Raw genomic sequence first — 139,668 nt, forward strand, 5'->3', positions numbered from 1 at the left:
AAGCCACGTGGGACAGACTTGCACCTGGCCTGTGGCCTGGGGCTGAGCTCAGTGGGTCCCAGGAGAATCACAGAAGACAGGTAAGCCCAGACATGAGAAATAAACATCTTGTTGTAAGACCCTGAAATTTTGGGGGTTGTTTGTTACTGCGGGAAAAGCTGATTACTAAAAGTACATAATTGGCCAATGTCCCTCCATCACTAAATAGGAAGAAGAGCATGAGCAGGGATAAGAAGCCGAGGAGTCCAGGAATGCTGGAGTAACACAGTAGGATTCAAGGCTGGAAGAGCAGGCAAGGGGCAGCCCAAGGAGGATAGGCCTCAGCGGTCAAGGTCTTTGGGGTTAGACTGCAGGAAATGGGAGTTACTGAAGGATTATTTAGGACAGCGATGTGAGTAGAATTTGAGATTTAAGTCATCTGTCTGAATAATTACAAAAGGTCCTAAAATGCATTTGAGCCTCTGAAAACAAGGGAGAGGGCTGAGACCTAGCTCCTACTTTAAGTAGTGGGAGAACTTGGGCGGGGGAGGGGGGGGCACGTCCAGATCGGAACTTACCCTGTCTTACCTGGATGTGTCCATTGGAAAGGAAAAGGGAGAGGTGAAAGCAGGTTTCCAAGTCATGCTATGAAATAGATTTGCTGTGGGAAGACCACTGGACACAGAATTAGAGAAGGTAAGTGTGACTTTTCTGGTCTACCATTTGCTTAATGTTACTGGTCTCATGGCATTCTTTCTTTTTTTAGGATTTATTTATTTATTTATTTATTTATTTATTTATTTATTTGAGAGAGAGAGAGAGAGAGAGAGAAAGCACGAACTACCACAGGGGCAGAGGGAGAGGGAGAGAGAGCAAATCCTCAAGCAGACTCCCTGCTGAGTGCAGTGCCTGACGTGGGACTTGATCCCAGGGCCCTGAGATCATGACTTGAGCCACAATCAATAGTCGGATGCTTAACTGACAGAGCCACCCAGGTGCCCCAGTTCTCATGGCATTTTTTAGAATTCTGTTGGCGAGTGGGATGCCTGAGTGGCTCAGTGGTTGAAGTGTCTGCCTTTGGCTCAGGGCATGATCCTGGAGCCCTGGGATTGAATCCCACATCGGGCTCCCTGCATGGAACCTGCTTTTCTGCCTATGTCTCTGACTCTCTCTCTCTGTGTCTCTCATGAATAAATAAAAGCTTAAAAAAAAAGAATTCTGTAACAAAAACCCATTTGAACTATGGAAGCAAAAGAAGGGATTATTGTAAGGATCTGGAGACGCTTTATAGAACTTGAGAAAGAAATAGAGCTGGGCCTTAGGAGGAGATTAGGACTAGGAGTGTGGAATTCATCTGGGACCATACAGCTTATTTCTGTCCATCTGCTTCATTCGTTTTCTACAGACTGATTTTTTGTGTTTTGGTCCATTTAACATGTGGAAGAGGGATACCCTATAGCTCTTGAGTTTACCTCTTCTGTATTCAAGTAATCAGTCCAGGCTGAGCTAGAATATCTTAGCACTCATTTCAGCTAACTAGAAGAGAGACTTTGATTGACCTGTCTTGGGTTTATTGTCCACTCCTATGGCCATGAAATCAGGGTCATTGAGCATAAACACAATTAAGGAGAGATCATACTTTTGGGTGAAGTGGGAGGTCAAGCACATTGCTCTAAGCAAGATAGTTATATCAAAATTCATCTAGGGAATATTTCAGAACACACATTCACTTGTTTCACAGAGACCTCAATAGCAGTGCTTAAAAGAAATAGAAGATAGATATTTCTCATGCAACAGTTCAATGCTAAGCAGTACAGGGCAGAGAGATCACAGCTGCAGTATTAGTTGGCTGGGCTGCTGTGATTTGGTGTCTACCTCCTATAGAGTTTCACCCTCCATGTGGTCATTGTGGCTTATCATCAGATTCACCTTCAAGATGGTGGAAGGGGTAAGATTCCATTCTCTCTAAAAGCATGACCTCAAAGCTACCCATTGCTCTTTTGCTCACATCACATTCTCTGGAACCTGCATGGCCTACCGGGCTGCAGAGAAGACTAGAAAATACTGTCTTTATTCTGGAGTGCCATGTAACCAGTTCCACCACTACAAACAAAGAGGAGTAGAATGGTGTGGAGCAACTAAACATCTTCCTACACTGTAATATTTCTTACTTTGACAAGTTGTTCCGAGGATCAAATGACCTGGTCTGTAGGAAAGGTCTGTAAACTGTAAAGCATAATGTAACAATATGAACCATGACAGGAAAACCTTCTTATGAGTTATTTGTAGTCCACTGTTGAGATGAGGAGGCTTAACTTCTGAGTCAGGAATTCATCATTTATTTTTTGTGTGACTTATACAATCACACAAATTGTGATTAATTTGTGAGTAATTTAAACTTTCTGGGCCTCAGTTTTGTCAAAGATAAAATGCGGTTAATACTAGTGGCCTCAAGGTCACTCAAGGGTGTTAAGAAGATCAGATAATGTACACCAAGTCCTTAATACTAAGCTGCTCTGTACTACTACACTACTATAGGGTTCAAGTGGTTATTAGAATTTATAGTCCATCCTTAAAGTTAACCATCTGATTCCTTGGGTTGAACTCCAACTGAATTTTGATGTCTAAAGGAAATCAAGTCTCTGAGAACCTTTGTTGGTTGCCTCCCTCCAACCATCTCCAACCTCCATTCTCCTTCTCTCCTTCCTAATGAGAGCCTGAATATGGCAGGTATTTGCTTCCCTTGCCCGCTTTGCAGCTAAGTGTAAATATGGGGCCAAATGTTGATTGATGGGTTGTTCTGGGAAAAATTTTAATCTCATAAAGGGACAGAAGACATGAAGGGAGCTTCCCCTTTGCCCTGGCTGACCCCTCACCCTACCCCTTCTTACTTCTTTTAAAAGCAGTAGTATGAGAATGCGATGTCTGGACCCATGGCAGACATTGTGACCATGAGGTAAGTAATAATTAAGAAAAGCCAATAGGTAAGAATGGTAAAGAAAAAGAATAGAAACAACCTGTGTTCTTTTTTTTATTTTTAAGTTTTTATTTTGATTCCAGTTAGATAACATAAAGTGTTATGTTAGTTTCAGGTGTACAATATAGTGACTCAACACTTCCACACATCACCCTATAAGGGCCTGTTGGAGGAAGGATGGGCTAGATAGGTGATGTACTTGTTGTGATGAGCACTGGGTGTTCTATGGAAGTGATAAACCACTGAATTCTACTCCTGAAACCAATATTACACTGCATGTTAACTAACTAGAATTTAAATTAAAAATTTGCAAAAAGAAAAAAGACAGAAAGAAAGGTCCTGCCTTCGAAATGCTCACAGCTAGGGAGAAGAACAAATATAGATAAACAGATAATTCCACAACATGAAAAGGGCAGTGGTGGTATGGGAGTACAAAGGAGGGGAACAAGCCACATGGTCGGGGCAGGGAGAGGGGAGCAAATCAAACCAGGGAAGAGAATACTTATTGAACACCTCCGGGGTGGAAGTGTAGAGTGTACGGGTATATATGCTTTTAATTGGAAGTCCCAGTTCTAGATCCAACGTCATCATGTGAGGGCTGCTTCCTCCCAGCAAGAACCAGTATCTTCCCAGCAGCAGCATCTTAGTGTATCCTCGGGTATATATATATACATATATATACAGGACAGAGAGGTGGGGGGTTGGGGAGAAAGCAGGGCCGGGGAGCACAGCTAATCAACATATTCTAGTTTGCTAATTTGCATATAGCCAATCAGAGCATGAGTGTGGACAGCAATGGCTCAGGGCAACCAATCACAGGAGAGGAGCTCCACACTCACTCCCAGGAACCCAGCGTTTCCAGTTAGACTGCACTTGTTGGCCCTGCAGGGACTATGCGGCGCCTCCACACCCCTTCCCCACTGTCTTAGGTAACCCTGAAGGTCTGTGGCCAGGGGTCCGGATCATGCTCTCAAGAGAACTCTTACACTGGGTCCAACCCCCGAGTAATGGCTGAGGCAGCTGCTGAGGTGTGAGAGGACATCCATTCCTACAGGTGAGCCGCTCTGACAGGTACCATGCTGGACATCAAGGTACTAACTAGGTCCTTTATCCCAAAGGAGTGTTATGTATGTAACTTAACAGGAATCCAGGAAGACACCCTCAGAGGACCAGGTCTCCCATGTGCTGGCCATCACTGCCATTTTTCAAGGGGTCATATTTCTATGGATGATGTAGGCTCCTGGGCCCCACATTGCTCATCTGTAAATTGGACACACGAATGCTATAGCACATCTCTCCTGGATGTTGCCAGAAAGACAGACAGACAGTACTACTTTCTCCTTGTTAGTTTATTCATTCACATTTACCAAATGATTCATTGCAGTCCTGACCTGAGGGACACAGGGCTACCAGGATGCCTCAGGAGAAACTGGGCCACAGCAGTCAAACATGACAATACTCTCCTTGATTGGAGCCCTTATTATGTGCCAGAACATAAGGCACACTTTAATATAGTCCTCTTTAAATTACATTTGTTAGGTATTATTTCAACTTTGTAGATACAGAGGAGACTGAGGCTCAGAGAAGTTAAGCAGTTTGCCCAAGGTCACACAGCTAGCAATGGAGGGGCCTGGGATGTGACCCATATCTGACCCTGGGGCTTTCATTCTCAATATACATGGCCTCTCCTGTATTGGAGCCTCTCCTGCTTTATTCCCTTCTGCCTTGGCTGGGCCTGTTTGAGACAGATGCAGCTGATGGTAAGGAGCCACAGTCAGATGGAAATCAGAGTCAGCAGGTGGGCCTATGACCCAAGTAATTTGGTGAGAGCTGCTGGGATATTTTAGGTGAAGGTCTTGGGGGCCCAAACTCTGGACGGTTGCTGCATTCTTGCTGGGGCCAGGTGTGGATGGAGTGCACTGGGCGCCATCTCCTGCCTCAGCAGCAGATCCTGCTTCCCTTCCCCAACTACCCAGGTGGCTGCCATGGTCTAGTCTGTCCATGTCGGGAACTGGTCTTTTGGGCCAGAGTCCCCTCAGCACCTGCTCTGAGCAGCTGGTACAGCAGCTGATGAGAAAGCCTGCTGGTAGCCCAAGAAGGCCAGAAACGAGGAGCAGAATGTACAGCTGGAGAGGACTGCGGGGTGGAAACACCGCAAGGACACATTAATTTTTCTGAATGCTCTCCCACCATAACAAAGGTGCTGAGAATCTAATCAGCTGCCCTTTCAAAAGAACACTGAGGTGGCTGCTCTTTTGAAAAGGGCAGGAGGCCAAGCTGAGGCCAGGCTGGATTTCCTCACCCTGTCCTTTTCCTGGCTCTTCATTTTGGCTCACAGTACTCTAATCTGGATGCTGAAAAGTCATGGCATTCTGTTTCATTATAAACAGGAGATAGAAGAGACCCTGTGAGAAATAAAATACAAAGTATTTTATGAGTGGCTTTCACAAACGTGCTTTTTTTTTTTTTTCCATTTCGACCATGTCCATACGATGAAAGGTATCATTATGCCCATTTAATAGATGGGGGAAACCAAGGCCCAGAGAGACTATGTGATATAGCAGAGAGTGTACAGGACAAGGAGTTGGAAGATCGGGACCATAAACTGGCTCTAATTTCATAAACAACAATGGACACAAATGTGGAGCATTTTGCTGTGCAGAGAGTTTTTGCATCTAGCTTTTTAGCTCATGCACACAACAAACCCTACAGGGACTTTTATTATTAACTTCCATTCTGCAGATCACAACACAGTCAGTGACAGACCTGATCCTCTAAATTAATCTTCTATTTTTTTCCCCCCCATCATATCAATTCTCCTTGGGTTCCTCAAGTTCTTTGAATCTCTATCCCAGGAGCTGGTAATTTTTTTTTAAAGTACCGGGCAGTAAATATTTTTAGGCTTTGACAGTCATATGGTCTCTGTCAAAACACTCAGTTCTGTTCTTATAGCTCGGAGCAGCCATAGATGTCCATGGGTAAATAGCCGGGACTGTGTTCCAATAACTATTTATAGCACTGAAATCTGAATTTCATATAATTTTCAGATATCATAAAATATTGTTCTTATTTGATTTTCCAACTGCTAAAAAATATAAAAACCATTCTTAGCTTGTGTAAGGCACAAAAGCAGGCAGTGGACCATAAGTGTGCTGGCCCAGTTCTATGTTTATCTGTGAACCTGGGTGCAGTAATACCTCTCTCTTAGACTCATATGGATGAAATAAGACCATTCAGGTAATTAACTTTGCACAGAGGACATCATCGCCCTTATGTCACCCTGTAAGAGCATGAACTTCTTTGGGCCTTAGTTTTCCCATCTATAAAAAGGGAACGGTTGGCCACTTGCAGCCATACTGGTCTATGCATTTCTGCCAGATTGCTTCTTGATGAAGAGCTTTGACTGCTTGCCTTCTTCCTGTCGTGATGGCATCCATGCCTCTTGGATCCCCGCTGAATTTCTCAACGCCGCGCTGGTTTTGCCAAGTTCTTTTTCTCCATCCTAGTTGTTAGATATGTTGTGCCTTGGCTCATTGAAGTTTAAGACTCTGATGGAGTTTTTCATGGACAGAGAGACTCAGCCACTTGGTGGTGCTGTGGGAAGATTTTTCCCCCCTCATAAAGCTACCTGGATGTTTCTGAGGAAACCTCAGGAATAAAGATACAGACACCAGAAATGGTTCTCTTGGGGGGAAAGAGGTGTGGTTCATACTTGTGCAGCATTTGTCCACACCATGTTAATTTGGGCAGTTGGGGTTCTGAGGTCAGAAGTTTCAGGAATCCAGAGTGGGGCACTCGCATCAGAGGAGCAAGGGTCAGACAGAGCTGGTGAGGCTCCCCATCCTCCAAATTCCTGGTGTTCCCTTCTGTCATGCTGGGGAAGGGAGCCAGTCTCTCCTCCCCGTGTGTAACAATTTCTTTTGGGGGCCATTAAATATATAATTAAATGACCTTTATATTTTAGTAGCTTTTTGTGACTTTTATAGAACTGCTGTTTGTGAGATGTGATGTTGCTTGGATACTACCTGTGGTGAAAGCAAAAGACCTGAGTTTGAGTCCTGGCTCCTCGTTTATGAACTGTGAGACCTTGAGCAAGGTACGCCATCTCTTAGTACATCCAGTAAAATGTGTGTGTGTATGTGTGTGTGTGGGGGGGGGATAAAAATATCTAATCCCAAGTAAAATATCATTATGAGATTTAAAAGAGACTACCCGTGTGCTAATGTTTGTAAACTGTAAAGCACCACATCAGTGGGGAGTATTAGACACTCCCCGAGGACAGAGGACCATCTTATGTTACCCTTTATCCTCAGCCCAGTCACAAGGACTACATTGTCCTGGATGCTCAAATACCGTGAATGGACAGGTGGATGCAGAGCGTCATGAAGGGAAGGGCAGATTGGAAATGTGTCTGTTAAATTAAGGATTTCAAAGGATGAGGCCAGAGAGGGAGCAGGAGAAGCAGGCACTTGAAAGGAATTTAGGGCTTGTGGCTCCTCTGCCAGGAAGGCAGCTAATGCATCTCTCACCAGCTGGCTGCCTGGGCAGCCTGGCTTCACTGGGGCCCAGCTGCCAGGTCCTGGGCCATCTAAGGCCTGGGTGTCTGTTCCAGAGCAGGTGGGGCAAGAGCTTCTGCCGTCAGAGGCAGTCTAGTGACTCGCGTGGAATGCCCTGCCTCTCGTGCCTGCTTTTAGAGCCTAAGTCCCTGGTGACAGTAAACTGTGGCTGCGGGCCTGACACGGAGCAACCCTGGGTCTTGGCAGGGCAGGGCTGAGGGACCTGTATCCCATGGTTAGCAATATAAATACAAACAGGACAGGTAAATATAGGCAATCGAGTAGGCAATCTAGATCCCAGGACTATTTTTTCCTAACCTAGTTTTTTTTTTTTTTTTTTGACAGAATTACTTGGAAAATTGTAATTGCTTTACACAGTTTGTTATAGATCTGATAGAATGAATCTAATATTATTATTTAAACAGAATAATAACAGCTACATTTTGTAAGTGCCAATGTAGCTACTATGCTAAATGTTTCAGAAACATAATCTTAGTCCTGGAAGATGAGCATTAACTCTGTAGGATCAAATCAGACTAACTCTGTAAGGTAAATATTACTACACAGCTGTTTTACAGATGAAGGAACTATGGTTTAATCTTTAATTACTTACAGAGCTAGCAGATGAAATAACTGGAGCTCAAATCATTCATCTAGCCATTTATTCATTCCATGCATGATTATTGAACACCTATTATTTGCCAGGTACTGGGGATTTATGGGAGAATCACATAGATAAAAATCCCTGCTTTATCCAGAAAAACACAACAAAGAAGCAGATCATGTAATACATTACATTCTGGTAAATGCAATGGTGAAGAATAAAACAGGTAAAGGGGGTAAGGAGCATCAGTGTTGGGATGGAGGAGGAGAGGATGGGCTGCAATTTTAAACAGGATGGCCAGAAAAGACCTCCCTTTGCTCTGACATCTAAGCAAAGAGTTGAATATGCTGAGTCTGAGCTGCATGGATCAGAGAGTAGAACTTCATGCCTTTAAACTTTGTTCCATGAGGTAAATTGGAAAAACTGAGGTCCAAGGAAGATTTTTATGGATTCACTTTTCCCTTAGGTTCATTCTCTTTTTCCTGGGTTCTGCATTTCCAGAGTAAGAAATAAGAAGGTGAACTAGGGATGGTATTAAGTTAGTAAGATTCATCTGTCCATCCATCCATCCATCCATCCATCCATCCATCATCCATTCTTTTAGGGTTTATATATCATAATCCACATCTATACTTCTATTAGAATAAAGAATAAGATCTAGATCTATACTGTTGGGAACAGCATCCCCTAGTCACATGTGGCTATGGGCCCTTGAAATGGAGCTGTGTAATGGGGAACTAAAAATTTAATTTTATGCAATTAACTAAAATTTAAGTTAAAAAACAGGAGCTGTAAAAAAAAAAAAGCAAGATCTGTGTAAACTATTTATCTGTGAAATACAACCTTACTGTTTTGCTAGGCTATATTTCAGCTAAACCATTGAAAATTTAGCTCTGAATTGAGGTTTACTGTAAGATATGAGAATGGATTTCAAAGATTTCATCCAGAAGGGAGAAAGTAAAATATCTCATCAGTGGGCTTTTATATTGATTACATATTGAAATGATCATATTTTGGGCATATTAGGTTAAATAAAATACATTAATAAGATTAATTTCCCTCTCCCTTTTTTAAAACTTCTTTTTAATGTGGCTGCAAGAAAAGTTAAAATGCCATCTGTGGCTCACATTCTATTTCTATTGGACAGTGTTGTCCTAGCCCTGACCATCCTGGAGTTCCCAGGCAACTGGGCAGAGATGAACACATAACGGAATAATTATAATACTATGAGGTAGGTGCTCTGAGAGACTCAGGGACTGAGTGCCCTGGGGACAGAGAACTGAGCCTTTAGTTCTGTCTAGCATGGGATCAGAAGGGAGGTGATGTCTTCAGCTAGGTCTCCAAAATGAGTAGGAGTTTGTTATCTGGAGGACAGGAAAGGAGGCACCTCAGGCATTGGGCACAGCATGTGCAAAGGTGGAGCAGCATGAGACAGAGGTGCCCCTGGACCAAACATGGTGCTTGGTGGGAGGAGGTGGTGCAGATCCAAATAAGGAGAGTACCATTTGGGTCAGACCACATGGGGAAAGGGCAATGAGCATTTGTCAGCAAGATAAAGGCACATTTTATGGGCACCTGTGCACCAGCCACTGTGTCAGATACTCTTTCCTACATTAACTCATTGGCTGACTCCACCCATATTTGTTGAGTGCCTCCCATGTGCTCGGCATTGCTCTGGGGGTTGAGTATATAGCAAGAAATAAGACAGAGTCCCTGTCCTTGTGGGGCTGACATGCAGGTGATACCATCCAGGACAAGGTGGAAAGAGAACACACTGAGGTCAGAGAGCTCCAGCAACTTAGACACATCACACAGCTGGTGAGCGCTAGGCCAGGATCCTAATCCGGGTCTTTTTGATGCCAAGGCCAACTCTCTCATTACCCTGTGATGCTTCTCTGAGCACCAGGCTAAGGAGTTTGGTCTTTGTCCTGAAGGCTGCAGGTCAATAGAATCCTAGGAATCAGTAGAATTTCCTTAGCCTTTTTCAGAGCCCCCTGCCCCCATCACTTCCCTCCCTCTCCAAGTCTATTTTTAATACAATGGCTGGAGGGAGACTTTTCAAATCCAAGTCTGATTATGTCATTGTTCTAATCAGAATCGACCAATGGCTTCCTGCCTGACTCAGTATAAAACCCAGAGTTCTTTCAGCATTCCATAGAGCCTCCAGGATCTGGTCCAGGGGACTCTGGCCTCAATGCCTACTACTCTCCCCTATTTCACTCGGCTCACAATGACCTCCTCACTGTTTCATGAACCTGCCAAGGATATTCCTGCCTCAGAGCCTTTGCCCTCATGAGGCTCTATGCTGGGGAGGCTCTTCCCCCAGATATCCATATTATCCCTCAGATATCCACATTGTACACACGCTCGCTTCCTTAGGGCTTCTGCTCAAATGTCACCTTGTCAGAAATCTTCTCTTTACCACCCTCATCATTTTCTGCCTCTTTTTCTTGACTTATTCTAGTAGACCTTACCACCACCTGATAGACAATACATTGATTTGTCCATGGCTCATTGTTTATCTGTAAACCTAATGAAGGCAGAGACTTTGTTTTTGTTCTACTGTATCCCCAGGACCTAGTATTGTCCTGGGCCCATGGTGGGCACTTAGCTATCATGGGTGAGTGCATTTGCCCATCCAGGGAGAGAAATGTAGAAATGAGCTCTTTATATCCCTCCACTCCTTGCCTGGAACCCCTCATTTAACCTCAACGAAACCCAATGTCTCTTCCATTATGGCCAATTAGAGTTATTCTCCCCCCACACCACCCCAGCATGTGACATATTTACTCTCAACATTCCGACATTCCGGCAGCCACCCTTTCCAGGGTGGCAAGGTGTTGCTTCCCCGTTCTGGAGTCCTGCCAGTGCTTCTCCTGCGGATGGGGAATTTATCACATTTCAGTTTCTTTTCTCTAGAAGGGAACCTTCCAATGAATCCCTACTGTTTTATCCCCTCAGGGAGAAGGGGTTTTATTTTTCAATGCAATGTTCAGGAGAGAGAAAACGAAGCAAATGGAACTCCCAGCAGTTGTCTGCTTGCTCCATCGTCTGCACACATATGCAAAGGAGGGAGGAGAAGAGGGAATATGCAAGGAGTGTGAAACTGCAATCTTCATTTTTTTAAAAGATTTTATTTATTTATTCATAGAGACACACACACACAGAGAGAGGCAGAGACACAGGCAGAGGGAGAAGCAGGCTTCATGCAGAGAGCCCGACGTGGGACTTGATCCCGGGTCTCCAGGATCACACCCTGGGCTGCAGGCGGCGCGGCGCTAAACCGCTTCGCCATCGGGGCTGCCCAATTGAGAGTTGTCAGCACCGAGGGTCCTCAGAGGTCATCTCGCCTGGTAATCTCATTCCACAAAGAGATGAAGGCACCTGCGTGAGGTGGCACCCCCAGGGGCAACAGCAGAGGCCAGTAAGCCTGTCTTGCCCTGTTGGTTGTCTCCTTATTAAGGTGGATGCCCGCACTGATGTTCTTCCTTTCCAGTGGGGTCCTCTGTCCTCTCAATCACCGAACGGATGAGAAATGTTGCCAGTGAACACTCGGTCTGGATTATTTCAGTGGAACCCTTGTAAGAGTAACTGCTTCTATTTATGATTCTGTGCCTGGCCTTCTCTTGTACTCTTTTGTGCACAAAATAGAATATAATGTATAATAGGGAAGGTGGCAAATCATATGAACAGCTGACACTTATTGGGTGCTACCACCATTTCATGCTGTCCTTAGTGCTTTTTATTGCATTAACTCAATCAATTCTTAACAAAAACCTTTTGAGCTGGGCATTATTAGTGTCCTCCTCTGAAAGGTTGAGACAACGGAGACACCAAGACCAAGTTGCCCCAGATCACACACCTTGGAAAATGGTAGAGCCAGGATTTGAACCGAGTTGTTTTTTTTTTTTTTTTTTTTTTTTTAAAGATTTACTTATTTATTTTTGATAGATGTAGAGAGAGAGAGAGAGGCAGAGACACAGGAGGAGGGAGAAGCAGGCTCCATGCAGGGAGCCTGACGTGGGACTCGATCCCGGGACTCCAGAATCACGCCCTGGGCCAAAGGCAGGCGCTAAACCGCTGAGCCACCCAGAGATTCCCCTGAGTCGGTTTTGATTCTGGAGATGAAGCTCTTAACCACCCTTCTTACCGTTTCTCTAGCTGCTCAGCAGGGGAAGAAATAGAGCTTTCTGTTTTGACTTGTGAGTACATTTTAGCTTTTATTTCAGTTATCTGTTTCACATTCAAATAGCCTGAGTTCTCCCCACAAGTGTGGTGGCCAGCAGTTGGTTGAGTACAGCTGAATGCTGTAAATTGTTTTTGTTACCCACAGGTTGGGAGCTCAGAAAGATGAGATCGTGCCTGTCACATCCTGGTGTACCCTCAACCACAGATGCCTGGTGTATAGTAGGAAAATAGGAGATACTGTGGAGTGAGGCAATTTGTCTTACTGTTTTATGGCTGTTGGATATTGCCCTTATTTGATCTCTGGTATATGTAATCCAGGAAAAACTAAAAGAAAAATTCGGGCCCAAAATAATCTGCTTTCTCCTGGAGTAAGCAAGTAGACGGAAAACATAAAAGTGGCATTTTGGGTTTCACCTCTTCAGATGGTTGTTATGGTCTTCCGTTTGGCTTTTGCTGTATGAATACAGACTTAGTGTAAGCGTGTGTATTAGTTAGGGCACGACTAGCTGTTGTAACAAATAAACCCTCTAATTTCAGGGAATTAATAGAAGGTTATTTCTCACACATGTACCAGTCCAATGTCCTGCTTTGAGGGTGGCTTTATTCCTTACAGTGATTCAAGGACACAGGCTTCTTTTGTCTAGTGACTCTGCCATCCTCTGGTACTTGGGAGTCTTCAGCTCCCAACCAGGCATTTTCTAAACACCTCGGCCTAGGAAGAAGTGAAATCACTTGGCTCATATTCCACTGGAGAGAACTATTCACGTGGCCAGGCTCAGATGCAAGGGAGGCTAGGAGGTATATCCCCAGCTGAACAGCTGTCTCTCAGCTCCCCTGTAGGAGGACACACATGACTGTTTGGTGGTCAGCTAGCAGTCTTCTGCCACAGTGAAGAAGACATACCTTCTCAGGTTGTTTGTTAGTGTATGGTGCCTACCAGACAACATCCTCATGCAGGAAATGTCACAATCCTGGGTGGCTCAGTCGGTTAAGCATCTGACTCTTGGTTTTCAGCTCACGTCATGATCTCAGGGTCATGGGATCAAGTCCTGCATCAGGCTCTGTGCTCTGCTCTGCTAAAGATTCTCTCTCTCTCTCCCGTTCCCCAACCACCACTCGCATGTGTACATGCTCTCTCTCGCTAAAAATAAATAAATAAGTAAAAATAAAAAGTCACATTCTTAGGTAACTTTCCAAAACCTCGTTTAAAAATAGAAGATGAGGGATCCCTGGGTGGTGCAGAGGTTTGGCGCCTGCCTTTGGCCCAGGGCGCGATCCTGGAGACCCGGGATCGAATCCCACGTCGGGCTCCCGGTGCATGGAGCCTGCTTCTCCCTCTGCCTGTGTCTCTGCCTCTCTCTCTCTTCTCTCTGTGACTATCATAAATAAATAAAAATTAAAAAAAATAAAATCTTTAAAAATAGAAGATGAATGCCCACCAAAGCATAGGCATTCATCGGATATGAACTGGGATGTTGGGCAGTTTAGAATAGGGGTGGGAGCAAAACCTGAGTCGGAGAACTGGGTTCAAATTCTGACCAGGGGCAGGTACTGCCTGGTCATAGGCATCTTAACCTCCTGGAGGCTCCCTGTTCTTCACAGCCAATTGGGGATCATAACGTCCACCTCACAGTTTTATGATGATTAGAGGTAATACATATAAAGGTCCTGGCAGACAGTAGATGGTGGATAAATGATACTGGTATTACTACGTTTTCTGAACAAATATTTCTCAAGAAAGCAAGCATACTTTCTTTTAAATTGCTTTGAAAATAGAAAGTGTAATAAAGAACAAGTAATGAATCTTATGTAAATATAAGTTGTAGGGCAGTGTGGAAGTCATGCTTCCAACTTCATATGTTATTACCTCTGTCATGTAATGAGAGTGAAGCCAGAAATCAGAGTTTAATCAAGTAAGTAATATGATTAAACTGCTTCTAATTGCCTCAATGCCAGGACGAGTCATGCAAGATGAAGAATAAGTATAATAAAAACAAGTATGATATTAATAGCCATGATTTATTGAGTGCATATATTATACTCCTTAATCCTCACATGAGCCCACATGCATATTATTGCTAGCACCCCAATACCACCTATGTGATGGCTACCACCATTGTGAAGATGAAAGAATGGAGGCATAGAGAGGGAAAAGAGCTGGCCAGATGGTCAGTTACTAGTGGCAGAATAGGGGTTTGAACTCAGGCAGTTTAACTCCAGATCTCAAGCTCTTAATCAGGCAGCCTGGGCTCTTGTTGGAGGAAATGCTTTATCTATGTGAAAGCACTTGAGCACAATGCATGATGACATTGTGCTGAAGTGTGGCTCAAATTATGACTGCTATAGGAATTCAGTCTGGAGAGGAACTTCCAGTGCTTGGGTATGACTGTATGCCAGGCATTGTACTGGGTGTTTCCATCTTTCCCATTTAAGGAGAGGTAGCATGGCATATGTAGAAGAGGAAGAGCAAGAGCTTTGGAACTGCACAGGTAGGGTTTAAGTCCTGGCCTTGCTATTTATGACCTGTGCAATCTCAGGCAAATTACTTATTTTTTCGGGTAAAGTGTCCTTAATTAAAAATAAGGAATATAAGAGCCATCCTACAGAGGAGGGTTTACTATCATAAAATAGTATCAGATTATGGTAGGGCTATTCATTCACCAAATACCAATTAAGTCCAGGCATTTGGGAGCAACACTGTTAGCCAGAATAAACTACATTATGCTGTTGTAACAAACAACCTCCAAACCTCATTGGTTTAATACAACACAAGTCTAAAATTTGCTCACACTAGCTTTCTAATGCAGGCTAGCTGGGCCTGCTCTGCCATCTATAGAGAGCCACAGTGCCTGGGGTAGGCTCTCTCACTGCACTTCCATAGTTGTCAACATGAGATTGCCAAGATGGAATTTTTGGGATTGAGAAGACACACAGATTTGCCCATTGGCCCTTAAAAGTTTCTATGTGAAAACAATGCATATCGCTTCTGGTCTCATTCCATTGGCCTAAGTGAGTCCTATAGGGTGGTGGATGCCTAGCACATCCCTCAGGAGGTTAAGAACCAGGAAATATTTGGTGAACGGTTTCAATTAGCACTACAGATACAGTCTGTTTACCTGTAAAACAGATCCCATATTTTAAGAAGGAGAAACAGAAGCTCTGAGAGGTTAAGTCATTTGACCAGGGTCACACAGCCATCCACTGGGGATCACCCTGCACTTTGCTCACTCTGACTCTTTAATTCACATGCACAATGTCTACAGACTTTGTATAAAACAGAACATACTTTCAGGATGGGGGCAGGGAGGCCCTGCAATTGTGGAGGACAGCACAGGAATTAAAGAGACAGGGCCTTTGTCTTGGTATTATGCAATAACCAGTGCGCTCTTGGGGAAGGCAGGAAGGGGCAGAGAGGGCTTATGTCAGCATCCGTAGAAGATAAGTTTGGACACCTACGGACGGCGTGGGCACGGGTATGGTGATGTGTTTGGCCATTTCTCTGGCAGCAGGGAGCGGGCTCCGGGGCAGGACCGGCTGTTGCAGGGGTCCAGGGTAAGGTGATCAGGGGAGACAGGAGTGAAGACAGCAGGAATGCAGAAGGCGTAGACCGGAGAGCTGCAGAGGAAGGTCGAGAGGGGGGCACTGGTGAAAAAGTAAAGAACAACTAGGCGATGTGTACAACGTACCATACATTCTTCATACCTCACTCTTCCTATCCGGGTCTGCTGTATGGCACCATTATAAAAAAAATTCCCCAAGGCCTCTTTTTCTCTTGCCTTGCAGCTTGGGGGGGGGGGGGGGGGGGGGGGCGGGGGGGAGGCAGCTTCCCCGCTGTCGGACGCCCTTGCTGCCCGACCGTCTACTTGTGGGGCGCAGTCGCTGTTACCATCGCCAGGGTCCGGCCCTTTCAGTGCAAGGAAAACTCTCAAGGCCCAAGGGGCCCGAGAGGCCTCCTTTTGCTCAGGAGGCTCCCGGCCCTGCTCCCTCTGAGGTCCCCGGTTCGCCCCCCTCCGAAGGCAGCCGCGGCGGGCCCGGCGGCCCCGGCTCCGTCCTAGCACCCCACGCGCCCCACCTCTGGCCCGGCCCCGGCTGACCTCCCCTCCCAGGCGGCCGGAGGCCCGGCTGGTGTCGCAGCGCTGAGCGTCCCGCGGCGGGCCCGGGTGCAGCCTCCCGGCCTCCCTTCCTCCCGCCTCCGCCCTTCCGCGCCAGGGCGCGGGGCCGGCCGGGGTCGCGGCGCCCCTCTCGGGGTCCTCCGCGGCGCGCGGCCGCCCCTGCCGGAGGAGGGGGCCCCGGAGGCGGGGTGCCAGCCCGGCGGGGCGGGAGGGGTGCGCACTGCGGCGGAGGGGCCGTGACTCACCGCCTGTAACCCAACACCCTGCCCGCTCCCCTCCCCCCGCTCTCCGCGTCTCCGGCCTGGCGGCCGCGGCGACACCTGAAACAAAATGAAGGGGCGCGCGGGCCCGTGGCGCCCCCGGCCGGGTCGCGAGCGGGCCCCGGCTGCGTCTGGCTCGGAGCGCGCCCGCTTCCCCCGCCCCGGGGCTCGGCGAGCGGCCGCCGCCGCCCGGGCGCCAGCAGGCAGGGAGGCCGAGCGGCGGGAGCGGGAGCCGGCGGCGGGCCCGCGGTAGCCGCGGCGGGCGAGTCCGGGGAGGGGCGCCCGGGCCTGGAAGCGCCCCGGCGCGGGTCCCGGCCGAGCGAGGACAAAGCCCCCCGGCCGCCGCCGCGGCCTACGCCGCGCCGCACAAAGGGCGAGTCGCCACGCGCCACCCCCCCCCCCCCCCCCCGGCTCGGGTGGCCCCGGGTCCCGGGTGGCGGCGGGAGGTGGGGAAGCCCCGGCTCCGCCGCCCCTCGCTCCCCTCCCCTCCCCTCCCCTCCCTCCCTCCCCCGGGACCCGCCGAGCGCGCCGCCCCGCCCCCGCCCCGTCTGCGCGTCCTCCCGGGGAGGGGTCGGGGGTGCGGCGCCCCACATAACACTCCCCCTCCTGCTCTCGGAGCCACCCCTCTCCCCTCCCTCCTGCAAACCCCGCCGCCTCCCCTGCCACCGCCGCCACCTCGCCCGACGCGCCGCAGCTCGCCGCGGCCGGGGGGCGGTGCGCGGACCGTGCGCGCCCGGGGGCGCCAGATGTGCAGTCCCCGCCGCCGCCAGTGACCGCGCCGCAGCCCGAGCGGGGTCGGGCCGCCTCCCCGATGCTGCGGGGGCGACCTTGAGCGCGCCCGGCTTCCTCGGCTGGGATCCCGACCCCGCGAACGCTGTGCCCGGTCCTGCCCTCTCCAGCCCGGCTCGCCCTGCCTTCCGACATGGAGGGGGCCGCTGCTCCCGCGGCCCGGGACGGCCCCGACTTGCGGCCGGGGGCTCCGGGCTCTCCCCCGGAGGTGGTGGCGGGGGCGACTGCAGCCCCGGCGGCGGCGGCCCCCGAGCCCAGGAAGCCGCACGGGGTGAAGCGGCATCACCACAAGCACAACTTGAAGCACCGCTACGAGCTGCAGGAGACCCTGGGCAAAGGCACCTACGGCAAAGTCAAGAGGGCCACCGAGAGGTTCTCGGGCCGAGTGGTGAGTGGGGGAGCCCCCCTCCCCGGGGCGAGGGCCCGCCGCGGCTGCCGACCGGGGGCGCGGGGCGCGGGGCGCGGGGGGCGGGGGGCGGGGGCACCGAGACTCGCCTGTCCGCGAGGGGGCTTCTCTGGAACCCCCAGACAGACGCCTCACTCTCCCCCCAGCTCCCCGTGACTCAGGCGTGTCTCTCTCGAAACACTTGTTACATCCTGTCTGCGCATATTTTGGGGGTTTTTCTCCCAGCAGCAAAGTAGTGTTTATGATTTGCAAACACTTTGCAACGTTGGGACGGTGGAGGTCTCCCTCGCGGGCACGCATTCAGACCGAGCCCTGGAATGCCCTGGAATGCCTTGTTGCTCTAACTCTGAACAGACCCACGTCCTGGGCGGAGAGCGGGTGCCCCCCGCTCCCCCAGCAGTGTCCTCTAGGCGAAGGCGACCCTCCACCCTCCCACTCCTACTCCTCATCACCCTGGTGCTGCTGTAGCTGCAAGGGAGGGTGGACTCCTGCCCCTTAGGGAGCCAAAGTAAAGGCGGCTGCCTGCCTGCCTGAGGGCTCTGACAGTTTGCCTCCCGCTCCCGGGAAGACTGAAATGCCCAGGGCAGGCGTAACCACACAGATGCTGAATCCCCGCAGACCCCACTGCTTTTCAGGTCCTGGTTGCCCGGCTACTGAATTGCTCCAGGGGACTGGCCGGTCGCCCTGCTCTTAGTGACAGCCGAAGCCCTGCGGGGGTCCCGGCCCCATTTGGAGTGGCTAGCGCCTAGCAGGGTCTCTGCGTTGTTCCCAACTTGGCTTGGGGAACAGGCCCTTGAAATCCACACTGCTTGTGGCCAGAGGGTTGGGTTCAAAGTGACTGACTCGCAAAGATTTTGTGTGGTGTGTGGTAGAAAATTAACATGGTTCTTTGATTTGAAGCCTATCAGATGTATTTTAATCGATTTGGGGCCAAAGTCAGGAACTCATTATGGTACTCCTCGTGTGCGCTTTTGGGGGGGCCCGGGGGTTGCTCATAAACTTAGCAAATGACCAGAGGGGAAAGAAAGCAAAACGAACTGTTGAATGAAGTGGTTGGTTGACATTGGTGTTTTTCTTTTCAATCTGTGCAGGGACAGTTCTGTGGGAAAAAATGAGGAGCCGATCAGAGGGTTTAGCTTCTGAAATTCTCAGATATTTGGATACCTGGAATAACTCCCTCATCCTAAGGTTCATTGTTTGGGTTGCTCCAGCTGTCTTCTATAGCTTAAAAAAAAAGTCTGTTATAGGTTAATTGGAAATTTGAAACATTGTACATTGTATTTTTAAAGCTGTCTCCAGTAAACAAATCCTATAGGCAGCAAGTAGTTAAGAATTCACTCTGGGCAGGTGCCTTTTTTTTTTTTTTTTTTTTTTGTAGGTTGAAAGTTTTAAAGAGGAGATGGTTATTACAGATGTCCTTTGAGGAACACACTTTCAGGTTTGTGGAAGAAGAGGCTGAGAAACGTGCACTTCATTCATGCTTTTCTTCTGAGGTGATATTCCCCAGGCTGGGTGTTGAATAAGCAAGAACTAAGCCCAGCTCCTTGCTCGTGTTGTCTTAATAGCTGTTGAAGAATCGCGCTGGGAAGTTGGAAAGAGGAATAATGAAAAACAGACGCGGCTGGAGCTGCAGGTTGGGGATGTGAGCTTTCGAGGGGTTGAGTGGTAAGGGTGTGTCTGGGATCTGCGGGGGGCACCGCTGCCTGGAAGCCCGGGCGCTGCCGCCCCTGTTGGAGAGAATGAAGTCGCGTCTTAGGGCAGACCCCTTTCTGAGCTTCACCGGGGCTTCCTGTCCGGTGTTGGTCTCGCGTCTGATCTGCAGACGAGGCTGGAGTGAAAGGGATTGCATCAGTGGACGGGAGCCTGCCTTTCTCTTTCGGTGGGTGTCTTTCCTTTATTTGCAGAAACTCTGAACATTCTGTCGGGATTTAGTCAAACGGCCGCTCGGGGGCGCGCTGAGAATGGGAGAGGCTCATTTCTCAGCCCAGAGACTCCAGTCCCGTTCCTGTTCTGTTGTTGTCCAGCCCTGCTCCTTGGTTTCCCATTGTGCTATGAATTGCAGCAAAATCTCTTGTTTTACTCAATGATTATGTAAAGGTTCTGAATCCGGTAGATCCAGGCCCAGACGCTAGTTTTCTTCAGACCACTTTCTAGTTGATAGATAAACTTAGAACCTTTGGCGAATCTTCTGGAGAAAAGCTTGCAGTAACCAGATGGGATGACTGAGGTTTGGTGCTGGGACGTCCTCCTTGGCCTTGAGTCCTCCCCCTGCTGAGCACAGTGCCCACAGATGGTGTCAGAACTTAAGTGAGAAACAGGAACTGTCAGGTGGAAAATTCTGTGTGCCTGGCTGAACAGAAAATAAAACAAACACGCCAAAAAATTGGTCAGCAAATTGTCCTTGCCGGCACAGCACTTGGTGACTCAGAATCTGTCAAGAGCAGCAAGAAATTGTTATGTGAGGTATGAACTTGGGGTTTCCTTCTGGTTCTAAGGATTCTCCGAATATCTACCACTTACTCTGGGGTGTGGTAGAGGTGAGTGGGGAGGGCGCCGCCTCAGGTCTGCCTTTTCAGTGTTCGGTCGAGTTCCGAAGTGACGTGGTGATTTCACTTGTACCCATGTCTTTTATGGCACCGTCCAAGAGGAGCAGGGCCTTTAAGCCACTTTGCCAGCGCTGCTGGTGGTGTCCCGGGTAGGAGAGGCTGTGGGATCAGCACTCCTTGTGGAAAGTAGCTCAGAGACAGCGAAGTGTTTAAAAATGAAAACGTTGTGGCTTTTAATTGCACATCTGGAAGGGCCCTTTGAATCAAACAGAGCACCACGCAACATCGTCTTCTGTGTTCTGTGAAAGCCACTTCCGAAGAATGTTGCAGGATCAGGAGCTTGGAGTGGCCCTCGACCTGGCTTCATCCAGGCAGACTCCCTTCTGAATTCCCAGATGTGGTTTGTGGCCACTGCCTGAGGGTGTCCATGACACAAGGACTCCAAGTGGTTTATTCCAGAGCCTCACACACCCAACAATGAAGCCCTCTTGCAGAAGGGCGCAGAGCCCTGGCTGACATTCAGATTCTGACTTTTCCCTGGCTTTGTGAGCTTGTGCAAGCTTGTGCAAGCTATGTCACTTTCTGAAACCCCAGCTTCCTCATCTGTCAAATGGGCTACCAGTAGTACCAGTTGCATGCATTTGTGTAATAGTTAAATAAAATAATGGGTGGAAAGCCTCCAGAGGTGAAATTAGCCAATTTAGTTCTTCTTTCAACCGAATTTTTTTCTCATCTCATGTGGACTTTTCATTTAGGTTTTAAGACCAGGATGCCTGGGACAAATTAACCTCATATCTCTCAGACAGTGGTAGGGGAAACAATCAACTTTTCAGGTTAATTAATGAATGTGAGGCGAACAGAAAAGTGAGCCCATAAGAAGCCAAGACCATTAGCCAGATTCTGATAGCATCTGAATGTGTTTCTAAAGCCCTGAATTTGGGCTTTGTTTCTTGCACAACTTTTGTTTTGATATAGCATTGGGCAGGGCTGTTAAGTAAGTGGAGCCCCTGTGGCATAATATGGTGTGCATTTTCTTCGAGCCAAGCTGTTTGGACCTTCAGGCTGCACAAACTATTGTCAAAAAACCCAAACCCAAAACAGACAACATTTTGAGGAGAGGGGTCATGTGATCACCTCACTGTCAAGGGCCAAGTTCAACTTTTCCCTCTGCACCAGGTTATCTCTTGTGAGCAGTATGTTGTGTGACAGGAACAGGAGGCGAGGGCTCTGGGAGGGGTCTGCGTGGGAGTGACAGGACCAGTGGGTAGAGCGTACCCCCATTTTGCCATGGTCACCCTGGGAACCAAAGCTCTAGCCTGGGTAATGGGGCATCCTCACTCAGCAAAGGCATTGATTTGACCAAAAATGGGTCTTTTAAGCACTGGCCCGAAGTTACTCCCAGCCTGGTTCTGGGAAACTGCAAATGAGGGGTGCTATCACATAGCAAGCTGGCCTACTGAGCCGGGGTCATGGGGCCGTCATCTGTGGTGCCTCAGATGCCATGTTGCAGCTAAGGCCCAAACCCAGTTGTGGGGCGTAAGGCACGATGGCAAACATGTGATCCAAACTTCCCATCCTGGAGATGGGAAAAATAAAGCACAGAAGTGTTAAGTGAGCTCTCTGGGGCTGCACAGCAGCTGGTAAGTGACCCAGCTGGGTGTAAGCAACCTGATTCTCGGTTTGGTATTTTTGCATCACTCATTTAATAAATCTTGACTACAGCAAGATAGGATGCTCACTCTTAAAGAGCTCACAGTCTCGTAGTCAAGATAAAACATACTTACAAAGAGCAAACTCGTTCTGTGCAGTCCCACCAAGATTTATTACCATCTCCTGTATGCTGCCCTTCACTTTACATGCTGGGACACAGGTGTGGCTGAGGCCCATGGAGGGACCCATCTGGTGGAAGAGGCAGTAAGCAGTTACTGATCTGAGTGCCTCTGCTATACAGGACAGGATTGTACCAGGTGATTTTCAGGTTGGAATGTCGCTCACTGAAGCTGAGTTCCTTCAGTTGCGTTTGATCCTGGACAAGAATACCTCCCTCCCCATACGGTCACTGCTGCCGTGATTACTACCAGCTGACATTTTTGAAAGGTTGCGGTGTTGTCAAGCTGTGCTAACATTTTCTTTCATTTACCACCCTCAACAACCCTGAGAGGTGTGTACTCAAGTTAGACCCATTTAACAGGTGGGCAGAATGATGCATGGGGGCGTTCAGTAACTTGCCCAGGGTCATACAGCTGGAGAGTGTCAAATGGTCTGTTTTGAAACTCACTGCTGCTGGAGAAGTGGAGAACCTTCCTTATGTTGCACAACAGGTGAACTCTGGATTTGGGCGGGGTACTTTGCTCACAGGGTCCGGAAGACTAGCAATGGGGTAATTCTTTTCCTGGGGGCGGGGGGGGGGGGGCGGTTTCTTTGCACTGTTCAGGAAAGGGATCGAGAGAAGTGGCGGTGGCGTTCTGGAGGATTAGGGAGGGCAGATGATGTTGAAGATGATCCTTGATTTGGGTTTCACGAGACTGAGATACGGGGCATTTCAGGCAAAAGGGGATTCTAGGGTGAGGAGGCTTTTTGAGTGCTTATCACACAACACAGGCCAGCTGCAGCTCTAGGTACATATTAACTGACTTAATCCTCCTCATGAGCCTGTTATCATCCCATTTTCCGGATGAAAAAGGTCACACGCAGCAGCAGAGCCAGGGTTCGGCCCCAGGCATCGTGAACACAGAGACCTTCCTCTAGGTGGCCTGAGCTGGGTTCTGGTCACAGTGGGGCTCTGAGCCCAGCAGTCTGGGGTGCTGGCTGGGAGCAGGGAGGCTAGCCTGTGGGTTTACGCAAGAGTTGAGGTATGAGAAGATAAGGATCGGAACTGCGTTAATAGGTCTGCTTCTGGCAAACTGTCTGCTCGTTGGGCCATGAGTCTGTTTTAATGAAGCAAGTCAGGGAGCTCTCTGCCTGGACACACACTGACTTTTTTGTTCCTTGAGTAGCCCCAGATTCTGGAATCCCTCGCAGGCCTGGAGAGGTCGGCGGTTCACTTCCCTGGCGCACCCACGCCACGCAGGACATCTCACTTCCTCCTGGGAAGTGGCAGGGGACAAGGTGTCTTGTGTGTCCATCAGTCTGGTCTTCCAGCCTCTCATCAGCACCCAGCACGGTGCCAAGCACATCGTAGGTCCCCAGCAAAGGCTTCCAGGACGGGAACTGATGGGAATAAACTGAGCGATGTTGATATATATAATTTTTTATTTTTATTTTTATTTTTATTTATGATAGTCACAGAGAGAGAGAGAGGCAGAGACACAGGCAGAGGGAGAAGCAGGCTCCATGCACCGGGAGCCCGACGTGGGATTCGATCCCGGGTCTCCAGGATCGTGCCCTGGGCCAAAGGCAGGCGCCAAACCACTGCGCCACCCAGGGATCCCCGTTGATATATATATATATTTTTTTTTTTGCAACGTTGATATCTTAGGAGATGGAAAGGCTGTCTGTGTAGGTCATGCATGGCCTCCGACCTCAGGGGCCCTCTGACCTTTCGGGATTGAAAGGCCATGGCTGGAAATGAATGGCGGGTTACATGGCGAAGCTGGCAAAGCCAGGCACAGGGTTCCGGGCGCGGGTTCCCTGTTACGGCGCTCACGCTCTCCTGAGGGGCGAGCCGTCTGTCTGTCCAGGGCCTGTGGGCTTCCTGGCCGTGGCTTCCTGTCCTCAGTGGCTCTGGAGTCAGACAGCCTAAGTCTCATTTGTGTTTCCCACATGAAAGTCCCGGAGCATCTGTGAGTTATGATTTGTGAAGTATCTGTTTTAAAGCAGAATGCATTTATCATCGCGCTGGCCCAGAGGACACCAAGCAGCCCAGGAATGAGAGGATCCCAGGCCCCAGCATAGGAGAGGCTCAGCCAGATGACCCACCCGTGAGTGGAGTCTGGCTGTATTGATAAAATTCTCTGGAAACGGCCCAGGAGCAGCCAGATGTTGACTTCCCGGTGCGGGGGGATGGGGTGGGTTGGGGCTCTTGGTAAACTCTTAACCGGCGTTTTAGAATGGGGATGGGCAGTCCCACTCCTAGGCCTGCCCAGGAGCAGGGCAAACACACGTCCACACGGAAACGGACCCACAGATGTTCCTAGTGCCATTGTTCCTAAGAGCCCCTAAGTAAGAGCAACCCATATGTCCATCAACTGACGAATGGATAAATAAAATGTGGTATGTTCATTTTATTTACGGAATATTACATATGATCCTTCCCATATTTTATTTATGGAATATTTATGGGTTATTATTCTGCGGTAAAAAGGAACGCAGAACAGACACGTGCTACGACATGGATGAGTCTTGAAAACATTATGCTAAGTGAATGAAGCCAGTCACAACAGATCATATATTGTATGATCCCATTTCTGTGAAATGTCCAAAATAGGCAAAGCCGTGGAGACAGAAACTGGATGAGTGGTTGTCTAGGGCTCGAGTGGGTTGGAAGTAAATGGGGAGTAGCTGCTAATGGGTGTGGGGTTTCTTTTTGGAGTGATGAAAATGTTCTAAAATTGATTGTGGTGATGGTTGCACAACTCTGTGAATATACTGGAAGTCCCTGAATTGTACATTTTTAAATGAGTGAATTTTGTGATACAGAAACTGTATCTCAATAAAGCTATTAGTTAAAAAAAACAAAAACAAACAAACAAGCCCAAACCAACCCAACAAAACTAAACCGGGGCTCGGGGTAGTGGGGAGAATGGGGATGGGAGTGTTAGGCTGTATCTGTCAGGCCCTGAAGATTCCAGTCTGTGAGTCTGGAGAACTCTCACACTCATTTTGTGTCCGAAGTGGAAAGCAGTGTCCTGTGTGCCGTGGTCAGGAAAGCACCGGAGCCACAAGGCCCGAGTGCATGTTCCATCCCACTGCTTGACAATCGTGGGACCTTGGGCTACTTCCTAATCCCCTTTAAACCTGTTTTCTCAATTTAAACTGGTTTTCTCACCTGGGGCTTGTAATAGTTCTTATCTTCTAGACTGTTGAGAAGATTCAATGAGCCGATGTGATTTGGCTGAGCCTTTAGCCCTGTACCTGACACACAGTAGATGCATATTCAGTGCTTCTGGGGCTGTTGTTGTATAAAAGGTACATTTGTCTGAATGAGTAAACGGCTTCCCTCTAGGTGGATGAATTTGAAAAGGTTCCCCTCCTGGCTGGAAGTAGCCCCCAGACTGGTGGCCTTGGGAGAACTGGTCTCCATTCACTTGTCTCTCCACAGGGTGCCTGTGTGTACATGGTCTGCAGGCCCCTACCTGGCAGCCCTGGTCAGGGCCTTCATCATTCTTATCAGCTAGCACTCATCACTGCTCTGTGGCTGAATAGTGATATTCAGACACAACATACTAAAAACACACGATAAAGACACAACATATGTTGAGGGTTGGCATACTATCTTTTCCTTTTAATCTAGCAGTAAACCAGATGTAGTGAATGAGTGCTTCCTAAGTGCTCAGGACTCTTGGCAATTTCAGAGAATATGACAAGTCCTGCACCAAGATACTGAGAGTTTAGTTGGGACATGTGAGTCATACATCTGGAATAATCTGGGAACAATGCAAGGTAGTACCTAAACTAGGTGTAGAGGAAGAAGTCATGGCTGTAGGATCAGAAGGACTTGGGTTCAAATTCATCCCTGCTACTCGGCGGCTAGATGATCCTGGGCAAGCTGCATGTTTTCTTTGAGCTTCTGTTTCCTTATCTAGGAAGTGCGGCTACCAGCCTCCTACCAGGTAGGATTGCCAGGAGAAACAGGATTTGGAAGCTTCTGACACAGAGCCTGGTGACTAGCAGGCTCTTGAAAACCAGGGTTGGTATTCTTATTTATTTTGGTGAGAAGCCGCAGCATAGAGTACTTAGTGGTCTTTTTCTCCCAAATCATGGCTTTCCAGCTTAAAACCCTGCCATGGGTTGCATGGTAACCAAATTCGGAATTTGCTCTGTCCTTGAAGGCCTCTACCAGTGTCTAAACTCCCACTTCCTTATTCCCCTGTTTCAGCCCTTTGTCCGTTTCCTTCAGAACATGTCAACTGTGCAGCTTTGATGGTTTCTCTCTATACCCACTCTTTTCTTCCCTTGTTGGAAGGGAAGCAGGGGTGCTGTCCTATCCCTCAGTGCTCTCTGACCTGTGGCCTGGTGCCTGCCTATAGTAGGTGCTCAGTAAGTATGAATGAATGAGTGAATGAATGAATGAGAGAGAAGTGCAGCAGCAATCCTGAGAGGGGGAGCTCTGTGACTAGGGGAGGCTGCAGGAAAGACCCCTTGAGTCCCCACCTCCTTCCCTTTCTGAATACCCCCCACTTCACACCACTGTGTAGATGGTGTGGAGAGCCCAACATTGTTTTTTTTTTTTTTTTTTTTTTAATTTTTAAAAGATTTCATTTATTTATTTGAGAGTGAGCAGGAGGGAGAGGGAGAAAGAGAATCCGAAGTAGATCCGCGTCCGTGCCAAGCACTCCCAACGCTGGGCTCACTTCCACAATCGCGGGATCATACCTGAGCTGAACCCAAGACAAGAGTCGGACGCTTCACCAACTGAGCCGCCCAGGCGCCCCGACAGCCCACCACTATTAGCTGCAACTCTGCACCCCTGCCAGAGGTTGGGGGAACTGGTTTCCCACCCTGGGCAGCTGCTCCCGGAGGCCTCCGTGGGCTGTTCCCATACTTTGACATCTTCCCTAGGAGACCCCAGCCCCCCATGAAGAAGATGGCCCCCTGGCCATCAGCTCTGCAGTGTAGACAAGCTTTAGATGCAAAGTATGTTTGCAAGATTTTCAAAACATTTTCTCCCTGGGTTGTAAATCAAGTACTTTAAGAATTGTAAACCGGCTGGAGTGCAGAGTTAATGTATGTCTGGAAAAAACAGCATCATGACTTGCCTCTTAAGAGAAGAATTCGCATCGCTTACTTTCATTAGAGATACTGAGACAGCGAGAGGTTTCAGGGAAACCTTCCCTGGGAGGGGGGGGGAACGGCAGTGTTCAAGTGGCTCCGGGCAGAGGGCAATTTCCCAGTGAACAGGAGGGACTTGCCTCTTTGTCCTAGAATGTCCTAGGGCCTTGTCTCCTCCCCATTCCCTCTGCTTTTGTGAAGCTCCTCATTATTCTTGTGGCTCCAAAGCTGCAAAGACAACTGATGGCTGCAGGTTAGGTGTCTTCGCTGGCTCTTGTCATGTCATCATGCATTGGGCTCCACTCAGGTAGGATTCACAGGGATCCTCTCACGTCTTTGCAGGATGGTGGAAGGGAAGTGATGATCCAACCTGTGGATCTGAAATGGAGCATGAGGGTGGGTTCTGAGCCTGGCCTCTGTGCCAGGCTCCCTGGGTTTGAGAATGCCCTCGAACCTCCTGTATAAGCTTGAGATGACCAGCCTGACTCAGTTTCTTCATCTGTGAAATAGAAGTGGCTGTGAGGATAAATGAGGTGTGTATCAAGGTCTTAGAGAAGTGTGTGGTCCGCAGTGAATGCTCCTTAAGTGTTATTGTTGGAAGGAGCCCCCCTGGGAAGGGCAGGACAGCAGCATGGCTACACTTATACCACAGGCAGCCTGGGTGCTGGGCTTCATATGTCGGGGGAACCCAGTGTCAAGCCCCCTCTCTTCACCTGTAAATCTACGGGCTGACACAGACTGTTCCTCAAGCTCCAAGAAGAGAATCCTGGGATTCACTGAATGAAATCGGTGAAATGTAGGTCTCATTTCCTGCTGCTTGGTCTTTGGCAGAAGGGCTCTTGTGGGGGAAGGGAAGTTATCTTCATTTCTCTAAACTCATTTTAGGGGGATGCCTGGGTGGCTCAGCGGTTCGGTGCCTGCCTTAGGCCCAGGGTGCTATCCTGGAGACCCAGGATCGAGTCCCATGTTGGGCTCCCTGCATGGAGCCTGCTTCTCCCTCTGCCTGTGTCTCTGCCTCTCTCTCTCTCTTTCTCTGTGTGTGTGTGTCTCTCATGGATAAATAAAAATAAAATCTTAAAAAAGCATAAGTTCATTTTAGATTGTGTTGTGCAGGTTTGACAAGTGTAAGTAGAGTCTCCCAGTGTTTGGAGGGTCAGCGCGCACTGGGGAGGCCTTACCTTCCTGGCTCTCCGGTGCCCTCTGGTCCCCACTCCCCTTTAGCGCAGGGCCTGCAGAGCTTTCTTTAAGCATGTCTGTGAGGTGGATTCTGCCCTAGATTCTGCGTGAGATAGAAAATTCTCACTTTCAAAGAACCTATTGGTTTTCTCATGTGTAAAATGGGATGGTGATACTAGAATGTGTGTCCTGGGTGGTCCTGTGGATTCAGGGATGGTGCTGAGAGCAGCTCCTGATGCATAGCCAACCCTCGATAAATGTTAGCTGCTATCATTTGGGGTTTGGAGTAGGGCAAGATCTCATACTGTTGGGTGGCTTGGAGGAATCATTGCTTCTCCCTATTTAGAGTTTAGTAGGGCTTTTGGTTGGTCCTGGTGAGGCTGGAGCCTGTGGCTGCCTCTGCTCTTGGTTATGCCTGTGGGTTTCCCCAGAGACAACATTTTTTTTTTCTCCCTGTGGCTTTGGTAGTGGTGGGAACATTCATTGTCCAGGGAGGGCTTCTTCATCCTGGTGGGACAGGTGGGGTGGAGGCAGGACTCAAGAGTTGAGGAAAAGACTCAGGAGGCCTTCTTCCCAGGGTAAGAGAGGTCTTCGGCAGCTTCACTTAAAAGGAAGACTTGACTCATGTGTTTACGACTATTTTATCCTTAAAGATGAAGTCAGTTGATCAGTCGATCAATCACACTCCTCTTCATGGAGCACTTTATATCTGCCAGGCCTTGGGGGCCTGCATCGCCTCACTGATGTCCTTGTGGTCCTTAGACCTATTCTATGAGGTGATGCTAAGCTCTTCCTGCTTCACTACAGAGGGAACTGAGGCCCAGGGCCACCTTCTTTATCACTTGGGGAAGATGGAAGGAATGAACCTTGTGTCTGTCCCAGCTCTCCACTGTGAGCCTAGACAGCTTCCCAAGAAGGACTAGAAGTACCTGCTGTCATGTTTTCTTGTGGCAGGTGTTCCTTCTGCCTCTTCCAGGTAACACTGAAAACCATTCAGATAGTTGATAAGCTCCTCCTGTGTTCCAGGCACCATGCTAGACACTGGGGAGGAGATAAGGAGAAAGATACAGCCTCTGTCCTGAGGGAGCTCAACTACCTCTTGGTTCTAGAATTTACAGTTATTTCAGATCCCGATTTTTTAAAAAAGATTTTATTTATTTACTTGAGAGAGAGAGAGACTGAGAACGAGTAGGATGAGGGGCAGAGGGCAAAGCAAGCTCTCCACTGGGCATCTCCACTCCTGGTCTGATGCGAGGCTCAATCCCAGGATTCCTGGATCATGACCCGAGCCGAAGGCAGGTGCTTAAGTGACTAAGCCACCTAGGCGCCCCTCGGATCCTGATTTTTGTGGTCCACATTTACCCTTCTTAGCTGGGAGACCAGTCCCCTGCCGGGGGGCGGGGGGCGGGGGAGGTGTTGCTTTAATCTCTCAGAATTCCATCCCTTGGCCTTAAGTACATCCATCATGCGGCCTTGACTTTCTCAGCATCAATTTACAAAGATGCCGACAAACTTTAAGGAACTCTCAGTGGTCCCAGATGCCACTTAATTACCTTGTAATGGTTCTTGGTAGATTTGAAAGTGAACTTTTCCTTCAACTAGCAGGAGTAGCGGGAGGGAAGAGGCTCGCCCTGCATGGATCCGGTGGGCTCCAAGCCCAGCATGTGAATGTGTCAGATGCAAAGGCGAGGTGGGATATGCTCACTCTAGGGAGAACCTTATCTTGCATCTTCCTCATGGTCAGATGATATCTGTTTCCCAGGCAGAATCAAGGGGGATGTTCAGGGAGGGAACCGGTGTGTGGAGGGGCGTGCGAGCAGCTGGTAGCAGAAATCCTGGAGAGCAGAGGAATTAAGTGGAAATCTCCCCTGAGTCCTGTCCACTTGCTTACGTGTGTAAGAGGCTCCAGAGCAGAGGGAAAGTCCCTTCTCTAACAGTCTTCATGGCAGGAAACATGTATTGAGTGACGAGTGTATGCCCGGTGCTGTACTGAGTACTGCACACACCTTCTCTCCCTCTCCTGTATAATTTAGGGCCGGGCTGTCTGACTTCAGGGTCACGGTCATAACCACTGGGTTCCCTAGCCTTTCTTGGATCCGGGACCTTGGAAGCTTCCACAGCCACCTGCTTTGGTTTTTTTACCTGCACACTGGATGGTAGATACGCCCCGAACCCTGACTTAAAGCTCAGAGAAGTTGTCTCCAAGCTTGTGACAATGATAATTGGAAGAACTTTGCTCCATAATCTCAGTTATTCTGCATCTTACTCATATGTCCTTCCAGTGCCTAGTTCAGAGCCTAGAACACAATAAGAATACAGTCAATACTTGCTGAATGGCCTTGGGGCATTATGTGCTACATAATGGTGTCGGGAAACTTGAGGTCAGTCCCATCATTGCCACGACTTGAGCTGCATGAACCTGGGGCAAGATCCATCCCTTCTAAAGCTTCACCAAACTCATCTGTAAATGAGAGCTCTGGGACAGACTTTTGTGTCAGGGTTCATTATTCACTCAACAAATATTTGTTGAGGGCCAGCTGTGTGTCAAAACTGCTCTGCTCTGGGTAAAAGGGGCAAGTGACAGTCAGACGGTGGGCTTCCTGCCCTCCCATAGCCCCTTCTCCAGCCTCACCAGAACCTGCATGGGCGAGTCTTCATGTCTTGTCCTCACATTGCTCTGAAGTGCCAGTCACTGAATCTTCCCTTGTTTGTGTCCTTTCACCTGAATGTATGCTTCCACCAGGGCAGGGATTTTCATCAGTTCTGCTTACAGATGCATCCCGAATGCCTAGTCCACTGTCTGGTGAATAAACGCTGGCGACACAAATGCCCGCATGCCTGGACAAATGACTCGGATATCCCTCTTGCTCATGAAGTCTCTGGATGTGAAAGTCCTGGGGCTCAAATCCAAGAAGAAAATGAAGGAGCAAAAGGACAAATTTCCAGGAAAAAAACCGACTTTACAAAAGCAAGATGCAGTCAGGATTGGGTAGGAAGGTTCATTATCCCCACTAGCTGTGGGATTAGGGAGTCAGGCAAGATTCCTCCAATTTGTCATCTGGTGATGCTTTTTGCAAACCACAGAGAAAACAAAACAAAAACAAAAACTCTCTCCTTCCTCTCCTCCCTCACCCCCCTCCCCTGCTCATGCCTTCTTTATTCCAAGCAGAAAAAGCACTTGCTTCTTAAAACAGCTCATGAAGGAAAAAATTATAACAAATATCTTGCATTTCTCTGGTGGCGGCACAGTCTGAATTCCTTTCAGCCCCACAATGAGTTCTAATTTTATGAAATGTTTGGATTAGCCACCAATTTTCCAGTGGAATTTAGAAGGCTTGTATTCATACTTATGCTTGAAGCAGAGAAATCTCATAAAATCCGTGCAGTGTCTTGGGCCCAGGGGGACGTTCTAGCCAAGGACAGAATGACCAACCATCCACAGAGTGACGGGGCTGAAAGAGATCTCCTCAGGCAGCTGTGGGCAGGCTCTGCGAGCAGCAGTGTGTTCCCGAACTGCAGGCTCTGAGGCTTGGCCGGGCTGCGTACCTCTTCCAACTGATCATGGGCTATAAAAATTCCAGCCCAAGTACAATGCTTGTACCTGACCTTGTTCTTTCAATTTTTGGAGTCAGAGCACATCACGGCATCTGGTAATTGGGTGAGAGGCATTTGATAACACATGGTCCTCTAAGCACCCCTACCCCCTGCTCCCGTAGTACATATTGCCTGTGTTATCATTTCCCGTTTACATTTCTTAACTCTGCCTCTAGACCTGCACTGTCTAATAAGGACATGTGCGGCTATTAAAATTAATTACAATTAAAATGAAAACTTCAGTTCCTTGGTTACACTAGCTGCATTTTAAGTGCCTGGTAACTCTTTGTGGCTGGTGGCTACCATTGGACAGTGCCGGAAAGGTCTTTTCCAGCATCATAGCCATGCTAAAGAGTAGTGCCTTTGCTTTGCTTTATTAGCTCCGTATTCGGCACTTGTCACTATCTGTAATTAGCAACACCATCCACCGTTGTTTCTGTATCTTGTGTCTAAAATGCTGCCTGGCATGTTGTAAGCACCCAATAAAGGTTTTCAGAATGAATGAATGAAGTCTGATCAGCATTGCTTTGCATATGCCTTATAGAGAGTGGGCCTTCAACAAATTAAATGAACACTTAAGAGAATTATAACCATTGCATGGATTCACCTGATGTTCATTGAGCACCTGCTGTGTGTCAGGCATGGTGCAAGGCTCTGGGGGATACAGACACGGATCCCCTAGCTTAACCAAGCCAACGGTTCTTAGATTTGTGGGGACCTGTGACTCTCCTGGGTGTGCCTGTCAAAATGCATCATCTTTGGCATATATCCCAGAGTCTGATCCAGCAGGGCTGGGGTGGGACTTAGGGGACTTGGGAATCTGCAGCATTTTAACCAAGCAACTCATGTAAATGTAATGGGGTTGGTCCATGGTCTGCACTTTGAAAAACACAGCTCTGGGGCGTCTGGGTGGCAGTCAGGTAAGCTCCTGATGCTTACGTCATGAGATAGAGACCTTTGTCAGGCTCCATGCTCAGTGGGGAGTCTGCTTAAGATTCTCTGTCCCTCTCCATTTGCCCCCTACGTCCATGTGTGCTCTCTTTCTCAAATAAGTAAACTTAAAAAAAAAAAGAAAAAAGAAAAACAGAGCTCTGGACCATGGGAGGCCAGTTGCTGTACTCTTCTGGGGATATAGCACCCTACTTTCTTCATTCTACACTTTCTCATGTGATAACAAGAGGGGCCTCAGATGTTGGGGTTCTTATAATGGACCTGACACTTGAGGTCTCTTTGCCTGATACCTTCCCAAGGAGTAATAATGATTGCAAACAATTACATAGCAGTGGTTATACCTGGTCATAGGATAAGCATGTTAAATCAGTGGCCTAAATTGATCCTGGTGGTAACCCTAAGAAGTACACACCACAACTATTCCCATCTTAGATAGACTGAAGCACAGAAGATTAAGTCACTTGCCTGCATCTGCAGTACTCATAGGTGGAATTCAAACCCTGAAATGTGGTGACACTGCTGCTTATGGTTGCTAGGCTTCGAGCAGCTGCCTCTTGAATGTTGGATGGACCTTTATGTATTTTTCTGCCAGTTGCATGGAATCAAAGTTCAGGTGTGTTTATGAAATGCCCGGTTAGGCATCAACACGGGCATCCCTGGCCTTAGGGAGCATAATTAACTCGTTTGGCAGACATACCCTCGGGCCCTGTCTGTGCCAGTCCTGTTCAGGGCCGCCAGGTGTAAGAGATTTGCACTTGGCCTAATAGGGGCGATGAGGGATGGGCAGGGGCTTCCTGAGAGAGTGTCAAACCCACGATAGGTTTTCTTCCGGACAGAAAAAGCAAAGCAAATCTTAGAAACCAGGCATTCCCTCATTTTGCTGCTTGTGACTATTTTGTACAGTTTACTGTAGAACATGCCCATTTCACCCAGTAGGGGTTCTGTGTGCATGAGCGTGGGCATGTGCATGCGTGTGTGTGTGTGTGTGTGTGTGTGTGAGAATGTGAATTTGATACGTGAAGTGAATTTGGTGGGCTCCAACATATGGAAAGATGTGCCTTTCTCCCCACCTTTTTTAACCACTTAGCAATTCAGGAAACCCCTTAGGGTTGGGAGTGGCTGGGGATTCCCGACCCACTTGCAAGCTTTGAAAGAAGGACAAAGGTTCACACTTACAGGGGACTCCGAGTGTGTCTTCTGCAAGACACACTTAAGGAGGCAGCTGACTCTTGTCCTCTCATTTCACAGCAGCTTTGTGATGGGGTGACCATTAACCACCACTTTGCAGTTAAAGAAGTTGGCGCTCAGAAAGAGCAGCTGATCTGCCTGCGGGGTCAAGGTCACACTTGCGCTGACACTGGTCCTTCCGTCCATCCGACCCCGCCGAGGGCACTTTCCGAGGGCACTTTCCTACACCACCGGTTCTTGGTTCTGGTTGAGCATTAGAATAACCTTTTAAAAACTCTCTGGGGCTAGGCCCCAGGCAGCAGTGTTGTTAACCAGTCCCCTGTGTCACCTTTGTGCCCTGAGTTGAGAGCCCCTGGCTGGTGGGGTCTGCCCTCTTGAATATGCCATTGATGCCTGGCCAGGTGGGGACCTTACCCTCGGGAAGGCCAGCCCCCTCTCCCCCGCCTTGCCCCTGGGATGCTTGCATTCTCCAGGGAAGACTGGTGCGTCCAAAGCCATCCCCCTGGACCTGGGCCGGGACCTTTTGCTCCTGTTGCATCAGAGGCTGCCCGTAAATCGGCAGCTGGCTTGTTTTCTTTTGAGGCCCCAGTTGTAGCGACCTTTGTGTGTCTGTTTATTTCAGGGAAATAATTCCATCCTGCAAAATCAATTCCCTGGGGGCTGCTGAAGTACATTTGGAGGGACTTCTTTTAGTCGGGTGACCTGAAATGTCCTCTCGGAAGAGGCTACAGCTGCTCCCCTGCTCCCAACCCCTTCTTGCTCTGCCCTCTGACACTGTCCTCTCGACCTCTCAAGATTTTGAAGGTCTCATTGGAGTCGTTTTCTTACTTACATGTATCCCTGCATAAGGGCACTTTGTTAAGTATAATCGTAAAAGCATTTCGGAGCATTCAGCATTGTCGGGCCTTCTACGGAGTGTTCTTTGCATGTTATCTTACTACATTTTGCCTTTGCTTGGCAGTGAGAGAGTAAAGACAAGTCTGAAAGCTGAGGCTTTTCATCCTTGGGGCGGGAGGGCCTATGATTTGTCACGACTCGCTGGCCATGTTGGAGGATGAGGGATTCCATGGACTGTGGAGGCTGCAATATTGGGGCCGTTGACTGGCTGGGATGACGATGGCTAGATGGGTAGTTGGCTGATTGAACAAGAGGGTCAAGGGAAAGCAGAGAGTAGCTGTGCAGCCCCGAGTGTTTAACCTGCCACGAGCTTCAGTCAGAGAAATGGAGAATACTGCTTAATGTGATGCCCTGGGTAAGTGGACCTGCTAAGTTATAACAGAAATTCTAAATTATGTTTTAGAAATTCTAAGTATGTTTTTTTAGGTAATTATAGCTTATCCATTTAAGAGCCAACCTTTTTCAAAAAATGATAGTCATTTATTAGGGAAATATTTTCCAAGTGTACGTATACTTTCTTACAACAAAGTACTTGAAAGTTAGACCTTTTTTTTTTTTTTTTAAAGATTTTATTTATTCATGAGAGACACACAGAGAGAGGCAGAGACACAGGCAGCGGGAGAAGCAGGCTCCCAAGAGGAGCCTGATACAGGACTCGATCCCAGGACCCAAGGATCACAACCTGACCCAAAGGTAGACGCTCAGTCACTGAGCCACTCAGGTGCCTGTTAGACCTTTCCTTGATGCCTTTGGGGGAACTTCTCCTAACTGGTCCTTAGAACTTTATTTTGGGGTTCTCATGTCTGCTGTTTGTCTGTTTTCTCCCTGACCCAAAGGTAGACGCTCAGTCACTGAGCCACTCAGGTGCCTGTTAGACCTTTCCTTGATGCCTTTGGGGGAACTTCTCCTAACTGGTCCTTAGAACTTTATTTTGGGGTTCTCATGTCTGCTGTTTGTCTGTTTTCTCCCTCATCAACTTTCATTCCTCTCTGTGATCTTTCAAGTGATAGAATTTTTCTTTCCCTATAGCAAAAATAATGCCTGCCCAATACTGAAAACTCACAAGACACAGAAGTTCAAGATGAAAGGTAGAGGTAGGTGTCAGTCCTGGTTCTGTCAGTGAGGATCCCTCTGATGGCTTTCTATATCCATTTTTCCATTTCCACAAAGATATGCTGTGACCAAGCTTATTATAAATATTAGTAGGAAAATTGTAGGTTGCCATCTGTGGGGGCTCAGCACATGGATTCAATGACATTTCTTGGGTGGCTTTTCTAAGGGTTTATTTCCCATCCTCGTTTAATCCTCACAGCTGAAAGAGCCCTGACAGTGAATCTGGTGAACTTCTGTTTTCTCATGTGACAGGATGAGCCATGTGAGGGGAGGAGGGCTGGCCGGGTCACTCAGGGAGTAGGTGGCCCAGCTGGGTCCAGTACATTTTCCATTTCGCCGTCTCTTACCTGGGTTTTAGAGTTTGGGTTAAGGGCTAAGTGGCATTGGGACAAAGGGGATATTGCTATATTTGAATAACTAAAACCAGGAAAAACCTACCTTTACCTTAAGTTTGCTCAAATGACAGATTTTTAACCTTCTTTCTGGTGGAAGTAAGAAGGAGGACGTGGTCTCCTGTTCCGCATGCCGGGCCGACTCTGTTTGAACATCAGTCTTAGATTAGTACGGAGATGGACTGAGAAACACACTTGAAAGGAACTTGCATTATTAGCCATACATAGCTTACATTTTATGACCTGCTTAAAGATGCAGGGAGCATAAATCTTGGGGGAAGACTGTCTTATTTACTTGATCGTCTTTTCTGCAGATGGGATGCTTGCATCAGAGCCGGGCTGGCTTCAGATGTCTGATCCAGGACATTTTAGCTGAACTGTATGAGTCCATTAAACAAATGTAAGGGTTTTTGGGAAAGCAGGGCTGTGTCTCAAACCAAATGTTTTACATAGAGAACATCTGGGGACTATTGGTATTTGTGTGTACAGTACATCAGAAAGCAGCTTGGTGGGGCTCAGCTGGGATGTTTCTGGCCTGTGGTTGCTGGATTTGACAGTTTTGTTGTAAGGGAATGGTTCTTATGAAGTGTTGCCATATAGGCAGGGCTTGATTCAGGAAGGGGTGCCTTTGGTTAGCTGCACACTCAAATTGTTCTGATTAACTCCCCAGCCAGATCGTCCACGGAATTTGAACAGTCTGCTATCTGAGCTGGTCTCCCCCCAGGCCTAACCTCCCAAGAAAGGAAGCATCACGATGCCAGGTCTCAGGGTGTTTCTTCTTTTTTACCCTGTGGTTCTGTCGATTTGATGAAATTGTGGGAACAGGTGTGGCCTCGCAGAGGCAACATTGGCCAGAAAAATCCAGGTACCTGGTTGAAACTTGAGTGTAGCCCTTATGACCTGTGACTTGGGGAGTCCCTTCTTGGTTTCACATTTCCTCTCTTGCAAAACGAGAAGCCTGTCTCAGGGGGCAGAGGGGAGAGTATGGTAAAGTGGGGTGGCATTGTATACATGGTGTGTGTGGGTCATTTACACACCCTGGTCTTGCATCCTGGGGTTTGTGGTCTTACCCACAAGGATAGAAGTGGTGTGGACTAGAGTGGAATCGGATATTATCTGGGTAGGTTGTCTGGCTTTGGCAACTTGCAGTTTACTGGGCCAGGTTGGTGGTTACGAGTGGATGGGTGTTCTCATTCTTACAAAAGTTAAGATGATATTTGTCACGTCTGATTAAATTCAACTCAACAAATGTTTATTGAATGTCTGCTATGGTGCCGGCTTCTTCTCAGATATCGAGGGCACAGGGATGAACAAAGTAGTTAGGGTTTCTGTCCTGTAGGCTCTGCTTGCTGTGCTTGGTGTTGACCATGAATGACCCTCCCTTTTATTGGGTTTTATGTTGACTGTGATTTAGGTACCATTGTCAAGGACTAGTGTATCAGTGTGCTCAGGCTGCCATAACAGAATTCCACCAAACTGAGGGGCATAAATAACAGAAATTAATTTTCTCACAGGTCTGGAGGCTAGAAGTCCAAGGTCAGGGTGCCAGCAGGGTTCATTTGTAGGGAGGCCTCTCTTCCTAGCTGCAGATGGCCACCTTTTCATTGTGTCCCCACATGCTCTTACACGGGTGTGGGCATGCTCCTGGTGTCTCTGCCTTTATTATAAGGACACTGGCCCTTTCGGATCAGGGCCCCCACCTTCACTTACCCTTAATTACCTCCTAAAGGTTCTGCCTTCAATTATAGTCACATTGGCGGTTAGGGCCTCAATATATGAATTTAGGAGGATACAATTCACCTGTAACAACTGGTAACTATTATAAAATATTATGAATATTATTTGTCAGAGAATATGGCTAGACTTTCTTCACTTTTGAAGATAGGTCAAAATTATCCTGCTGAACCCCCAATTAGCCAGGAAAAAGGGCAAAACTCCAAACAATTTAGTACAGCTTTATTGTAGGTCTGAGGGGAAATTATTGTAAAAATTACATCTGGATGCTTCCTGAAGATTGGCATTTTGACTCACACCAGTCAAGTGAGACATGGCCCATTTTGTGGAGGATGTGACTGAGTGTGGGCATGCAGTATGTGTGAGCAAAGGGGACAGTGGTGATGTGCCCTTTTTAGAGATGGGAAATGAATGAGCAAAATGAGACTCAGTTTTGGTCTTATTTAGGAGTGTGAGTGAGAGACAGAGGTAGAAATGGTGTATATGGGGGGTGACACATGGAAGGATTTCTCAGAGGCCCCACCTCTGCACATACACATCAGTTGGCCTGTGATCGCACAAAAAGACATGTTGCTGGGAAGGGTCTTACAGTCCTAGAAAAAGCATCATCCTGGCCAGACTCTAGGGTCATGAGGAGGGTGAAGTATCTCAATTGCGCTTCTCCTTGTCTGTGCAAAGCCTGTGTATCTTCTGGTTCAGTGCCCCATCCCACCTCCTCTGAGGAGCCCGCCTTGATTTCTCGAAACCCAAATACAGCAGGTGCTTGCCTGCTTAGTAACCTTGTTCTCCTTTCCTACCCTGACTCATTGGTATCTCCCGGTAGAAGTTAGGGGTTTTGGTTACTACTGACAGAAATGGACTCCATGATTCATTGAGGAGAAAACAAATTTGTAAGGCCTGGTGTATCCCACAGGACCAGGCTGGGGAAAAGATAAAACCCAAGGAAGCCCCAAGGAACTATATCTTCTTGGATATTATTGTTGGGATGAATGTCCCAGCCATTTTCAGACCACTTAGAATTCAATTCTGGGGAACGAACATCTTCTTAGCCAAATCCTAGAATCATGGGTCCACCCATTGGCATTGGCAATGGGTCTACCCATTGACTGACAGTCTCTTTAAAACTGCATGTAATGATATCCCCAGAGCAAAGTCAGGGTGTTTCTATCAGTTGAAGGGTGAATGGGTGCAGGCAGGGAGGAACCCCTATGTCCACTGTCCTTTCCAGTAGGATTGTAAGCAACTTAAAGGGAATGTCTGGATCATGTTCTGTAAGACCTGGATCTCTGCCTTATCCAGAGCAGATTTGCCAAAATTACTTGCTGGCGAATTGACTCATGATTGCATCATTTTTAGGGACACACCTCCCAGATTCCCCCCACCCCCTCCAATTCTGCCTTTTGTCCAACTGCATTGGCTGGCCTCACAGAGAAAAGCAAGGAATACTAAGGGATGTGCTTTTGAAGATGGAAGCAGTTTAAATACTAACTAAGAACAAGACTTAGGGTGGGGACAGGGCAGTGTCTTCAGAGATTGATTCAGCTCAAATTTATCAGATACCTGCTATGTGCCAGGTGCCATGGCACTTGCCTTGTGGGTGTGGTACAGAGCTTATGAGTACAGGTACTGGGTTCTGCGAGACCCATCTGTTCTATTTATTAATTGTGTGCCCTAGGGCAAGTTACTTCACCTCCCTGAGACTCAGTTTATATTCACTGAGAAAGTAGAAATAATAATGTTTCTGCAAGAATTTAATGAGTGAAAGGTTGAGCAATAGGATGGTGCCCAGTGCCTGGCTCATTGTCAGGGCTTGATAGCTGGTAATTATTAGGCTTACTGTTAGCTATTGTTGGGAATGATCTCTCAGCCCCTTCTGGAGTGGGCACTATAATTATCTCCATTTTCTTTCTTTATTAGCTTATAAATTTATTTTTTAAAGTTTCGAAGCGTGGAAGTCCAAGATCAGGTGCCTGGAGATTCTGTGTCTGGCTATGGCCCCCTCCCTGGTTCATCGACGACCATGTCCTCACTTGGCAGAAGGCACAAGGGAGCTCTCTGGGGTCTCTTCACTAAGGGCACTGATCCCATTCATGAGGGCTCCATTCTCAGGACCTAATCAACCCCTTAAGGTCCTGTTTCTAAATACCATCATATTATCTCCAATTTAGGGGTGAGCAAGTTCAGGCTCAGTGGTTTCAGAACAAGTAGGGATTCAACATTTGAGAGACAAGTAAGTAAAAGAAGACTGCATGGCAGGTGGCTGTAGAATGATAACATGTCTTGCTTTGGTTTTGTTTTTTTAAGGGTCCTTCCCCCTAGCTTTATTGCGATATTATTGATATAACATATGTAAGTTTAAGGTGTACACGTACATGTTGCAAAATGATTACCACTATAAAGTTAATTAACACTTCTTGTCCTCTCACATAATCATCGTGTGTGTGTGTGTGTGTGTGTGTGCATGGTGATAACATTTCAGATCTACTCTTTTAACAACTTGCAAGTACATAAGACAGTATTGTTTACTATAGTCACTGTGCTGCCCATCAGATCCTCAGAATTTATTCAGCTTATAGCTGGAGGTTTGTGTCCTTTGTTTTTTTTTTTTTTTTTTTTTTTAAGTTTTTGCCCTTTAACCAACATCTTCTATTTCCCTCCTATCCCTTGGGCCCTGGCACCCACCAGCGTACTCTCTATTTCTATGAGGTTGGCTTTATTAGATTCCATGTATAAGTGAGATTACACAGTATTTGCCTCTCCCTGTCAGATTTATCACTTAGCAAAATGTTAAGGTTCCATTTTAATGCGTGGAGACCATATGAGCCACAGCTTTTTGGCATATACTATATGCCAAGGCCCCGGGGAGGCACTGAAGCTACAGTGAATAACACAGGAATGGTCTCTGTGTGAATGGGACTGAGGTTAGGGAAGTGGACCTCTAGGTGCATTATGGGGGCTCATCTTTGGGGGAGGGCATGGAGGGAGGAGCTGGTCAGCTGAAGACAGTAGTTGAGATGATCGGTGTGGAGGGGTCTTGGAGCACGAATGGCCAGGAGCATCACATTCTCCGTCCAGCCTGTTCTTTGGATCCCTGTAAGAGCCACAGACCTCCACCCCATCTCCCTGAGGGTAGGAACTGAGTGTTGGGTGTTGGGTGAAGCTTACAGAGCTCTCCTGCCTGACGGGTGGCAGGAAATGCCCGAGGGGAACTGAGCGTGCTCCTCGGGGGTCAGGCTGGCATCGCCTGAGGCTGTGTGCATGTAGCCGGAGGCGCTGCCGTGATGAGCTTCCCTGGCAGGTTTGTGGGGGGGTGGTTAGGGGGCTGATAAGCATGGGGGGTGGATTTTGCAGCAGGGGCTCTGCAGCAGGGCCCAGCCTGCTGACTCTCTCTGGGTAACGGACAGTGAGAGTTTCCTTTGGAAGGACAAGAAACTCTGGTTTGTGAGGAGATGCTAACGGAGGCCTCCAGGAGTCAGATTACAGCCCCGCTGTCCTTCCTTACCTGTCCCGAGTGCTTTGCACACTCTGATTGCCACGAATCAGCTTTCCGAGGAAGAGTTTTGTTGGTATAAGAATAACACCTGAAGAATCTTCCCTTTCACTTATTTATAGAATCACTCAAGCTTGAAATAGGCAATATAATTTTTTTTGCTTGTCCTATATATTTTACCATCTTAAGAAATTAAAAAACTTTTTCTCTTTATTCTGTTAAATTCAATTGACTAATTTTTTCCCTCCACTTTGGAAAATCAATTTTGTTTCTTAGGTCTTTTGTGTCCCTTATGCATTGTTCCCAAGGTCAGCGATTCAGTAGTGGCCTCAAGTTAATATTTAAAAGCAATGTTTTCAGTGAATTAAGAAATAATGGGATAAAAGCCTCCCCGCGTGCCCCGCATGCCCCTCATGTGTGCTACCAAATCAGGCTTCAGAAATTGGACCAAGATTTGGACTGACTCGGACAGCAGACTGCATCTCTGGCCTGTCTGTGGGAGGACAGCCCCCTGGCACGAGAGGGAGGTGTCATGCTGAGGAACAGGTCACAATTCGCCAGCACGCTTAGGAGTAGCTGTTGCTCACCATCTCAGCTTGTTAGTCCGGGGCCTGGCTGCTGGGGCATGCTTCGCGTATGCACTGTAGATCTTTGGGTGGCAACCTTAGTCCCCCTGCTAGCTGTGGCTCGGAAGTGGGTTAGCACTTGCCCAGAGTATTAATCCCAGACTTGAGGGAGACCTGGGACTCTCGCTGCAGCTCCAGTGCTGCTACTAACTCTGCTACTAACTCTGTGAACCCAGGGCCTGTGCTTTGACCTCTCTGGGACTCAGTTTCCTCACCTGTAAAATGAGGGGGTTGGCATAGAACATCCTGAGGTCTACCATCGGCTGATCGCTACTTCTTGTGCTGTGTGCCGGTTTCCTTCTCTGTCCTCCTTCCTGTACACTGTCTGCTCCAGGCCTCCATCAACCTCGTGGAGCTGGCACCCTTGGCATCCTCCTTTGCGGATGAGGGAAATGAGCCTATGGCGTGCTTGCCTCTCTGCAGGGGCGCCTGGCCATGTTGTTGTGACTGAAGACAAGGCCAAGGTGCTGATGTGGTTTTTCAGCCATTCCGGTGGGGGCTCTGCTGCACTCAGAGGTTGATAAATAAAGGTTGCACAACCCTAAGCTTATCCAAGCCCGGTTGTGAAGAGTGTCAGAGTGATCAGATGCTACCGGTCCAGGCTGTCCAGCCACAGCCCTCTGGTCTGGCCCTTCCTCTCCCTCCCCAGGACAGTTGGAACCTGGAAGAAAGCAGCTGTGCTTTAGAGTTCTGAGTTGGTGCTGCACTTGGTTTTCGGAAACGTGAAAGTCCAAAAATAAACAGCTGCCTGGCCACTAGAGTTCTAGCTAAACAGCCTTGCGAATTTAGTCTCCCTGTGTGGCTCTGCTGTTGCCTGTGTCACATGTCTTGTGCTACCAGAGGCCTTTGCATGTGGCGGGTCTTGGGGTCACTCACTGGGGCAGAGAGCCTGGAGAGACTTCTGGAGGATCCTGGTGGGAGAAAGCTCCTCGCAGTCCCAGCCAGACCCTCTGTCACCGAGTGGGCCGAACGTGAGGCTCCAGGGCTCACTTCTTGTCTCTTCCTTTGGAGACATTTATGGTTCCAGGTGTGGGAGCCCCAGGCCCATTACCAGCCAGCCTCTAGGGCCTTACAGCATCCGCAGGTCTGCAGCCAGAAACTGCCCCCCGCTGGGAGCAAGCCTCCCATTTGCCAGGGGCACATTAATTCGGGTCACAGAGTCCCCTTAGGGAAGCAGCTTGTGTTTAATTCCCCTCTATATGGGTGGGCAGTTCATTAATTCTCATTCATCACCTAATGTTTAACATGGCTGCATAGTGTCTAAGTTTCGGAGTAGGAAGTGCCATGGTGGCCACATCTACTCCGACGGTTCTCAAATGTCAAAGTGCCGCAGAATCACCTGGGGAGCTTGTAAAAAATGCTGATGCTGGAATTCAGTAGATTTGGAGTGGGGCCTGGAAGCTGCATTTTACAGTTAGGCCCCCGCCCCTGGCTCTGGTGCAGGTGGTGTGCTCAGCACTCTGAGGGGAACTGCTCACCCAGAGAATCAGATTGTGTGCTCTGAGCTGGCTCATTGCTTGCTTTGGCATTGTCACTGTTGTTAACTTTCCATGGGCCTTTTTTTTATTTTTATTTTTTTTCCGCTCCTTTGATTCCTGCCTGGTCAGCCATGGCCACTATCTAGTGTTTACAAACCCAGGCACAGTGCAGGGAGTGTGAATGTGCCCACAGTTTCTAAGCCATGAATTCCACCTCCCTTGTGGCATTACCCCGTGCAATAATGACATGCTTAGGCCAGTCCTTGAAAAGGGGGTGTGGAGAGCCAGGGAAGCCCACACGTGTAGATAAAGACCTCCCTGCCTCTCTGAGGTCCTTCTGAGCAGACCCTGGCCCTGTCAGATAAGAATCTGATATGCTATTCAAATTCTGGAAATAGAACACATTTTTGTAAAAAAAATTTATTTATTTTAGAGAGAGAGAGAAAGAGTGTGGACCGGTACTTGCACAGTGTACAGAAGGCTAGAGGGGGTGGGAGAGGGAGAGAGAGAACCTCAAGCAGACTGCTCACTGAGCACGGAGCCTGATGTGGGTCTGGATCTCATGACCCTGAGATCATGGCCTGAGCCAGAACCAAGAGTAGGACACTGAATTGACAGAGCCACCCAGGCTCTCCTGGAAATAGAACACATTTTCACGGTGGGAGAAGGGTCAGCATCACCTGAGGCCATGTCATCTCTGATGGGGAGTTTTGGTAAATTGAGGCTGGAGAACCAACTTACAGAGGAGTTTATTTTCAGGACCTTTCACAAGACTAAAAGGTTGCTGGTGGTGCACTGTGGATGCTGTTCTTTGAAGAAAAAGCTCTTTCTTACCCATGCCGTGCTTCCTGGTGTTGGGGGTGCATCTCCTCAGTGCCTCTTGATACAATTCTTGGCTTCTAATCTGCTTCTGCCTGAAGAAACATCCATGTAGTGACATGAATCAACAGGCCGGAGAGGAAGAGGCCCTTGGGCCCCATGGAGGAGTTGGCTTAGGTCCCTGTGGGGCGGTTGCATCATGGCAACTTGCTCAAGTGTTGTCCTGAGTTGGCCATGCTCCTCACCAAGAGCTGGGGGTCATTTAATTAATGAGGGGCTTTGGCTGCAAGGTGGCCTCTTGGGTGGCATCCCTATGGTGATGGCCATGCACTGCCTGTCCGAATAGAAGCCATCAAGTGACCCAAGGGGCTGTTTGGCTTAGGATGCAAACTTACTCCTACTAAGTGATGCTAATGCTGTGTTTACAGATGGGCAGGCCCTATTTCTTCCCTGCTTCTCAGACCCCAAATGCTGCCCCCTGGCACCTCACCTAGGACCCTATAAAACTTTATCCACTTGGAGGGGCCTGAGCTTTATCTCCAGGTTGTGGAGACTGTTTGAGACCCTTGGAGGGATCCTGTCACCTGCCATGTTTGCTGTCCACCCCAGCATTACCTGTAACCTCTAGAGCCAGAATCCTGGGGCTCAGGCTGTCTCAGTTGTAGCCTTAGCTCTCTATCTTTTACAGACTGGGTGAGTTTGAGAAGTATTTGTCTTTTCTGCACCTCAGTGTCCTCCCCTGTAAAATGGGGCCTTAGTTAGGATTAAAGGAGATAAGGCTCACTGGCACATGGTTAACACCTTAGAAATGCTGGTTATGACCATCTTGAAGAATATTGTCACTGATTTTTAAATGCTGATATGTCAGAGACAAAGACAGCACTAAGATCTCCCTGCAGGCTGACATATGGCAGTGAATGAACATCCATGGGAGGTGCTCTGGAGGGATGAGGGCAGTGACGCCCTCAGTCTGAATCTGGCAGACACACAACCTGCCCAGAACCTTCCCCACTCCCCAGAGCAGGCCGGGAAGACAGCTGGCTGCCCCACTCTGCAGGCAGGCAGGCTGAGTATGAATTTTAACCTGCTCTTGCCTCAGCACAAATGTGGGGAAGGGGAGGATGTGTGTGGGTGATGGGGTGGGGAGAGGCCTATAAGAGGATTTGCTGGGGGCTCGTCACCCCAAAAACATGGCCCCGTATCTGCCAGGCCTCATGTATAGTCACCACCATTCAGTGGACACCTACTGTGTGCTGGTTACTTTACTCACATTATTCCCACACCCTACAACTACCCCAAGAGGGGGGCTATCCTAGGCCCATTTTACAGACGAGGAAACAGACTTGCAATGCTGGGGCTCATCTGAGGTTGGCCTGCTGGCAGTAGCCTGAGCTTTATCCCCGCGGCCTTCTAGAGCCCTGCGCGCAGCCACCAAGCTCTTAACATTCACAGCAGCCGTGGCAGGAAAGGACGCCCAGCAGGCTGCAGAATAGGTGGTTTGTGATGATTACCCCAAAAAGGAGAAACTGCGTGAATGCAAGAGGAGGCTGGCCCTGTTATGGTTAACAAGGAATGGGGACTGGCTGGGCTGATGCCTCTTACACAGGCCGGCACCATGGGGCGGAATCCCGGGTCCACGGCCAGATGTGCCGCTGCATACGGTTTAGACATTAAACTATAGGGTGGCCTTATTTAAAGGCAGACCATTTTATAAGGCACACAGTGCTGTCTAGACTTGGGAACGTTTATGAAAGTGGCTGTACTGCACAGGAATTCCCGTCACTTTGAAGGTGGAGTGACATCTCTCTGGCTTGTGCAGCAACAAATTGCCTTTTTTTTTTTTTTTTTTTTTTGAGGGTGTATGATTTCAGACATTTGGTAATCTCTTCCTGCTGGGCCCTCTCCTTACCTCTCTCTTTCTTTGTCAATGTGGCTGAGGACTAAGGCAAGCCAGAGAGGAGATTTTCTCCAGAATGCCCCCACCCTGTTAGGACAAGTATGTAATTATTTGTGTCATTGTGCTAATGTCTTTGTCCATCCCCTATCCTCCCCCCAACCTTGAGGGCTGGGACAGAATCTTGTTGGGTCCCTTCTCTGTCATGGCAGCACTGTGCCTGGTACCTGCTAGGTGCTCCAAAAAAATAAGTGAACCAACAGTCCAGATTCAGAGAAGCTGCAGTGGAGATCTTGAGGCAGGCTTTTGATTCGAGTGAGAATATTTTTTCCCCTGTTCACCTGCACAGGTGACCATGAGGAGAAGATGGAGGAATATAGTCCTGAGGTTGCTTTTGGGGTTCCAGGTTGTTCATCCTTCCATCTGGTCTCGGGCTCAGATACCATGAATGGTCATGGTGGGTGAGCCTCAGCCGCTTGGAGCTTCCTGACATTTCAGATGAAGCTACAGTGCAAAGACCCAGGAGACAGATTCCGTTGGCCTTTATGTACTTTGGGGAACAAACGTGGTCTCCATTCCCTAGGCCTTGGCTTGCTGGCCCATGAGGAGCCAGGAGGAATCCTAGTGTGCTCCAAGAGTGAAAGGCAGGAAGGCACGAAGGGCCTCCCTTCAGGTTAAACATGCTGACAGTTTTTGAGCACTTATCATGGGCCAGGCATGTTTTAACCTCCTGACATTAATCCTTACAGGATCCCTACCTGATGGATGAGCACAGAGGGGTTATGCAACCTGCCTGAGGTCACACAGCTAGTGAATGGTTTCAGGCAGGCCTCAAAGCCCTGTCCCTGACCGTTATGCAACAGTGCTTCCCCGTGTGCTGGCTTAGTTTATCCCCCCGACTTCCTGAAGCAGGCACTACCTTATGTTACAGGAGTTGCATTTCCAGATCTCGTTGTCCTTTTATAAAACAGCTCTTTAAAAATATGACAACCATTTTCAGCTTTCTAGGTCCTACAGAAACAAGCTGGATTTGGTCACAGGCTGAATATGCAGCAAACAAAGAAGCACAAGATAATTTCAGAAGGTGCCACTTGTCTCTAAGAAGATAAGGTGGGGGAAGGTGTGGAGAGAGGGAGGTGGCTATGGCTGGAGAGGCCTTGTGGGCTCCAGGGGTTGGGGAGGGCCGCCCCAGAAGGTTCTGGAGCTGACACCTGAATAAGAATATAAAGATCCGCGGCCTGAAGAGCACTTCGGCCCAGGTCTGCATCAGGTCTGCCCCCGTTAGGTGTTCCCCACCGGCTGCTGTTATTACTGTGGTTCTTCTGCGTCCGCGATTTGCCATGAACTGTCTCTGCAGCCTTGGGTGAGTCAGCTCTTGGCTCTTGGGAGTTGAACTGAGATGTCTCCTCCTGGCCTTGACAGTTGCATGGTTCTAAGTGATTTGTAGCCTTTGTCTCAAACTGACTTCCCTACAGCCCTTTGGAAGATAGGGCAGGATGGAGCCCCCTTTTGCATTTTCAAGAGAAGATTCACTGCAGGAAGAGGGGAACTTTTGTGGAGGGACAGCCACCATGGTTATTAACAGTATGGAGCCCTTTTAGTTTCCTTAATGCAGAGTGGGGCTTTATTAGAATGGGAGCATTTTCCTTTTCATATTGGGCTGGAAGCCTCCCCCTGGCAAACATGCCCTGAGACCATCAGCCTCCTGCTCCACTGTTGGGGGGAACCGACAAGTGGCCTTATTTTCTTAAAGCCCACTCTACCCCCAACAATGTCACTACCCTCCCCCAACCCTGGATGGGAAAGAATTTGTGCCTATTGTCATTTGACAATAGAGCCTCCTGGAGGCCAAGTTCAGCCTGCTGCATCATCAAAGGGGGTGGTTTCTCCCCCTGGCCCATCTAATTCATGGAGGAATGCAGGAGATGGTCCAACAGCCACCCACATCCTCCACGGCCTGTGTGTGTTCACTGCTTCCCCCAAGAACCAGCTCCCCGGGTGCCAGGCCCCGCTCAGACAAAATAAAGCCTTCCAGTCATATCTTTACATTTGACGTCAGCATGGGGAGGCTTTTCTTGCTGCATACTGAATAGGGCTGTCGGAGGGCCTGGGGTGGCTTTGAGCCCAGCACCCTGGTGAAAAGGGGCTTTGAGGTTGGAAGCTCATTCATCTCTGGGCCGCTTCCTTTGATCCGGCCTGGGGTCTGCCCCCAGTCTCAGGGAGGGCGGTGCCTGTCCCTGTGTTTACAGCAGGCACCCGTGTTTCCGGTCTGTTTTGTCCATTCCTCAATTGCTCTCATGGGTAGGATGCCAAAGAAAAACTAAGCATCTTCCCAGGGTGCCTGTCTTGGTGGCGATGTCTGACTGGGGTGGTCCTTCCTTTTTTGCTCTAGTTTCATTAGCACTTCTCCCATCCGTGTTCTCATAACCTAACGCTCTCATCACCCTCGCCTCCCCCCTCCTTTGCCTCCTCCCTCCTCTTTTCCTTTCTGTTCACCTAGCACCTGCCAGCCTTCCCACACTAAGGTTTTTCTCAGGCCTGCCACGTGCCAACCCGGAGTTAAGCACTGCAGAAAAAGCAGTTAGATTCCCACTAGTACAGAGGCAAGTAACGACACAAATACTGATTTCATTACAGCTTGGGTGGGGGGGAGTCTGCAGAGCAGAAATATGGGGACTTGCCTGTCCATTTACCTCACTTGTGGGGAGGTCAGTAAGCAGCAACAACAACAACAACAGCAACAACAATAATGATAGCTGCCCAATTCTTACTGAGTTATAGATGGACTGATTGCATTTTAGAAATGTTTCCATGTATCGTGGTTGGTGGGGACCTGGTGGAAGCCAGAAGAAGCAATGGTTCGTAGGTGTGAGGACGTTCCTGCTGAGGCTGGCAGGGCTTCACCCCATCTCAATTTAGTTGTGGTGGTGTCCTGCTGGTAACCAGGATGCTGTCTCTGGAGCACTTCCTGCCTTTGTGGTCCTGGGGTTAAGTGCCTTTCATCTAAGAGAGAGTGGTCCAGGTGGGAACTGACATCACAGAAGGACCACTTCGGAGGGGACGAAGCCGGCTTTGGGAACTGGCCACACATTGGTTGGCAGGCTTCCTTGTTGGCCATCCCCATCCAAAGTACTTTTTGCCTCCCTTGGAGCCAGGGCCAAGGATTAAATGACGAAGCAACTTGTTCATGAGCAAAGATGAATCCTTTGGCAAATCTGATTTTCCTTATTAGATTCCCATTGTCATTTAATGCTTTTTTATTTATGTGTTTCTTTTGAGTAACTGCTCTGTGCGCTGGCCCTGGCAGCGCTCTACAGTTTGCATTTGCAGACGTTGGCATGGAGATCAACTGGGGCTGGGCAGGGAGTCATTGCCTTATGGTCTTATCCTGACTTTTCTATAGCAGAGCCTTTTTTATCTCATCACGTGTACCAAACGAAGGTGCTTTGGAGAAGGAAGGATGAAGGAAGGATTTGGCCACTGAGCAGTTGTACAAAAAGCGTAGGCTGCAGTGCTAAGACCCCATGTAGGGGCAGAACTGGCCTCGAGAAGCCCCATGCAGCAGAGCTTTCGCTAGCCTTCGGCAGCTGCCCGGTGGAGCTGAGTGATACTGATTTCAACCATCCATGTTTAATCATTGATACCCTGTAAACCGAGCTCTCCTTTTTTCAGAAGGATCAGGATTCCTGGAGTAAAGGAATCTGGCCACGTGAAGCAGTCCACTTTATAGAAAAAAGAAAAGCCCAAAATAAAAAAAACCAACCCTGCATCCCAAACCCCAGGCTGTTGGAACCTGATGTTTTCTGTTGTTGGGAGAAGGGTGTTTTTGCTATAAACGAAAGATGTGACAGGGGGTATTTTGAAGCTTTATTTTGGTTATTGTCGGTTCTGCCAACAAGTAACATCTGTATTTATTTCCCAAGTTCCCCCAATGGCTGATTTGCATCTGTTTAGTTCTCTGGGTAACATTTCATTTCCTGACTTTATAGGTTGCTATAAAATCCATTCGTAAGGACAAAATTAAGGATGAACAAGACATGGTTCACATCAGACGAGAGATTGAGATCATGTCATCCCTCAACCATCCTCATATCATCAGTATTTATGAAGGTCAGTGATTTTTTTTTTTTTTTTCACTCGCGTATCAGTTACCATTTCTCATACCACGAGGCCTGCCAAGATTTTTAGGTAATTGTCCTTCTGGGCAGGAGCCAAGTATTTTTCCTCATGATGCAAAAATAGCTGGGTGTTATCTCTTATTTGGTTACTTTGAATGCAACCAGACACACGAAGCACAGCTCACTATGGTCATAAAATAGCTCTGGCTAGTGCCTTCTTCTAGCTCCTTGCCAGGTCTTTGGTGGTTGCTAAGCAACTGGCCTTATTAAAAGCCAGCATGCGAGACAGCCATGGTTTCTGAAAAATGGCAGTTTGCTGGGTGACCAGGGTCATGGTGGAGTCACGTGTTATTCCAAGTGGAGGCTGTTTGAGTTGGGAGTATCTTTGAATGGGTCCGAGAAAGAATAGGGATATCTTGGTGGGGCAGATGCTTCACGAATGGAATTCAAGAGCGGCGTCAGTAAAAAGAAAAATGCTCATGCTTCAACTGGTTGCTCCTTCCTGGGAAGAAATGGAAAGTATGAACTTCCTATAGCCCTATTTTTTTTTCTCTTAAATCTGTAAAAAATACTACTCAAGCAATATGTATTTGTTGCAGAAGTGACTGAAATGCACAAATTAAAGTTTCAAAATAATTTCATTTCTCACCCTCAGTTTGATAAATTAGCACTCTAGCTATATTTATATTTTTATCTGCCTCTCTATATCTGTACCTGACTTTTATTCAAAGTTAGATCATACTATTGATAATGTTTTTTTGACTTAATTTTTTTTTTCACGTATTATATCATATATCTCTTCCTATGCTAGTAAGTATCCCCTGTAAGGACATTTTAAAAGGCTTTAGAGTATTCCATTTATGGATGTACCATAATTTATTGGGTCTAATTCCTTTTGTTATCAGCGGGGCTTTAGGGACCTTCCTTATAATCATTTATATATTCATTTCTGACGATTATTTTTTTCTTATGAAAAATTTTCTAGGCTTGGGTTTACTGAGTCAAAGTTTTTCCCCAGAATATTTTTTAATATACACAGTTGAGTCGGAAAAATGAACCTGTTTCTAATTTAGTCTCATCATAGTATTTTTAATTGTGGTCTGATCATAATACGTTGCACAGTAATGGCTAAGAGGAAACCAGACAGTAGCCTGAAAGTTTTTCTGATACCTATCTCAAGTTTTCCCTCTGATTCCCTGCTGTTTCTGGCCATTTTTTCCACTGTGCCTTCTATTTTTGCTCCTCATCTAGAAGTAAATGTTGGTAACAGTTTTTATCTTGATTTTTCCTAAAACTCAGTTTTGGAGCCCATGGTGAGAGGGTGTTTGAGGGACATTTTAATTCATTCAATCATTTATTCATTTGCAGAATTTCACAAACATCTTTTGCAGTGAGTCTCAAAGTGCAATCTCTGAACCCGTAACATCATATGAATTGGGATTGTTAGAAATGCAGATTCTAAGGCCTCACAAGGATGTGCTGAATCAGCAACTCTGGGGGTGGGGCTCGGCTGTCTGTGTTTTCACAAGTGTGGGAACCACTGGTCTACTGAGTGACCGAGTCTGGTTAAGCACTGGATTATATGTGGTTAGACACCGAAAGACACAATAGGCTATGGACCTTATATTCAAGGCATCATACAGGCATGACAGAAAAATATTACGTAGGGGCACCTGGGTGGCTCAGCAGTTGGGTATCTGCCTTTAGCTCAGGGCGTGATCCCGGGGTCCTGGGATCGAGTCCCACATTGGGCTCCCTGCAGGGAGCTTGCTTCTCCCTCTGCCTGTGTCTCTGTGTCTCTGTGTGTCTCTCATGAATAAATAAATAAAATCTTTAAAAAAGAAAAAAAAAGAAAAGAAAAATATTATGTAGATATGCAAAGCAACATATTCTGGGACAATGGAGTCCTGGAGCTTAGAGGTTTTTGTGGCTGTCAAGCTGGGCTTTGAAAAGTTATTTTGAGGAAGAATTGGGGAAAGTAGAATTCTAGGTTGATAAAACAAATCTGAATATGCCTGCAAACGAGAGGGGAACATCTAAAGGTTCAAGTGAGTGGAGATGCAAAATGCAGGATGAGAGTGAGTTTTATAAAATTCGGAGTGTTTTTGCTCCTCGTGGCTTCCATGGTTACCATGGAAATCCAAAGGCACTAGTGAAGGATGTCCTCTCCAGTGTGAACCAGTGTGGGTCACATGTTCTGTGGAGCAGCACTGTGTTTGGGATTGCTTGGCGTGGAGAAGGAGCCTTCTTTATTGGGAAGGTGGGACAGAGTTTTCAGGCTTCTTAATTGGGAGACGGTCTGTGGTAACTGAAGTCTGGCACAGAGAGGCCTGACTCCTTGACTAGCATCATGCTCGCTTTGGCCTTGGGAATCCTGCAGGTTGTATGGGGAACAGGAATCTGTACTCATACCAAGAAAAGGACAGAGATGAACTTGAATGGAAGAGCACTCTATTATTAAGGTCAAGTTGGCCTCAGCTCAGCCCCCACTGGAGACTTCAAGAAGAAGAGAAGCCCTTGCTTGTAATTTTAAAGATAGGTACCACAAAACTTAAAGTTTTTGAGTGACTAGAAATAATTTCCATCGAGGCCTCAGGTGGGAGCTTGGGCCTCCATTCATAAAACCCTATCAACAGGTTTTGGGGAATCAGGAAAGAGCTGGAGTTCTCACATCAGGCTCTTGGGTTTTGGTCCCAAATCCTTGACTGTGGCCTTGACATGAGACTTTGGGTGAGTTGGGGGACTCCCAGGCCTCAATAGCTACACATATAAGATGAGGATAACAATTCTATCTTTTTCTTAGTGTTGTTGATAGGATTCAATTATATGATACATGTTCTGGTAAGCTCAAAAAAGGGAATTGTTGTGAAGATAGTATAATCATTACAAATGGTACCTAACTTGGTCCATTGGCCTGGGTCAATGGGTAAACTGCAGGGTGTTTGTAAGTCCTCTAGAATATTGTATAGTTGCCTATATACAGCTATATAGTTGTATACTGTGCCAGTATAGAAGCCACAGCCATAGATGGATATTTAAATCCAAATTAATAAAACAAAATAGTTAAAAATTTATCAGTTCTTTAGTACCACTAGTCACATTTCAAGGGCTCATGCAGCTAGTGGCTGCCATATTGGACAGTGTAGATACAGAACTTTTTCATCATTGCAGGATAGGACCATGCTGGTATTTAATGCTTTAGATGTTGAGTGCATGGGTTAATTTTTTCTGAGGAGAGAGAGGGTGCACAGCTTTCATGAGATTGTCCAAGGGATTCCTGACCTCAAATAGGTTAAAAAATACCTCTACTGCCATCAAGTTATTCTGTGACCTGCAGAGGATCATACAAATAAAACATATTGTTTTTATCCAGAAAACGCCCAGAGACTTAAATGTGGCTTTTTTTTTCCTTTTTAATTTCTTAGAAATCTCTGGTTTCTGTTCTGTTCTCTTTCCCTTCTCCCACGCAAGTTCTGTTTCTCCCACGTCCACTGAATAACTGTGGAGGAGGGCAGCTCCCCTCCCTTCCCCCGAGGTTTGGAGTAGGGAATCGCCAAGGCACCCTTCCAGCTCCTTCACCTCAAACTGGGACCCCACAGTCTCCAGGGCCTTCTGACTTTATCTACTTTGCTGTCCAGGAGCCCAGGACCCAGCCCTGAGTGAAATTAGACCTCTGGATGTCATCCATGGAATCCTGTACAGTTTACAGGCTCCCTGACATCGAGCCTCATTTGATCCCTACAGCAAACCTGTGCAAGGGGCAGGCCAGGTTTTGCAGTGGTGGAGATTGAGGCCCTGGAAGATTGACTCACCTGGTGTATTATTTGCCACGGCTGCCACAACAGAACACCATGGACCGGGTGGCTTGTACAACACAAGTGTGCTATTTCTCAGTTCTGGAGACCAGAAGTCCAAGATCCAGGGTAGCTCTCTTCCAAGCCTCTTTCCTTGGCTTATAGATGGCCATCTTCTCCCCACATCGTCATATGCTGTCCCCTCCATGTCTGTGTCCAAATTTCCCCTTTTCAATGAGGATACCAGTACCACTGGATTAGGGCCCACCCTAATGTCCTCACTTACCCTTAATTATTTTTTTAAAGGTCCTGCCTCTGAGTAAGGTCACATTCTGAGGTTCTGGGCATTGGGACTTCAACATATGAATTTGGGGGACCCAATGCAGTTCACAAAACTGGGTACTGTGGCTAGCTCATGTACCTGGCACACAGGCCTCATGACCTCATTAGTTTTCCCTCCGCCCTGCATTTCCGACCTTGTGTAATGTTCTGCAGCCCACCTGGGTGCTCCCAGCACCTTCCTCAGGCTGGCCTTTTCTCTCCTTGGCCCTGAGGTGTGGTTGGGGCAGGGTGGTGGCAGCAGGGGTGGGGGATGCAGTCTGTGGTCTCTCTGCCAACCCCAGTGTGAAAAGGAACCTTCTTCCTGGCAGCTGATTGGTTGTGTGACTGGCCAATCAGGAGCCGTGGCCGGTGCAGCAACGCACAGATTCTGCTGAATGAAAAATCAGTGCTTAGGCATTGATCGGGCTGTGTGGACATCAGCCAAATGAATGGAACTGTGGAAGAACCTTCTGAGCATTTCTTCAGCCAGGACTTTGGTGGTTTAAAATACACACATGCACACATAGCAGCAGCAGCAGCAAAAGCAGCAACATGGCAAAGCAATGTATCTGACCCCCTGTGTTTAGGAACTTTGGGCCTTCCTGAAGGGAACACATGATCGTGGACTATACTATCCAGTGATATTGAAATACAAGTTCCAGAGGAAAAGCAATCCATTCATTCAAAAAAAAGTACAAATATTGAGTGTGTATTACATGCACGGCCCTATTCTAGGCACCAGGGGTACAGAGCAAGCAGGACAAGCCCTGGTCTCATGGGGCTGACATTCCATGAGTAGTCTGGTGACCTAGGTATTGAGCTGGTACCTGAGTGGAGCGGGAAGGGAGCCCCACAGAGACCTGGGCATTCCAGGCAAAGGCAACAGAATGTGTGAACAAAAGATGCTCAGAGGAGAGAAGGAGCTCCTGCTGGCAGATGTGACAGAGGGTCTGTGAGGCTGAGGGAGCGAGGGAGTGGTGGAGAGAGGAGGTCAGGGAAGGCCAGGTTTTGACCACAGCAGGGCTGTGGATTTTGTACCAGGAATAGGGCAAAGCCACTGATTTTGAGGAAGAAAGTAGCTTTTATTTAGCTAGAAGTTACTGAGTTTTACCCTGTTTTAGGTTGTGTGCTTGTATTATCTCAGTTAATTCTTATATTCTTGAAATGCAAACTGCTAATATCCCTCATTTATGGCCAAGTGATTTTGTCTGAGAGGCTAATAAGTACATCTTCCAGGGTTACACCAACTAATAAGTGGTGGGTCTGAGAACTGAACCTTGTCACTCTGAAGCTGGTGCCCCTAATATAAGCCAGGTCAGTTTGGTGGTGCAGCGATCCCTAATTGGGGGTGAGCATTATTCGGGACCCTGAGATACAGACAGGTGTCTGTATCTTGGTGTTCCCAGGGGTTGTTGTCTGAACTACGTGAGAGCATTAAAGGCCAGCTTCATGGGTATTTTAGAAAATATTTCTGCATCCATCTCAGGAAGAAGCTTGGAGCCCAAATCTAGTCAACTCAGAGATCAAGTGTTTTCTAAACTGCAGTCCATGGAAATGTAAGTTTTCTGTACATTATTCACAATACCCACAGGCTCACAAAATCTGCGGCTTTGCTGAATTAATGCTGCTGTTCACCAAATCTCAAAAATAATTCCTTTCAAATGTTTCTTCCTCAGACCAGACCCTGGGGTTACTCTCCTGTTGACCTAAGGGTGAAGGTGATTAACCCTCAAATTTGTCAACTCTGTGTAAACACAAACCATAACTGGTTTCTAATGCTAAGTAAATAAAAGAGGATAGACATGTACCTTCCAGTGTATGATACTAAGGGTAATAACGTAACTGGAGAGAGAAAAGGAAGAAAGAAATCTCTGACTCCATCTCTGAGATGGACCCCTGTTTCCAGTCAAAGGAATTCCATTCTCTCAGTAGGGTGGGAATTGACAATATGGAAAGAACAGCTGAAAAGGAAGTGCCCGCCAGAGCTTTCAACTTGGCTGCCTAGGATGGAAGAGATAAAAACAGTTTTTGCCCGAGGTTCTGATTTCAGGACCCAAGTGCAAACATCAAAGGCACGTTGTCTCGCCTTTGCTTCCCCTTGAAAGCCTAGGAGACCCAATCTGTAAAACCACGAGAATGTACATCTTGCCACACAACACTTTAGGGAAACTTAGCACCCCATCTGGTAATAGTCCCGCTAGGCCAGGCCAGGAATGAAAGGGGAGGGCGGAGGGGGTGGTAGTGAGTGAGGGAGATTCTCTTCCTGGCCCTGCAAGATGACATTGTTTCATCAGCCTTTACATTGCAATATGCTAGAACGGGCCAACCCTTTCATCATGTTCCCTGTGCTAGGGAAGGATGGTCTTGGCTTTCAGGAACAAAGTGGGAAGCCTACTGGACCTTGGTCAGTTGGGATCTCTCACCTTTGGAAGAGTGTCTGAAACTTAAAAAAACCAAATAGAACAAGCAAATGTGCCTCCCTTGATAAGCATGTATATCTTGTGAGCTTTAAACCTGCTGCCTAGGAGAAGACATAAAAGAGTCTATATTCTAAAAAATTCTCTGAATTCCTACTATAAAGGCACTTTGGATGAGGTGTTTTTTTTTTTTTTTTTTTTATTAGTTAAAAGGTCTTCCATCTTCCTAGAAGTATATGTTACATTGTGCTTTTTAAAGCTACCTAAGCCCCCTGAGAATTTGTTAGGTTTTTCTGGAAGGGCATATGGTTCTTGCCTGGTGGCGAAAATCACTGCTCTAAAAATCCACCCAGAGATGTAGAGGAGAAACCAAGAGACAGGGTCTGTGGGAGAGCCTGTAGGCTGTATTGTGAGCTGCAGGCTTGGATGACTGGTCATTCTACCTCCTGCCTTCTCCTCTCCCTGGTCAGGGGCAGTGGGGCTGGTGCAAGACATGTTCACAGGATAGAGCAGAGGTTCCAGAGTCGCAAAGTCTGGCTGCCCCTGCAAAGTGACCCCTTGAGAATGGCAGGACCCTGATTAACTAACTGCTCAACAATGCATGGGAGCCATGGTTCTCAGAAGGACCCTCAACCTGCGGCATCCGTGTTGCTTGGGGCCACCCTAGATCCTAGTGTGTAATACCCAGCCCTCTGGGTGACTCTGATGCACTCTCAAGTTTGAGAACCGTCATGTTAGAGAAACAGCTGCTCACTGGGTCAGAAACTAAGGCAGGGCTCGTGTCTAGCATCAGTTATTTGGAGATACCTACAGTTCTTCTTCTCAGATTCAAGTGCCCTAACCCAGCCTTCTATCCTGCAAGCAGATCCTGATTGAGGAAGGCTTTTTTGTTGTTGTTGTTAAATATAATTTTAATTACCTTATGATATTCCATTGAACGGATATACCATAACTAAGCAATTGTCTTTTTTTAATAATAAATTTATTTTTTATTGGTGTTCAATTTGCCAACATACAAAATAACACCCAGTGCTCATCCCGTCAAGTGCCCCTCTCAGTGCCCGTCACCCATTCACCCCCACCCCCCGCCCTCCTCCCCGAGGAAGGCTTTTTGAAGGCAGGGAATGGCTGAACTGATCTGACTGATAAGGCTTATGGTGCTTAATTCTACCCAGTGGTCCCACTGATTCGTTTGATCACTCATTGCTTTTATAAAAATGTAGCAAGTACTTAGATCCCTGGTACTATTCTAGTAGGGTGAGTAGGTGTTTTATTGTCCCAAGTAGGCTTCGATTTGAATGAGCCAGTTGCTCTTCCATGACCTTGGGCTAAGTGACTTAACCTGTCTGAGGCTCAGTTCTCTTACCTATAAAGTGAGACCAGCAGCTCACTACTTGCTAGATAAGGTTGTGAGGATTAAATCAGATAATGAATAAAGTTGTTAAGCACAGTATCAATAAATAGTATTGATTATTCCTGATGGGATTATTCCTTTAGGGCTCTGAGAGGTCCTTAATGGCTGGATTATCACCTTTTGGGAGGTGTTAGAAGAGAAGGTTGAGGCCAGATTGCCTACATCAGTGAGCCTCAGGGCTGGACACACATTAACATCTTGTGGGACACAGGTAGAAAATGCTGATGCCGAGCCTTACCCCTAGAGACTCAGATTTAATTGGCCAGACTGAGAAATACAGACTTAATCCTGCAACCAAGAGGAAATGAGCCCCACTCTCAAAACTTGTCTTGGTCTGATCATTTGTCATTAGTGAATTCCAGAGAAGAATGTGTGTCTGGCCGTGATCACCCATGAGCAGTGAGTGATACTTTCAGGCTTGGGTTTACTTACTGTGCCATTCGGTTGCTGCCCTCATCAGGGACTCAGAACCCCATGAAACAGTTTGTTGAACTTGGCGAAGTGGTGTGTTATGCTTGTGTTTACTCTTTTGAACCCATGGCGAATCGCTGAGTATTTTAACACACTCCCTGTGCGGCCAAATCCACAAGTTCCACATGAAGGCTCTGCAGGCTGGGCCCAGGGTAAGGACTCGCCCTGGTTTGTAACTCAGCACCAGCTCTCCCTTCACTTTTCATCACACGAATGGGCTCTTCAGCTGTGAATCTGTCCAGCCACGTTTCTAATGAGTTTCCTATTAAGTTAGCTGTTTGACCTTCAAGTGTATTATTTTCATTGTTTTCATTTGATTACACCCAAGTCGTTTTTCTAGAGGCTGGAGATTAGAAATAAAACAACTAAAAACCAGTGCTACTCCCTGGCTGTCCTGCCTCGCCCTCTCAGATTTCCTGGAATTCAATATTGTCTGGTGCTCAAATAATACTTGTACTTGAAGTTAATTTTTAAAGAAAAAAAAATGGAACTATGTTGTCGTATGATGTAGGATCTTTTGAACTGAAGTGTGATGGCTCTGTTAATTTGCCTCGGTGATGAACAGCGTGCATTGGGGAAGACTCGTGAGGCATGGAGGAGGCCCACTCCCCAGATGATTTGTGACAGTGGGTTCATCTGTCAGGGGTGGCTCTGAGGTTGGGATCCATACTTTGGAAAACCACTGGGGTCTGAGGAACAGGCCCTAATTATGAGAGCTAAGCTTGCCTTTACCTTAGGCTTGGCTGCAAGTCCTTTGATGTCCCTGAGTTTTAGTTTACTATTTCTCTGATCTCGCCCCTTCCTCTCATCCCTCAAGGGCACACATGTGATCTCAGGCACAGATTTTGCTAATACAGATCCTTAAGAATCCTGGATTTGATTCAGGCTTGACTTCTGCCTACTAACAACAGCCTAACACATATATGTATGCTGTGCCAATCTTCACGGTGAGGGTAGGTGGACTTCACCTTAACACATGAAGAAACTGAGGCTCAGATTGTTTAGGTAACTTGCCAAGGTCACTGAGCTGGGAAGTGGCAGAGCCTGGATTTGAACCCAGGTAGTCTGGCTCTGGGAGTCAGTCCCTTAACAACGACACTATGTTGCATAATGAGGTGGACCAGAATTTAGAGTGGACAGGATAGTCCTGAGCTGTACATGGTGGGTCGCGCAATGGCTAGAAGCGGAGGTGTGATAACCACAGGGCTGACTTCTCCACCCTAGCTGCTGGTAAGAATGGAATGAGCCATGGTGGCAAAGCCAGGAAGAGCCAGGCTATCTTCACAGGGGGTGAATTTCTACCACATTCATTGCTTGAGTTGGAGGAGCATGCTTTTTTCTTGGGAGTTCACTGTGTCAAGTATAAGAGCTTTAGCATTAGCCTCTGGTAGTTCTGAGATGTTCTGACCAATTGTCAGTGCTCTCAGACTCAGAATTATGTGACTGTGTGTGTGAGACAAAAAGGCCCAGATGGACCAATAAAGAAAATGCTCAGGGAGACTGTGAGGTGTGACTGATGAGTATGTGGTGATGGTTGATGGAGCACATTGCCTCATAGCCCCGCTTGTTTCCATGGAAATACCTCAGGAATGGTTGTGGAAGGAGGATGGAATCCAATGGCTGCTCCAACATGGTGCCATTGATTCTGTCTCCCATGGAGCTCCTTCCTTTATCCTGGCCACATCCCCTGCCCTCCCAGGATTTATTAGGCCTCCAAATAGCACAGATGGTCTTAGCAGGAATGAATGGTCCTTGACAAGCCTTCTGCATCCCCTCTTCCATAGGTAGCTTGTATACTTTCTTATCATTTCTTCTGCCTTCTGTGGAGTCCACTGCTGGACTGGTTGGCTATGGTTCTCCTGGCACATGCCAGCCAACATCTAGAGAGAGTTTTGGTTTAAGAAAAGACAACTAGTGAACAAAAGAGCCTTTCACTGTCCAAACCAAGAAACACATTGATTCAACTTTGACCGACTCATTGACAGTGGGAGAGCTGCCAGCCCGCTGTAATTTCCTCACTCTCACTGCCATGAGCTTTCAGACTTAAGGGATCAGAAGACCATTTTGTGAAGCCATGAGCCCATGAAGTGCTTGAAATTTAGTTCTGGGGAGGAAACTCTTGAAGAATGGATCTTGTATTGATTAAAGGACCTAATGAGGTTGCAGACAGCTCTTGCACAAGAAAAGATCACTCATTTCCAAAATGAAAAAAAAAAGCTACTTTTCATGAGGATCCTACAATTTTTGACAAAAGTGCACCCCTGACTTTGAGGAGTAGAGTGGTACACCTGTCAGAGGTTTCAGAAAAGCAGTAAAAATGCTGTCACGTGGGGAGACAATCTCATGGAAAGAGTGAACTAATTTAAGATAATAGAGTTGACTGAAGGCAAAGGCATGAGGACAATACTGATTGGTCCACTTTAGGCCCTTGGCCTTTTTGCTTGAAACCAACAAACTTATCTTCCTCTTCTGAGGTTACATGTAAACCAGACAGACGTCTTCCTTTTTTTGTAACCTGTTCTCCATGGAGCATCCTGTAAAGGGATTCCCATCCCCTTCCTTCCCAAGCCCATTTTCTTCCAAATGGTCTCTTGTATTTGGTTCTAGAATGGCTGGAGGATGGTTAAAATCCCAAGATCTCCTCACTCATCAGTGTTTCTCCCAGGACAGGGTGTTGTTTTGTAATAGCCATTTGCTCAAGTTATGCAAGTTGTGTTATTCACCCTGGGGGCAGCAGGAGGGAGTCTTTAGGAGTTGGGTAATTAGCACGGTTGTGAAAGCCAGACAATCAGAAGGCAGAGCTGGACTGTCAAACTGAACATCTGATGAAATTCAGAATTAATTTGGAGAAGTAGCTGTTGCTATGGTAACCAATCCCCACTCTCCCTTGAAATGGAAAATAAACAGAAAACAAGAGAAATCATTCAAGTTGATGTCTGGGAAGAAGGTGTCTCTGTGGGACAGTAGAAGAAAATGGACAGAATTTGGATATTAGTCGATGCAGAAACAATGGTAAAACCATCTCATGAGAGCAAAAACCAAGGTATTTTAGGTGGTTCAGTTCCATGCTTGTCTTTCTAGGAACTTTCTCAGGCATGTGGTTATCTCACCGATTTTTCTCTCTGATCATCTAGGTACTTAAAAGTCTGTATCATACAGGTTAGTACTGATTTATTTTGTAAGCGCACTACTAGTTGTATCCAGCTATGTTGCAATGCCTCCAGGACAAAGACTGTGCTTTAGGTTGCATTTGTATCCCCTTTAACACAAAGCAGAACATGCTCCAGATTGATAGAAAAGCACTTTCAGAAAAAGCAGTGATGGTGGTCACTAAAGAGACTTGAGTATTACCTGAGGAAAGTAACTGGATGATGGAGGAAGGTGGTGGGAAGAACAGAAGCTTTTGAGCCACAAACATTTGGGATCAAATCCTTATTAGCTAACTGCCCAACAGAAATGCCTACTGATGAGCATCGAAAGACATGTGCAAGAATATTTACAGCTGCATTATTCATAATGACCATCACCTGGAAACAACCCAAATATCCATCAACAGTAGAATGGATACAGCCTTGATACCTTCATTCAATGGAGTACTCTACAGCAATGGAAGTGAACAGTCTTCCATTATATGGAACAGACTTGGATTATTCTTACAGTGTTGAGCTAATGAAGCCAGACACAAAAGAATACATACTGCAAAATTCCATTTTTAAAAAATGGGCAGAATTTTGGTATTGACTTTATATATTGACTATGATATTGATTTTAATAGTTATATTCATGGTATTGACTTATAGTCACCATGTTCATGGTATTGGCATACAGGCATCATGTTCATGGTATTGGCTCATAGTCATCATATTCATGGTATTGACTTACAGTCACCATGTTCATGCTATTGGCTTACAGTTGTCATGTTCGTGGTATTGGCTCATAGTCATCATATTCATGGTATTGACTTACAGTCACCATGTTCATACTATTGGCTTACAGTTGTCATGTTCGTGGTATTGGCTCATAGTCGTCATATTCATGGTATTGACTTACAGTCACCATGTTCATACTATTGGCTTACAGTTGTCATGTTTGAGGTATTGGCTCATAGTTGTCATATTCATGGTATTGACTTATAGTCACCATGTTCATGGTATTGGCATATATATATATATATATATCCTCAGGGAGATGGTTAGTGAAAGAAAGGGGACCCAGGGGAGATAGGCCTTGCTGGGTGCTGTCCATGTTGTTTCTCTGTCTGAGTCCTGGTTCCCTATTTATGAAGGAGGGGTACTGCTAATACCTATCTCACAGGATTGTTAGGATTAAATGTGACAATCCATGGCATGCAGTAATTGTTCAATAAATATTATCTATTTTTACCACAAAAAAGCTTTCTGAGGAAGGAGAGCTGGCAGAAGGCTCTCAGGAAGAAAGGGGCACTGCTATTTCACAGGCCAGGATCCTGGGTGCTGCCTTAGCCTTTGTCCCATCTACTTACTGTTCTTGGCATGTTCGGGAACATCTGACTCCCTCCCTGCAGAGCTCCTTGTGGGCAGCTATGGTCCACAAGGCCTCGATGGCTTGTTCCTAGGCTGCCTCTCCTTTCTTGTCTCTTAATCCCTAATACCTGCCAGCTGCTGGTGGTTCTACTCCTGTTTCTGCCCTTACTCATGCTGCTCCCTCTGCCTGGCCTGCCTTCCCCATTCTTAACCCAGTAACATCTTCTCTCAGTATCCCCAGTGCCAGTCCCAGAGCGAGTACTTTATAAAAGTGTATTGTTGTACTTCAAGCCTGGATCTGCAGCAAATGGACATGGCCCTAGTGCTGTGGGCTGACTCCTGCTGAGCTAAGTTTCTATTCAGGGTTCTGATTTTCCTGGTAGGCCTGGCATGTCAAGGGCCATAGTTTTCCTTACCATTCTGGAGCCACCGGGCTTCTGGGTAAAACTGTCTGGCCAAGAGACACAGGCTTTCATTTTTCAGAAAGGAAACCCTTCCCAACTGGTGGAAAATAAGCTTTTGCTTAGTGACTAATAACATAAACACAGACAAGATTTCTGGGCTTATAAATAACCAGTTGTAAAAATGCCCAAGGGAAGTGGCCCTTTTTGCCAGAAGAATGGCCGAGAGTGTTCCTATCACCTCGCTGATAGTGACCTTAACGTGGGCAAGGAGCCTTGGGCCAAGAGTGCAGAAGATGGTCATTCTTCAGGACAAATTCCCAAGGCCTTGCTCTTATACATTAGAAATCCTGGGCTATTCTGGAAAAAGAATGGTTGATCCCTAGGGCCCTTTCTGCTCGAAAATTTTATGATTCTGTGGCAGCCACTACATGTTTTATTTTTTTTTAATTTATATATATATTTTAGATGTACCAGTGTTTCTCAAAAGTAGGCATTCTTTTTTTTTTAAAGATTTATTTATGTGTTTTTGTGAGAGAGTGTACATGTGAGGCAGGTGGGGAGGGGTTAGAGGGAGAGGGAGAGAGCAAGAAACCCAAGCAGACTCCGTGCTGAGCACAGAGCCTGGCTTAATCCCACGACCCAGAGATCACCACCCAAGCTGAAGCTAGAGTCAGACACTTAATTGACTGAGCCACCCAAGTGCGCCAGCCACAACATGTTTTAGTGATGGCAACAGGGAGAGAAAAGGCTTAGGGTTCTGTTTTGCAGGAGCTAGCTAAGAGGCAGGTGCCACCCCAAAGGAGCAAGGCCCATGAGCTCACTGAATGCCCTGCATTTGACTGATAAGGAGACCTAGGTTCAGGGAGTTCATGTATATGTAAAATGGGGTTGTGGCTAGGAGTGTGGTGTGTGCACTCAGATTACAGGCCTAGGCCTGGCTCTGCCTCAGACTCACTCTGTGGCTATGGCAGTTACTAACCTGGCTGTACTCTGATTTTTCTCATGTGTACGATGAGGATTCTCATAGGACCAAAGCCCTATGACATAATTCATGCAAAATACTTATTAGCTCAGTGCTTTGCCTGCACCTAGTAGACCTTTGGTAAGTGCCGCTGTTATCAGAAAGGACTAGAAGCTTCATATGTAACACCATGGGGCCTCCTTGATGAATTACTGATGTACTAAGTATAGAACAGCTATTTGCATTTAGTTAATCTAGGGTTACAATCGGGGCCTGTGAGAGGGGTAAGCGTGGTGTCCCGGAGCCCTGCCTGGCCACTTGGACAGTTCTCTCACCTGGCTACACACAATTCCCACCTGTAACAGTAACGGGCCGATTTTATAACTTGGATACCATCTCATTCACCCGTCGTTTACCACATTGGCTCCTCCTTCGTTCCTCTGGAGGTCAGTAGATATGTTGCTATGGCCAAATCAATCTACAAAACTCAGAGTCAAAGAAGCCAGACGCCCCCCCCCCCCCCCCCCCCCCCCCCCCCCCGCCCAAGGGCAATCAGGTGTTAGTATTTTCCAAAATATGTTGCCTACACTCAATCACAGAGTGCTTTTTTCCTCCAGAATATCTTTCAAGACTAGTGCTCCATGGCACATGCATCTAGAACTGTTCCCCAGCCCCCTCTAAAAACAGAAAGTCAGCTGAGGAGTGAGAGAGAAAGGCAGGAAAAGCAGCGAGGATGTGCGCAGAGCAAGGGGTGCGTAGGGATGTCAGACAGGAGGACCGAGGTAGGCCTCGCTGTGGAGTGAAATATTTGGTGCAGTGAGCAGTGTTGAAATGAATCATCTTATCCCTGCTTGATATCAGGTGGGCCAGCTGGAAAGCGTGGAATCCTGTCATCGAAACAAGTCCTTTTGTCTGCAGAAAGTGGGCTATACTTTCTGATAGTCACTGATGGGACCAGTGACTTTGGCCTCCTTTGGGGACACAGCAGACTCTCAGGGGATGTTAGGCTTCTTGTTTATTTCCCTGTCAGAGTACTTTTCCTCTTTCTTCCTTCCCCACTTTTTAAAATTAGAAGGCCCACTGCCCTCTCCAGGGCCGTTACTCCATCATTTCTGGAGCACAGGCCACACATTCCGAGGCAGCTTTTCCAGTTTCCAGAGTTGATTGTTAATGAAAAGGGCGCAACAGGCTGAAATCCGGCAGGAGCCAATGCTGCAGGGTACACCGAGGCCAGCAGACACGGGAGCAGCCAATTTTATCTGGCTGTTCTCCTTCCTCCTCCACCCTGCCCTCCTCCTTCCCCCTTCATTTTATCAGAGAGGTTTGGCTGGACTTGAAGGAGCCAAGAAGGAACTGGAGGGGTTTGAGCTTCTAACAGCCAGTGACAAGGTGTGGGAGGGCAGAGGACCCAGGCCTGGGGCATGTTCTAGTTCAATTCCGTTCTCATTGAGTATGTCTAGGAGTCTGGCTCAGTGCTAAGGCCCTGGGGTCCAATAATATCAATGGTGACAATAATAGCTAATATCACTGAGTACATGCTGTGAGTGTAGTCCTTGTTCTAAGCATTTAACATACCCAATATCAATAAACACTCCCAACAGTTCTAAGAAGTACTTGCTAGTATTATTTACATTTTACAGTTGACTAAACTGAGGCACAGAAAGGGCAAGCAACTCCCCCAGAGTCACACAGCAAGTAAGAGGCTGTGCTGAACCAGAAATCCTACTTAGGAGTGTCTGATTCTAAAACCAGACTTTTTATATCTAAAAGTCCAGGCAGAGGAAATGGGTATGTAAACCAGCAAATAAATCCATGCAGTTTGAAAATACTGTGATAAAAGTATTGAAGAGCACAGTGAGGGGCAGAGGGAGGCAAAACAGAAACCATATTTGAGTTCAATCTTGATGGATGGGTTGGAGTTTCCTGGGCAGGTAAGGCAAGAAGAAATAAAGACAGAGGTAAGGTGGGAAACAGCTGTGTGTGTGTGTGTGTGTGTGTGTGTGTGTGAGAGAGAGAGAGAGAGAGAGAGAGAGAGAGAGAGACCATATGGTCCAGCATTGGTGGACATCAGAGGCCTGATGGGGAATGGTACAAGCTGATGAGATGGAGGGACATAGGCAGGGGTCCTTCAGGAAGGGTCTTGGGTACCCTACATAGGTTTTTATACCATGTCCCTTGGGAGTGATGGATTTCAAGACAATTATTATTTATGCTGTTTTTGCTCAACGGGCATCTATGTGAAAGCCCAAAGTAGGAATCAGATAGCAGTGTAGTGGCGGCTTTGATGGAGGTGGTGCTGAGGATCTGTGCTCTGTGGCCTCCCCTATCCTGCCCCTATGGGCATGTGCCCAGTGCTTCCTCCCAAGGACACAGTCGAGCAGAGTGTGAACATCACCACTGGAATATCAGAGTTGGGGAGAGAAACGCATTTATAAGCATTTGGAAAACAATTTCCATGGAGGTGTGGGGGTTGAGTGGGAAGGGGCTGTGGCAGGGGACCCAGCTTGGGGTGTTTGCAGTGGTCCTGGCAAGACCAGGCTGTGGCATCATGGGTCCCCATCCTCACCGGAAGCCAGAGGTGAGCTCCGTCCATTCCGTCTGGCAGCTCAGCCAAACTGTGTAAGTCTCTTAACTTCTCCAGGCCTCTGTGTCCGAATTTTCAAGTGGTAAAATTACCCATATCTCCCTGAAAGTTTGTTGTAAGATTTAAATGAGTCAGTACATGTCAGGTACTCAAAACCTTACAGGAGCCTGGCGCATAGTAAGGGTTAATGTAAATCATTCACTGCAATCGCCCACAATGCACTTAGGAAGTTCTGGGTTCGCTCATTTGATAATTGTGCCTCTGTCAGTGGTCTGAGTGCTGAGCCCTCACTTACATTCTAGTCGGGGAGACTGACTGACTAAATACACAGAATACACAGGGCTAGGAAGGGCACAGGATCACATGGGACCTGCTAGACCACATTTGGAATGTTGGGTTTTATTTCGGGTGAGATGGAAAGTCTAGAAGGTTTTGACCAAATACAAGTTCAGCCGCCCACTTTGGGTTCAGAGTAGCTTATGAGGTCCGAGGTCCAGGTAGGTAGTCTGTATGGAGAGGTTAATAGAAGGCAGGTAGGGCAGCCCGGGTGGCTCAGCGGTTTAGAGACCCAGGATTGAGTCCCATGTCGGGCTCCCTGCATGGAGCCTGCTTCTCCCTCTGCCTGTGTCTCTGCCCCCTCTCTCTCTCTCTCTCTCTCTGTGTGTCTCATGAATAAATAAATAAAATCTTAAAAAAAAAATAGAAGGCAGGTGTTCTCACCCATGGTCCTGTCTATAGGGGGCTGCCCCGGTGGGCGGGGCCAGGCTGTTCTGGTGGGCGGGGCTTCTCAGGTGGGCAGGGCCTAGCAGAACCATCCTGGTGATGTGTGGGGCCCTCAGAAAAGAAAGGCACTTTTCCCCTCAGGGTGCAGAGGTGTGTCCAGTGACAATAGCGGTGATGTCATCATCCACCTGGTCCTCCTGACCCGTAGCTCTTGGCCCCTGCTCAGTGACATCTCCGCTGTCCTCTCTCGCACCCTCTGTAGTCATAAGTGAGCTCTGGATAAACAGGGTGTTTGTGTGTTGCTGTTCCCCCCACAGTGTTTGAGAACAAAGATAAGATTGTGATCATCATGGAGTACGCAAGCAAGGGGGAGCTGTACGATTACATCAGCGAGCGGAGACGCCTCAGCGAGAGGGAGACCAGACACTTCTTCCGGCAGATTGTCTCCGCTGTGCACTATTGTCACAAGGTACGGCGAGCCCTGCCAGAGCTTTGGTCACTAACGGTTTTGATGGTGCCACGTGATTCTTTTCATAGTATACAGGTGCTGTCGGTTCATGTCGTGTGCATGGAGAATTTATGAAATAGAAAATCACCATCACTTATAATTCCAGAATCCAGGCATAACCTGTGATGGACATTTTTGTTCGTTTCTTTCCCATCTTCTTCCTCCCACTCCTAATTTATTTTTTTAAATTTGGATTTCTTATTTTGAATAGTTTTAGATGTACAGCAAAGTTTCTAAGATAGTACAGAGAGTTCCCATATGTCCCCTCACTCACTGTATCCTAACAGGAACAGCTTACATTGCTGTAGTATGTTTTTCGAAACTGAGACACCAACATTTGGGCACTGTTATTAACAAAACTCCAGATTTTATTTAGATTTCCCCTGTTTCTCCACCAATGACCCTTCTCTATTTCAGGATCCACAGTACCTCAGTGCATGTATTTTTACATTTGTGCCTTGCCTTTTCACTTAGTATTTTAATCAGAACATGCTTCTGTGTTACTAAAAATTCTAAAATTTCTCCGTAAAATTCTCTGTACTAAAAATTCTCTGTAATTATTGTGATTGTTGGACACTAAGGCTGGTTCCTATTTCTGTTTAATATATATGGTGATCCACATCTTTATATATTAACCTTTTCCTCTCATTTGAATGATTGACTGAGGGAAATTCCAGAAGTGGAGTTACTGGTTGTGAACTTTCCTATGCTCTTGGTATCTTTCCTTGCATAGGTTATATCCACATAGGTTACATACCTACACATACATTTTATTGCAACACACCTAACACGATGTGCTCATAATAGAGCCTGATAGGCTGCCCTTTGTCTCTGGAAAAGGAAATGAAGTACACTGGTAATTCCAAGACGTATTTCAGCCATCATTGTCATTAATCATGTTAGTCATGATTCCCATTGTACTTGTACTTTTCCCTCAGAATGGTCACACCTGGAAGTGTCTTTCACTTTGAGTGACTTGAATCCCACATAGCATCCAAAATAGAGTCAGCTTCTTCATTCAATGGTTGCAGCCTGGAGTCTCCTGGTTTGTTAAATATTCTGGTTAATTGAGAGTGGCTCCGTAAGTTACTGGAAGATATTCAAATCTAAAATCCTTAATCCATGAGAACACTTTTGGAGTTACCTTTGCGGGCTCAAAAGGCACTGATTACTTAGGTCAATGCAGTATTTTGTACCTTATCATCAGGCATCAGCGTAAAGTACTACAGATCATATTTTCATTATATGAGGTGTGTGAATACTTGAGATTTTGTATGAGCAAGGCTTTAGCAGATTCATTCCATCTTACTCTGAAAACTAGGAATGTAATAACATAAACTAAAAACTGCCCCCAATCTTTAAAACTAGAAGGAATTGGGGATCTTAGATTCTATATCTTTCTTCTGGGAGCCTTGGTTTGTGTCTTTCTGAATTCAAAAACATCCTTGAAGGTTTGCGTTAGAAAAAGAGTAGCAGAAATAGAGCTTTCATTTCTTCAGCCGGTGCTTTTGGAGATAGTAGGAATTGTCACATGGAAAGGAAAACAAACAATAAAGCACCAACTATAAACACGCAGATTCTGAACTAAAAATCTTGATTGAAAGACAGGGATGTTCTAACCAGTTGGTTTGCTTAAAAGAGCAGCTTCTGTTGCAAATGTTCTTTATGTGGAATGATAAGAAAACTTACTCCCTGCTGTTTGCGCAGCTCAATGTGGCTGGTTCTTTGGGTTCTACCCCTGTCCATGTCCAACCCCCACCTCCCCCGCTGCAAAGATCACTGGGTTTTATAAAGAATGGTGCACACCAGTTGTTCCTGTGGTATAGACCTCACAGCCTGTTGGTTCATGACTCCTTTTCAGCCTCAGCAGCAGGCTGCTGGCCTGTCAGTGCAGGTCAGCTCCCAGATTTGCTGGAGTTTGCTTGAATGGACAGGTCACAGGGGTCGGCAGCCACCGGCTGGGGTCAGCCCAGTGGCTAGGTCTCTTTGGCCCCTTCCACCTTCCTCCCCCCCCCCCCCCCCCGGGAGTCCAGCTGAGCAGAGAAGGACTTGCAGAACCTTCCCTTCCAGCTAGCCGCTCAGCAAATGCCCATGGGGCTTCTTGTTACCTTCTGGACAGATCTGGATTAACTTCATGGGTCTGAATAATAGATTGAGTGAGCCTTGCAGGGGACAGTCAGGCAGACAGACAAGCGAGGCCTATGAGCCCCACATTCTGAATCTCCAGCAGAGAAATCTGCTTCTTCCCTGGGAAGCACAGCTCACAGACAGACATTGTTTGCCGCCGCCTGCGACTCTAGTGCGTTCACACAGTGGAATTACATTCCGACAAAGAATCCCCCTGCTGTTTTACAGGCTCTGGGGGAGAATGGATTCCAGTCATTTTTCCCTTAACCACACAGCAAGTGACTAATGCTCCCCTGTCGCTGGTCGCTGGCTGGCAGGGAGCTTCATGACAGTGACAGAAGCCCTGAAGGATGGAGGCAGAGACCACCGGGCTGGCACATTTCTTTAATCTGTCAGATACTTCCCTTTGCTCACCCTCCCGCTCCTTCTGTCTTCTCATTTCAGAATGGTGTGGTCCACCGGGATCTGAAGCTGGAAAACATCCTGCTGGATGACAACTGCAATATTAAGGTAAAGCTCTGGCCTGGTTGATGGATGCACAGGGCCTGGGGGACCGCAGCTGGGGGCCAGGGGGGAGGGAGGCATGCTGCAGGAGCCTCGGGCTGCCAGTCGTGTGGCCACGTCCTGCCCTGGCAGGCAGTGCAGGGAGTCACCCCAGTTTAGGTCCAACACATAAGTTTTACCAGTGTTGATCGACCTCCAGTTACGTGCTGGACATCGATCTTCACGCTGGCATAAAAAGGTGATTAAAATACTGTCCTCAGGAAGCCTGGAGTCTACAATGACCACCAGAAAAATACTTAACAACAATAACATACTGCCTGTATAGTTCATGTCACGTCTGCCTGGTATCACTTACATTGAATCCTCACCACCCTGTGAGGTGGGCACTGTTATTTGCATCATTCTGCAGATAGGGAAAGCCAGGCACAGAGAAGTTAAGTAACCAACCCGAGGTAACACAACGGTAAGTAGTGGACTTGGGGTTTGAGCCCATGTGGTTGAGTTGCCAGCAGGGCCCCAGGTTGGGTAAGAGTTGGAGCCTTCTCCCTGCCACTCTTCTGTCACTGCCATGCCATGCCTCGTACTTCTCCCTCCCAGCCCTCCTGTCCCCCAAACCAGCCGTGGAACTGGGAGGCTGACTCTGGTGGCCTGAGCTGCTGGGAAGGAGCATGCCATCCAGTGACGGGCTTTACTTCCATACAGTGTTTTTGCTGGCTGCCGCTGGAGTTGAAGCAAGCTCTCCTGGCCCTCAGGGTTCAAGTGCCTCCTGCGGAGTGCTCTGAATGTCCTTTTGATCACGTCTGCAAAATAAGCAAATACGGTTTCAAAATAAACGGAGCTCGCCGCATGGGTTTCATTATGAAATGGCCTCAGTCCTCCCGACACCGGGGGATCCCTCTAATTGGCCGCTGGTGACGTGAGCACTTCATCCTTGGTCCCCAGACAAAGCATGGGAATGACCTCTCACTGTCCCCTTTTCTGGTTGCTGTGGTCCTCGGTGGGGGTGCAGCATAGGGACTGCCTCCTTGCTTGGCGTTCCCATTCTGTTTGCAGATCATGGCACAACCGTGAATTACCAGTGTCCTTTGAGAGGATCCTTGAAGTCATGTCAGGATGACCTCACGTTTTTGCCAGTAGTTGACCGTGGCTGTTTATTTCTGTGTTAGGCCATAAGATGAGGAGGAAACAATTGGTCAAAGTGGTTCTTTCCAGAATCAGGAAGGAGGATCTCAAAGTTTCTCCCTTTCTGGATTATTCTAGCGGAAGCACTGGCTGTGCAGTCAGAAAATCCCCTCCTGTGTGGCTTTCCAGCTGCTTGCCTTTGGGAAAGCATCTTCATCTTGTTTCTGTGACTATAAATTAGGGGTAACAGTAATGCTCACAGGCTTGTTTTCAGGACTAAGATACCTCGTGTTTAGCTTCATACACTGCTGAGCACTGTGCAGTGAGTCAAGAGCGGTGGCTTTGGAGCTGGGTAGCCTGCAGTTTGAATTTGAATGACGACCCTGTCCCTGACTAATGGCAGCATTTTGGAAAAATTACTCCCCTGACCTTCAGTTTTCCTGCCTGTCCGGTAGAGATGCTGGTTCTGCCTCTGCGGGTTGTTGTCTCTTTGTTCATTCTTTTCAGCGAGCATTTCCTGAGCAGTTACTGTGTGCCGTGCCCCGTGCCTGGGGAGTCAAGGCAAACAGGAGGATTTTAGACAATACCGGGAGCACTTAGCGCTCAACTCTTAGCATCCAAGGCGCCTGCGCACATAGTTGGTCATCGGAGAGGACACTGAATTAGGGAGTCAGCTGCTGTGCAGGTGCCTGGGCCCTAGAGAGTGGTGGCCAGGCCCTGGCTAGAGAACTGGGTTCTGGTGTGAGGGGCACATTTCTAAGGGTTTGTGTCATCCACCCTGGTAACTTTCTCTGCAGATTCTTCCTGCCACCTGCCCCCGGAGCTCTCAGAATGAAATGTAGTCTTTACAAGGCCTGGAATTTGAGCCTCTGGCCTGGGATTGGGTTCTGTGGGACAGTGTGACCTCTTGGTCCCCTGATGTAGTCCCAGAAGTGATAAGGCACATAGCTTCCTATGGAGTCATAGAATTTCCCAATGGAGGAGAAGAATAGTTAGAATTCTGAAAGCAATTGTGCTGGGAACAATGGGGCAGGAGCCTGGGGGAATGGCTCGTTTGCATGAGCAATGGAACTGTGGTGTTGGGCTTGTAGCTCCCGGGACTCACACTTTGATCTGCACTCCCACCCACTGTATAGGTAAATAGCAGACACGCAGAACATTATAAAGATTGAACTTTCCATCACACTTTTTTCTCTCCTTGTCTTCTCCTTAAGAATCTCTCCTCCTGGCATTTCCTGGGGTGAAAAGCAGGTGCACAAGCCCACACACACCCGAACAGAAACCAAACCTTTCCCTTCCCCGACACATTCTTCCTTCTGCTTGTTCAGGATGCTGCTAGGATCTAAGAATCCTAGAGCGTGAAAAACATTGAGGGTCATCTTCGAACGCCCTTGTTTGAATGATGAAGGCCCAATAGGTCTAGGTGACGTGCCCAAGATCACACGCGGTAAATCAGTGTGGGCTTCCTATGTCTCCGTTTCCTTGGAGTGTGGCCCAGTGCTCGCCACACAGTAGGTCCCCTTAAATTGTTTGGGTTTGGGGTGAAGGGATGACAGCCAGGATAAGAACTCCCATGACTGACTTCTGGACAAATTCTCTTTCATCATCTCACACGCACTTCCAACAGTTTTTAAAAATGCATTTCAGCTGATGTTGATTTATCTTCCGACTGTATCTGCCGCGCTCTTCCTGACTCAGCATTTTGCTGGAAACATATTTAGAAAGGGCACTGGTGGCAAAGGCAGCAGACACATGGCCACATGCTGGGCTCCATATCCAGAAAAGCACATGGCATTAGCATCTGACCCTGGGAGAGAAAGCTGAGGGATTATGAGCAGCCAGGTCCCTCTTGGAGCCCCCTCTGGTGCCTCCCTAGGTACCTGTGATTCCAGCTTCCGTATCCCAAGGTGGGGGGCTTTTGCCCAGGAAGGCTATAAAAATGCTACTGGTTTAAACTTGTCACATGTCACTGTGTGAGCCATGGAGCTCGTTCCTCCCCTCTTCTCTGCCTGATGTTGATTTGCAAAGAGCACATCTGGCATTGGAAATTATTTATCTGGGCAGCGCGAGAGGGCGTGGCTTCTAAAAATATTCACATAGTCTGCTGGCAGAAAAAATGAGAGCAATGTGCTTCTTTGGGTTGCATTCCGTACTTCGGAGAAGCCTGCTAAAGCCTCTGTGGAGTAAGCCTATGTCTACTAAAATAGACACCCAGCATAGCATGAATTTGCAATTAATAAAAATGGGCCAGATTCACATCCCACTCTCTGGGAGAATGGAATGCCGGCAATTCCCATAGAAGGGTCCTGTAAAATTGTCTAACAATAAGAAGAGGTCCAAACACTAGGGTCAGCTCGCCTCCTCAAAGAGGGCTGGGAATTTGGTGAGCTCCCAGGGCTCAGAGTAGAGGGGCATAGGGGAAATGGCCTGTCGCCCCTGATGACAATGGAAATGCTGCTGCTGCGGACAAGAAAAGAAGCTTTGAATGCCCAGGGCTAAGATGAGCTAGAAATCTCTGAGGCTTAACAAGGCCAAATGGGGCGGCTTGGGGATATGGCCTCTGGGCTTTGATTATATGAATGTGAGAACTCTGCATTCGTGCATTAGTTAATCCATTGGTTTGTTCATCCATTTATGGTTGTGTGTGTGTATACGTGAGTATCCTCTGCACGCCTGCTCTCACTCGTCTATTTCTGCACCTATGCAGCCCGGTCTCCTGAGGGCAGTACCTACTGGGCTACGGACGTTTACTAAGTTCCCACTGTGCATCTGGCCCTGTGCTGGATGCTGAGACTTAACAGCGAACCAGACGGCCAGGTGCTTGTCCTCTGGAACTCGGAATCTCACGGTTGTGGTGCTGGCAGTAACAAGGAACCAGGAAAGGGATACAGAGGTGAATGCAGAAGACAAGGTGCCTGCCCTGGTGGACTTTGAATTCCAGTTGGGGACACAAGCAGCAAACAAATAAATACAGAACATAATTGTCTGGTGGTGAAGACAATCCATGCAGAGTGAGGATGGAGGGAGGCTGCAGGTGCCGTTTTAGCCAGGGTGGTCAGAGAAAGACAACTTGTGTAGGACTCAGTCCTCAAACCCATGGAGCTCTCTCTGGCTTTGTGGCTTTTGCACACATGGTTCCCTGTGCTTGGTGCACTCTTCCCACTGCTCTTCGCCTGGCCCTCCTTTCAGTCTCAGCTTGACTGCTTCTTCTTCCAGGAAGCCTTCACTGATCCTCCTTTCTTGGCGGGGCCAGTGGCCCTGCTATGTGCCTCATAGTGCCCTGTGTTATGTGTTCTGGAAGCGGTGGGTCTGTTAGCTATAAATGGACCAACAATGCCTTTGCTGAGGCAGTGGTGATTGAACTAGGTTTTGAAGGATGGGTGGGAGTTTGATAGAAATGTGCTGACAGCCTTCTACAGGGAAGGAGCAGCAAGCACGGGAATAGGACACGGAGGCAAAAAGGAAGTAACCCTCACTGAGCCTCTGCAGACAGCCTGAGCCCCATGCGGACCTTCTCCATGCCTTCTACCATTTGGCTCTCAGAATTTCCCCACTGCGGTGGGTCTGATTATCCCCATTTTATGGATGGGGAGGTTCCCGCAGCTAATATTAGCAACAGGCCTGGCTGCAAACCTAAGGCCATTCGACTAAGAAGGCCAGGTGTCTTATCAATTCTACCCTCTACCCCTACCATCCACATTTGCCCCAAACCTAAGAGAACATCACACAAGGACACTTTTTTGGTTCTTGCTTCAGTCTAAGCTGTAGGCAGCTTGTAGACAGCTGTTCCTGGAAGGGACTCTCCAAGTGCTGATGGTGGCTGATGGCCAGGCGGCTTGGGCCGCAGTGGCCAGAGCACCCACATAGGGATGCCTGTGTCGAATGTGTGGTGAGTCGTGACGGATTGCTCGTTAGCATCCCCTGAGAGGCTGCATTTTGGAGGTGCCCTCAGTTAAGAGCTTCCCCAGATTGTTCGGGGCGGTCATTTCCCAGCTGGTGCTAAAGCTGCTGGTCTGTCACCACCTAAGTTCAGTGCTGGTAAGAGATAGGGCTGGGATTTGAACCCAAGCCCTCAAACTGGCATCCTTTACTTGTCCCGTTGTGCAGGGCAGCCTCTCACTCTGGGCATGCCTATTCCAGAAGTGGGAGATGATAATTTCCCTGGGCTTTGGTGGGCATTGGCTCTTAACAGACAATTGTTCAGCAGACCAATTGCCGGCTGTGCCATGACTGCTGTACTCTAGAGTTGCCAGGACTAGGACTATTTCAAGGGCTTTTTGTGCCTGTTCTTTGGTCCCCACACAGCTTCCTGAAGTGGGTTCTATTATTATTCCCACTTGGCAGATGGGGAGACTGAGTCACTTACAGAGCCTGCCCATCACCCAGGAGGGCCGGGTCCAAGGCTAGCCCCCGGTCTTCCAATCTGTTCAGTCCATGGCACTTCCTCTCAGACACTGCAAATGACCATCAGCCCATCGCTTATATTATCGACCTCATCAGTATTTTCAGCGTTTACCCACCAGTAAGCAGGTACTTCCTTTTTCATCGGCGAACTCACAGTGATTATCCACAGAGATCTGAGGTTAACCCCCCCACCCACCCCCTCCCCGCCCCTTGCAGGTACCTCGTGTAAGTGCACCTGTGGAGTATTTACCCTTTCGCACCTGCCTGGCTTCACTCAGCTCAGCGTCTTCATGGTGCATGGAGGTTGCAGTGAGGCTGTTTATAAATGTAGATAATCACTTCCTACCTCATCTTTCTAACTCTGAATTTTATCCAGCGGGGCACACCTCTAGAACAGCTTGGTGATGACAAAAAACTCCCCCAAATTAAGGACCTGAATGTTGGCTTCTCCCATTCCTTTCCAGAGCCCAAGCTATGTGGGATACCAGCCCAGCATGGGGACATGATTTTGAGCCTGTACAGGGCAGGTAGACAACCCCATCACCAGCAAAAATGCAGAGTAGTTGTCTTTCTGAAGAGGTTACCCATGTGTCAGCAAAGTACAATTTTAATTGTTATTTTTGTTTTGTTATCACTGTTTCCCAAAATTTCAGCTTTTTCAATTTTTTTTTCTTTCACTGTTTTCTTGGCTTTTGCCTTTGGCCTCATATCTTTTACTTAATATTTTTATGTAGTTCAGTTTCCTTCTGTAAAGTCTATTTATTTGAGAAAGAAGCCTGAAGTAATTACCTGAAATGGAAAATCAGTGTTGCTTTAAGTATCGTGAAAGTTGATAAAGCTACTATACGGATTTAAGGGTGGGAAGCAAATATATCTTGAGGCCCAACTCTGTGCCAATGACGGTTGTAAGCATTTGACATACTTCTCATCATTTACTTTTTGCAGCAACACTGTGGAGGTCACTGCTGTTCTTACTTCCACTTTACAGATAAGAAACTGAGGTTTTGAGAAGTTTTATAACCAGTGGCCATTTCCGCTCTTATAGTCGATAGAATTTCCATAGGGTGTGAAATCTAAGAGCTGCAGCTCCAGTGTAGGTGGTTCAAGGTTTGAGAACTGTGATGCGTGCGTGCATGTGTGCGAGTGTGTGTGTGTGTTGATTAATATTTCTTTTCCGTTGAAGTGCCAAGAACACGGACTAATCTACATTTCTATTAATCTTCTGTCAGCTGCAATGACAGTTTTACTGGGAGAGGCTGATAAACATCAGTCTGTGGGGATGGGAGTGGGCCTTAACATAAACACACTTCTCAGGCCGGCTGCACGGAGAGCGAGGGCGCCCAGACGGGGAGCACTCCGCTGTGTGTGCGTGTGTGCATGCAGGGATCTGCACGCTGTGGCGGTAGATCCGCATGCGCGCGTGAGTGTGTGTGTGTCTGTGTGTGTGTGTGTGTGTGTGTGTGTGTGTGTGTGTGTGTATTTGGAAGCCGCAGACATCGAGGGGTGGGAAGGGGATTATTTTCCTCGGGATGCACACTGTGCAGTGTCTGGGCGTCGCCTTGGCTGCGGTTGCCGAGGATGAAGCCCTGGGACTTCGGGACATGCTCTGGGGCTGTGGCCGTTCCCTTCCTTTTCTGATGGACAGGGCACACTTCATAAGCTTCCAACCAACTTCCTGCAAGCGAATGAGAGGCCTTGATAAGAAAGTGGAATTCAGGGCAATTAAATGCAATCTGAGTCCAGAGAATGCGTTTTCTGAGGGCGGTTATACACCAGCTGCTTTCAATGGCATTCCATTCATTCATTCAGGGGCGACTTTTTAGAAAATAGGCTTATTCTGGGGCTGCATTCAAAACAGAGCCTCAGCGCCATTGGGGCTGGGCTGCACTCTGGGCATGTGAATCGCTCAGCCGCAAATGGAAATCAGCTTGGGGAATGGCAGAAGCCCGGTGGCTCGGAAGGCTGGAGGGAAGCTTGCAGGTCACCTGGGGCAGTGCTGTGTGCCCGGTGCACGGGAGCTTTGCAGGCCCGGCCTTACATGGCCTTACATAGCCGCCTCCTAGTCCGCTCTCCTGACATGCGTCACCACATCTCCCTAAACCTCACTTTCCTGATCGGCTTAAAACATTGTGGCAAAATAGCCGTAACATGAAATTTGCCCTCCTAACCATTTTTAGCTGTACAGTTCAGTGGCTTGAAGTACACTCGCTTTGTTGTGTAAATGGGCTTTAGGTGGGGTTAGATTAGAGAGGGTGAAGTGCTCAGAACAGTGCCTAGTACTTGGAGGTGGTTCAGTAAAGACGTGGTGACTAAGTTTCTTCTTCTTCTGTATTTTCTCTTTCTTTCTTTTTCTTCCTTCCTTCCTTCCTTTCTTTCTTTCTTTCTTTCTTTCTTTCTTTCTTTCTTTCTTTCTTTCTTTCTTTCTTTCTTTCTTTCTTTCTTCTTCATGAGAGACACACACAGAGAGAGGCAGAGACACAGGCAGAGGGAGAAGCAGGTTCCATGCAGGGAGCCCAACGTGGGACTCAATCCCAGGTCTCTAGGATCACACCCTGGGCCGAAGGCAGCGCTAAACTGCTGAGCCACCAGGGCTGCCCTTCTTCTGCATTTTCTATTAACCGTCTTGTGCTTTTCAAAGTATTTGCCTATTTACGTGAAAAGTATTGGGGGGGCAGGTGCTAAGCAGTGGATGACACAAAGATGAGGGAAAATGTGGCACATGCCACTTGCCTCACGGGACTCAGAGTCTAATGGGCAAGGAGAATTTATTATTTATATATACATGTATGTATATATACGTGTATATATGTTTATATATTCTATATATGTGTATATGAACATATATAACATATATATGTGATGTGTATATATGTGATTATATATATTTATGCGCACACATACACAGGGAAGAGTGCTGCCATGAAGGACAAGGAGTAAAATGCTTCAAGAAACCAGGAGACAGAGGAGTGATTCCAAGGGATATGCAGCATAAGAGAAGCAGAGTTAGGTAGAACATTTGTGTGGAATTTGAAGACTTAAAGGTTTACATTCATGGTCTCATCTTGATTGATTGATTGATTGATTGATTGATTCTCCATCCTCCCTCACAATAATCCTGCGATCCAGAACAGGAAAAGATCCTGGGTTTCCATTTTCTGGTGGCTATGCTGAGGCTCAGAGTAGCTAAGGGGCCTGCTCCCTGTCACATAGATGGCTAGTAGCAGAGTTTGGGCTGGTATATGGTGACTCAGAATCCAGGACTCTGGGTCCACTTCCTCTAGGGTCATGCACTGGCAAACTAGAGTTCTGGTTAGAGTGGGGGTGGATGAAAAGATAGGCGGTATCATTGGCACTGCTCAGGGTTTTCCAAAGTCCCTGTGGGTGCCGTGTGGTTTTAGGTGGGCTACAGATGGTACTACTTGTGCACTGTTGTATGCATCAGGAATGCCAAGCCTGTGATTGTGTGGATATTTCTCAGGGCAGGTCCAAACTGAAGTGAAAGTCAAGTCCATGCAAGGAGCAGTTTTGAGTAAGCAAGAGAGCGTGTACTGCACAGATATGGCTGACCTTATGCATGCCCAGGACTGCAGATGCGAGTCACTGGCCCTGTCCTGTGGACTGGTTCTTTTATAAAGACTGAAGACTGGAGGAAAAAATGGTGACCCAGCCAGCACATACACCCCGGTGCCCGGGTGCTCACATGATCTACCGTGGGCACACTCTAGAACGCTAATGGGCTTCTCTGAGTCTTGCTTCTCTTTTGTAGATTGCTGACTTTGGGCTTTCCAACCTGTACCAGAAGGACAAGTTCTTGCAAACATTTTGTGGGAGCCCACTCTACGCTTCTCCTGAGATTGTCAATGGAAGACCTTACCGGGGGCCAGAGGTGAGCATGTTGCTGTTATGTATGGGGGTGGGGTGCAGGAGGAAAGGAAGGAAGGAGGGCAAGAAGTGGATCTAAGAAATACTTCAAACAAACAAAAAAGCAAGCAAGCAAAGAAAGCTTTTCACTATATGATTGTAAAAGCCATAATATAAACACCTGGAAGAAAATTTGAAAAACCCAGAAAATAAAGTAGCCTGTAATCTCCCCTCAAGAGATAACCATGTAATATTTTTGTGACTTTTCTTTTAGACCTTTTTCCAGTGTTGATCTCTGCATTTAAAAAAAAATTGCAATCATTATACATACGTGTATACCTATGTGTACGTGGCCTTTTATTGGCTTAAAATTATATTGTGACATTTTTGGAATTTGTTATTACCTAAAACATGGTTTCTGATGATGACATAATATTTTATTGTATGAATACCATAATTTAATCATGTCCCTAGAATTAGACAGATTGTTTTCAGTTTTTCTCTGTTGGAACAAACCAAAAAACAAACCCAAAACCCCTAACTATGCAATAAATATTTTTTGCATACATTTTTGATAATATATACCTTTGATTAAAGGAATACAGAGTGTTTTTTTTTTTTTAAGACTTATACATCTATTTGAGAGAGAGAGAGAGAGAGAGAGCGAGCATGAGCAGGAGGGGCAGAGGGAGAGGGAGAGAGAGAATGCCAAGCAGACTTCAAGCCGAATGCAGATCCCAACACGGGCTTGTCATGACCCCATGACATCACGACTGAGCAGAAACCAAGAGGCAGACACTCAAACCAGGCTCTTCTAAGGAAATACAGTTTTCATTACACCTTCTAGTGCACAAGAAATACATTTCTTTATATGCCTAAATCTCTCAGGGCCACTGTAAGAGATGTGTATGTGAAAATGTTATTTTGAAAATGGGTGAGTTGTGAGTGATTATTCTCTTTAAAAGGATGGTTCTCTTTACAGAGAAATTCATCCATTCCTTATCCTTTAAATAGCAGCCGCTCAGTGAGTTGAAATGTTTCCCTCCAAATATTTATCTGTCTAAGAGTGTTTGAAGGCAGGGCTGGAGGGTGAAGAGAAGGGTGCCAAGTGCCTCTACCAATTGCAGTGAAGAGAAAGTCTTTCTAAAATAAGAATGTAAGGGAGGAGCATTGGATTCGATTTACAAGACTCTAGAAACTTGACATTGTACATTTATCGTAGGTAATGAATGTTTCTTTGATCTTTGATGATCTCCCTGAGGTTCTAAGCTGGTGGCTTGTGATCTGGCCAGCAGGCCTGCTTTATCTGGCCGCATTAGTCTTTCTAAAGGCAAATGAACTAAACGTTTAATAATTAGGAGATACCACATAACAGTCTGGTTTCTGACTTCTCAAAAGGATCTGGCAGTGCTGGGCCTGGCCTATGTTGCTGTGTAGCAGCAGTTAGCCAAGGCGAGGCTGCCTGTTTGAGGTGGGTCCACGCATCCTACAGTTTGTCTTTGTCCCCAGCACTCCTGGGTGTATCCCACATTCTCTCCTGCTTTGTTCATGGCTGTTGCACGGCTGGCTCTTGTTAGCATTTGGGTTTGCAGCCCCGGATCTATTTGAATAAGGTGCAAGAAGGAACCGATGCCTGGAATCGCAGAGTGAAGAGCCCCGTGTCCCAGTCTTGCACCCGTCATGGAGGCAAGGAGGGGGTCTGGAGAAATCATTTAGCTTTTTTATGCCTCAGTATTCCCATCTGTCAAATGGGGTTGAAAATAATTCAGGCCCTACCTGTTTCACAACATCATACTGAGGATCCAAGAAGATAATCTTTTTAAGAAAGTTCTTCTGTGGATTGAGACTCTTGGTCTCTGAAATGGGAAGGTCAGGCACTGAAGCAGCGCACAGCTACACCACATATCAGTTGTCAGGCTGTGCTGGGATCCTGTCTACCAGGTGCTAAATTCAGTTCCTGGTGTCGTTGGGGGTGGCTGCCCACAAGCTGTGATGCTAATGGACCGGAAGGCCTCCCAGAACCTGCTTCTGAGCTCCTGTGTGTCCTGTCTCTCTGCTCCAGGTGGACAGCTGGGCCCTGGGTGTGTTGCTTTACACTCTCGTTTATGGAACAATGCCCTTCGATGGTTTTGATCACAAAAACCTCATTCGGCAGATCAGCAGTGGAGAGTACCGGGAGCCCACGCAGCCGTCAGGTGCGTGCCCTTAGAGGGTCAGAGGTTGAGCGGGAGTGGTTGGTTTACCTGCTGTAGCTCACAGGTTCGTTCTGCTTCCTTTTAAGGTCTGTAAGGAGTCTCCTGCTTTTCCTCTTCTTTTTCTCTCCAGATTTTTGCCTACCGGCAAAGCTAGCTTGCTAGGGTGCTTTGCCAAAACCTTCCCGAATAGAATTTCAAGGACAAATGTTCTCTACAACAGGCAGGCTAGGAGTCCTGTTTGCTTGCCATGTGAACCCGGGCAAGTCCCTTACCATTTGGATTCAGTTTCTCCACTGGAAGAGATATCACATGAAATCCTTCCTAGTCCATGTGGTCGTATAAACCACCTTCACTAGACTCAGTGCCATGAGAGTGGCAACTGCTCTTTTTCACTACTAAGCTCCCAGCCAGGGGCATGGCACGTGGGCACTGTTGCATTATTTATTGCTATAACAACTCTATCGCCCACCGCCCTGAATAAATCTTGTGGTTTAAACAGCTAGGTACCACATTTCTCCATTCCCTGGGTTGGCTAGAGCTCCTCTGGCCTTACTTGTGTTTCTCCTACGGTTGCATTCAGATGGCATCTGGGCTGGGTCTGGCTGTGGGACAGCTGCTCCGTGTTCCTCCATGTGGGCTCCTTCTCCATGAGGTGCCTCTCTAGGCCTGTCTCTCCAGGAGGAGTCCTGGACATCTTCTATGGCAGCTCAGGGCTCTACGGTGGAGGAAGAAGAGGCTTCCAGGCCTTCTTAATGTATGTGCTGGGCAGCCAGATAATGCCATTCCTGCCATGTTCTATGGGTCAAAGCAACCAAGATCATAAGCTCCATCTCTTGATAGGAAACCGGATGGAGAGCATGTATGTCCAGGTGGCCATCTTTGGAAAATAGTTAACACAGATGTTTGTATATAGACATGCTACACATGCGGATGCACACACAGTTGATTCTCATCCTTTGTGGCGGTTATGTCCTGCAAAGTTGCTATGCACACCGAGTTAGTGAATACGAAGCAGCACTGCTCCCAGGGCAAATACAGGGCTCTGTCTCTGGTCACAATATTTGTGTCAGCTGATCAATATATGACCTCATTTCATGTATATTTCTGTTGAAAGACACCTCATTTAAAATGTCTTGTTGACTCATTCACATCAAACTCACAGCCCACAGCGCTATGACTCCTACCTGAACGAAGCCTATCTAACACAGGCATTTTCTCCAAAAGGCACATCACAGCCTTCTTTAACTCAGGAACCAGAGATAGCACTTTAGCACTATGCTGGGGGGCCATTTTACACAGCAAAATCACCAACAGAAAGGACAGAAATGTGAAAAACATGGACCAGACAGGCTGTGAAAAGTACATTTGTTTACAGTAGGAGAGTGGAACCAAGAAGACAGGGCCCTATCACCTCCTTTCGCCTCAGCTGGGAACATGCATACATGCTGCGGGTAACTCCAATCATTTGCCACTTTGTGAATGTAAGCGAATGATAGGGAGAGTGGCCAGGTATTGGTTTTGGGGCTACGAATACATTTTAGTGAGCAGGAGAATTTATAACACAATTTCTGTGCATAAGAATACATATGTATATGCATATATATTTTTTCATATGCATATGAAATATCATATCACTCCTGCAGTGTCAGCCCCCATCAAGGCCAAAGGCTTCCATGTGATGCATCATTCTTTTTGTCTCGTGCCACAGACGCTCGAGGACTCATTCGGTGGATGCTGATGGTGAACCCCGACCGCCGGGCCACCATCGAGGACATTGCCAACCACTGGTGGGTGAACTGGGGTTATAAGAGCAGCGTCTGTGACTGCGACGCCCTCCACAACTCTGAGTCCCCGCTCTTGGCTCGCATCATTGATTGGCACCACCGGTCCACGGGGCTGCAGGCTGAGGCCGATGCCAAAATCAAGGGCCTGGCCAAACCCGGCGCCTCTGAGGTCATGCTGGAGCGCCAGCGGTCACTGAAGAAGTCCAAGAAAGAGAATGATTTCGCGCAGTCTGGCCAGGACCCGATGCCGGAGAGCCCGAATAAGCTGACTTCCAAGAGGCCCAAAGGGATCCTGAAGAAGCGGAGCAACAGCGAGCATCGCTCCCACAGCACGGGCTTCATCGAAGGTGTGGTGAGCCCCGCCTTACCGTCTGCTTTCAAGATAGAGCCCGACGTGTGCCGGACCGGGGTGGCCGTCCCCAGCTCCCCCGAGGCCGACGTGCCCGGCAAGCTCAGCCCCAAGCAGTCGGCCACCATGCCCAAGAAGGGCATCCTCAAGAAGACGCAGCAGCGAGAGTCGGGTTACTACTCGTCGCCGGAGCGCAGCGAGTCCTCGGAGCTGCTGGACAGTCAGGACGGGCCGGGCAGCGGCCTCCCTTCCCCCAGCCCCCCAGACCCCGCCCGGGGGCCCGTCCTCGGCCTCTCCTGCCGCAGGAAGGGCATCTTGAAACACAGCAGCAAGTACTCGGCGGGGAGCACGGACCCGGCCCTCGCCAGCCCCGATGTGCCCACACTGGAATCCTTGCTGGAGCCCGGCGCGCCCCCCGAGGGCCTCTCCCGGAGCTACAGCCGGCCCTCCAGCGTCATCAGCGATGACAGCGTCCTGTCCAGCGACTCCTTCGACTTGCTGGATTTGCAGGAGAACCGGCCGGCCCGCCAGCGCCTGCGCAGCTGCGTGTCCGCGGAGAACTTCCTGCAGATCCAGGACTTCGAGGGGCTCCAGAACCGGCCGCGACCCCAGTACCTGAAGCGGTACCGGAACCGGCTGGGAGACAGCAGCTTCTCCCTCCTCATGGACATGGACGATGTGACTCAGGTCTACAAGAAAGCGCTGGAGATCTGCAACAAGCTTAACTAGCTGCCCGGGGCGGGGCTGGGTTGTGGGTGGGCTCGGGGAGGAGCGGGACCCATGACCCTGTGCGAGCGGGCTGGGTACCTCTTTGCTGGCAGCGACCATGGACTGAAGAAACGGCTCAGTGCCGTCATGCTCGGCCAAGTTTGCCTGCTTGAGCCGGCACCTAAAAGGGAGAAGTGGGCGCTCCGCCAGCCCTGCCAACTGCCATTCTGAATTGGGGTCCTAATTGGCATTTACTTTGTGGCACCTCCGAGAGGACCAGCTGTCCAGGGGAGGTGGTTTTGGCCAGCACGAAGAGGATGGGGAGGAAGCATATGGGAAAGGGAACGGATCCCTAAAAGTCATCCAAACGCTTCTGGAGGAGGGACAGAGAGGCTGGGGCCATCTGCCTTGGGTGAGCTCAGACTTCACTGCTTCCCTCCTTGCACTAGCAGGCTTGGTCTGACTGCATGGGGTTGGCAAGTAGAGTTCAGCCACGTGAACTTGAATGGGTGATTGACTGATAATGGCTGCTGGGTGTGCTGGGGGAGAGGCCTGGGCACTGGGGGAAGGAGTGCTGTGACTGAATAGCAGCGGCTGCCTTGGGCACAGGAAGGGCGCAGTAGCACTCATGCCATGCGGTTGCCCTCCTTGATAGGGCCAAGCCCTTGGAAGTGTTGGGTCGAGGCATCCTGTGGGATCTATGCTTGTCTTTCACGCCCCTAGTGCAGCCTTTGTTAATTTTCCACTCTACCTTGAATGGAAGACAAGGCCTCGGTCAGAGAGAGAGTGCTCTGAACACCACTAAGGACTTAAGAGTTGGCCCATGGTGATTTTTGGGCTTCTTGCTGTCTGCCTCTTCTTTCCTGATGTCTGCCTTGCTCCTCAGCACAACCTCCCGAGGATGGACAGGGAAAAACCTGGTGGTGTCAGAGGTCAAAACTCTGGTGTGTAACAGAGCTAGGGACCCTCTGTGGTCTCTGCACAGATGAATGGAAATCGATCCACACCAGCAAAGGGACAACTTGTTGATTTCTTTAACATCTCATCATTAACTGGAATGCTGCCTCTTGGGTTCTTACCTGCATGATTCAGATGTGATGCTGTCCACAGTCTCCAAAAGAGTAACTGGCTCAACCATTTACCCTGTTTACTAACAGCAGACGGTTTCCCATCCACCAAGTGTAGAATCTGCAGGGGCAGGCGAGTTTGCTTCTAGGGAGTTAGTGTGTAGCTGGGATATTTGGATGAGGAAAAGAAAGGTAGGCAGAAGGTGCTCCCCCTGTATCTAGGTTTTCTGTCATGGGTTTGAAGTCCTAGGCTTTGGGGGAAAAGAAAGTTCCACCCATTTAAATGAATAAGGTGTTGAAAGAGGAGAGTGGGTTGGGAGGAAATGTACAGAAAAGGGAACATTTCCTCAGAAGCTATCCAGATGGTTCTGGAGGTAGGCAGGAAAGAGGTATAGCAGGACTTCTTATCATAAAAAGTAACATAACTAGGGATTTAACTTCTAGACACCCAGATTATAGGTGATAAGATGTTAGTCCCACAATGGGACATCTTCAGATACTGGGTTTAGAATTCATGATCTCATTGGGGAATTTGGGATGACTTCAGAGCCTACTGGCCTGGGCAAATTGAAAGCCTTGTTTCAAGATGGTCAACCTCTGGTAGCCACAAAGATAGATAAGGAAGACTAGTTTTGGGGGGTATTTTGGGGTAAACCAACAGACAGTAGCTTATAGGGAGATGCGAAAGAATTCACCTGAAGGCAATCCTTGGAGTGAAACTGCCCTTTCCTTAAGGAGGTGGCTCCATTTCTCCCCCTTGCCACCAGCTCTGGGGATGTGGCTTGTGCATTTTTTCAGGTTGAGCTGCGCAGGGTGTTATGGGAAGCATCTCTGTTTTCTTTCAATTCCACCTTCTTCCTGAGCTCCAATATAGGTTCAAAGGGAAAAAAAAATCTAGATAGCAAATTATGTGTGGGGAATATGTGGGTGCATGGGGGGGGGGGCATCTCACAACCTCTGGGCTCCCCATGCCTTGTCTCATTTTTATGTAATTTGTTCTGGACAGACTGTCCTGCCACACTGCTGGTCCCTCATGCGTGGTAGCTGGCCTAGTTGGTAGCTGTGCATATGCCTAAGGTATAACACCAACCTACTGGTTGATGTGTTTTTTTTTCCTTTTGCCAAGTGATCCTATCTGTTTAATACTTGCCATCCTTCTAAAATGACACTATTAAGGAAAATCACTCTACTTCTCATCTTTCTCTCCACAGAATACCCCACACATGCATGTTCTCTTTTGTCAATAAACCCAGACAGTGGACTGTGGCAAAGACAGTCTTCCACTTCGAGGCAGAAGTTCTGAGTTGAATCCTGGTGCGCTGCTAACCAGCTGCTGGTCTGAGGCACCTGCAGTATCTTGGAGCCGTAGGTTTCCCTTTATTGAGGGCTGGAGGGGTGGCCTAGCTCGTCTCTCAGGCCCTGCCTGGTTCTGACATTCTGCTAACATTCTCTGATTCTAGATGCCATGTTGACTGGCCTTTTAAGGAAAAGCCTGGAATAGAGAGAAAAGCCCTGACATGCAGCTTCCCTGCTTCGTGATTAAGTCCTATCATCCCTACCAGCCAATCCCCAACCAAGAAAGTCATGCTTAATTCATTTCCATGGAATTACAAGTGAGAGACACTCTTATGACCCGGTGGACCAAGCAGGAGATTCCACATTAGCTCTCCTGGTCCTTTCCTGGCCTCCAAGGGCCTCTCTGTGTCTTAGTTTACAGATCTGCCAAAGGAGTAGAACTATACTTCTTTTGTACTGGTAAATTTTAAGGCATGATCAGTTTTCAGGATGTGCTTCAAGACCCTGGGTGAAATGAAACATCTAAGTGCTCCCTGACTTTCCATCCCTGTTAAAAGGTGCTGCTTCTTCAGATGATGGGGAGCGCTTTTCAGGGGGAAATTCAGGGGAATGTCGCCATGGCCTGGTCTTGAGTACAAATGTGAATGATCGACTGCTTATTGCCAAACTGGAAATGTTCTGTAGGGATTTACTGGCATGGTATCATTCCTAGAAGAAAAAAAAAAAAAAGAGAGAGAGAGAAACTTGACTGCACATTTTTTTTTTTTAAATCCGTGTTGTGACTTTTATTTAATTTCTATTTTTTTTTTTTGGTAATAAAAAGTTGACTTTTTTATTTGAATTTGTCTTTTTTTATTTATTGGTCTGAAAGGCATTTCAAAGGTATTATAATAATATATTGGTGTAATTTAATTGGTGCAACATGCTTTATGGCTCTGGTCAAAATTGGTTTTCGGTCATTTGATTGGTTTGAGCCCAGAACAGCCGACGGGGGGGGAAAAGCTGGATAACCACCCAAAGTGTTTGTATTTTCATTGGAAACTGATTTTTGTTTTGTTTTTCTTTTTTTTGTTGTTGTTTTGTTTCCATTTTTATTTTTAAATTAAATAAATTGCAATGAACTGAAGCGGGCCCTTGTGTCTTTATTTGGTTGTTTTCCTCTTCGTTAATTAAGTAAGTGACAGAATGGCCATAAGTAACAGAAACCCACCCAAGCTAGCTTCAGCACAAAATGGGAATTTATTTGAAGTTTTTGAAAAGGAAATGTAGCTGGCCATGCAGCTGGAACCCGAACTGGAGGAGGAGGAGCCAACAGAACTACAGACCCTTTTTTTCTGCTCCTCTTTGCACAGCAGCTTTATCCTTCTCCTCCTTTGGCAGCCTCACTTTATCCCTGATTTTATGACCCACCTTGGTTTACCTCATAGCTCCCAGATTGACATGCTCTTAGTTCTGGGTTTCAGAAGACACTATTGACTGGGTTCCTTCAATCTGGACTAGAGACAGCATCGGAGGTTAACACCAGTCATGCTTTCCCTTCACGGTTCAGCTTCCTCTACCTTTCCCTTCTTGGGCAGCCCCCTCTGTTCCCAGGGCAGCCAGACTGCTAGTCTGATGGCTCAGAGTTCAAGATCAATGGGCCATATTTCTCCGTGGGGAAGGCCACTGCTCTGATAAAATGGCATCCTGAGTCCCATTTTAGCATTATTCCTATCTCAAACAGACCCTCCAGGAAGCTCTTAGAAAGAGGAATGAATAATAGTGTAAGACTGGATCCCCGGTCTCAATAGCAAATGACATCAAACCGTACCCTAGTATCAAACATGCTTCTGCTGAATAGCTGTGTTTCAGGATCCATGCAAGAAAAGTCTGACTTTCCAAAGAAATTGTAATTTGAATCTCTTATCTGGTCTACTGGGAGATCATCTGATAGAGCTTGTCACATTTAGGAAATAAGGCCACAGGACCTCCAGTTAAGCAATGGATAATTTTTTAGTATAAGTATGTCCCATGCAATTTTGGGGTTATGCTTATACTAAAAAAATTTTTTATCTGAAATTCAAATTTAACTGGGCCTCCTGTATTTTATCTGGCAAGCCAATTTGAGGGAGCTTAATTGAAATGACCAGGTATCTGGTATGGTAGAAGTTTGGGGAATGGATGTTTGTGACGCGGACTGCCAAATTAGGACATGTCTGTGCTGGTCTCCAGCTGGGCTGCGGTGGGAAGAATCCCCATTCTGATTTGGACTTGCTGATTGCTATGAAACAAACTGCTTCGAGTCTCTGTGCTTCTGTTTTCTCATTTATCTGGTGGGTATATGAATTTACCCAACTTTAATGGGTCCGCGAAGAAGGAATGAAAATTTCCGTGAAGTTGCCTTGAGTGTAAAACTCACTATGACAGAAAACCATAGTCCTTTCGTCACAGGGCAGCATTCACTGCTTCTTAAAATAGGACGTTTCAAGGCAATCATCCTGGTTGTTAATTCTTGTGGTGGTTCCTGCCACTATTAAAGGAACAAAGGGGAAAAGTAAGACAAGATTCAGTGGCCACATAGAGGGAATAGCATGTGCATGGCCTAGAGACTGCACTAAATGTGACCTATAGGGTAAGGGAGGAAGCAGGAGTGGCTGGAGTGGCATGGCTTACATGGCAACTGATAGGTTGGTGAGGTTAATGCGAAGTGGTCACTTTAAGGAGGAACATTGAGAAAGCTAACGTTTATGGAGCTTCTATAGGGTGCTCACTTCATTCTTATCATGGAGAGTGGCAGAAACTCAGCTCAGACCATGTTAAGGAATAGGACAAATTTATTGCTTTGTGTAGCTGAGAAGTCTAAGGAGTATGTCTCAGGCACAGCTAGATCCAGGGGTTCAAGAGATGCCATCGGCCTCTTTTTCACTCACTCTCCCTGGATGTGGCTTTCATTCCTGGGCAGGCTCTCTCCACATGGCAGCAAATTACCTCCTGGTAGTGGCAGTGTTATGAGGTCCTCTTAGTGTGTGATCCCAGAGTCAGGAGAGATGTTACTATTCTAGCATTTATGAGCCAAGGAAGGAGTGTGATTGTCTTTGCTGGGGTCAGGTGTCTCCCTCTTGCCCCCTTCAAGGGTCTAGATGGAGAGATGCTCTGATTGGCCCACCTGGATCATGTGCCCACCCTTGTGATATCCTTGAATGACAGCTCCTTCAGAACCACATGAGGTCAGGGGAGGGCAGCTCCCCCAAAAGAAGGGACACAGAGTTAATGAAACAAAGTAACACCTTTGGGTCTCAATATCTCATCTATAAAATGGCATTAAATAATCCATCACTTTCAGAGTTATTGTGAAAATTAAATAAAATAAGATACCTAGTACAGGGCTTGACACATAGAAGATATAGATAGATAGATGATAGATAGATAGATAGATAGATAGATAGATAGATAGATAGATAGATTTTTTTTTTAAGATAGGCTCCATGCCCAGCATAGAACCCAACACAGGGCTTGGATTCATGACCCTGAGATCAAGACCTGAGCCGAGATCAAGAGTCAGATGCTTAACTTACTGAGCCACTCAGGTACCCTGACATCAGAAAACTTCTAATTTATACAGATAGTGTCAGGAAAGACAGCAATATAACACTATAGAGAGGTGATATATTTGTTAGGAAGATATTTGCTGTCAAATCAGTTATGAGAAAATCCAGCAGAAACTGGTTTAAACACTGAAAAAGTTTTAATTAACTCATATACCTTGAATTTTAGAAAGAAGATGGATTTCATGGTTACTTAGATCTAGTGGAAAAATGGATATTAAATAAAACCACTCAAAATCACAGATTATAATAAGAGCTATGAAGGAAATGGGTGCAAACATAGAAAATTAAGGGAGGAGTTACCTCTTATAGAAAGAGTAGTCAGGGAAACCATCTCTGAAGAGATGATATTTGAACAGAGATTTGAAAAACTAGCTATTGGAAGAGTGAGTATTCTGGGCAAAGGGAACAGTACATAGTACATACAAAGGCCCTACGGTCTTCAAAACAGAGCTTTATAGGGTTAATTTCTGGTCCATTGGCATAGGGCAATCATGGTCCAGAGAGTGTGGTGTTTTGCTAAACATATGTGGCTGAGTTCTAACGTGGACTGGCTAAGATCATTTATGACTTTGTGTCCCCTTAATTACATATAGCCGCTTCCTTTGACAGGTGGTCCCCAGATGAGATACATGCCATGGCATGCAATTTTAAATAAGAATATGTTTCCACAGCAAAAATTCACTGCCAATTTATTGAAATTTATGGAAAAGATGTTTTTAATCCACAGAATCATGCAAAGCTTGGGCATGGAAGTGGAGCAGCAGTGGTGCTCTATGGATACCAGATAGTGCAGACTAAGGTTTTTGTGTCATAAAACCTGCCCCATGCTATCACAACTGTCTAGTTCCAGTCGGGAATTGTCGGGGAAATTAGCAATCAATTTTTAAACATTGCGCCAATTATTGTCCTAGTGATCAAAAATTAATGGTGCTCATCTCTACCTGACTGGGGACTATGTGTTGTGTCTTGACTTACTAGTTTCCCCATCCACTCCCTATGCCAGTTTTCATTTGTGAATTAATCTGGAGAGGCTATATTATGCTAAAGTAACAAGCCCTGGAATGTCAGTGACTCAAATGATAAATGATTATTTCTTACTATTACCAAGTCCAGTATGTGTTGGGCAACTCTCTGTCATGTCTTTGCACAGGCACACAGAGCTCTGAGTTTCTCCATCCTGTGGAGCTGCCATCTTTGGGGTCCTCCTTTCTTGCTGTGCAAATGAGGTACAGGTGAAGACCATTTAAGGGTCAAGCCCAAACGTGGGTACATCACGTGTACCCTCCTCCCATGGCCATTACTCAGTCACCTGACCCCAACCTAACTTCCTGGGTAGTTTTCAAGTGTGTAGTATTTAAAAAGTGGAAAATATAATGGAGTCAGATGGACGATGGCTCTGTCAGCCTGTGTCTGCTTCCCACAGGGAAGACCAGCATAATATCAATAAATATTAACTGAGTATTTACTGAGCTGCATGCAGACAGTGTGCTTATCCTTTGTAGGCATCATCTCTCTCTTTTTAAAGATTTTATTTCTTTACTTGAGAGAGAGAGAGAACGAGAGAGAGAGAGAGAGCAGGATCAGGGAGAGGGGTAGGGGAAGAGGGAGAAACCTGCTCCCTGCTGAGCAGGGAGCCTGACTTCGGTCTCAATCCTGGGACTCCAGGATCATGACCTGAGCTCAAGGCAGACACTTAACTGACCGAGCCATCTGGGTGACCCTGCATCATCTCTGTTAATGCTCCTTTAATGTTTTGATATACCCTGATCTCCATTTGTACAGGTGAGGAAACAATGTTGGAAATGTGCAGTATCTTGCCGAAGTCACCCAACTATTAAATGTGGAGCTGGATTCAAACACAAGCCTGGCTGACCAGCTTCTGAGCCCAAGCTCTTATCTGTTCCATTGCACCCTCAGGATGATCCTTCCTCAAGTTAGACCCCTTGATCATAAGCCCCATCTTGTCACCATCCTTGTCCATGTAAATGGCATTTTCCTGCAGAAGCTAAATGGACCCCATCAGGAATGATGACATTGGCCCCAGTCAGTGCACTGTCCAAGAAATATGGTGTCAGGTTCTAGGAGAGTCAGTCTCAGAAGATAAAATTAATAGAATTGGTTTGGGTTTCTTAACTCCCTTAGAGTGAAATGAGATGGAGGAGTAGCCTTTCTCCATCCTGAGCACATGATGTGGCTCCGAACTCAGTAGAGGGTGCAGTAGGCCTTCAGTGGCTGGGTTTCTTCTGTCCAAAGCTGTGTACTCATACACACCCAACTGTGCTCTACATGCTCTTTCTTGTGCTGATATACCTCAGGGGAGCCCCACTTCTGGGGACTGAGAGCTCAAAGCAACTGCTTTGGAGCCATATGGAAAAACAGGATGCCAGGCTAGTGGCACAGACCTGTCTGGCATCCGGCATTGCAACAACTTCCATCACATAAAATAGAGCATCGCCACATCTTCAAAGCCTAGAGCAGGGTGATGATACAGGCATGGCCTCAAATCAGACATCTCACCGTCAGCTGAAACTGAGGGTGGAGAAGAGCTTATTTTGGAGGCAGCTGGAGAAAAGGGGCTCCAAAAATATAGCTGTCCTGGGAAGGTCCTTCAAATAGGAATTTGTGAATCACCGAAGCTGAGAAACATCTGATGTGGCAGTTCCTGGGGCATTCCAGAAGCTTCAGCCATGAGGCTTTGGAACCCAGACAGAAGGATATGTGTAGAGAGCAGAAAGGCAGATGTAGACCTCTGAACCAGGCCTGCTGGTCAGCTCCTAAGAGGCCATGCTTGTGGGTTCAGTCCCTATGAAGTACAGATGGTTCCTGGCAGTGGAAGAGGCTTCAACTGGCTTCTCATAAACATGTAAAGCTGAGCACCATGGTGACAAAGTAAAGAGTCATGGATGCTTGGGAAACATCGACTCCCCTTTTCAGAGAAAACAACTCATAATCACATGCTCAGATCCTTTTGGGATCTCGAACTGTGGGATGATGCTGCCCCTGAGGCTGAGTTGGAGCTAATGAGAGCGCATCTGGACATGTGCTTCTATGTCTGGTGTGCCAGTGGAAAGGGAGTGTGGGGAAATGCATCCTGGCTCTTCACGTTTCCACTGGAAGTGATACGTGGTGTGGGGTTCACCCATCAGTGGATAGCACACGTCACGTAGATGTATCCTATCTTTGAAGAGGGGACAGACAAATGCAATCCTATTCTGGGAAAGTGGAAATGCCAGGTGAACAGCACGATAGGCAATCATCTCTTTTCTGAGCAAACTTTTGTAGGGAAAAAAACTCACTTTCTATCCTGGCATTTACTGTATTTTGCATGCCTTTTCCCTCTCTCTTCATCACCACAACCTAAAGGGCTAGAGGCTATTATTATCCCATTATCCATATAAGTATGAAAAAGGTGTCTTTTTAAAAATAAACTTTATTGAGATATAATTAAAATACAATAAAACATACATGAGTTTAGTTTTGAGGAGTTTTGAAAAATACACATGTGCCTGTGACCACCACCACAGTGAACATATAGAACATTTTCACCATCCCAAAGTCTTTCTAGTGCTCTTTTGCAGTCTGTCCTCCCTCCTTACCTTTAGTCTCCACTAAACTACCAACCTGCCTTCTGACACCATTTCATATAAATGAAAGCATATGGCACATACTCTTTTGTGTCCAGCTTCTTTAATTCAGCACAGTATTTTTGAGATCTATCCGTCTGGTTGCAAGTAGTTGTAGTTCACTCCTTTTTATTGCTAGGCAGTGTTCCATTGTATGAACATACTACAACTTGTTATTATAATAAAGCTTCTTTCAACATTTGTGTAAAAATCCTTATGTGGACATATGTTAGCATCTTTTTCAGTAAACACCTAGGAGCAGAATTGTTGGATTATATGGTACATGCATGCTTAACTTTAAAAGAACCACAGAGTTTTCCATAGTGGTTGTACCATTTGGCATTACTACCAAAAACATACATAAGAGAGCTCCAATTGGGCAGCCTGGGTGGCTCAGCGGTTTAGTGCCGCCTTCAGCCCAGGACATGATCCTGGAGACTCGGGATCGAGTCCTGCATCGGGCTCCCCGCATGGAGCCTGCTTCTCCCTCTGCCTGTGTCCCTGCCTCTCTCTGTGTGTGTCTTTCATGAATAAATAAAAAAAATTTTTTTTTTAAAAAAAGAGAGCTCCAATTGCTTCACATCCATTCTAACACTTGACATTTTTGGTCTTTTAAATTTTAGTCATTTTAGTGGGTATGGAGAATTTAATTATAGTTTTAATGTGAATTTCCCTGATGGGTAATGGTATTAAGCATCTCTATCTTTACATGTGCTTCTGAGCTGAATATCTTCTTTTGCAAAGTGTCTTCCCAATATTTTCCCTCATATTATTTTATTTTTTAAAAAATATTTTATTTATTTATTTGAGAGAGAGAGAGAGAGAGAGAGAGAGAGAGAGAGAACACAAGCAGGTGGAGGGGCAGAGAAAAAGGGAGACCCTCAGGGTCCTAAGGCTCGATCCCAGAACCCTGAAATCATGACCTGAGCCAAAGGCAGAAGCTTAAAACGACTGAGCTACCCAGGCACCCCTATTTTGCCCATTTTAGAAATTGGGCTGATCATCTTCATATTGAATTGTGAGAGTTCTTTATATATACTAGACACAAGCTTTTGTGAGATATATATTTGCAAATATTGTTTCTCATTCTGTGGGTTTGCCTTTTTTATTTCTTAACAGAGTGGGTTGAAAAGCAGATGTTTTGAACTCTGACAAAATCCATTTCATAAAATATTAATATTTTGTGCTTTTCATGTCCTAAGAAACTATTGCTTATGCCAATGTTGTACTGATTTTCTCTGTTTTCTTTTAGTAGATTTACATTTTATTTTTTACACTTAGGTGTATGATGCATTTTGAGGTAATTTTTTTTATCATGTGGAAAAAGTATTGAGTTTCTTTTTCTTTTCTTTTTTTTTTTTGCATACAGATCTTCAGTTGTTGGAGTGCAATATGTTGAGAAGACTATACATTATTACTGTTTTTGTTTTAAATGACCTTGAGATGATCTTTTAAATAAATAAGTAAATAAATAGAATTATCTTAAAAATTAAAAACCAGACAATATCTTTCATTCACAGAGAAGTGTTCCAAGCTGCCTTTTGGTATCAATCTTCTTTCTACTTCATGGAGAACTTTCATTGACATTTCTTGTAGTAAAGGTCAGGTGGCGACAACTTCTTTTCAGCTTTTGTTTGTTTGAAATAAAAAGCTTTGTTTCACCTTTATTTTGGAAAGATATTTTCTCTGGTTGTAACATTTTAGGTGATAGCTTTTATCTCTTATTCCTTGAAGTTACCACTCTACTATCTTCTGGTTTGCATAATTTCTGATTAGAAGTCCATGATAATTTTTCTCTTTGTTCTCATTCTTTTTCTCTGTGCAACATCTAATATTTTCTGCTTATCATTTTACCCTTTGGCAATCTGATTATGATTTCTCTTGATACTTTTTTTTATGTGTTTATCCTTTTTGGGTTCATTGGCCTTCTTACATCTATAATTTTATAGATTCCATCAAAACTTGGATTTTTAGTCTTTTCCTCCCCAGCTGCTTGAAACTAGGCCACCATCATGAATGACACAGTAACTATCTGGACCAGGAAGTTCATGACCAACTGACTGCTTCAGTGGAAACAGATGGTCATTGATGTTCTTCACCCCGGGAAGGCAACAGTACCTAAGACAGAAATTCGGGAAAAACTAGCCAAAATGTACAAGACCACACCAGATGTCATATTTGTATTTGGATTCAGAACCCATTTTGGTGGTGGCAAGACAACTGGCTTTGGCACGATTCATGATTCCTTGGATTATGCAAAGAAAAATGAACCCAAACATAGACTTGCAAGACATGGCCTATATGAGAAGAAAAAGACTTTAAGAAAACAGCACAAAGAACACAAAAACAGAATGAAGAAAGTCAGGGGGACTGCAAAAGCCAACGTTGGTGCTGGCAAAAAGTGAGCTGGAGATTGGACAACAGAAGGAGTAAAGATTCTGCAGTGGCTTTATCTGTGGTGATTGTGCAGATTTTTCTTTTCTTTTTTTTTTTTTTTTTGATTGTGCAGATTTTTCATGAAAGGATTAATAAACTAAGAATGTTAAAACAAACAAACAAAAAACTTGGATTTTTAAAATTGCCATTGTGTATTTTAATATTTTCTCTCCTTTTCCTTCTGGAACTCCAGTTACATATGTGTTATGCCCTTTGAGATTGTGGACATTTTTGACAATAAGACTGTTGACACTTTTCAATCTTTTTTTCTCTTTGTTCTTTGTTTTGGATTTTTTTCTTCTGTATGTTTTCAAATTCATTAATCTTTTCTTTGGTAGTGTTTAATATGCTCTCAATTCTGTCCAGTAAAATTGTATTTAGATTTTGTGTTTTTCGCCCCTAAAAAATTCCATTTGGTATACATATGCATTCAGCAATGTTTCTGTACTTTGGCTAGTGGGAACTTGAATATTTCCAGCCATAGGTGAACTCTGAGAATTGTTCAGCTTGCAGCTCCCCAGTCATTGTCTTTGTTTTTTCCTGTTCTTCTTTGCCCAGCTTCATGGGCTTTCTCCCTATACATGAGCAGATTAGTATTTAGCTAGAGGCTCAGAGTGACCCTATGCAGATTTCTGGAGCTCTTTGATTATGTAGTACCTTCCTTTCCAGTATTCTATGCCCCCAAATCTAGCTGCCGTTGGTCTCTGTTTGGGTTCCTCCTTCTGGTGAAAAGATTTTCACCAGAAACTTCCCCCAGGTTAAGCTGATTCAATTGGAGGGTTTACCTTATTTTTCCTTTCTACTAAGGATCATAGTTCTATATTGCTTTTCACCTAAAACAGCAATTGTTGAATATAATCTGCTATGTCTTGTATTTTGTTCTAACAATGGGGCAAGGAGTATTTCATGGGAGTCTCTCCTTCATGGATAGAAGTAAAAGTTGGAATTAAGCCATTTTTGTCCAATCACAGAGATGGGTATCAAAGCCTATGCTTTTCATTCTTAAGAGCCTGTTTTCTCCCCACCCCACTCCCCAGCTTCTTTTAAATCTCACATTCCAGAAAGATGTCAGGTAAAAATCCTATCAGTGAAAAGCCAAATTGCTATTCTGCTTGCTGGCAATTTCAGTAAAAAGGATTAGCTGAGAGGAGTTCACTGTGATAGTTGGGCTACTTCGCAGAGGTGCTCTGCCAAAGTGAACTTTCATTTATTTTTTTCCTTGTGAGTGAGTGGAGAAAGTATTGGACAGATCTTCATTTATTTGCTGACTCATTCAGTAATTCTGTCATTTATCCATCCATTCAAACTTATTTATGGAACACCTAATGTGTTCCAGGCATTAGGCATCTGTTCACATTGGGAGGACAGAAGGAACTCCTGAAGACTTTCTTTTGCTATCCTTTCCCTCTCCTTGCTCGCTTTCCCAAACCGTCAATGTGACGATCATGTGAGAAGGGCCCAGATGGTGACATTTTAGGGATGTCTCCCTGGACTCCGGGGGAGCTTCTGAGTGGTTAAGAGAGAAGTTAGGCCTTTTGTCCTATCAGAATAAATGCCAGCAAACTTGGGAGGAATCACACATGAAGTCATTGTCAGCTAAACCTTAGGCAGCCGTTAACGTTTCAGGAGAGATTTATTTATTAAGTGCTCACTGGGAGCAGGAATGGAGAACAACACAGGCCCTTCAGGAAACAGGACAGGAGGTGAAGGCACCGGCATTCTCACAAGAAAGGTGGCAAGGCTAGATGGAAATTTTGCCTCAAGCTGAGTCACTTCGGTATCTGACTCTCACCCTTTCTGTCTGGATGTCATAATAGTGACAAAGGAGAGAGATCTTTTGTAGGTTACAGGTCCCTCACACTCTCTGTGTTCTTGCAGTTACCTCTCAATAGTCCCTGGAAGTAAACCTTAATACCACTGAGGAAATGGGAGCTTGGAGGAGAGAATCATGAGCTCAAGTCATGCAGCTGCTAAGTGCGTGGCCCGAATCTGAACTCAATCCATCTGACTTCGGGGCTTCCCATCCGAATGTCATGCTGTCATCCCAGCATGCACAGTTGCTCCCTTTGACCAGACCTGTCTCTGCCTTTCTTACCCCTGCCATCCATGAAGCATTTTGCTTGTGCAGCCCCTCTACAGAGCACAACGTTTTGTGCCAAAGGTTGTCTGGGTTCTTGCATGTCCTCCAGATGTTGGTGGCTCATCTTGGGGACGAGTTCTTCCCCTTTGTGGCTGGTTTATTGGAATAGAAGTGAAAAGCAGGTCTGGCCAATGACTGCCTGGGAGACCAAGAGATGACAAACAAAAGGACACAAAGATATTCTCATCTTAAGGCTCTGTACTCCATCTGAGCAACTCAATTGGTCAGAAAGCACTTTAGAGGAGAGGCAGGAACAAAGTGATAGCCTAGCCCCAGGCTTGCTGCTGCTGGAGAACAAGACACGAAGTATGTGCAGGGCGAGGTTGCAAGGCTGTTTCTAGAAGAGGCACGGGCAGGCTTCAGATGGAGGCTACATGGGCTAATGAAATAAATGCGCTTCCTGCTTCCCTGTGATTTATATTTCTAAGCCTGCACTCCATAGTAATTCAATAAAGCTGCAATGGCAGGAATGTCTGGCAGATTTTTCAAGAATCTGATACTTGGCTCATTGTGGGGCCTTGAGTTCAGTGTCTGGATCAGAGGAGGATATGAAGGGACCCCAGAAACAAGCTTTGTTTTTCTCTCTGTCAGCCTTTCCTGGGGCAGAACAGCCCACCTCTTCTCTCTTTGTTCATGTCAAAGTGGCGTTTTTTTGTTTGTTTGTTTGTTTTTGTTTTTGTTTTTTTTACTGAAGGCTTCCTGAAGATGATTGCCTGTTGGAGAATGAGGAGGTTTTCTCTGCCCTCTGATCATGGTCCTTCTAATACTTTACTTCAGTATTTTTCTTTTCCTCTTGACGTAACCAGAGACTTAAGCTGTATCCCCTGAGTAACACTGGAACTGCTCCTCATGGCATTTCCCTGTGGGTGCCACAGGGACTGCTTGAAACCTCTTCCTTGGGACCCCTGGGTGGCTCAGTGGTTGAGTGTCTGCCTTTGGCTCAGGGCATGATCCCGGGTCTGGGGATCGAGTCCCACATCAGGGTCCCTGTGAGGAGCTTGCTTCTCTCTCTGCCTATGTCTCTGCCTCTCTCTCTCTCTCTCATGAATAAATAAATAAATCTTTTTTAAAAATCGCTTAAATTTCTTTAAAAAAGAAAAAGAAAGAAACCTCTTCCTTGTCTGCATGTGTAAGATGGGGCAAATGAGACAGAGACAGAGACAGAGAGAGGAAAAGACAGAGAGAAACAGAGAGAGAGGAGAAAGAGAAAGGTATTAATCTTAGAAGGAGAACCCTTACAGTTTCCATTCTAGCAGCTTTTCTAGAATCACGCTGGCACTTTGAGTTTGGTAGTAGAAATCTGCTTTGTTGGTTCTACACCACTTCTTTTGGGGGCCTACACCTCCCCATGCAGGGTGGCTTCTAGCAGGCCATCACCTGCTGTAACAACCTTTTACCCTGTAGGAATGAGCTCTTCACCCACCCTAACTAGTTGGATTTCTTTTTCTCCTGGCCTCAACAACTGGTCCTTGGCTCACTCCAAAACCTGAACATGGCCAATTGGTGTCATTTGGGTGATTAGATGTGGATGTCGGGGGAGAGGGGATTAGGTTTTTTCCTTCTGTCTTTTCTTTCTGGAATTGCCATGAGAATGAAGTAAACCCAGAGATACTAATGGTGGGCGGTTTTATCAGCAGGCCTGAGACTGAAGCCCAAGAAAGAACAAAACAGAATTATAAGAAAATAAATTAAATGTGTGTTATAGCTTCATTTGAACTTCTGGGTCCAACTGTCCCTAAAGCAAACACTAACCCAAGACTTTACAACTTTGAGACTTAGTCCTTGGTTTTTGTTGTTGTTTTTTTGGATTAATTAGTTTGATTTGGGTTTCTGTCACTTGAAGCCAAAGGATTCTTGACTGATACAGTTTCTGAGCATAACATGAAATAAAAAGCCAAAAGGAACTTGTAGTAGTACGGCGGTGATGAAGATAAGTTGCCCTTTGCCCTGGTTGTTCACAGTCCAAGGGGCTGTCATTGCAGTGGCTTTATCAGTCAGAGTTTTCAGCTTCAGACACTTCAGGTACAAGTTCTGGTTCTCTTTTGCAGAAATGGAAATTATTGATGGTGATCCAGTAAGCACAGACATTTTAGGAGGGCCAGACTTTGAGACTACAGGTGCAGCAACAAAACTCTGCTGTAGAACTTGTCAGGTGGAGACCCTCCCCCGCCCATCCCCAGCCAGTCCCAAGGGTCACAGACATGGCTCCCTGCACTGCCAACATCTTATAGGGTGATGTTGGGGACAGGTCACTAATAAGAATATTTGTCACGTTGGCTGCCTCTGAAAATTAGAGGGAGCCACCACCACCCTTCCTAGAATAGAACCCCTGCAGGGTTGGCCTCTGGGTCAAAGGTAAGCATGGATTTGTCTGATTGGTGGGGTCTGGGTTGCATGCCTTGCTCTGGTGGCAAGAGAGGTGACCATCTGGTTTCTATAGTAACCTCTACCTTACATTACACCTCATAGAATGGGGACTTCTTTGGACATAGGACATGCCTTAAAAATGTTAGGTAGCCAGCTAGGATGACAAATACCCACAGTATTGGCCATATTAGGGAAGGTTAAGTTTGAGCACACACCATCTTTGGCCCCAACTACAAAAACCGTGAAGTATGCACCATGGAAGACTCAGGTTGGACAAACTTTGCAAAGTAGGCCCATGTGGCCAATTTCCCCATGAAGCCAATGACCAATGCCCATTCTTTCTTGCTTGCAAATTATCTTTTAGTAGGATCATAATAATAAACATGAGGCAAAAATCAACTTCCATTTAAGACTGATAAAGTAATGAATAATCTCAGTTTTTCCACTTGAGGGTCTGAGTCTGTTGAGAAACCAACCCATGTTTCGGCTTTATTATTAGCTTTATTCCTGAGAAAGCAAACTTAGACCCTGGCTTGGACCCCAGGCCATATAGGGCTTGTTGCTCTTTTTCTCTTTAAGTGAAGCAGTGAGAGGCAGAAAATCTGGATAAACACAGCCTCCATCATGCAGGGTGTCTCATTTGGGACCAAGGGAAGAAACTGGAATTCCTGTGGGTAGATGGTGAGCCAAAGAGTCACCCCAAATGGCTCCAGGCAAGCTTGCCCTACACCCCTTTTCTGGTCTTACCAGCCAGATAATCACTGTGCACCAGAGGAGAGAGGAGAAAAGAGAAGGACAAGATGTGCCCCTCTTGCCAATATTCTCTTCTGTTGAGTAGGAAGGGCATTCTCTCCCCTTTGTCAAAACAGGAGCAGTAAGTGCTCTCCTGGTACCATCATTAATTGGGGTCTTCCTCTGTGTAAGACACACTACTAAGCACTTTATAAAAGTGATCTCATTGAATTTTCATGAAAACCTGATGAAATAACATAGTAAGAGCTAACTCTTATTTAGTATTTGTGCCAGCAAATGTTCTAAGCCCTTGGCATCTATTCATTCATTCCTCACTGGCAGGGTTATGGCATGAAATGGAATAACTTGGGGAGATTTTAATAAAAGGACAGTTTCCAAAAGTATGGGCAGGAGTAGGGCAGATGCTGGGGAGCTTCAGGGATAGTGAAGAAGGTGTGAGGATGGGGCAGGTCCCGGGCTCCAGAAGGAGACGCAGCTGTGTCAGGAAGGCCTCCTTGACAGGACCTGTCATTAGGCAAAGTGGCTGGCCAGAGGTGACTGTGGGAAAAGGCGGTGTGTCCTATGTAGTGTTTCAAGTCCTGCTATGCCATGTACAAACGGGACTTCTTGGGCCTGTAATGCTTCCTTCCTGAGAGATAAGGAGCCTCTGTAGCCTGTGCCAGATTATCACCTTGTGTGGGAGTATCTTCCCGTTTCAGGCACGTTGGATGTATTCTTTTGTCCAAGGCATGTGTATCCTGTGGCACTTGGTCAACCCCACCATTATTATCTGTCCTTCACAGGAAGGGGACAATTTTCTGCTGTGGCACAGAGGGGTACATGGAGGCCAGTTTCCCTCTATCAGTCACTGATAGAGGAGAGACCTACTAGCCTTGAGGGATCCACACCCACCATTGAAGTTGACCCTGCTCTGGCTCTTCTCTGTAAACTTATAGCCTTGTTCCATCCGACACTTGGCCAGTTGTGTTCTTGCAACTTCCATACCAAGATGCAGAGGGTAGGAATGTTTCAAGTCCCTGCTGGGATTGGAGCTGGTGCACAGACTCCTGCTCCACAGCGACCCTGCAGGGAGGATACCTGAAAATGACCACCTTGGTCCACTTGTCTCCCTTCCTCTGATCGGCCAGTATGCCTCTCGCTTCAACTTCAGCTGGAGCCAGAAGGCAGGTATATCTGTTGGCGTCATGGCCGTGGGTCACCTTAGAACAGGTGAGCCCAGTGCAGGTGGAGCAAGGTGGAGAGTATATCTTGGCAGGGGTGGGGGTGGGGTGTAAAGGGGAAATAACCCAGCAGAGGCACATGCTATTATTGCTTCTGTTTTCTAGGCCAGGAAACCAAGGCTCATGGAGTTTGGATAGATGACAAGCCCAAGATTACATCCGTAAGAAGTGGCAAAGACAGATGGCATCCCCTTGCTATAAAGCTTGCACTCAGCAGTCATTCTGGCCCTGGGACTTCTGGCTGCACCTTCTTGTCTCTGCCAAGAGACCTGCAGGCCTGTGTGCCAGGCTGGAGGATGGGGCCTAACATTGATGCGTTTCTGCTCTGTGTCCAGAGTCCTAGGCAATTACTGGCATTGCAACAGACCTGTTGAGGCAGGTATTACTGATTCCATTCTATGTTTGAGGAATCTCAGCCTCAGAGAGGTGAAGTCACTTGCTCAAAGCCACACAGCAGTAAGTCAGGTACTAACCTTGGTCCATGGGATCTCACAGCCCAAGACCTTTCCTTTTTTTCTTTTAATGTATATTTTTTTATTGGAGTTCAATTTGCCAACATATATTATAACACCCAGTGCTCATCCAGTCAAGTTCCCCCCTCAGTGCCCTTCACCCTTCACCCCATCCCCCTGCCCACCTCCTTTTCCACCACCCCTTGTTCGTTTCCCAGAGTTAGGAGTCTCTCATGTTTTGTCACCCTCTCTTATTTTTCCCACTCATTTTCTCTCCTTTCCCCTATAATCCCTTTCGCTATTTTTTATATTCCCCATATGAGTGAAACCATATAATCATTTTCCTTCTCCGGTTGACTTACTTCACTCAGCATAATACCCTCCAGTTCTATCCACATTGAAGCAAATGGTGGGTATTTGCTGTTTCTAATGGCTGAGTAATATCCCATTGTATATATAGACCACATCTTTATCCATTCATCTTTCAATGGACATCGAAGCTCCTTCCACAGTTTGGCTATTGTGGACATTGCTGCTATAAACATTGGGGTGCAGGTGTCTCAGTCTTTCACTGCATCTGTATCTTTGGGTTAAATCCCCAGCAGTGCAATTGCTGAGTTGTAAGGTAGCTCAATATTTAGCTCTTTGAGGATCCTCCACACAGTTTTCCAGAGTGGCTGTACCAGTTCACATTCCCACCAACAGAGCAGAGGGTTCCCCTTTCTCCACATCCTCTCCAGCATTTGTTGTTTCCTATTTTGTTATTTTCACCATTCTCACTGGTGTGAGGTGGTATCTCATTGTGGTTTTTTTTTTCATTGTGGTTTTGATTTGTATTTCCCTGATGGCCAGTGATGCAGAGCATTTTCTCATGTGCTTGTTGGCCATGTCTATGTCTTCTTCTGTGAGATTTCTGTTCATGTCTTTTGCCCATTTCATGATTGGATTGTTTGTTTCTTTGCTGTTGAGTTTAATAAGTTCTTTATAGATCTTGGAAACTAGCCCTTTATCTGATAGGTCATTTGCAAATATCTTCTCCCATTCTGTCAGTTGTCTTTTAGTTTTGTTGACTGTTTCTTTTGCTGTGGTCAACTAATATTCGACAAAGCAGGAAAGAATATCCCCTGGAAAAAGGACAATTTCTTCAATAAATGGTGCTGGGAAAATTGGACAGCCACGTGCAGAAGAATGAAACTGGACCACTCTCTTACACCAGACACAAAGATAAACTCAAAATGGATGTAAGATCTAAATGTGAGACAAGATTCCATCAAAATCCTGGAGAAGAACACAGGCAACACCCTTTTTGAACTTGGCCATGGCAACTTCTTGCAAGATACATCTATAAAAGTAAAAATGAACTATTGGGACTTAATCAAGATAGGCCCAGGACCTTTCCTCCAGGACAGGGGTGTGAAGAGGGAGAGGAAGGGGGAAGGGGAGCGAGACGAAGTGGCTATGATGCAGGATGTTTGGAGAAGGTAGTTGGGAACGGACAGGAGTCATAGGAATCCGGGCAGTGATGACCCTCCTGGGCCCGGGAAGCAACAGACAGGTGGGTGGGAGTCCCGGAGCGCCACCTGGAGTTCCACCAAGTTCTGGAGCAGCAGTTATTCCTGCAGAATCCGGAGAGCAGGCTGAGGCAGGGGCAGCTTCCCGGGGAGCACGTGAGCCCGGTGCTCCAGTGCTGGGGAAGAGGCCTGCGTGCACCCATAGGCGGCAGATGGAGCAGCATCTGCCTCCCCAGCTGCCCCATCATATGTTTGAGACGCTTGTCTTCCTTTTTGCCTCGACTGCGGTTTCTCTTGCTTCCTCCCCAGTCCCTCCTTTGCTTCCACTCTCTTTTTTCTTTTGCATTCACTTTGGTGTTGGCAAGTTTCACCTGCAGCATCCCAGGGTGAGGGGAGGCGTGTTCACGTTGATATACTTCAGGCCTCTCCAATTCCGGGCATTCAAATCAAAATCAATTCTTCCCACTCAGGAAACCTGCTCCTCGTCCTTGTTGCTTAAATGGCACCAGATGTGCAGGAAAGAAACCTGGGAAGCCAGCCTTGCTCCTGCCACCCCTCTCGTCCCCTCCCCTCCCCTCTCTGTCTCTAGCTGCCTCTGCTTCCCCCTGGCCCGCTCCACCTTCATTTTCACCCTCATCTTCTTCCAAGGGAGCTGATTTCCCCAGCGGCTGTGCCCCTTCTCCACTGTCTCCTGCACGCTCCCTCAGGAGCTGTCTTTCAAAAACACAGATCAGATCTCACTTTAAAACATGAGCACTGGGTGTTATTCTGTATGTTGGCAAATTGAACACCAATAAAAAATAAGTTTATCATTAAAAAAATAAATAAGACATTTTCTAGGTGACATCAACAGTCTTAGCAGGGAGAGAAATTTGACACTTGCAGAGTGGCTTTGGGGAAGAGGGTATGGTGGGCACACTAGGGGCCCCCATGAGATTCCAGCCCTGATGGCAGAAAGCACCTGGCACACGTACTTTAGGTGAGAATCAGTTGACCCTAGGATACGCAGATGATCCCGGACCACCCAGGAGGGTCCAGTGCAGTCACATGAACCCTTCATAGCAGCCGAGGAAGGTGAAGGGCAAGCCTCAGACATGGGAAGTTTGAGCTGGATCCAGCGGTCCCCATGGCTGGCTTGAGGAGGAAGGGAGTCACAGGTCAAGGACATGGGAATCCCAAGCCTATGGCTGCAAGGAACTGCATTCTGTCAACACTGCGAATGAGCTCGGAAGTGGGGTTTTCCCTAGAGCTTCCAGAAATGAATGTAGCTCTGTCAGCACCTTGCTTATTGCCGTATGAGCCCCTGAGCACAGAGGTCAGTCCCGTCAAGACAGACCTCCGACCTGCAGAGCTGGGAGAGAGCGGATGGGTGTTGTGTTAAGTCCCGAACCTTGCGGCCCTGTGCTTTGGCAGCCCTAGCAAAGCATACAGACCGGGCACCGGCTCCGAGCACGCCCAGCGCACCTGCTGCCTCCGGGGCGCTGTGGCCAGTCCTTCCCACTGTTCGGCCAACCTGGACCCCGAAAGCAAAGGAAAGGAGCTCCGGCTGGTCTCAGCTGGCAAGGAATTTAGGAAGGCATATGAGACAACCCCCCAGAACGTCCAGAAAGCCTGAGAAGCAAAGCTTGGCAAGCTGAAGGCTTGGGAATATGAAGGAAGCAAGTGGCCAGCCCTCAGCCCAAATCAGACCCTGGAGCCAGCCTGCTGGGGAGACAGCACTGCCACGTTCAGGGCTGCTCTGCTCCCGCAGCCGCAGCTGACCTCAGCCACGCAGCGCTGCCGCCCCGGGCCAGGAGTCGGTCGGGTCAGAGGTGCCAGAGTGACCTCTTCCTCTTCCCTGCTTCTGTGGCCCTTTACTCGGGGACCTGAAATCCTGGGCAGATGTGGCTGCTTGCTCTGGCTCGGGTCGTAGGCTTCGAAGGTTCAGATGCTGGGAAGCCAAAAGATGACCCACAACGAGTGATAAATCATCCCGTGTCATCTTGTTAGATCCACCTAATGACCTAACAGGGGGCTTTTCTTTTCTTCATTTAACAGGTGAGGAAACTGAGTCCCCCCAGAGAGGTAAAGCTACTCGAACCCAGCCCACCTGAGCCTTGAGCACATCACCCGGGATGTCCCTGCTGTGACTTCAGCTGGGTGAGCATCACGGTTCAGATCCCTTCTGAGGAAAGATGGATCAGGTGGACACCGTTTAGTCCTCGGCTCAGGGGACTGTGGGGAGATGGAGGGAATGGGGTCCTGGGCATGACAGAACTTGATTTGGTGAGGTATGCTTTCTAACGTCTGCTCTGGGTCGCTGCCCTTAAGTTGCTATTTCCTGTGGTGCAGGCCTGCCCTCTGTCCACCTCACATGCCTACAAGGGATGTCTGAGGCTCTCCTCGTGAGACCGCCATGGGGAGAGCTCACCCTCCTCTGTCCTGCCCACCTCACCGGATATCAGCCCTCCACCCCCGCTCGCTGTCCTTCCCCACCTGGCCTTGCAAGGGAAGTGAGATGGAGTCCTGAGAATCCCACTCAGCCAGGATTGTGCCTGGCCCAACAGCACAATATCCCAGCGTTCGAGGAGTGTGGGATTCCCCCTGGTGTGTCCCGAGCTCTGGGCACCATCTAGCAACCTTAGTACAGTTCTCTCCTTCTGCCCTATATCCTTGTAGCTCTGAGCATGCCAACATCAGAAAGAACCAAAAACCTAACAACCACATCCTAAGAGATAGAGACTATTATTACCCTGATTTTACAAGAGGAATGACTGTGAAATGTAGAGGGTCAATGATAACAGGTGTTACCCAGACCACAGCCTGTAGGGTGTCCGAGCAGTGGGACTACAAGATGGTGGATGGGACCTGTGGTCCCAATGGGGTCTGTTGACCCACTTCCTATCCATCTCTCCTGGGTCTTTTGCTCATGTTGCTCATCCAATCCTAACAACCACACCCTAAGAGTTAGAGACTATCATTATCTTCATTTTACATTGAAAGAAGCTGAAGCATAGGAAGAGGCTAAGAAATTACTCAAGTTCATATTATTACTCAAGTTCAGATTTGAACCCCGGCAGTCAGACTCTGGGGTTTGCTTGCTTTAATGGCTAAGTCATACGCCTCCCAATCGACTGCTAACCTTTACTGCATCCTAAGGATATAGGATTGCCAGATTTTGCTAACCAAATACAGCATGTCCAATTCAATCTGAATTTCAGATAAACAACAATTTTTTAGTATAAGTGTTCCTGCAATATGGCCATGTGATAGGTGTACGAATTCTATTAAACATCTAGCCCATAGCGCCCAAAAGGTCTTGGTTCCTTCTCCAGAGGCAGAGACTATTGGCTGCCTACCCAACTTCTCTTACTATCACTGTCCTTCCTCAGTAACAAACTCCAATCTCCAGTGGGGCACATCATCCAGAACAACTTCCCTTACTGGGCCTGTATATCTTAGGGATGGCCAAGTGATTAAGTTATAGCAGATGAAATGTAATGGCAAATATTGTTTACTGTTTCAGCTTCCTTAAAACAGAGGGGACAAACCTCTTTCTTTCTGGTCTTTCACATTTCCTCCTTCATCTCGTCCGTAAGGTCGATGAAATGACTGGCACTCTGACATTCGTATTAGACCATGAAGTAACCTTGAGGACAAAAGCCATAGGATGGGGTCAGTGGAGCAGAAAGACAAATGTCTGTGTTCCTCATGACCAGGGATCCACCATCCTTGTCCTGGACTGCCTACCTCCAGACATCTTCTGTGTGCCTGTCCCTGTACTTCATTGCTGGTGTGCATCTGCTCTGTCCTATAAGCCAAACATTGTGCTGGGTTCTGGAAGTACAAGAATGACATCATGAAGCTCACGACTTCTCAGTTTTTCTTTATTTAAAATTTAGATAAGAGTGAGGAAAAATTACCCTACCCAGTTACTCAAGTCAGCCTTCATTTCACTTGATTTCATGTCCATCCTACCTTCCATTCAAGCTCAGAGACTCTTGTAAGTCATTCCTCTAGGCTCACAGCATATTGTCCCAGGTAGTGCCTGCAAAGACTGTCTTGCTTTGTTTCCCCTGCTTTTCCTAACACCCACGACCTCCTCTCTTCCTACCACTGCACTCCCTCTAACTCCATCCTCAAATAGGGGTGTGTCCTTGTACAATAGTACCGGCGTATGTGTTCCTAATTTTCACAAATGGCATTATGCTACAAATCTTATTCTTCCCTTATTTTCTCACCCAATGCTATGGCTTTTAAAAACACAAATGTTATTACTAATAATAAAGCTGCTGAGTGAAGTTGAAGATTTCTTTGCAAAATTGTTTTGGATTGTTGTTGTGGTTCTTAGAATAAAGCCCACCCAGGATAAACAGGACATTGTGTTTAGAAACTTGCTTTCAATTTCGAGGTATGTGTCCTCCACCTTTTTGGTTCATTCCTTGACTATGTAAAACACATCATTGAAAAGACAAAAGTAAATTACAAAGTCCACCCGGAGATATCTTCCTTCCATCCCTCCCCCTCAATCCTATTTTCTGGCTCCCATAGCCATTAAGAGTAACTGTTATTAATATTGATTTCTGGTTTTCTTTGTGGTGACCATTTTTGGCAAAAAGCGACACATCTACATATATATGTATGCATATTCTTATTTCATTTATTATATGAAATGTAGTGCACGTGTAAACAGCATTCTAGGCTTGTTTTTCTTTCACTTAACGATATATCCTGGAGTTACTTCAAATTGGTATATAGAGATCTTCTTCATTCTTTTTACAGTTGCCTGGTGCTCCACTGGGACAAAGCACGAAAGTTTCTTCCACTGGTTTCCTGTTGTTGGAAAATTAATTTGCTTCCGTTCTATTTATTTGTATAGGGTCTTCCCATGCATTTCTGGCTGCTTGCCTGTTTTGCATGTTAATACTGTGGTGAAATCTCTTCACATTGCTCTGGGGATGTCTAGTTTCTTGCTTCTTTTTGCACCATTGCTTCCCACAGATTGTATTCATTACATTTAATTTTGCTTTTTCCCCCTGGTGTCACCCATTACCATAAACCAGAATTTCTCTGGGATATATGTTTGCAGCGGGACTTGCACACATTCCATTTCACTGAGGACTGGTGGGTTGCTCCCTGAAGTGTTCGTAATCCTTTACCTTTTCACCAACACACCATAGAGTTTTCCTTTACAGATTTACTCATTTTACAGATAAGGCAACAAGTCCTAGATAGGGTCACAAAGTTTTCCAGTAAGAGTCAGGATTTGAACCCTGGGCCTTTCCGTCCATGTTAATCATTGTTGACTAATGTGATATACTTTTCTATGCAAATGAATTAATTCAGCCAATGTTTATGGAATGCTTACTGCATGGCAAGAAATGTGCTGGGCACTGGAGATAAAAAGGAGGTTATAGTCTTCCCATAGAGGGGAGATCAGTAAATAGGCAAAACAGTCAGGATTTTTTTAAAAAAAATATTTTATTTATTTATTCATGAGAGAGAGAGAGGCAGAGACACAGGCAGAGGGAGAAGCAGGCTCCACGCAGGGAGCCTGACATGGGACTCGATCCCGGGACTCCAGGATCACACCCTGGGCCAAAGGCAGGCACTAAACCACTGAGTCACCCAGGGATCCCCAACAGTCAGGATTTATAGTTCCTGTCTACAGATGTGCACATCATGTCCTGTGGATGGTCTGGGTGAAATGGACATCCAGCCTTTCTTCCTACCCTTGCCAGAGTCTGGTCAGGATGTAGGAGGCTGTGTTTCTGCTCTTTTGCCTTTTCCAGAGCCACCTGCTGGTCACGTGATCATCTAATGAGGCTCTACGGGAACGTTTCCATTGCTAGAGAGGTTGGCCAACTGGTTGGCCATAGTAAGAAGTTCATTGGAAAGTTCAATCCACATGCAATTAGAAAAAAGAAGTACATTCGTATGCGCACATCTTCCTCTGACTGTGTTCTCAGGACTATGCATTTAGGACAATTGAATTTTTCATTTTATGGTTTTGTCCAAGTTGACTCACATAATTTCCCACCTTCATGAGAAGCAACAAGATCAGACTGGAGCAGGCAGGTCTCACACTTTTTAGGGCCAGAGCTCTTTTTTTCCTGATTCCTTTCCCTCCCATGTTTTGAAAGATACTGTCTTCTGGGCTCTTTGTTAAGTAGTTATCAATTTTCTTTCCAGCTATCTATGATTCAGATTTAGAAATACTTATATTTATATAAATATTATATAATTAAATCACATTTTTAGAAATTCTTGTGATGACCCTGATAGCCAAACAGGGCGTCTATTCAGCATCTGGTAAGCTATTGGCATACCAGGACACCAGATATGGGGCACCCAGACCTTAATGACATCTAACACTTTTCTGGCTCCATATTTCTCATTCTATCTATCGATCTATCTATCTATCTATCTATCTATCTATCTATCTATCTATCTATCATCTATCTATGCTTATGTCTCAGGAATTTCTTAGATGTCACCTATGACTATTATCAAATAAATTCAGCACTTCGTTGATGAAATCTCAAACAAAATCTAAGCATGGAATCATTGTTAAAAGTTTGGGCTGTGAAGTCAGACTACCTATGTTTGAATCCCAGACATATCCTTTGCCCCTCGCTGGCTGTGTGACCTCTGCCAGGTTACTTGACTTCTCTATACCTCTGTTTAACCATCTGTGATTTGTGTCTAATATTTTTTCCCTCTTACAAGGCTGTTGTGAGGATTATAAAAGATAATAAGTGAAAAGTGCCTGGGAACATCCAATACACACTGATGTTGATGATGATATATGATGGTGATGATGATGATAGTGATGGTGACAATGACAATCCGTTTTTTAAAAATTTTTTTCGTGTTTTTGTCAATAGAAGCATAGTATACTCATTCATTGATTATGGAAGTTACATAAGTTATTGATCAGTAACTGGCCCACAGTACTCATTAATTTAATAGATATTAATTAATGAAAGATAATTCCATTGGGAGAAAATATCACTTATTTCATTTTTATCTTCCACACAGTTCTCTTTCTGTGTTTGTTTCCTATAGAGTATAGCATATTAGAAGAGTAGCTGTTAGCATAATTTAATTTATACGCAAATGTGTGTGTCTATATATATGTATATGTATGGGGTGGAGGCATGCATAAAAGTTTGTTACTGACGGTGTGTGCAGGCAAAATAGTTTGGGAACTACTGGCTCTCTGGATAAAGTCTGGCCCCTGAGCACATTCCCAATTGACATTTTTAGTCTTATTTAGTGTTTAATCTAACAAATTGCATCTAGCATTCCTTTTTTTCAATAAAGATTAACTCATTAATTAATTTTTAAAAAGATTTTATTTATTTCTTTGAGAGAGAGAGCAATGGCGGGGGGACAGAGGAAGAAGCAGACTCTCCACTGACCAGGGGGCCCAATGCAGGCCTCCATCCCAGGACTTGAGATCGTGACCTGAGCGGAAGGCAGATGCTTAACTGACTGAGCCCCCAGGGGCCCTGTGTCAAGTATTCCTATTATTTGCTTCCACATCTCTGTGCTGATACTTAAGATGTGTCTTCTTTCCTGTGATAGTTGTTTCTCACTATGTGCTTGGTTGGTTCCTACTTAGTTGGACAATGACGATGCTTTAGAAGCTTTGTTGTATTTTTTTTACCCGTGTTGCTGTTCTCATCACTATCATGTAATTTGCATTTCTAAGCTGTCCATTAAACTTTCCAAACCTCACACCATTTGTGTCTTTGAAAATTGCGGGGTGTTTGGGTTACACATTTCACTGCCAAGGTTACTCTAAGTGGAATGAACATTCATGGCTTTGGTCTAGATCAGTGATTTTCAACAGGGATGGTTTCTGCCCCAGGGGACATTTTTCAAGGTCTGGAGACATTTTGGTTGTCACCGTTCTAGGGGAGCTTCTGATATCCAGGAGGTGGAGGCCAGGGATATGCTAAACATCCAATGCACAGGAAGCCTCTATAATAAAGAATCATCTGGCCCCAAATGTTAATTGTGCCAAAGTTAAGAAATCCTGACTTAGATGTGACTAAGGAAAGAAGTCATTGGATCTACTCTGGGGCCTGGGAAGGGGTGAGACCTTTCCTTCAATGCCCCGAGGATGGCAGACCTTAGTGTGGCAGATAGTGTTTGGTCGGCAGCCAGAGGCTCCAGGATCAGAGATGCTTCACAGGCTCTATGCGACAAGGAGCTGTAGAGAGGGACCTGTGCTCCCTTTGCTTTCTATGACACAGACTTAACTTAAGCCTCCTTAGGACCTTCAGTTCAGGCCTTGTCACCAAGGTGGGATTCCTATGAGCTTTCAGATACTGAGTAGCTACTGTGTGCCAGGCATGGTTTCAAGCACTTAGAATCCATTATTAAATTAAATGATTTATTAATTGAAACCTTCAGTAAGAGGTGACATCTTAAACTGGCATCATCAAAATAAAGATAACTTATTTATTTGCATTGGAAAATCTTGTGCTTCAATTATGGCTAGATCCAGGAGTTCAGAAAATGTTATATGAAGTCCTGGTCTTATTTTCTCCATCCCTTGGATCTGCTTCTCAATCATGCTGCCTGTTGTGACAAACTGTCTTCCAGCAGCTCTGGTTTTATAATCCACCCACTTCAAAATCAGAAGATGTTCCCACTTCTTAAGAGTTTTAATGAAAGTCTCAGAATGAGAATACATTCATGTGTCTGCTTCTGAGCAACCCACCTTGGCTATGAGCGCCATTTCATGCTCAGACTGTTCAGGTCTCTGTCAAAGGCCCACCTTGGGCCTGAGGGTGAGATCAGCTCTAGCACACAGCCTGAGAGTGGGGGCGAGTGGTTTTGCAAGGAAAATCAGGAGCTTCTTTCTAGAAGAGGGGCACAAATGCTGGGAGGCAGAACAGATGCCTCACTCATTTCACAGAGGAGGAAACTGAGGTTTAGACCAACAGGTTAAATCACTTGCTTAAGTTACAGCTGGTAAGTAATGCCACCAGCCTCTGACCCAGATCTTGAACCCCAAAGTGCCCGCCCCTCTGCCTACATGTAACTGAGGCATGCCACCTTGTGTTCTCTGCTCATCACACTCTTTGACTACTCCTGACTTAGAGGTCCTTTTATTTCTAGGATGTCTGTATCTTTGTACAAATCATATTCTTCTCCCCCTACCCTTATTAATAGGGCTTCTTGGCCTATGGACCTCCTTACCCTTCACTACCGTGTTTCCCCAGGTTTTCACAGTAGCTTAGGGAGGGAAGCAGAGCTAAGATTACTGACTGTTACTGTTGTGGCAGCCACTGCACCGGGGACCTGAGTAGAGGCCCACGGATGACGGTGGCAACAGTGGCTGCCTCGTGATGGCATCACACTCTGCAAGATTAATTGTGCCCCTTTGCTATTTGTTCCTCAGAAAGCAGCACGAGGTGAGCTAGCTGTGGGTCAGATGGTGGACTCATAGGTGTCCTGACACCAGCCCTGCAATAGGTAATTTACCCACTAGCCCTAGGTAGCTCAGGGCCACGCACACTGTGAGGTCAGAGCCTGCCACGAGGTAGGAGAATGGAACAGAGGTTGCATCTGAGCAATGTGACCCTAAGAAGTAGGAGGGAAGGCAAGGGAAAGGGGCTGCCTTTCAACCTCTCCAAGCATGTTGTCACCCCTTCTGCCCTGAAGGGAGGAGTGACAGGGGTCCAGGGAGGCTGAGAGTGTTCCTAGGGGAATCCTGCAGAAATGGAAGGATACATCGGGGCTGCTTGTTGGTGCAGGGTCCCGGGTTCTGGGAGTCAGTAGGCTCTAGGGAGGCTGCCTTGCTCTGGCCCTCTGATTGTTCATGTACCTCGGATGTGTGAGGGAAGAACAGGGAAATGAGAAGAGACAGACCCTTGGGGAGGTGAGGAGAGGGGACAAGGGGGAACCCACAGGTCACTGGCACCACTAAGATCCTGTCCTTGGACCAAGCACGATGTTGTGGTGAGCTACATGGGCTTTGGAGTCCAACACGTGCATTTAAATTCTAGCTCTACCATTTACTGTGGGAGAAAAAACACACCCTGTGATGTCTTAGGTCATATTGTTGTCCTCTCGAGTGTGGTGGCAGTCAGTGCATCAACTTTGGGTGGTTAGCATGAGGATTTAAAGAGACGCTGTCTGTAAAAGGCCTAGAACACAATAGGTGGTCAATGAAGCTATGAGCAAAATCCAATATCCAGTCATGGTCTACAAGCCATGCTCAGACTGTTCAGGTCTTTGTCAAAGAGAATCCGTTAGAATCCATTATTAAATTTAATGATTTAATTGTGTTCCTACACAATTAAATTGTGTTCCTACACAATCTGGCCCTTAGTATGTCCACCATCCCATCTTTTCCCCTTTCCTAACAGTTTATTGCACATTCTGCAAGCACACCAATCTTCTTTTGGCTCTTTGAACATGCCAAGCCCCTTCCTACCTCAGGGCCTTTGCATATGCTGTTCCCTCTGCATTGGGAACTCTCCTAATGGATTTTTGGCCCCATGGCCCCTTATTACCTCCAAGGGTACATCCTCTCTTCTCCTCATTGAGGCGGACTCATAGGTGTCCTGACACCAGCCCTGCAATAGGTAACCAAGCTCAACCAAGCTCTTCTCTAGCACATCACCTTGTTTTATCTCTTCTCTAGGGTTTATCATCATCTGGAATTTTCTAAAAGCTCGTTATGGCCTCTTTCATGAGCATGGGAATTCCACTAGGGCAGAATGCTCCTCTGTGCCACTCAAGCTGCAGCTCTTGTGGTGCTGAGCACAGCATCGGTGCTCAATCAAATCTACAGAAGAGGATGCTGCTGCTGAAAATGGCAGTGACATTGGTGGTGGTGAAGAGGGCTCATTAACCGCCTCCTTCCTTCCCAGGCTCAGAGGTTTTTTTTTCCTTTCTGACCCATCTCAGCTTCAGAACCTCTCCCTGGATCTTGCAGGCATCTTGAGGATAACAGGGAGTGCCGGCCCATAGGGTGCCTCCTTCCGCTCAGCCCTTGGAAGGAAGGCAGGGCCTGGGAGATGATGACGTGAAGCAGTGGCATTTGCTTGGCCTGAGGCCTGAGACTCAGGAGTGAATTTGTAGAATGCTCTCCAGTTATTACTACTTGTTATTGAACATTTACGTATCTTTCCACATTGGCCAGGGTCATTGACAATGCCTTTTATCGAATTTGCAAAGAGCCTTACAAATGTTTTTTATTGGCTATTACTAACCTGGCAGGGGTTTACCTGCATCAGGAGATGGAACATTTGCGTTCTGTGGGACTGGAATGCTTTTCATTCTCAGAGGTTTGGGTTCATCTCTTCCGCTGGTTGTAGAAACATCAACAAACAGAATGTCAAGGGCAATGTTGGACCTTTCCCCCGGGTTAGGGGTACAGAGCGTCTGATACGGGGCATAACCATTCAGAATCAACCAAATGGGCTCTGCAGGGTCCCAGCTTCGGTGGCCTCATTGGCATCCCCACGGGGTCATCGCTTATGCTCTCAGCACATATTGTCACCACCCGTGGTGTAGCCTCTGTCACCTGGCTTTGCTGTGAGGTTTTTGAGGGCAGGGGCTACATCTGAATCATCTTGGGTCTCTTTAACACAGGACCTGGTGTGTAGGTCCTTCATAAATATTTCATAAATATTTCTAATGCATATGTAGAATAAACATAAGTGAGTTAACACTTGAAGCCTTGCTAGTGTAGACACACACACCACACACAAGGGAAGCAATCAGCAACAGTCAGGTCACCTACTGGCAGAGGATACTTAGCGTGTCCTTCTATTTGTGGGCTGTGGTCCAGGAGCCCTTCTGCTTTGAACTTGCAGCCTCCCTCTGCGGCCTCCCTCCAGCCCGAGAATGGGAAGAAGAGTTAAGCTCTGCTGATGGCAAACTTGCAGGTCTCTCTCCCTGCACCAAACCCCAAGCTCAGGTCACTGGGATGGAAATGTTCTTTCGTTAACTGGCTGTTGATCAACTCCTTGTATATCACTGTGTTGCAATATAATTTTAGGAATGTCGAAAGACACGATATTTCTAAAATAATAAAAATATTCTCCCAAATGAATTATACAAGTAACACGTGCTTCTTGTAGAACAGTCAATAAATATAAAGCAAAAGAAGAAAATAGAAAGCACCTGTAAGCCCACCATCCCGAATGAGTAGCTGTTATCTAGTATATATATATATATTCTCCCTGACATCCTATATATAATTTATACAAGTGATCTTTGATTCCAAATATGGAATCAAGCTGTACTACTAATTATAATCGCTAATATTTACAGAGGACCTTCCACATGCAGGCATTATTCTAATGTCTTTGTATGTTCGAGCTTGCTCAATCCTCAAATCTATGAGGGAGGTATGAATATGATCATCCCCAATTTAGGGATGGGGAGACTGAGTCACAGAAAAGTTAATAAGGTGGCCCATAAGGGATGGAGCCAGCATTTGAATCTTGCCAGCTTGACCCCAGAATATTTTCATTTAACAAGAGATGGGAATATCTTGCCATATTCATATTTTGTTCATAGCTATGGCTACAAAGTTTTCTACTGTGCTGCAGTTCATTTAACCCAAGGGGTAGACAGGTTTCAACTTGTGCCAAATTAAACAAAATGGAGGGAAAAGAAGCTCACAATCTGTTTCATTGCAAAATTTGAAAATGAGCTCAGATGTCCTGGTGTTAGATTGCCAGGGCTGCCCTAACAAGATAACACCCAGAGAATGGCTTAGACAATGACGTTGGCTGTCTCCCTGTCCTGGAGGCCACACATCCAAAATCAAGGTGTCAGCAGGGCTGGCCCTTCAGAGGGCCATGAGGGAAGGACCAACCCCAGACTCTCCCTGGCTTGTGGATGGCCACCTTCTCCCTGTGTCTCTTCCTATCATCATCCCTCTCCTGTGTCCATCTCTGGACCTCCCTTTTTATAAGGACTTCAGTTATATTGAGTCCACCCTGATGATCTCATTTTACCTTGATTGCCTCTGTAAAGACTATTTCAATCCATAACAGTTCCCGATCACCACCATAAGGACATTAGTCCAGATAATTTTTTTAAAAGTTTATTTACTTGTCTGTTTGCTGCTTTCAGAGGCAGGATTTAGTGATTCATCAGTTGCATATAACACCTGGTGCTCATTCAATCTCCTGCCCTCCCTAACGCCCATCACCCAGCTATCCCTTGCCCCCACCTCCACTCCAGCAATCCTGTTTGTTTTCAAATCATTTCTTTTTTATTTTTCTTGATGAAACTAGTGATGTGTTACAATTATAACCTGCTGTGCCAAAAAATTATGAAATATACTAAGGACATAGAAAATCAGCTGATACTTCATAAATTCATATACAGCGGGATTTCTAGGTCAAGGAATAAGAATATTTTTAAGACCTTTGATATTCGTTGCAAAATTTCCACTCAAAAGACTGACCCATATGGTCTTAGCTGAGGCAACAGTATTCTTCTAGGACCAGGGTTCTGTTTTATTATCTTTGTTTCCTAGGCCATGCCTGGCACCTATTAGATATGTGATACATATTTCAGTGTAAAACACAGTTATACTATTGTGTTTCATTAGGTGTATAAATAGGTATATATTGCACGGGACACTCATGCTGAACAATCGTTCATTTGTCTGAAACCCAAGTTTAACCAAGTATCCTGTGTTTTTATGTGTTAAATTTGGCAAGCCTATTCATTTGTACAGAGGAAATAACAGCAACCCCCTTTCTCATAATCGTGATATGATCACCATGATTACTCATGGCATTCACCAGCCCAGTGGCTGGCATGGAGTGGGACCTCTATAAAAGTTAACTGAAATAGCAATTCATATCTTTCAACACTTGCCATTGCAGGCAGTCATCACTTATTTGAGCACCTACAAAGTCTTGGGCATCTTATAGACATTACTTCTAATCTTCACAACCAAGGTCAGTATCATGATTTAGAGCTAAGGGAACTAAGACTTTAGAGGCTTGTGAATTTATCATCCCAGATCATGTGGCAATGTGAGTTGAATCCAGGCTGCGTGGTTGCTAAGCTCTGCTCCAGGCTGCCTTGAAACTGCCGAGGGGACCGGAGGCAGGTGCAATCCTGGTGGTAGTCATCCTTTTGTTCAACACATATTTACTGAGCTGCTACTCTGTGTTCTGGCAGAGAATACAATAGAGAACAAAGCAAAATTCCTGTACCTTTGATGTTTTCATTTTAATCAGAAAGAGACAATAAATAAGCAAATACATTACATAGTTTTGAATATTGCAAAATGAAATAAAGAAAATCAAAGTCAAAGAACTATAGGGGGAGGCTGGGCTCTTGTGGGGCAGAGGAGGGGATCTCTGAGTGAGGGTGATGATGGGAAGAATCAGCCAGCGAGAGGCTAACAAACAGCAGTGCAAAGGTTCTGAGGCCGGAAAAAGATTGGAAGGTGTGGGTTTTGGTGTTCATAAAACAGAAAGAGGCTGGGCATGGCAGGTGAGGGAAAAACTGTGGGAGATGAGGTTGGAGATGTCGGCAGGTCCAGACTGTGAGGGACTCTGTAAGCATGGAGGCCAGAGCCCAGTAGGCATGGTCCTCCTCACCTTCCTGGCCACACAGCTAGACTACATTTCCCAGCCTTCCTTGCAGTCAGATGTGGTCATGTGACTGAGTTCTAGCCAATGGCACCTCCAGTGGCCCAGGGCTTGCTGCTCTTTCTCCAGCATGGTGACCTTAGAAGTTAGAGAAGGTGGAGCCATAGTTGGCAGGAGCCTGAACCTTTGAATCACTATTTGGGTGTCAGCTGCCCATTTCTCAGGATCCTCGTTAGGACTTCAGGTGCTATCTTAGGCTGTCTGGGATGCTACAATGAAGACCTTTCTGTGTGGCTTTGTAACAAAGACTTTTATTTCTCAGTGTCCTGGAGGCTGGGAAGTCCAAGGTCAAGTGCTAGCTGTCTTGCAGACAGCCGCCTTCTTGCTGGATCCTCTTGTGGCAGAGAGAGAGCTCTAGTCTCTTTTTCTTAGAAGTAACCTATCCCATAATGAGGGTTCCATCCTCATGACCTCATCCTAATTACCTTCCAACATTGCACTGGTGATTATAGCTTCAACATATGACTTTGGGGGGTACACAAACATTCAGTCCAAAGCATATATGCAAGAAGTAAACTTCTATTGGGTTTGGCCACTGAGATTTGGAGATGGGCCATGTCAATAGCTACACACCCAGGTAGCGATCATTTTTTCCCCCTTTGAAGGCATGGGATCCCAGGAGAAGATTTTTAGCAGGAGCACAAGACCACTTGATTTAAATTGTGGCTGATTTACTGTTTCGGACAGAGTAGTCTGTTAGCTGACTCCGTGAGGGTGAGGTTAATTAAAGGAGTGAGAATGTCCTTTGTCAGTGCATGTGTGAATCTCATTCTATTTTTGTAACCAGGAGGCTATTTGGCCACTTCCAGAGACATCACTGGGCAGACAGTGGGCAACGCTGTGCAAACCATCTATCTTACTGGGCAAATGTTTGGTCCCAAGCATCCAGCTTCCTGGTGGTCAGTCCTACTGGCTCCTTCAGACAGAAAGCGTAGCTCCACCTCACGGGCTTTGCAGCCCATTGCTTTCTTCTCCCACTTCACCTCAATGAACAGTGTCTTGTCTCCCCAGTTTCTGAGACCCCCAAACTTAGGAGTTGCTCAAATGTCTTGATGGCTGACAATGCCCCGATGATGTGACCAGTTTGTTGTTGTTGTTGTGAAGGTTTTTCTTACTTATTAGAGAAAGAGCATGAGCGAGAGAGAGAGGGTACATGTGCACAGAGGCCGGGGGAGGGGCTGCAGGAGGAAGGAGCAGCAGACTCCCTGCTGAGCTGGGATTCCCAATTCAGGGCTCAGTCTCAGGACCCTGGGATCATGACTTAAGCCAAAGGCAGATGCTTAACCAGCTGAGCCACTCAGGCACCCCTGGACCACTTTCTACTCTTGCCCTTTCCCACTTTGCCTCGGGGCCCTCTGTCCTCTGTCACCCAGTGCCAGTCACACTGGTCTTCTTTCTGTTCCTCAGACCAAAAGCCAGCCTGTCATGGCTTTGGGGTCTTGGCACAACCTTTCCTTCTGCCTGGGGTACTCTTGCTCCAAGCCCTTTGCACAGCTACCTCTCCTCCTCCTTCAGGTTAAGGGATCGCTCCAAATATCATTCCTCAGAGAAGATGTCATGCCTGCCCCAGTAAGGTTGCCCTCTCATGGCCCTCAAGTCACACTCTTATCTTCACATTTCACCACCTTCTTGACACTCATTGGTGTCTAAGGCAGAGCCCTGGAAACAGGCCATGGTAACTGGTGACTGAATAGAAGGCAGCGTTTAGGGAACTGTGGTGGGAGCTCTCGTCAGACCCTGGTGCCTAAGGCAGGTTGGGGTGGGGAGCCTGTGTGGGAGGGGCCGGAACAGAGTCAGGCTGTAAGCTGTCCCAGCTTCCACACTGTCCAGGGAGTGGGGGAGGCTGAGATGCACCCAGACCGTCCGAGGGACTACGGGATGTCATTGCTGGAGCAGCAGAAAAAGAATGTCTCATGCTACCTGGTGGCTAGGAGGGGATATCGGTGAGCACACATGAGCTGCCCCTACCCCCCCACTGAGGACTTTCATAACTCTCTTAGAGGGGCTTTTGATGGTAGTTGGAGCTTCCCCAACTGTGTGGGGGTAGAGCCAGAGAAACTCTGTTCTTGGTACTAGGAAGGGGAGAAAATTGTGGCTGAAATTACATCCCTTCTTGTTTAAGGGAGCTGGATCTGGTTAACTGGACTAAGGCAGCAAGAGCTGTAGAGAATGCTGATTGCACTCAGTTCTCCACGGTGGGGAAAGGCCGACCTCACAGGACATTCCTGTGGGCCTGTTATAAAGGGTCATCCTTGCCAGTGAGGGACTTTTGGTCTTATCGGTCTTCTGGCTGCGTCAGTCCAGGAACATTTGGGGTGGGGAGGTGTTGGGTATGTGCTGTGCTGTGGGGAGGAATCTATTCCAGCCAAGTAGGAGCTGGATGCTTTGAGCTAGACAGCCTTTTAGGAGAAACTACTTCTCCTATCCTCATGCTTCTATGAGGAAATTTTACCCCACTTTCCAGGTGGTGAAAAGTAGTAGGAAATAATGCATTTCCTCCCTTTTGTTCACTGAATCTTCCCCCAAGGGAGGAAGAAGGCATAATCTGATTAGCCGAACCAGGAGAAGGAATTGAGTATGTATGCTCACCTTTCCTTTCTCATTTTATGATGGCCTGTCTGTAGGATAGAAGCTATCTCCCAGAGCCCCTTGTACAGCTGCTCCGGTTGTGCACTGCAAAACTCCATGGGGTCTCATTTGTATAAAAGGAGCAAATGGCACCTCCTAGTTGAGCAGGGTACCCTGCATTCTCTTCCAATTCCAGTCCTCAATGGTCAGGTCCCAGAGGCAGATTTGGAAGTCCATTTTTCACTGTCCCAGTATAGGACTCTGTGGTAGGCAGGATACTGACTTCACACTCCCAGAGATATACACACATCCCAATTCCAGAAGCTCTGAATATATTACCTTACATGGCAAACGGAACTTTGCAGATATGATTAAGCTAAGGATTTTGAGACAAGAAGCTCACCCTGGATTCTCTGGGCAGGCCCAGTGGAATTGTGGCATCCATATAAGAGGGAAAGTGATGTGATAAGGAAAGACAGAGACGAGAACGCGTGATGCTGCTAGCTGCGAGACGGTGGAAGGGTCCAGGGGCCAAGGAATGAGGATTCTCCCCTGGAGCTTCCAGAAGGGATGCAGCCCTGTGGCACCCTGCTTTTAGCCTAGTGAAATAAATATGTGTTGAGTTTCCAACAACCAGGACTATAAGGTAATACAGATGTGTTGCTTTAAGTCACTACAGTTTGGTACTTTATGACAGCAGTGACAGGAAACAAATATAGACTCAGTTGGTATTAGGCTGTGATTCCCCTTCTTGCTGCCAGGGTCCCTGGCTCTTCTCCCGGCAGGTGTGCTCCAAGCTCTAGAGCTCTGTAGTCCCAAACAGTAACCAGTAGCCATATGTGGCACTGAGAATTGAAATCAGGCACAAATTTAAAATTTACTTCCTCAGTTGTGCTAGCCACCCTTCAATGGCTCAACAGCCACAGGTGGCTTGTAGTTGCCTCATGGGCACAGCAGATATTCTCTTCATCACCAAAAGTTCTACTGGATGGCACTGGCATGAGCTTTGGGAAAGGTGATGGAAACCAGTTCGCCGGGGGTATCAGCCGTGTTGTCCATTCAGGCAACTCACTAATAGAGCCGCTGGTCTACCTCCCACCAGACTCCTGCATCTGTATCTCTAGGTGTATTTAGCCCCGGGGGCAGCGGGGCCCAGGTGAGATTGATCCTGTTAAGTCCCACGGCAACCAGCAAGGACAGCGGTGTAGTAGAATGAAGCCTGACCCCTCATTCCCTTCCCCAGGCGGCCCAATTCTCTCCTCTAGACTTCTAAGTATCTTGATAGCCTCAAGGTCAGTTTTGTATTGAGGCTAACCTCTCTGCACCATGTAAATCCAGACCCAACGTCCAGCTCCTTCCTTGATTTCAGTGCAAACAATCTCCCCACACCAGGTGTTTGAGAGGCAGTCTAAAGCAGTGGTTAAGGGAGCAGACGCTGATGTCAGACTGGCCAGGCTTTGGGAACTTACCTGACTTCTCTGCGCCATAGCTTCCTCATCTGGAAAATTGGGATTATGAGTCATCGTGCGGGGCTGAATGGGTTAATCTGTGGAAATTTTTAAGAGTTGCTGGCACCTAGTAAGCCCATAAAAGGGCGTAGCTAATATTCATAGGTATTTTGGGCTTTACTGACAATATCAGGTTCACAGAGAGAAAGGAGATTGTATGCCCTGCTGTAAATAATTCAAACACGCAATTGTCCATTCCTCGTCTTTAGCATCTGCTTAGCTGCTGCCGCTGCTGGTTCTGATTAGCCCTCACTGACCGTAGTACCTGTCTCCTGGTCTTTGCCTCTTCTTTTCTTCCTTTTCTTTGGCTGAAGTGGGGGTTTTGACAGGATGTAGCAGGGTAGAGAGTTTTATAATACAAGTCTCTGGCTGCTATTTTACAAGGAGGGCTTTTTTTTTTCAGTCCAAATTTATTACAGTTCATGTTTTATGCCAGGAGCGTTTGAGGCTAAAATCACTGTTATCTATTTCAGAGGAAGTGGGAGATGGGTGCTTCCAGACACAGTCTGTGAGCAATCGGCTGCGGCTGTGAGTCAGGAATTCCTGGTGCCCTTTCTGCAGGGTCTAGCCTGGGGGCTGTGCTGAGCTGGCTTAAGGTTGATTCCGGGGTGTTGTCTAAGCCCAGTGCCAGCATCATTCTGAGAGAGAAAACAAAAGGACCTTGAGTGGGGAACATGGGGGAACTCTGAGTCAAAAAGATCCAGGTCCTCCCCTGGACCCTCTCCCCACCCGCCCGTTCGGTGACCTTGAGTAAGTTAGTTCACCTCTCTGGGCCTCTGTTTCCTTACATGCAAATCAGTAACAATAGTTATATTATGAGGCTGCTGCTGTGGATCCTCTTGCTGGTGTATTTAAAAGGCAACAGTGCATTTAAAAAGCCTGGTATACAGAAGGTGCTCAATAAACAGTGGTTATAATTTCTCTTATTCAGTGCTCATAACATTATTATGAGGTGATGCTGTTGCCTGATTTTGACTGAGCCAATTGCCACAGGTGACAAAGCTCAGCTACATGAGAGCCAGGACAACAGCCTGCCTGATTCCAAATGTTAGGATTTTCTTTGTCTCTTACCTATGACACGAAGGAAACTCATGAATCCCTTCTCTTTGTAAAAACTGAACAATTCAGAAGCTTATAGGCTAGAAAGTGAAGTTCATCCCTCACCCACTGACCCCATCGTCCTCCTCAGAGATAACCACCACAAGCAGTTCATTACAGATGGGTTTAGTTCGTTTCCCATGAAGTCTTATAATAAGTTGCACGTGCATTTTTTCAACACGAATGGGATCCATCTGTCTATGTGGCCAGTTCTGGACCCTTAGCTCCGTGTCTTAGAAATTTTTACCAAAACTCCATGTCCAGCTTTGCATCTTTTTTGGTAACCACTATTTAAGATTCCATACATAGAATGGCTGTATAGTAAATGGTGTAATCACCTTTATTAATGATTTTTCTGTTGAAAGCACTTTGGATTGTTGGTAGCATTTCACATTTGAACTTTCACTTGGGGTCCATTTGATAAAACTTTCAATACTGATTGAGCATTGAACATCTGTCAGTGTTCTGCAGCTCTGAATTTTGCATCTTGCTTAGGAAGACCTCCTCGTCTCAAGCTTGTAAGAACATTCTCGCAGGTTCTCTCCTACTCTACTAAAACCTCATCGCGCTAGAAGTGGGGCCTGAAGTATTATCATTCAAAATGTGGGCTCAGTGTTATTGCGCTGAAGGGCAGAACTTGTTGGAAACGTTATCTGAATTCATTTGCTATAGGACATACTCTGCAGTTTGGGTTTTTTTTTTTTTTTTTAAGTTTTATTTTAAATTCCAGTTAGTGAACATACAGTTTCAGGTGTACAAAATAGTGATTCAACACCTCCATATGTCACGCGGCTCATCACAAGTGCCTTCCTGAATCCCATCACCTGTTTCACCCATCCCCCCCCCCAGCCACCTCCTCCCTGGGGACCATCAGTTCATTCTCTACAGTTAAGAGAAGGTTTCTTGGTTTGGGTTTTTATGTTGAAGCTTCATACATCTGGGATCTATTGTTTTGAATGATGTTGAGCAGGATCTAATTTTATTTTTCCCCTTGTGAACTGAAGGGTTGTGTCAGTGCCACATATTGGATGGTTTTTCCTTTCGTCTTTCTGATTTAAACTGTCACCTTTATCATTACAATTTGTCCCTCTATGTGAGTCTGTCTCTGGAATCTCCTGTTCCATTAATATATTTATAGGCTCGATCATGTTCATCCATCTATTTTGCTCTATTTCTCTGTAGTTGAGCCAATACTACATTGGCAAAGAATGCATATTCAAATAATACAATAAATATTTTTGAATGTTAATAGAGTGAATTACAATAATAGATGTCTTCATGATTCTTGTATTTCTGAGGTTAGAATGCTGGGTCTGATCCATTAATATTCATTAGGAATTTATGATCTATTTTGATGAATATGGACTATGGTTTTTTATTTGTGTGCTCTCCTTGTTTAGCTTTTGGCACAAGTGAATCCATAGTCTTTCCTACCTCCTCTCGGTTGCATTTCCACATATGTTAGTGACAGATTTTATTCTGGCTGTCATGACAGATCTGCATCTTTGCAGCATCAGTGAGAGGTTGTAAGTAAGAAAAACTCAGATCTTCATCCTGGATGAAATCACTGGAATCTGGGGGGGGGTGTCAGAAAGGCATTTATAGGCTCAGTGACTCTGCTCAATGGAAGAACACTGGCATTGGTTTTATGAACTTGACTAAAAAATATGCCAGGGTTCTAAACTCTAGCAGAGGTGTCTTTCTGTTACATGTTTTCATGGATGTTTGCATGTGTGCTTGTGATGAGCCTCTATGCATGAGCGTATGGCGTATTATGTATATGCGTGCCAACACGTGAGCGAGGCTATGCCCACATGTAGATGCATATGTGTAAGAATGTGTGTTGAAGAAATTTTTGCCTCTATCCAGGCTGGTTAGGCAGGATGCCACAGGATTGCTTAAGTCTTTCTTCATGGGTTTTGTGGGTAGATGGACCGGTAGGCCAAGATGAGGTTCAGCTGGGAGAAGCTGAGGAAGGGAAAGTGAGGCATGGGACTGACAGCATGGCTTTGAGAAAGCGATGTGATCTCACTTAACCTGTCCTGTTCCCCGCTCCTGTCCTCAAACTTGGTGGGAGCTGACGTCTGTGAAAGCCCCTCACAGGTCACAAGGGAAGGAAATGCCATCAAGCTCTGGATTCTTGTTTCCCAGATGTGCTGTCTGTCCCCAGCAAGGCTGGACGGTGACGTGGTAGCCCAGGAGCAGGTCTGTTTTGTATGTACTGGGCTGTCAAATAAACACGTAGGAATGTGCTTTCCCCCAGAAGCTGGTGGCCTGGTCACATGTCACAGGGCTTGGATGATCTTCAGATGCAAGCTGACTTCACTTCTCTGTGTCCTGTGGCTGGAGATGCTGGATCCTCCTCTCCTCCACTCCCCATGGCACACAGACAAGCCAAGGCAGACAAACTGCATCTCTCTCTAGAGCAAACACTGGACATGTGGTGCCTGCTTTGGAAGCCATCTGTGGGTGACAGGAGAACTTCAGCTGCTCCCTCTTGCTGACCCTGCTCGGCTGGCAGACTCCACAAACTTTCCCTTCGACAACTGGATTTGCAGGTTTACAGTTGCCTGGATCAGGCTTCAGCAGAGGGGCCTCCACTCTGCTTCCCCACTTTAGCTGCTGTGGTGTGGGCAGCAGGCCTTGCATAGGTCTGTGGGTGTGATACCACCCGCACCACTTGTCAGCTGAGGACTGGGAAGCTGGAAGATGAGGCTGCAAGGGAGTCTCACCACAGTTGACTATGCAGTAAGGAGAGAAATTTGCCACCCCATAGTGACCCCCTGACCAAATCGTGCCAAAACTTTCCAGTCAGGTTGGGTATCATGGTAAATGTATTAAGACTCTTTTTGATAGAAGTGACAGAAACAACAACAACCACCACAAACCAAACCAACCAAGTCAAATTACCTCAAAAGGAACACAAAACTTGTTGGCTTATGATTGGGAAGTCCATGTAGGTTTTAGGCATAGCTGGATCCAGGCCTCAGCATCTTCAGAGATAACTCTATTTTTTCATCTCTTTGCTCTTTTCCCTCCCTCTCTGCATTGTTTTTGTTTTCTTCCCCTAAGATAGGTTAACTCCGTATGATGGGCAAAGGTGACCACTAGAAACCATGACTTCACATCCCCTCAAGAACTCCTGTAACAGGAAGCGATCTTCCTAGATTGTTTTAGCTGAAAAGTCTCAGTGAAGACTAGCCCACATGGCTCGGGTCATGTGCCCACCTCTCACACAGTCACTGTGACTGGAGAGGTAAAGTGTTTTGATTGGTCATCCCGGAGCTGGAGTGGGGGATTGGCAGTCCCCGGAGAGCACCTGGACCGGGGAGGAGTGTATCCACAACTGGAAGAGATCCTCAACAATCAAGATTTGTGTTCAAATCTTGAAATCAGAACAAATGGTGGCCCAGTTTAGGGAAGACAGGTGCCTTCACTTAAGTTGCTTTCTGAGCCTTGGTGGGTGACATTTGCCTTTACTCTGCAGCCACCTCAGAGTAGAAGAGAGAGATGAGATTATCGTACTGCTGATGTTCAGTGTGCTGATTTCTCCCTCCACCTCACATTTCCAAGGATCCTTGCAAGAAGGCCATCACTTCTTATATATAGTTATATATGCTTGTCTATTTCCTTCTTGCGACTCTGAGAATGAAATCTGGGAGGACCTGCCTAAAGTGTCCCTGCATGGTACTTTCCTTCTGGTCTGATCACATATGCACAGAGAAAGTGCCGTGTTGGCTGCAAATGTTTGAGAGGACATACAGGGTCTCCTGGCCAGTAATTGTATCTAAGGAGAGGACTGATGTGGAAGTGTATTAGTTTGCTCAGGCCGTCGGAACAAAATACCACAGACTGAGTGGCTTAACAGCAGACATTTATTTTCTTACAGTTCTGAAGACTGAAGTCTTAGATCAAAGTCTGGCAGGAGCTGCTTCTGATGAGGGCCCTCTTCCTGGCTTTCAGATGACCGGCTCCTTCTTCCTCACGTGGTAGAGAACTCTCTGGTGTCTCTTCTCATAAGGGTGCTAATCACATTGGATCAGGAGACCCACCCTTATGACCTCATTGAACCTTAATTACCTTCATAAAAGTCCTACTCCAAAGATATAGTCACATCGGTGGCCAGAGCTTCAATGTATGAATTTTGGCGGGGCCCGGGGCTGGGGAATAACATTCCTTCTGTAACAGGGAGGGACAGTAGATTCATTCTTAATCCCAGAGAATCTCAGTCTCCTATGATTATGTGTCAGAAATGAGGCTAAGTGACTTATATGAATTATCTTAATTGGCTTTTTCCTCTCCTATGAAACAGATATTTTCCTTTTGTAAAAGACTTTATTAATTTGAGAGAGGGAAAGAGAGAGCGCATAAGCAGGGGGAGGAGCAGAGGGAGAGGGAGAAGCAGATTCCCTGCTGAGCAGGGATCCTGACTTGGGGCTCAATCTCTGAACTTTGGGATCAGGACCTGAGCTGAAGGCAGACACTTAACCCACTGCACCCCCGAGGTGCCCCGAAACAGATATTTTCCTTACCTCAATTTTCTATAAGGCACTCAATGTCAAAGGCAGTTAAGTAAGGTATGTAAGGTCACAGAGCTCCAAGAGGCAGAGCCAGAACCAGAACCCAAATCTGTTGAATTTAATCTTAGCCATGATGCTTCCAGACACTGACCACCTGCCTGGTGAGGGTCTGAACTGCAGTTCTCCTGAATGTCCAGGTGTACATTCTTCGATGGGCTTCAATGTCTGCCTATTTCACAAAGCACCTAGTTTTTAAATACACAGTTCCTACGGATCACAGAGAGAACTACAAACTGGGGAATCAAAAGCCCATGGTGTGTTGGTTTTGGAAAGAGTCTGATGTGCCCTGAGACACTCACCTGGAATATAGTCTGCTCATCATGCTCTTACTGACAGCCCGTCTCTGAAGTTAGATAGCATCAGTGTTCATGGTTTGATGGAATCATATCAGGAAGCAAAACATGAAAAACTAAGAGTTCATGGTCTTAGATCCCTCTTGCGATGGGCTTACCGTGAAGCTAATGAAGTTTTGGAGCCCCCCACTTGCCTGGGAGTGGGTCCAGAGTCACATTTATGTGGATTATGTTTTTACATATTCAAACTGTAACAGGCTAAGACTGCTAACTCTTCCCCACTCCATTTTGCCCCCACCAACCTTCTCTTTGGGTTGGTTGGTGTTGGGGTTACCACTGTTTCATGTAAGATGGTACTGGATGGTCCAAGATATTTTATATGCACAGTTTTGTCTTATTTTTCTTGAAAAGGGCTCCCGAATTGTCTAAGCCTCAGCCCACCATAACTGATCTGGTTCCTTCCCAGTTATTATTGGCTCCATGACTCAGGCTCCTCTTCCCATGTAGCCAAGCACCCATGGGCAACCAGTAGGATGGAGATCATAATGCCTCTGTCTTCATGTCACCCCAGGATCCCTTTCAGCTCTAAGTACAGAGTCAACAGCCAGCAGGCCCAGAGTAACAGCCTGACCTAGGAGCCTCTCAGGAACCAACCTATTATTCATTAACAAGCCTGGTTATTTTATGGGCCAATTAGCTTGGGAGGCCGCAGAAGGGAAATTCCAACCCTGTGCAAGCCTGCATCTCCCCCTCCTCATCTCCCCTCTCCCCACTGTAGTTTGGGTCTCTGCCACTGTTTAAATTTAAGCTGATTTGCTATCCCAGCATCTGCAGTTTGATTATTTGACTATTGCCTGGCTCTTGGTCAAACCACCAGGGAGCCCACTAGCCAGTGATTAAATCTGAGCCTTGATTATAATGGTTTTATTTTAGTGGGGCCTCTGTTTATGGGCCCACTGGTAATAGAGTGCAGTGTTATTGTAATGAGGTAGTAGCCTCATAGAAATAATCAGGTGAAGCAAGTGGCTGAGAAACACTAGACAAATGGAGTCGATTATTTGGGCAATCCATCTCTACTTGGTCTTTCATTTTGTTGTGTAGGAAAAGAAGAGAGGGGCCTGGCTACTACCAAACATATACTGTGGTCAGGCATGATCTAGGCACCTGTCCACGATATACATTTTATTTTGAAATGATCCAATAATGTAGCATTATGAATGTACCTATATTTCCAGAGGAAGCGTAAAGAAGTTTTGAAAAATGTGCTTAGCCACACAGCTAGCAAGTGCAGGAGACACACACAGAGCAGTCTGACTTCAAGGGCTATGCTTTCACTTTAAGCTGACTGATGTGGATACACTTGTAAGACACTCCTAGCTCCTACTGAGTCTTTGTTTTTGTTTGGTTTTAGTCTATCGATAGTCTCAGTATTAGAGAAAGGCTCTGTGGTGGATGCTGCTTGGTGTGGAAACCACGAGAAGAATTCAGATGAAGTGATCTATAGGAAAAACCACCAAGATTGTTTTGGAGGCAACTTTAAGTTGCCATTTTGTTTCTTTAGGTCTTTGTGAGCATAGTGGGACCTGAGATGGACAGGTGTGCTACTCCAGGGGCAAGGGCCCATTCCAGCAGTGCCTCTAACTTCTGTGTGTCCTTAGGCAAGTCCCTGTCTCTCCACCTCTCTGATCCCTGCCTACTTTTCCAGCATTAGCACCCACCATTCTCCGTCTTGCTTTTGCTGCTTCAGCTTCACGGAATGCAAGTAGCTTATTTGGTAAATGATCCCAGGAAATGCTGAGAAGGGAGACGCAACAGGAGACCAAGATGGGGAGAAAGGCAATAGGGGGATCATTATGTACAATCCTTTGTGGGCACCTGGAGCTTCATCCTGCAAGGGAATGGCCAGAGCCAGAGTGGAACACACATTTCAGTTATCCCACCCAAAGGCAGAGTGAGCTTCTGTGACTTGGGAAAAGCACCTAAAGAGTTGCAAGTTTGGGCAGTAGGAAGACTGGCTGGTGTATGTTGTCCAGTGCCAAGAGGATATTCTGATACAGGGAGAAAAATAAACCTTGATTTGTTTAAGCCACTGGAGCAGGGTCTTCTGCTATTTGCACCTGAAGAGATTCCCAAGATGAGCCCTTGTATAAGGGCATCTGGCTTTCTTGCAGTCCCATGAACACGTCACTGTTTTTCTTGCCTTAGATAGGGACTCCCTGCCCCCTATACTACTGCCTCTGCCCGTGTGCTTTTTCCTCTGTCCTCCCTCATGGCCTCTCTTCATCCTTTCAATGCAGTGCAGTTTCCAAGAGGGGCAGCATATGACCAACCCACCAAAAGTGATTTCTTTGAACCCAGGTCTGCCCAAAACCAGACAAAGCTCAAGACCAAGATTTTCTTTTTCCTTTTTTTATAACAAGACCCAACAAGGAGGAAATCACCCTGTCAAAGGCACTTACTCTCAATATCCATACTGAGTGATAACTAACAGTTCGCTCTCTAGCCCTGGGCCAGGGACCACACTCTGAGTAGCACCACTTCATACAGTTCCGGCCACTGTGTGCCCATTGAAGGGTACTCCAGTTAGCAGTTGCCACGTACAAACGCCACTCCAGAAACTTGTTGGCTTTTTTAAAAATTTAATTTTTACTTTTTAAATTTTTTAAAAAAGATTTTATTTATTTATTCATGAATAAATAAATAAAAAGAGAGGCAGAGACATAGGCAGAGGGAAAAGCAGCCTCCATGCAGGGAGCCTGATGCGGGACTCGATCTTGGGACTCCAGGACCACGCCCTGAGCCAAAGGCAGATCCTCAACCAGTGAGCCACCCAGATGTCCCACTTATTGGTTTTAAATCACAATTATTTTGGGGTGTCTGAGTAGCCCAGTCAGCTAAACATCTGACTTTGGCTCAGATCAAGATCTCAGGGTCCTGGGATTGAGTCCTGTGTCTGGCTCCCTGCTCAGCTGGGAGCCTGCTTCTCCCTCTCCCTCTGCCACTCCCCCTGCTTGTGCTCTCTCTCTCTCAAATAAATACATACACACATACAATATTTAAAAAAAAATCCTGCCATGATTATTTTATCATCTCTCATCATTTCTTTGGGTCAGAAATTTGGGAAAGGTGTAGCTATCAATTATTGTTTGAGGTTTCTCATGTGGTTGTAGCCAAGTGGTGGCTGGCATTGAAGAATGGAGTGGCTGAGGCCACTGAGGGCCTATCAGGTGTCTCTCTTCCTTTGTGTAGCCCCAGAACCATCCCCTATAGCCTCTCTGTGTGTACTGATTTGGACTTCTCCCCAGCACAGCAGTTTCAGGGTGGCTGGCTGCTGACATGGAGACACAGATGGAGACGGAAGGCCTCAAGAGTGAGTGTCATGGTAGGTAAAGGGGTATTTGAGTCACCTTTAGGAACTAGCCTCAGAAGTCATGTAGTGTGACTTCTGCATACTCTCTTAATTGAAACAGTCACAAAAATGCACCTATATTCAAGTAAAAGGGAAAAAGACCCTACCTCTTATGGGATAGTGGCAAGATTCTAAAAGAACATGTGACATGGGAGATGGTGTTGCAATTATCTTTGGAATATGCAATTTACCTCCCTAGGGTGGCATATATGGGGTGGGTAAGGATGAAGGAGGACAGCAGAAAGTCTTGTTAGTAAGTTGGTATGGGTGACAAATGCAGTGGGGTATCATCTAGGCAGGGAGAGAGAAGAGGAGGAGCTGATTTGTGTCATGTAGAAGGAAGAGATTGCTAGGACATGGTGACCAGGAGATGAGGAATGAAGGAAAGAGTGCAGCAAGGATGTGCCAAAGATTTCAGGCTCTGGTGTTTGGGCAGATGGTGGGACATTTGTTGCCCTGGAAAACATGGGAGGAAGAGCAGGAAGCAGGAAGGAATGGGGCTGTTAATGAGCTTGGCTTTGGCCAGGCCACATTGGTTTCATTGACTAGTTGATTCAAATTCTTCCAAGTGGAAGACTGAACCACAGTGTGGAGATCGGAGGAGACCATATCCCAGGTCTTAGAATCTCTGCATTGGGATGTGTCAGGTACCCAGACAAAGACTGGGTGGCAGGAGGGCGTGATTATTCGGCCAATCCATGCAGCTGGGGAAGGAGGCTGTGGAGTGCAGCACAGCCCAGTGTTGGCCAAACTTGCCTGTCAGAAATACCCAGGGAGCCTGTTAAAAATGAAAGTTCCCAGGCCGCATCCCAAACTTAGTGAATCAGAATCGTCCCGGGAAGGGCCTGGGAAGCCCTATTTTTAACAAATGCCCTAGATGATTCATGATGAGACGAGTTTGACCCGCACTGAGGAGGTGATGACAGGGCTCTCTGTCATGTAAAACTGGAGCATCGTTCACAAACACAACAGGTAAATGGTACCCTTTGCACTGTGTCGAGCTGTCACCTGGATTTAGAGCTCAGGTTCTGGAGACCAACATCTGAGTGTTGGTTTGGGCTCCACTGTCTCCTGTGTGATCATGGGAATGGGAAAGCCTCTCAGTGTCCACGTCTCATGTCTAAACTGGGGATTATGATTATATATGTATATTATATATGTATAATGATTACACGTGTGCATTCCCATACCGACCTCTGACACATGGGTGTTCAGTTTAATTCTGACACTAACTGCCTGGAGTTAGCATCAGATCCATTACTTGAAGGGCAAGGTTCCCAAAGTTGCCCTTACTCAGATGCCAGCTGCAAGTGGGGTCCCCGGGCTACTTACACTTCTGTCTGACTTGGTTATGAACTTGGGGATTCCCATGACCTGCCCCTTCCCTGGTTGATAATTCACTGGAAGGACCTACAGAACTCAGGAAGGTGCTATATTTATGATTACCATTTCATTATAAAAGATACAAATGAACAGCTGGTAAAGTCATACATAGGGCAAAAACTGCAAGGGTTCCAAGCGTGGAAGTTTCTGTCTCCAGGTGACAATGATATGCGTTTAGGTTGGAGAATCACTGTTCCGAGGCTCCATGTGAAATCGGGCTGTCCGAGTTGTGGGGGAATGCTAGAGACACGGATTTGGCAAACACCTTTGGCTTCCCACCCAGCAGCCCCATTCTTCCTTGCTCACTGCCAGGACAACAATTTGGTTTTGCATGTTGGTGGCTGTGCTGTTTCCGAGAGGCTGAGCCCTTACCCAGCCCTGGGATGAGTCGTGATCAGTGAGCGACAACTAAGGGGCCCTCCTTCCACTGGCCACCCGGTTTTGGCTCTGGCCAGGTGACCTGATGCTGGCAGGGTGGCAGGAGGGGAAGTGGACAGGGACTCTGCGAGTATCCATGCCAGTGGGTTAAAGAGCTAAGGAAGAAGCAGTCCCTTTTCTACCTCTAGTGCTGTTTCGTTTTGCTTCGAGAAAGTATGGGTGTTCATTTTTATGAGTGAAAAGCATTATTTTTCCTCCCCACTATCCACCCAACTCCCTCTGATCTAACTAATATGTGATGTGGGATTTCTCCAGTCCTGGGCAGGATACGTTGGCCCCCCCTTGTACGGGTCCCCCGGCACCCTGTACCTCTCCTTCTGCAACAGCCTCCAAGCTCTGGTTAGCAGTGGCCACTTCTCCCCAGTGAAGCTCTGTGAGGGGGGGCAGGCTTGCCCACTGCTCCCTGGGTGCCTGGTCTGTGGGCAGTGCATAGTAGGTGCTCCCTGAATGAATGCTTGCCCACTGAGCAACCTGCGGCCTCCTCTCCAGTCCTGGTTATCGGCTCACTCTGTGGTGCTGTTTTTAAGTGGCCTATAGGACAAAAGGGCATGGATGATGAAAGCGGGGATAGAAAAAGGGGTTGAGGAATTTTGTGCAAATGAACCACATTCAGGAACAGCAAATTCACCACATTCTTTAGAAGCCTGTGAAAATCTGGCAGACAAAAAAGGGTTTTGTGAGTGGGTGTCAAATGATGAGTGTAACCATGGACATTTTTTTAGGAGTGGGGGAAGGGGTGAAAAATCTCTCTGTCCTCTTGGACAACAGAGAATGATGTCTTCTAATTTAAAAATGTCTCTCTTTTTAAGGGTCCAGTGGCTTCAGAGTATTTTTTTCTCTTGGAAAAACAAATACACTATGTTAACATCAACAAGGAAGGCTTCTCTGGAATGAAGCTGTATCTGTAGGTGACACTGCAGAGAAATTCTGCTCTAGACTTTGTAGCTCGGGGCAATCACTGGCAGTGAGAAGATTGATTCCTTGTGTTTCTTTTCTCAAAACGGTTTATTTTTAAAGACTATTATTTACTTATTTAGAGAGCATGCAGGGGAGGGCAGACTCTAAGCCTGGGGCCCTATGCCGGGCTCCGTCTCATGACCCTGAGATCATAACCTGAGCTGAAAACAGGAGTTGGTTGCTTAACTGACTGAGCCACCCAGATGCCCCTCCCAAAACATTTTTATTTTGAAGTAATTCCAGATCTAGAGAAAAGTTGCAAGAATAGCACAGATTCCCTAATATTCTTTCCCTAGATTCTCTAAATGTTGCCATTTTGCTACATTTATTTTCTCTCTAAGATATATATATATATATTTTATTTATTTATTTATTTATTTATTTATTTATTTATTTATTTATTTATTCTTTCTGAACTGCTTGAGAGGAAGTTGTGGGTATGATGTCCTTTTATCTCAAAATAACTTAATGTGTATTTTCTCAAGTAACAAGGACATTCTCTTACAATAATCAAAATCAGGTGATTTCCACTAATATAATACTATAACTAACCTGCAGACCTTATTCAGATTTTGCCAATTGACTTAATAATGTCCCAGTAGCAGAACCCCCTCACATTTTTCTGGTTCTGAGTGCAATCCAGGATTGTGTGTTAAACTTAATCATTATGTCTCTATAATTTCATTCAATATGGAGTAAACTTCAGGCTTTGTCTTTCATGACCTTGTCATTTTTCAAGAGTATGGGCCAGTTATTATTTTTTTTTTTTTTGGAATGACCCTCAATTTGGGTTGTGTGATGTTTCCTTATAGTAAGATACAGGTTTGCATTTTGGGCAGGAATATCCCAGGTACAATGCAGTATCATAAAGACTAATTTGAAAAAGGTGATTGGTTTCAAAGAGTTTGGTGTTTGAGGAAGATCAACAGCATCCCAGTCCTTAGAATCACTTGCTAGAGATGGTGTGATCTTGAGAGAGGCATTTTGCCCTCTGAGCCTTAGTCTCTGACCTGTGAAATGGGAAGAGTGGTAGCAGCTTACATTTACTGAGAACTTATGATGGCTAGAGGTTGTTCCAAATGGCTTATACTCATTTAATTCTCAGGACAACCCTATACCAGAGGTATTTTTATTTTTATTTTTATTCTCCTTTTACAGATGAAAATGAAGCACAGAGAGGTAAACAACTTGTCCACAGTCACACAGCTGGTATGTGGTGGTGATGGGTTTCCAACCAGGTTCCTCTGTCTCTAGAGGCTACCTGTTTAATTCCCATTGCCATACGGATTCCTTGAAGTGATACTTCAGAAGATTGCTTATGAGACTAAAGAAACACATGCAAGGCAAGATCATTGTTCATATCTTCCTTTATTCAATGTGTTTTTCATTTTATAAAGGACTTGGGTCAAGATGTTCCAACTTGGTGACACTGATGTGATCAAGGATCTAAGACTAACCCCAGTCCAGCTGACGTTTATGAGGCCCCTGGGCCTCATGAAGCAATGAAATCAACCTTGGGCCCTTGGGCTGTGTTAAGGGATGAGGGAGAGAAGGGCAACTCAGCATCTGCACTTGGCTTTGGTTCTTGGACACTCACAGATGGTTGATGCTTAGTGGAGGCTGAGCCTGTGGAACGAAGCCTTGTGAAGAAACCACCGATGCCATTTCTGTTGGGTTTTGGAAGGCTTTCAAGTTGCCTTATCTCAATGGCATATTCCTCAGGCCATCATAAAGTGTGTTCACATTTCCCAAGTGCTGGCTGGCTGGGAGAATGTAGGGAAAAGCAGGCAGATCAGATCCTTCCCGGCAGGACCACTGATGCTTTGGGATTCAAATGTGTAATGTCAGAGAAGGGTGGAAGAGATGTTTTATTTTGTTTTTTATAAAATCTTTTTTTTTTTAGATTTTTAAATTTATTTATTCATGAGAGACACAAAAAGAGAAAGAGAAAGAGGCAGAGAGAGAGGCAGAGGGTAGAAGCAGGCTCCATGCAGGGAGCCTGACGTGGGACTTGATCCGGGGACTCCAGGATCACGCCCTGGGCTGAAGGCAGCGCTAAACTGCTGAGCCACCCGGGCTGCTTGGAAGAGATGTTTTGAAGTGATCTGAATCCATCAAATTTTTGAAGGGGTGACCACATGTAGTCATCTTTTTTCTTGCATGGATGAGAGGGGTAGGAAATGAATTTTTTTTTTTTTTTTTGGTAGTTATTCTCTAATTATTCCCAATTTCTTTGCCATAGTCAGAAAATCTATTTTTTTTTTTAAATTTTTATTTATTTATGATAGTCACAGAGAGAGAGAGGCGCAGAGACACAGGCAGAGGGAGAAGCAGGCTCCATGCACCGGGAGCCCGACGTGGGATTCGATCCCGGGTCTC

The 139,668-nt window shown here is 46.6% G+C and overlaps 1 protein-coding gene, 1 long non-coding RNA gene and 1 pseudogene across 4 annotated transcripts; 2 read left to right on the top strand and 1 right to left on the bottom strand.

The window, feature by feature from the left end:
- Positions 1-15,523: 15,523 nt before the first annotated feature.
- LOC102156880 lies at positions 15,524-16,531 on the bottom strand. The gene is made up of 2 exons (XR_005365697.1): positions 16,399-16,531; positions 15,524-15,919 (listed from the first exon to the last, which is right to left on the bottom strand). It is a non-coding gene; the product is annotated as an uncharacterized LOC102156880 (long non-coding RNA).
- NUAK1 (NUAK family kinase 1) lies at positions 15,699-89,459 on the top strand. Of its 3 annotated transcripts, XR_005365696.1 has the most exons (8): positions 17,462-17,853; positions 50,689-50,809; positions 68,726-68,877; positions 71,488-71,553; positions 80,840-80,959; positions 82,997-83,129; positions 84,838-88,402; positions 88,498-89,459. XR_005365696.1 is itself a non-coding variant. In XM_038550803.1 (7 exons), the coding sequence occupies exons 1-7, from the start codon at positions 15,724-15,726 to the stop codon at positions 85,989-85,991; spliced, it is 1,800 nt and encodes a 599-aa protein (XP_038406731.1). In that variant the 5' UTR covers positions 15,699-15,723; the 3' UTR covers positions 85,992-89,459. The 3 variants fall into 3 exon arrangements, 2 of the variants coding, with proteins under 2 accessions (XP_038406731.1, XP_038406730.1); XM_038550803.1 differs by lacking the exon at positions 17,462-17,853 and adding an exon at positions 15,699-15,777 and having other exon boundaries at positions 84,838-89,459; XM_038550802.1 differs by having other exon boundaries at positions 84,838-89,459.
- An 8,081-nt stretch (positions 89,460-97,540) lies between these two features.
- LOC106559418 lies at positions 97,541-98,084 on the top strand (annotated as a pseudogene).
- Positions 98,085-139,668: the final 41,584 nt, after the last annotated feature.

Source organism: Canis lupus, chromosome 10 (assembly GCF_011100685.1).
Source record: "Canis lupus familiaris isolate Mischka breed German Shepherd chromosome 10, alternate assembly UU_Cfam_GSD_1.0, whole genome shotgun sequence".
Classification (NCBI taxonomy): domain Eukaryota; kingdom Metazoa; phylum Chordata; class Mammalia; order Carnivora; family Canidae; genus Canis; species Canis lupus.

Bases quoted from the DNA above. Each gene is read 5' to 3' on its own strand.
- NUAK1 (XM_038550802.1), top strand. From the start codon at position 17,599: ATGGAGGGGGCCGCTGCTCCCGCGGCCCGGGACGGCCCCGACTTGCGG. The intron at 68,878-71,487 runs GTACGGCGAGCC...TTCTCATTTCAG, and splicing joins CTGTGCACTATTGTCACAAG to AATGGTGTGGTCCACCGGGA. The intron at 71,554-80,839 runs GTAAAGCTCTGG...TCTCTTTTGTAG, and splicing joins ATGACAACTGCAATATTAAG to ATTGCTGACTTTGGGCTTTC.